Raw genomic sequence first — 144,179 nt, 5'->3', positions numbered from 1 at the left:
CATTGCAAAGCTGGGGGACCGTGCCGAGGCGTCTGTGAGTAAACGTGAGCCGAGCCCCAGGCCAGCTGCTGCTGAACTGTTCCCACCCTTCCCAGGTAAAACACCTGAATATGTCCAAGGACTTGAAAGCCCAGAGGAAGGGCCGTGGAGCCACAGCAGCGACAGCACGCAGGCCGACTTGGTGCCTGCAGGCCAGCCAGGATGGTCCTGGCCCCGGGCGCTCTTCTGGAAGCTTTCCATTTCCCTGCCTGAGATACTCCTCCTGTCCCGGCCCCCACTGCTTTTTTCCTTCCTCACCTCTGCCCGGGGAGAAATTCCAACGGAAGGTATGGGTGACACATCCTCTTCTTTAGCAGGTGGCAGCCCGGCAACTCCTGCAGAAAGTCCAGCAGAGCCCCACTCACACCGGGCCACCCACAGAGCCGTGGCCCCTCACTCCCTCCCACCAGCACAGCCCCGAGACTGCTGACGGGGCAGAGAATATGGCGTCAGGCACAGCTGCAGGGGCTCTTGCTGCCTGGAGCCGTGTTTATATGGACCTCAACCCAGGCACACCTGGGGAGGGCTGGCCGGCAGGGTCAGGCTGCCCAGGTCAGCCCATCCTCACCCCTCAGGGACTCACATTGCAGAAAATGGACCTCGCTGAACCGGCCAGGTCCAAGGAACAGGTGTGGGCTCCTGAGAGTCTGGATAGACAAGGGGCTGCAGCTCCGGCTTGTTTTCTAATCCTTTTATCTGGCCCATGAGTGGGAGACAACTTCAAGAAGACCCTCTCCTAATGAGAGGAACCCAGGAGTCAGGGAGAGGAGGGGTGATGGGTGGAGACAGAGGCCTGGTGCCCCGGCTGCGGTGGAAGCCTCTGGAAGACCAGGCAGAGGGAGGCCGCACAGAGTGATGCCCAGGGTCACAGACCTGTCGGAGCTGCTGTTTGTTAGCTCAAGTCCTGCTCCGAGGTGCTCTGTGTCAGCTCTGAGTGACAGGTGATCTGGGCTGCTCTGCAATGAGGGCTACGTGCACGGTACCTGTGTGCCCAGCCCTGCCGGGGTACCTGCCCAGGGCAGCTCCGTATCCTGGGAGGGGCCTGACCACGAGAGCGCCATGGGCTGCTGGGGAGGGGGGGCCTGCCCAGGTGAGCTCCATATCCTGGGATTGCCCTGACCACGAGAGCCCCGTGGGCTGCTGGGGACCTGGTAAACGATGTCGGGACAGTCAGTGAAGCCACCGAGGATATACATCCGGTAGTTCCTAATTCCTACACCCTGCTGGTCATTCTACCATCCACCAGGACACGGTATTCTGTATTAGCCTTCAGGGATGCCTTCTTCTGGATTCCATTGGTCCCCGAAAGGCTCTGCTGCCCTAGTAACCAGATTTAGGAATGGAGAAATGCTGCCGCCTTGTGGCCGTTTGCCACAACAGCAGCTTTAAACCCAGTGCTCATGGTCACTAAATATTCACACTCATTGCAGCCTGTAAATGGCACCTGCCCTGAAAAACAATCCTGGGGTCGAAAATGGACCCAAAACTTCTAAAGAGGGCAACCATGCAAGAGGACAATTTCAAGAGGTTAATTGTACTCTCCGTTTTTTTCTGTTTTTCTGTACCAGAAATTTAAAACGGCCCCTCCGCCACGCCCCGGTACCCGAGGCCTCCGTTGCCCTGCCTGGGCGGGCGGCGGGGCGCTGCCGGGGCGGGCTGGCCGCGGGGATGGCGGTAAGGCGCAAGGACAAGCGAAGCTGGGCCTCAAGAGGCAGCCCGCGGTCCCCGCCCCCGTCTACGGCCATACCACCCTGAACGCGCCCGATCTCGTCTGATCTCGGAAGCTAAGCAGGGTCGGGCCTGGTTAGTACTTGTGATGGGAGACCGCCTGGGAATACCGGGTGCTGTAGGCTTTTGGCCTCCCGCTGCGGCTCCGCCTTCTCCTTTAGTCGCCCGCGGCGGTGGCCGCCAGCTCCGCCCCCCGCCGGGCACCGCTGCAGGCCCCACCTCCTCCGCCCACCCCCCACCACCACCACAGAGCGCCAGAGGGGCCGCTCCATGCGGCCCGAAGGCGGCCCTGGAAGGCAGCGGCACACCCGACGCTCCGGGGGTGGCTGGCCCGGACCCAGACTCCGCCGCGGGCCCGGGTGCCATCCGTGCGGCCCGCGAGCCCCTCCACCTGCACCTGGCCGGCCCCACCGGCGCCCAGCCCCGGCGCCGCCACCTGTCCGCCGGTGTGGCTCTCCGCAGCTCTCTCCGGATAAAGCTGGATAAAGGTCTGGACGGGAAGGAGGGGCAGTGATTCAGCCTATTGCTCTTAGTGCCCCTCCCCCACACTCAGGAGCCCTTTGTGACAAGGCCACAGCTCTGTGATGCAGGCCTGGGGTTCTGCCATCAAGTGAACTCCCAGGGCTCTGTTGCCTGAGGGCGGCAATGCAGTTCAGAAGACGGAGAATCTCTTTTCTTTGAAAAACACTGTTGCTATCTGGCTGAGATCCAGCCCAACTTCCTGGGTGATTGATATCATCCTTGGCTTCCTGTGTGGACTGGGGCTCTTCCTCGTGTTACTCCCCTGCTTCCAGAGTAATCCATTCTTAGCACCACCTAGGAAACCTAGAAACATCAGGAAGCATCAAGTAGAGCTGAAGGGGAGGAGCAGGAGTAGGAAGAAAAGTCGATCTTTGAAAGCTTGCAGAGATTGCCTGGAAGAACTGGAGGGGACTCACAACCTGGCTTCACCTCTGCGGAGCTGCCTGGGGAGGCTTCCTGGCAAGGGCAACTTTCATCAGCTCTCATGGCAAGACCCTCCTGGTGAGATGTGCAAAGCAGTGCCTGCTGGAGCCTGTGGAGGATACTGCTTGAAGGGTTGGGAACCCTGCAGGAACACCTCCTGTAGGGTTTCCTTCCTGGTTCAAGACACTCGAGAGGTGCTGGAAGCACATATTACAAGGTTTTGGGTAAAGCACGGGTGGACCCTACCCCTCAAGGTCCTCAAGCCCATCAATCTCTTGAAGTCGACAAAGTTCCAACCCTCCACCACCCTGCGGTTAGCCTCGTCCCCTTCAGCCACCTGTGTATCTGGGTCCCACTCAACAGTCACGTTTGCTGAGTTCCCGGAGAAACCTCCTCAGGCTCATTCAGGAGAGAAGGTGAGAACAGAAGAGTCCGTTCCTGCCCTGAAGAGGCCTCTCCTTGTCCCCTCCACTGTGTGTAAGGAAATCCAGAGTGCCCTGAGAGCGATTCCACCTGGTGACTACCATGGGCCCTCAAAGGCTTCTCTGACTGCACAGCAGGGCAGGCCACCTTCTCAGTCCCTCACACTCAGCCTTGTGGGCAGAACCTGGAAGAGTGAGACTGTGGAGTGGGTCAAGAGGGACAGCCTAGAGCCAGGTCCAAGTTCAGCAATGGTCAGGAACGAGCCAAGAGAGGAGAGTGGTGGTCAGGCCTCAGGAGACCCCTGCCATAGGGTAACAGTGATGGAGGTGAACTTAGGATCCCAATCTTTGAGAGGTGAAGAGGCCAGGGAGGCTATGGAGGCCAAGGAGTCTCCTGCTCTTCAACCACAGTCTAGTGTTATCTTGGAAACCAAAGTGTTGACAAAATCCCAAACCACAAATGCACCTATGAGGAGTTTAGAGGTGCCAGGGGCCAGTAAAAGTTTCCTACTACCTAGAATGTCTGTTTTCCAACATCTAGGTGAGCCATGCCTTAACATGGAGGTTGCTAGTGAGTTTAACTCCAAAGTAAAGGTACAGTCAGACAACCAGCTTCAGGACTTTCCCAAACACAGGTTCCTTGCTGCAGACAACTTGGCTTCTCAGGTGCCTCAGTGCCATCCCCAGAGAGTCCCCACCAGAGACACGTTAGCTTCCCAGGAGCCAAGTGGCCTTATGGAAGGCCAAAGGAGCAACCTAGGGCAGCAGGAGCCCCAAACTTCAAAACTCCAAGACTCATGGAAGAGCCAGAGCAAGATGATTGCCCCTACTTACAAAAGAGAGGACCGTAGGAGGCATAAACCAGGAGAGCATGAAGAGAGGTTTAAAGAATGAGGGACCCCTCAAGCTGGAAGTATGAGCCGCCCTGCCCAGGTCAGGGGCATAACAGACTCTATTGGGAGCAGATGTCTCCAGCTCATGCCAGAGAAGAAATATAGCCCTCCAGAAAGCCTCTTCAGAAAAAGGATGAGGCTATTTTTAAAGTGGATTTTCCCCAATAAAAAAGTCAATGGTCGAGATGCTCTGCAAAGAAAAAAAAAAAAAAAGCCCATATCAGCCACTGCCCGGAGTCACGGATCAGTCAAAAGCAGATCAATCTTGAAGAGTGAGACTGCTGAGGGTCAGGCACTCATGACAGCTGTTGGACAGATCGTAGAAGAAAAAAGAGCAATTCACCATGGACTTCATGCCACAAAGTTAAATGAGCACAGACTGGAATTCCAAGTCCCAGTATGTGGGGGTTTCTGCTACCATAGGCTTACCTCCTACCCAGAGCAAGGGAGAATGATGGGTTCTACAGCCTGCAGTCATAAAGCCACCTCCAAGGGCCAGAGTTGTTCTGTCAGGGAAAGGGAAGTCAGACACCAACATAGTTTGAAAAGTGTAAGGTTCGACGATGAGCAGCTGGGCCTAAGGTGCCTCCCATCCTTGTCCCCCAGGAAGAGTGTGTTTCCAGTTAGTACCTGCCAGTATGGGCCAAGGATTCCAGGTGCCCCAGCCCGCCATAAACACTGTCCAAGGCATTGTCATCTTTGGGGAGGTGTCTTGCCTGGTCGACAGTAAAATCCTTCTTTAGTCTTCCCTTTAGTAGGAAAACATGTCTCCAAGTAAAAATTCAGTCCATGTAGAGAAAATGATTTTCTCATTAGCACATCCAAGATATTTAATGTTCCCCAATACATATATATATATTTTTTTCTAATAAAAGCATAGTGTAATGGCAAAAAAAAAGAAATTTAAAACGGCATGGAAAAATGCTGAACATTAGGAATAATTAAAGATATGCAAATCCAAATTACAAAAACCTATCCGCTCACACCAGTCAGAATGGCCATCAGCAAGAATTCTGCAAAAAGTAAATGCTGAAGGGGTTTTAGAGAAATGCCTACCCTTGGTCCAAAGTGGGACATGGTAAGAGCCAGTAATGAAAACAAAAATGAGGTGCCTTGTAAAGGTAAATACTGAGCTACCATTCAATCAAGCATACCCACTGCTGGGCCTATCGCCTGAGGGGATGAGAATCAAAAAATCACAGGCTGGGCTTCACTGGTGGCGCAGTGGTTGAGAGCCCGCCTGCCAATGCAGGGGACACGCGTTCATGCTCCGGGTCGGGAAGATCCCACGTGCCGTGGAGCGGCTTGTCCCGTGAGCTAGGGCTGCTGGGCCTGCGCGTCCGGAGCCTGTGCTCTGCATTGGGAGGGACCACCGCAGTGAGAGGCCCACGTACCGAAAAAAAAAAAAAAAAAAAACACAGGCTGGCAATCCTCCACTCCAGCAATATTTACCATAGCCAACACTTGGAAGCTACGAAAGTGTCCATCATCAGAGGAAGGCACAAAGAAGAAGTGGTCCATGTACACAATGGAATATGACTCCAATAAAAAATATATATAAATACAATTTATAAAACAAACCTAAGTAAGGAGACATCAGCTTTTGGGGGCACATTCCACTCTAATATATAACCGAGGAACACCACTGCCCGGATGGTCTGTTTCCCTAGTTCCCAGGTTGGGAAAAGCAGAAATGCTGCCGCCCTCTGGCCGTTACCTGCAACAGCAGCTTTAAGACCTGTGCTAAGGGTCACTTCATATGCAGCAGTACTGGTGGGCTGTAAATGAAACCTGCCCTCAAAACGTCTTGAGGGAGGTAATGGCCAAAATATTTCTAAATGTCACACACACTTCACGAAGACAATTTGAAGAGGTAAGCTGTACTCACAGTTGAAGAAAAGAAGGACATGCCAGAAAGCTCAATTTCAAGGGATTATGAGACGCATGCAAATCCAGCCACAAAGTGGTATCGGCTCACACTAGTCAGAACACACATCAGCAAAAAAACTACAAACAAAAAATGCTGAAGGTGTTGTGGAGAAGTGCATACCCTCAACTTTAAGCGGGACGTAACCTGGAAAGAGCCACTAATGAGAACAGACTGGAGGTGCCTCTACAAGGTAAACATTCCGCTACCATATGATCCAGCAGGCCCACTCCTGGGCCTATAACCTAAGAAGACAGAATTGGAAAGACACAGGCAGGCAAATGTGCATTGCCGCAGCATTACAATAGCCATGACGTGGAAGCAACCAAAAAGTCCATCAACAGATGAGTGGACAAAGAAGAGCTGGTACATGTACAGAGAGAATATTAGCCAAGGAAGAAAAGGACACCATGCCATTTGCAGCACCGTAGATGAGTCTAGAGGTGATCACGTGACTTGTAGTAAGTCAGAAAGAGAAAGACACGTATCGTAGGATATCACTTATAGATGTTACCTAAAAATTGATACCAGTGAAGATATTTCCACAGAGAAGGGCAATCCCAGATTCATTAAACAAACTTATGGATCACCAACGGAAAGGTGTGAGGATTGGATACATTACGAGATTGGGGTGAACAGACATATACAAACACAGGTGAAATATATAATCACCAAAGACCTACAGAATACCAAGAGAAGACTACTCAACATTCTGTCATAACGTACATGGGAAAAGGATCCCAGCAAGAACAGACATATGTATATGTGTAAAAGAACCACATCTTGCACACCTGCAACAAGCCAAACATTGTAATCAAACATGCTGTGATTAAAAAAATAAAAAAATTAAATTAAAAAAACGAACAAGAAGTAGTGAGACAAACTTAAGGGGCCTTCTCCTGGCACATTCCATTCTAAATTACAACCTAGAACACGACTTCCATTGAGGCTCTGCTGCCCTAGTAACCAGATTTGGTAAGGGAGAACTGCTGCCCCCTTGTGGCCGTTTCACACAACAGCACCTTTAATCCCAGCGCTAATGGTCAGTTGATATTCAAAATCATTGCAGGCCTGTAAATGACACCTGCCCTGAAAACAAATCCTGGGGTCATATATCGACCAAAAAATTCAAAAGACGTCCATATTTCAAAACGACACTTTCAAGAGGCATATTTTGTTCTGCATATTTGTTCTGCACATTAGGGTTCTGCTTCTTTTGCTTTCTTTCTTTCTTTATTAAAAAAAAAACGGGAATGGAAAAAGGCAACCCTCAGAATGGGAGAAAATATTTGCAAACGAATCCACGGACAAAGGTTTAATCTCCAATATATATAACAGCTCATGCAGCTTAATATTAAAAAAAAACAAACAACCCAATACAAAAATGGGCAGAAGATCTAAATAGACGTTTCTTCAAAGAAGACACAGAGATGGCCAAGACGCACATGAAAAGCTGCTCAACATCACTCATCATTAGAGAAATGCACATCAAAACTACAGTGAGGTATCACCTCACACCTGTTAGAATGGGCATCATCAGAAAATGTACAAACAACAAATGCTGGCGAGGGTGTGGACCAAAGGAACCCTCTTCCACTATTGGTGGGAATGTAAATTGATACAGTCACTATGGAGAACAGCATGGAGGTTCCTTAAAAAACTAAAAATAGAATTACCATAGGATCCAGCAATCCCACTTCCGGGCATATACCCAGAGAAAACCATAAATGAAAAAGACACATTCACCACAATGTTCATTGCAGCACTATTTACAATAGCCAGGTAATGGAAGCAACCTAAATGCCCACAGACAGACGAACGGATAATGATGTGGTCCATCTATGAAACGGAATATTACTCAGCCATAAAAAGGAACGAAACTGGGTCATCTGTGGAGACGTCGACGGATCTAGAGACTGTCATACAGAGTGAAGTAAGTCAGAAGGAGAAAAACAAATATTGTATATTAATGCATATATGTGGAACCTAGAAAAATGGTACAGATGACCCGGTTTGCAGGGCAGAAATAGAGACACAGAGGTAGAGAACAAACGTATGGACACCAAGAGGGGGGAAGCCATGGGTTGTTGGTGGTGGGATGAGTCGGGAGATTGGGATTGTCCTGTATACATGTATATGCATAAAATAGATAACTAATAATAATCCTGCTGAATAAAAAAATAAACTTAAATTTCAAAATTTTTAAAAATAAATAAAATTTTAAAATAAAACGGAAAAAAAGTTCTTCCCTTCACACAGATGTATTTATAGGAATGAATTATTTCCATGCTTATATCTATAAATACATAGAAGAGGAATAAAATCTAACTTGAAGCAAAAAAGAAGAAAAAAAAACCAGAACCCACCAGTTATACACAGGAAAACCCTATCAGGGCACTGGCTCCAGCGGCAAACAATTCTGAAGTTGGTCAGAGGTGGGGAATCATCTCCCATGCAGCCAGCAGCCCCCCCACCCCCGCAAGGAGCGTCCTCATTGCAAAGCTGGGGGACCGTGCCGAGGCGTCTGTGAGTAAACGTGAGCCGAGCCCCAGGCCAGCTGCTGCTGAACTGTTCCCACCCTTCCCAGGTAAAACACCTGAATATGTCCAAGGACTTGAAAGCCCAGAGGAAGGGCCGTGGAGCCACAGCAGCGACAGCACGCAGGCCGACTTGGTGCCTGCAGGCCAGCCAGGATGGTCCTGGCCCCGGGCGCTCTTCTGGAAGCTTTCCATTTCCCTGCCTGAGATACTCCTCCTGTCCCGGCCCCCACTGCTTTTTTCCTTCCTCACCTCTGCCCGGGGAGAAATTCCAACGGAAGGTATGGGTGACACATCCTCTTCTTTAGCAGGTGGCAGCCCGGCAACTCCTGCAGAAAGTCCAGCAGAGCCCCACTCACACCGGGCCACCCACAGAGCCGTGGCCCCTCACTCCCTCCCACCAGCACAGCCCCGAGACTGCTGACGGGGCAGAGAATATGGCGTCAGGCACAGCTGCAGGGGCTCTTGCTGCCTGGAGCCGTGTTTATATGGACCTCAACCCAGGCACACCTGGGGAGGGCTGGCCGGCAGGGTCAGGCTGCCCAGGTCAGCCCATCCTCACCCCTCAGGGACTCACATTGCAGAAAATGGACCTCGCTGAACCGGCCAGGTCCAAGGAACAGGTGTGGGCTCCTGAGAGTCTGGATAGACAAGGGGCTGCAGCTCCGGCTTGTTTTCTAATCCTTTTATCTGGCCCATGAGTGGGAGACAACTTCAAGAAGACCCTCTCCTAATGAGAGGAACCCAGGAGTCAGGGAGAGGAGGGGTGATGGGTGGAGACAGAGGCCTGGTGCCCCGGCTGCGGTGGAAGCCTCTGGAAGACCAGGCAGAGGGAGGCCGCACAGAGTGATGCCCAGGGTCACAGACCTGTCGGAGCTGCTGTTTGTTAGCTCAAGTCCTGCTCCGAGGTGCTCTGTGTCAGCTCTGAGTGACAGGTGATCTGGGCTGCTCTGCAATGAGGGCTACGTGCACGGTACCTGTGTGCCCAGCCCTGCCGGGGTACCTGCCCAGGGCAGCTCCGTATCCTGGGAGGGGCCTGACCACGAGAGCGCCATGGGCTGCTGGGGAGGGGGGGCCTGCCCAGGTGAGCTCCATATCCTGGGATTGCCCTGACCACGAGAGCCCCGTGGGCTGCTGGGGACCTGGTAAACGATGTCGGGACAGTCAGTGAAGCCACCGAGGATATACATCCGGTAGTTCCTAATTCCTACACCCTGCTGGTCATTCTACCATCCACCAGGACACGGTATTCTGTATTAGCCTTCAGGGATGCCTTCTTCTGGATTCCATTGGTCCCCGAAAGGCTCTGCTGCCCTAGTAACCAGATTTAGGAATGGAGAAATGCTGCCGCCTTGTGGCCGTTTGCCACAACAGCAGCTTTAAACCCAGTGCTCATGGTCACTAAATATTCACACTCATTGCAGCCTGTAAATGGCACCTGCCCTGAAAAACAATCCTGGGGTCGAAAATGGACCCAAAACTTCTAAAGAGGGCAACCATGCAAGAGGACAATTTCAAGAGGTTAATTGTACTCTCCGTTTTTTTCTGTTTTTCTGTACCAGAAATTTAAAACGGCCCCTCCGCCACGCCCCGGTACCCGAGGCCTCCGTTGCCCTGCCTGGGCGGGCGGCGGGGCGCTGCCGGGGCGGGCTGGCCGCGGGGATGGCGGTAAGGCGCAAGGACAAGCGAAGCTGGGCCTCAAGAGGCAGCCCGCGGTCCCCGCCCCCGTCTACGGCCATACCACCCTGAACGCGCCCGATCTCGTCTGATCTCGGAAGCTAAGCAGGGTCGGGCCTGGTTAGTACTTGTGATGGGAGACCGCCTGGGAATACCGGGTGCTGTAGGCTTTTGGCCTCCCGCTGCGGCTCCGCCTTCTCCTTTAGTCGCCCGCGGCGGTGGCCGCCAGCTCCGCCCCCCGCCGGGCACCGCTGCAGGCCCCACCTCCTCCGCCCACCCACCACCACCACCACAGAGCGCCAGAGGGGCCGCTCCATGCGGCCCGAAGGCGGCCCTGGAAGGCAGCGGCACACCCGACGCTCCGGGGGTGGCTGGCCCGGACCCAGACTCCGCCGCGGGCCCGGGTGCCATCCGTGCGGCCCGCGAGCCCCTCCACCTGCACCTGGCCGGCCCCACCGGCGCCCAGCCCCGGCGCCGCCACCTGTCCGCCGGTGTGGCTCTCCGCAGCTCTCTCCGGATAAAGCTGGATAAAGGTCTGGACGGGAAGGAGGGGCAGTGATTCAGCCTATTGCTCTTAGTGCCCCTCCCCCACACTCAGGAGCCCTTTGTGACAAGGCCACAGCTCTGTGATGCAGGCCTGGGGTTCTGCCATCAAGTGAACTCCCAGGGCTCTGTTGCCTGAGGGCGGCAATGCAGTTCAGAAGACGGAGAATCTCTTTTCTTTGAAAAACACTGTTGCTATCTGGCTGAGATCCAGCCCAACTTCCTGGGTGATTGATATCATCCTTGGCTTCCTGTGTGGACTGGGGCTCTTCCTCGTGTTACTCCCCTGCTTCCAGAGTAATCCATTCTTAGCACCACCTAGGAAACCTAGAAACATCAGGAAGCATCAAGTAGAGCTGAAGGGGAGGAGCAGGAGTAGGAAGAAAAGTCGATCTTTGAAAGCTTGCAGAGATTGCCTGGAAGAACTGGAGGGGACTCACAACCTGGCTTCACCTCTGCGGAGCTGCCTGGGGAGGCTTCCTGGCAAGGGCAACTTTCATCAGCTCTCATGGCAAGACCCTCCTGGTGAGATGTGCAAAGCAGTGCCTGCTGGAGCCTGTGGAGGATACTGCTTGAAGGGTTGGGAACCCTGCAGGAACACCTCCTGTAGGGTTTCCTTCCTGGTTCAAGACACTCGAGAGGTGCTGGAAGCACATATTACAAGGTTTTGGGTAAAGCACGGGTGGACCCTACCCCTCAAGGTCCTCAAGCCCATCAATCTCTTGAAGTCGACAAAGTTCCAACCCTCCACCACCCTGCGGTTAGCCTCGTCCCCTTCAGCCACCTGTGTATCTGGGTCCCACTCAACAGTCACGTTTGCTGAGTTCCCGGAGAAACCTCCTCAGGCTCATTCAGGAGAGAAGGTGAGAACAGAAGAGTCCGTTCCTGCCCTGAAGAGGCCTCTCCTTGTCCCCTCCACTGTGTGTAAGGAAATCCAGAGTGCCCTGAGAGCGATTCCACCTGGTGACTACCATGGGCCCTCAAAGGCTTCTCTGACTGCACAGCAGGGCAGGCCACCTTCTCAGTCCCTCACACTCAGCCTTGTGGGCAGAACCTGGAAGAGTGAGACTGTGGAGTGGGTCAAGAGGGACAGCCTAGAGCCAGGTCCAAGTTCAGCAATGGTCAGGAACGAGCCAAGAGAGGAGAGTGGTGGTCAGGCCTCAGGAGACCCCTGCCATAGGGTAACAGTGATGGAGGTGAACTTAGGATCCCAATCTTTGAGAGGTGAAGAGGCCAGGGAGGCTATGGAGGCCAAGGAGTCTCCTGCTCTTCAACCACAGTCTAGTGTTATCTTGGAAACCAAAGTGTTGACAAAATCCCAAACCATAAATGCACCTATGAGGAGTTTAGAGGTGCCAGGGGCCAGTAAAAGTTTCCTACTACCTAGAATGTCTGTTTTCCAACATCTAGGTGAGCCATGCCTTAACATGGAGGTTGCTAGTGAGTTTAACTCCAAAGTAAAGGTACAGTCAGACAACCAGCTTCAGGACTTTCCCAAACACAGGTTCCTTGCTGCAGACAACTTGGCTTCTCAGGTGCCTCAGTGCCATCCCCAGAGAGTCCCCACCAGAGACACGTTAGCTTCCCAGGAGCCAAGTGGCCTTATGGAAGGCCAAAGGAGCAACCTAGGGCAGCAGGAGCCCAAAACTTCAAAACTCCAAGACTCATGGAAGAGCCAGAGCAAGATGATTGTCCCTACTTACAAAAGAGAGGACCGTAGGAGGCATAAACCAGGAGAGCATGAAGAGAGGTTTAAAGAATGAGGGACCCCTCAAGCTGGAAGTATGAGCCGCCCTGCCCAGGTCAGGGGCATAACAGACTCTATTGGGAGCAGATGTTTCCAGCTCATGCCAGAGAAGAAATATAGCCCTCCAGAAAGCCTCTTCAGAAAAAGGATGAGGCTATTTTTAAAGTGGATTTTCCCCAATAAAAAAGTCAATGGTCGAGATGCTCTGCAAAGAAAAAAAAAAAAAAAAGCCCATATCAGCCACTGCCCGGAGTCACGGATCAGTCAAAAGCAGATCAATCTTGAAGAGTGAGACTGCTGAGGGTCAGGCACTCATGACAGCTGTTGGACAGATCGTAGAAGAAAAAAGAGCAATTCACCATGGACTTCATGCCACAAAGTTAAATGAGCACAGACTGGAATTCCAAGTCCCAGTATGTGGGGGTTTCTGCTACCATAGGCTTACCTCCTACCCAGAGCAAGGGAGAATGATGGGTTCTACAGCCTGCAGTCATAAAGCCACCTCCAAGGGCCAGAGTTGTTCTGTCAGGGAAAGGGAAGTCAGACACCAACATAGTTTGAAAAGTGTAAGGTTCGACGATGAGCAGCTGGGCCTAAGGTGCCTCCCATCCTTGTCCCCCAGGAAGAGTGTGTTTCCAGTTAGTACCTGCCAGTATGGGCCAAGGATTCCAGGTGCCCCAGCCCGCCATAAACACTGTCCAAGGCATTGTCATCTTTGGGGAGGTGTCTTGCCTGGTCGACAGTAAAATCCTTCTTTAGTCTTCCCTTTAGTAGGAAAACATGTCTCCAAGTAAAAATTCAGTCCATGTAGAGAAAATGATTTTCTCATTAGCACATCCAAGATATTTAATGTTCCCCAATACATATATATATATATTTTTTCTAATAAAAGCATAGTGTAATGGCAAAAAAAAAAAGAAATTTAAAACGGCATGGAAAAATGCTGAACATTAGGAATAATTAAAGATATGCAAATCCAAATTACAAAAACCTATCCGCTCACACCAGTCAGAATGGCCATCAGCAAGAATTCTGCAAAAAGTAAATGCTGAAGGGGTTTTAGAGAAATGCCTACCCTTGGTCCAAAGTGGGACATGGTAAGAGCCAGTAATGAAAAGAAAAATGAGGTGCCTTGTAAAGGTAAATACTGAGCTACCATTCAATCAAGCATACCCACTGCTGGGCCTATCGCCTGAGGGGATGAGAATCAAAAAAACACAGGCTGGGCTTCACTGGTGGCGCAGTGGTTGAGAGCCCGCCTGCCAATGCAGGGGACATGCGTTCATGCTCCGGGTCGGGAAGATCCCACGTGCCGCGGAGCGGCTTGTCCCGTGAGCTAGGGCTGCTGGGCCTGCGCGTCCGGAGCCTGTGCTCTGCATTGGGAGGGACCACCGCAGTGAGAGGCCCACGTACCGAAAAAAAAAAAAAAAAAAAAAAAAAACACAGGCTGGCAATCCTCCACTCCAGCAATATTTACCATAGCCAACACTTGGAAGCTACGAAAGTGTCCATCATCAGAGGAAGGCACAAAGAAGAAGTGGTCCATGTACACAATGGAATATGACTCCAATAAAATATATATATAAATACAATTTATAAAACAAACCTAAGTAAGGAGACATCAGCTTTTGGGGGCACATTCCACTCTAATATATAACCGAGGAACACCACTGCCCGGATGGTCTGTTTCCCTAGTTCCCAGGTGGGGAAAAGCAGAAATGCTGCCGCCCTCTGGCCGTTACCTGCAACAGCAGCTTTAAGACCTGTGCTAAGGGTCACTTCATATTCAGCAGTACTGGTGGGCTGTAAATGAAACCTGCCCTCAAAACGTCTTGAGGGAGGTAATGGCCAAAATATTTCTAAATGTCACACACACTTCACGAAGACAATTTGAAGAGGTAAGCTGTACTCACAGTTGAAGAAAAGAAGGACATGCCAGAAAGCTCAATTTCAAGGGATTATGAGACGCATGCAAATCCAGCCACAAAGTGGTATCGGCTCACACTAGTCAGAACACACATCAGCAAAAAAACTACAAACAAAAAATGCTGAAGGTGTTGTGGAGAAGCGCATACCCTCAACTTTAAGCGGGACGTAACCTGGAAAGAGCCACTAATGAGAACAGACTGGAGGTGCCTCTACAAGGTAAACATTCCGCTACCATATGATCCAGCAGGCCCACTCCTGGGCCTATAACCTAAGAAGACAGAATTGGAAAGACACAGGCAGGCAAATGTGCATTGCCGCAGCATTACAATAGCCATGACGTGGAAGCAACCAAAAAGTCCATCAACAGATGAGTGGACAAAGAAGAACTGGTACATGTACAGACAGAATATTAGCCAAGGAAGAAAAGGACACCATGCCATTTGCAGCACCGTAGATGAGTCTAGAGGTGATCACGTGACTTGTAGTAAGTCAGAAAGAGAAAGACACGTATCGTAGGATATCACTTATAGATGTTACCTAAAAATTGATACCAGTGAAGATATTTCCACAGAGAAGGGCAATCCCAGATTCATTAAACAAACTTATGGATCACCAACGGAAAGGTGTGAGGATTGGATACATTACGAGATTGGGGTGAACAGACATATACAAACACAGGTGAAATATATAATCACCAAAGACCTACAGAATACCAAGAGAAGACTACTCAACATTCTGTCATAACGTACATGGGAAAAGGATCCCAGCAAGAACAGACATATGTATATGTGTAAAAGAACCACATCTTGCACACCTGCAACAAGCCAAACATTGTAATCAAACATGCTGTGATTAAAAAAATAAAAAAATTAAATTAAGAAAACGAACAAGAAGTAGTGAGACAAACTTAAGGGGCCTTCTCCTGGCACATTCCATTCTAAATTACAACCTAGAACACGACTTCCATTGAGGCTCTGCTGCCCTAGTAACCAGATTTGGTAAGGGAGAACTGCTGCCCCCTTGTGGCCGTTTCACACAACAGCACCTTTAATCCCAGCGCTAATGGTCAGTTGATATTCAAAATCATTGCAGGCCTGTAAATGACACCTGCCCTGAAAACAAATCCTGGGGTCATATATCGACCAAAAAATTCAAAAGACGTCCATATTTCAAAACGACACTTTCAAGAGGCATATTTTGTTCTGCATATTTGTTCTGCACATTAGGGTTCTGCTTCTTTTGCTTTCTTTCTTTCTTTATTAAAAAAAAAACGGGAATGGAAAAAGGCAACCCTCAGAATGGGAGAAAATATTTGCAAACGAATCCACGGACAAAGGTTTAATCTCCAATATATATAACAGCTCATGCAGCTTAATATTAAAAAAAAACAAACAACCCAATACAAAAATGGGCAGAAGATCTAAATAGACGTTTCTTCAAAGAAGACACAGAGATGGCCAAGACGCACATGAAAAGCTGCTCAACATCACTCATCATTAGAGAAATGCACATCAAAACTACAGTGAGGTATCACCTCACACCTGTTAGAATGGGCATCATCAGAAAATGTACAAACAACAAATGCTGGCGAGGGTGTGGACCAAAGGAACCCTCTTCCACTATTGGTGGGAATGTAAATTGATACAGTCACTATGGAGAACAGCATGGAGGTTCCTTAAAAAACTAAAAATAGAATTACCATAGGATCCAGCAATCCCACTTCCGGGCATATACCCAGAGAAAACCATAAATGAAAAAGACACATTCACCACAATGTTCATTGCAGCACTATTTACAATAGCCAGGTAATGGAAGCAACCTAAATGCCCACAGACAGACGAACGGATAATGATGTGGTCCATCTATGAAACGGAATATTACTCAGCCATAAAAAGGAACGAAACTGGGTCATCTGTGGAGACGTCGACGGATCTAGAGACTGTCATACAGAGTGAAGTAAGTCAGAAGGAGAAAAACAAATATTGTATATTAATGCATATATGTGGAACCTAGAAAAATGGTACAGATGACCCGGTTTGCAGGGCAGAAATAGAGACACAGAGGTAGAGAACAAACGTATGGACACCAAGAGGGGGGAAGCCATGGGTTGTTGGTGGTGGGATGAGTCGGGAGATTGGGATTGTCCTGTATACATGTATATGCATAAAATAGATAACTAATAATAATCCTGCTGAATAAAAAAATAAACTTAAATTTCAAAATTTTTAAAAATAAATAAAATTTTAAAATAAAACGGAAAAAAAGTTCTTCCCTTCACACAGATGTATTTATAGGAATGAATTATTTCCATGCTTATATCTATAAATACATAGAAGAGGAATAAAATCTAACTTGAAGCAAAAAAGAAGAAAAAAAAAACCAGAACCCACCAGTTATACACAGGAAAACCCTATCAGGGCACTGGCTCCAGCGGCAAACAATTCTGAAGTTGGTCAGAGGTGGGGAATCATCTCCCATGCAGCCAGCAGCCCCCCCACCCCCGCAAGGAGCGTCCTCATTGCAAAGCTGGGGGACCGTGCCGAGGCGTCTGTGAGTAAACGTGAGCCGAGCCCCAGGCCAGCTGCTGCTGAACTGTTCCCACCCTTCCCAGGTAAAACACCTGAATATGTCCAAGGACTTGAAAGCCCAGAGGAAGGGCCGTGGAGCCACAGCAGCGACAGCACGCAGGCCGACTTGGTGCCTGCAGGCCAGCCAGGATGGTCCTGGCCCCGGGCGCTCTTCTGGAAGCTTTCCATTTCCCTGCCTGAGATACTCCTCCTGTCCCGGCCCCCACTGCTTTTTTCCTTCCTCACCTCTGCCCGGGGAGAAATTCCAACGGAAGGTATGGGTGACACATCCTCTTCTTTAGCAGGTGGCAGCCCGGCAACTCCTGCAGAAAGTCCAGCAGAGCCCCACTCACACCGGGCCACCCACAGAGCCGTGGCCCCTCACTCCCTCCCACCAGCACAGCCCCGAGACTGCTGACGGGGCAGAGAATATGGCGTCAGGCACAGCTGCAGGGGCTCTTGCTGCCTGGAGCCGTGTTTATATGGACCTCAACCCAGGCACACCTGGGGAGGGCTGGCCGGCAGGGTCAGGCTGCCCAGGTCAGCCCATCCTCACCCCTCAGGGACTCACATTGCAGAAAATGGACCTCGCTGAACCGGCCAGGTCCAAGGAACAGGTGTGGGCTCCTGAGAGTCTGGATAGACAAGGGGCTGCAGCTCCGGCTTGTTTTCTAATCCTTTTATCTGGCCCATGAGTGGGAGACAACTTCAAGAAGACCCTCTCCTAATGAGAGGAACCCAGGAGTCAGGGAGAGGAGGGGTGATGGGTGGAGACAGAGGCCTGGTGCCCCGGCTGCGGTGGAAGCCTCTGGAAGACCAGGCAGAGGGAGGCCGCACAGAGTGATGCCCAGGGTCACAGACCTGTCGGAGCTGCTGTTTGTTAGCTCAAGTCCTGCTCCGAGGTGCTCTGTGTCAGCTCTGAGTGACAGGTGATCTGGGCTGCTCTGCAATGAGGGCTACGTGCACGGTACCTGTGTGCCCAGCCCTGCCGGGGTACCTGCCCAGGGCAGCTCCGTATCCTGGGAGGGGCCTGACCACGAGAGCGCCATGGGCTGCTGGGGAGGGGGGGCCTGCCCAGGTGAGCTCCATATCCTGGGATTGCCCTGACCACGAGAGCCCCGTGGGCTGCTGGGGACCTGGTAAACGATGTCGGGACAGTCAGTGAAGCCACCGAGGATATACATCCGGTAGTTCCTAATTCCTACACCCTGCTGGTCATTCTACCATCCACCAGGACACGGTATTCTGTATTAGCCTTCAGGGATGCCTTCTTCTGGATTCCATTGGTCCCCGAAAGGCTCTGCTGCCCTAGTAACCAGATTTAGGAATGGAGAAATGCTGCCGCCTTGTGGCCGTTTGCCACAACAGCAGCTTTAAACCCAGTGCTCATGGTCACTAAATATTGACACTCATTGCAGCCTGTAAATGGCACCTGCCCTGAAAAACAATCCTGGGGTCGAAAATGGACCCAAAACTTCTAAAGAGGGCAACCATGCAAGAGGACAATTTCAAGAGGTTAATTGTACTCTCCGTTTTTTTCTGTTTTTCTGTACCAGAAATTTAAAACGGCCCCTCCGCCACGCCCCGGTACCCGAGGCCTCCGTTGCCCTGCCTGGGCGGGCGGCGGGGCGCTGCCGGGGCGGGCTGGCCGCGGGGATGGCGGTAAGGCGCAAGGACAAGCGAAGCTGGGCCTCAAGAGGCAGCCCGCGGTCCCCGCCCCCGTCTACGGCCATACCACCCTGAACGCGCCCGATCTCGTCTGATCTCGGAAGCTAAGCAGGGTCGGGCCTGGTTAGTACTTGTGATGGGAGACCGCCTGGGAATACCGGGTGCTGTAGGCTTTTGGCCTCCCGCTGCGGCTCCGCCTTCTCCTTTAGTCGCCCGCGGCGGTGGCCGCCAGCTCCGCCCCCCGCCGGGCACCGCTGCAGACCCCACCTCCTCCGCCCACCCCCCACCACCACCACAGAGCGCCAGAGGGGCCGCTCCATGCGGCCCGAAGGCGGCCCTGGAAGGCAGCGGCACACCCGACGCTCCGGGGGTGGCTGGCCCGGACCCAGACTCCGCCGCGGGCCCGGGTGCCGTCCGTGCGGCCCGCGAGCCCCTCCACCTGCACCTGGCCGGCCCCACCGGCGCCCAGCCCCGGCGCCGCCACCTGTCCGCCGGTGTGGCTCTCCGCAGCTCTCTCCGGATAAAGCTGGATAAAGGTCTGGACGGGAAGGAGGGGCAGTGATTCAGCCTATTGCTCTTAGTGCCCCTCCCCCACACTCAGGAGCCCTTTGTGACAAGGCCACAGCTCTGTGATGCAGGCCTGGGGTTCTGCCATCAAGTGAACTCCCAGGGCTCTGTTGCCTGAGGGCGGCAATGCAGTTCAGAAGACGGAGAATCTCTTTTCTTTGAAAAACACTGTTGCTATCTGGCTGAGATCCAGCCCAACTTCCTGGGTGATTGATATCATCCTTGGCTTCCTGTGTGGACTGGGGCTCTTCCTCGTGTTACTCCCCTGCTTCCAGAGTAATCCATTCTTAGCACCACCTAGGAAACCTAGAAACATCAGGAAGCATCAAGTAGAGCTGAAGGGGAGGAGCAGGAGTAGGAAGAAAAGTCGATCTTTGAAAGCTTGCAGAGATTGCCTGGAAGAACTGGAGGGGACTCACAACCTGGCTTCACCTCTGCGGAGCTGCCTGGGGAGGCTTCCTGGCAAGGGCAACTTTCATCAGCTCTCATGGCAAGACCCTCCTGGTGAGATGTGCAAAGCAGTGCCTGCTGGAGCCTGTGGAGGATACTGCTTGAAGGGTTGGGAACCCTGCAGGAACACCTCCTGTAGGGTTTCCTTCCTGGTTCAAGACACTCGAGAGGTGCTGGAAGCACATATTACAAGGTTTTGGGTAAAGCACGGGTGGACCCTACCCCTCAAGGTCCTCAAGCCCATCAATCTCTTGAAGTCGACAAAGTTCCAACCCTCCACCACCCTGCGGTTAGCCTCGTCCCCTTCAGCCACCTGTGTATCTGGGTCCCACTCAACAGTCACGTTTGCTGAGTTCCCGGAGAAACCTCCTCAGGCTCATTCAGGAGAGAAGGTGAGAACAGAAGAGTCCGTTCCTGCCCTGAAGAGGCCTCTCCTTGTCCCCTCCACTGTGTGTAAGGAAATCCAGAGTGCCCTGAGAGCGATTCCACCTGGTGACTACCATGGGCCCTCAAAGGCTTCTCTGACTGCACAGCAGGGCAGGCCACCTTCTCAGTCCCTCACACTCAGCCTTGTGGGCAGAACCTGGAAGAGTGAGACTGTGGAGTGGGTCAAGAGGGACAGCCTAGAGCCAGGTCCAAGTTCAGCAATGGTCAGGAACGAGCCAAGAGAGGAGAGTGGTGGTCAGGCCTCAGGAGACCCCTGCCATAGGGTAACAGTGATGGAGGTGAACTTAGGATCCCAATCTTTGAGAGGTGAAGAGGCCAGGGAGGCTATGGAGGCCAAGGAGTCTCCTGCTCTTCAACCACAGTCTAGTGTTATCTTGGAAACCAAAGTGTTGACAAAATCCCAAACCACAAATGCACCTATGAGGAGTTTAGAGGTGCCAGGGGCCAGTAAAAGTTTCCTACTACCTAGAATGTCTGTTTTCCAACATCTAGGTGAGCCATGCCTTAACATGGAGGTTGCTAGTGAGTTTAACTCCAAAGTAAAGGTACAGTCAGACAACCAGCTTCAGGACTTTCCCAAACACAGGTTCCTTGCTGCAGACAACTTGGCTTCTCAGGTGCCTCAGTGCCATCCCCAGAGAGTCCCCACCAGAGACACGTTAGCTTCCCAGGAGCCAAGTGGCCTTATGGAAGGCCAAAGGAGCAACCTAGGGCAGCAGGAGCCCAAAACTTCAAAACTCCAAGACTCATGGAAGAGCCAGAGCAAGATGATTGTCCCTACTTACAAAAGAGAGGACCGTAGGAGGCATAAACCAGGAGAGCATGAAGAGAGGTTTAAAGAATGAGGGACCCCTCAAGCTGGAAGTATGAGCCGCCCTGCCCAGGTCAGGGGCATAACAGACTCTATTGGGAGCAGATGTCTCCAGCTCATGCCAGAGAAGAAATATAGCCCTCCAGAAAGCCTCTTCAGAAAAAGGATGAGGCTATTTTTAAAGTGGATTTTCCCCAATAAAAAAGTCAATGGTCGAGATGCTCTGCAAAGAAAAAAAAAAAAAAAAGCCCATATCAGCCACTGCCCGGAGTCACGGATCAGTCAAAAGCAGATCAATCTTGAAGAGTGAGACTGCTGAGGGTCAGGCACTCATGACAGCTGTTGGACAGATCGTAGAAGAAAAAAGAGCAATTCACCATGGACTTCATGCCACAAAGTTAAATGAGCACAGACTGGAATTCCAAGTCCCAGTATGTGGGGGTTTCTGCTACCATAGGCTTACCTCCTACCCAGAGCAAGGGAGAATGATGGGTTCTACAGCCTGCAGTCATAAAGCCACCTCCAAGGGCCAGAGTTGTTCTGTCAGGGAAAGGGAAGTCAGACACCAACATAGTTTGAAAAGTGTAAGGTTCGACGATGAGCAGCTGGGCCTAAGGTGCCTCCCATCCTTGTCCCCCAGGAAGAGTGTGTTTCCAGTTAGTACCTGCCAGTATGGGCCAAGGATTCCAGGTGCCCCAGCCCGCCATAAACACTGTCCAAGGCATTGTCATCTTTGGGGAGGTGTCTTGCCTGGTCGACAGTAAAATCCTTCTTTAGTCTTCCCTTTAGTAGGAAAACATGTCTCCAAGTAAAAATTCAGTCCATGTAGAGAAAATGATTTTCTCATTAGCACATCCAAGATATTTAATGTTCCCCAATACATATATATATATATTTTTTCTAATAAAAGCATAGTGTAATGGCAAAAAAAAAAAGAAATTTAAAACGGCATGGAAAAATGCTGAACATTAGGAATAATTAAAGATATGCAAATCCAAATTACAAAAACCTATCCGCTCACACCAGTCAGAATGGCCATCAGCAAGAATTCTGCAAAAAGTAAATGCTGAAGGGGTTTTAGAGAAATGCCTACCCTTGGTCCAAAGTGGGACATGGTAAGAGCCAGTAATGAAAAGAAAAATGAGGTGCCTTGTAAAGGTAAATACTGAGCTACCATTCAATCAAGCATACCCACTGCTGGGCCTATCGCCTGAGGGGATGAGAATCAAAAAAACACAGGCTGGGCTTCACTGGTGGCGCAGTGGTTGAGAGCCCGCCTGCCAATGCAGGGGACATGCGTTCATGCTCCGGGTCGGGAAGATCCCACGTGCCGCGGAGCGGCTTGTCCCGTGAGCTAGGGCTGCTGGGCCTGCGCGTCCGGAGCCTGTGCTCTGCATTGGGAGGGACCACCGCAGTGAGAGGCCCACGTACCGAAAAAAAAAAAAAAAAAAAAAAAACACAGGCTGGCAATCCTCCACTCCAGCAATATTTACCATAGCCAACACTTGGAAGCTACGAAAGTGTCCATCATCAGAGGAAGGCACAAAGAAGAAGTGGTCCATGTACACAATGGAATATGACTCCAATAAAAAATATATATAAATACAATTTATAAAACAAACCTAAGTAAGGAGACATCAGCTTTTGGGGGCACATTCCACTCTAATATATAACCGAGGAACACCACTGCCCGGATGGTCTGTTTCCCTAGTTCCCAGGTTGGGAAAAGCAGAAATGCTGCCGCCCTCTGGCCGTTACCTGCAACAGCAGCTTTAAGACCTGTGCTAAGGGTCACTTCATATGCAGCAGTACTGGTGGGCTGTAAATGAAACCTGCCCTCAAAACGTCTTGAGGGAGGTAATGGCCAAAATATTTCTAAATGTCACACACACTTCACGAAGACAATTTGAAGAGGTAAGCTGTACTCACAGTTGAAGAAAAGAAGGACATGCCAGAAAGCTCAATTTCAAGGGATTATGAGACGCATGCAAATCCAGCCACAAAGTGGTATCGGCTCACACTAGTCAGAACACACATCAGCAAAAAAACTACAAACAAAAAATGCTGAAGGTGTTGTGGAGAAGCGCATACCCTCAACTTTAAGCGGGACGTAACCTGGAAAGAGCCACTAATGAGAACAGACTGGAGGTGCCTCTACAAGGTAAACATTCCGCTACCATATGATCCAGCAGGCCCACTCCTGGGCCTATAACCTAAGAAGACAGAATTGGAAAGACACAGGCAGGCAAATGTGCATTGCCGCAGCATTACAATAGCCATGACGTGGAAGCAACCAAAAAGTCCATCAACAGATGAGTGGACAAAGAAGAACTGGTACATGTACAGACAGAATATTAGCCAAGGAAGAAAAGGACACCATGCCATTTGCAGCACCGTAGATGAGTCTAGAGGTGATCACGTGACTTGTAGTAAGTCAGAAAGAGAAAGACACGTATCGTAGGATATCACTTATAGATGTTACCTAAAAATTGATACCAGTGAAGATATTTCCACAGAGAAGGGCAATCCCAGATTCATTAAACAAACTTATGGATCACCAACGGAAAGGTGTGAGGATTGGATACATTACGAGATTGGGGTGAACAGACATATACAAACACAGGTGAAATATATAATCACCAAAGACCTACAGAATACCAAGAGAAGACTACTCAACATTCTGTCATAACGTACATGGGAAAAGGATCCCAGCAAGAACAGACATATGTATATGTGTAAAAGAACCACATCTTGCACACCTGCAACAAGCCAAACATTGTAATCAAACATGCTGTGATTAAAAAAATAAAAAAATTAAATTAAGAAAACGAACAAGAAGTAGTGAGACAAACTTAAGGGGCCTTCTCCTGGCACATTCCATTCTAAATTACAACCTAGAACACGACTTCCATTGAGGCTCTGCTGCCCTAGTAACCAGATTTGGTAAGGGAGAACTGCTGCCCCCTTGTGGCCGTTTCACACAACAGCACCTTTAATCCCAGCGCTAATGGTCAGTTGATATTCAAAATCATTGCAGGCCTGTAAATGACACCTGCCCTGAAAACAAATCCTGGGGTCATATATCGACCAAAAAATTCAAAAGACGTCCATATTTCAAAACGACACTTTCAAGAGGCATATTTTGTTCTGCATATTTGTTCTGCACATTAGAGTTCTGCTTCTTTTGCTTTCTTTCCTTCTTTGTTAAAAAAAAAAAAACGGGAATGGAAAAAGGCAACCCTCAGAATGGGAGAAAATATTTGCAAACGAATCCACGGACAAAGGTTTAATCTCCAATATATATAACAGCTCATGCAGCTTAATATTAAAAAAAAAACAAACAACCCAATACAAAAATGGGCAGAAGATCTAAATAGACGTTTCTTCAAAGAAGACACAGAGATGGCCAAGACGCACATGAAAAGCTGCTCAACATCACTCATCATTAGAGAAATGCACATCAAAACTACAGTGAGGTATCACCTCACACCTGTTAGAATGGGCATCATCAGAAAATGTACAAACAACAAATGCTGGCGAGGGTGTGGACCAAAGGAACCCTCTTCCACTACTGGTGGGAATGTAAATTGATACAGTCACTATGGAGAACAGCATGGAGGTTCCTTAAAAAACTAAAAATAGAATTACCATAGGATCCAGCAATCCCACTTCCGGGCATATACCCAGAGAAAACCATAAATGAAAAAGACACATTCACCACAATGTTCATTGCAGCACTATTTACAATAGCCAGGTAATGGAAGCAACCTAAATGCCCACAGACAGACGAACGGATAATGATGTGGTCCATCTATGAAACGGAATATTACTCAGCCATAAAAAGGAACGAAACTGGGTCATCTGTGGAGACGTCGACGGATCTAGAGACTGTCATACAGAGTGAAGTAAGTCAGAAGGAGAAAAACAAATATTGTATATTAATGCATATATGTGGAACCTAGAAAAATGGTACAGATGACCCGGTTTGCAGGGCAGAAATAGAGACACAGAGGTAGAGAACAAACGTATGGACACCAAGAGGGGGGAAGCCATGGGTTGTTGGTGGTGGGATGAGTCGGGAGATTGGGATTGTCCTGTATACATGTATATGCATAAAATAGATAACTAATAATAATCCTGCTGAATAAAAAAATAAACTTAAATTATAAAATTTTAAAATAAAACGGAAAAAAGTTCTTCCCTTCACACAGATGTATTTATAGGAATGAATTATTTCCATGCTTATATCTATAAATACATAGAAGAGGAATAAAATCTAACTTGAAGCAAAAAAGAAAAAAAAAAAACCAGAACCCACCAGTTATACACAGGAAAACCCTATCAGGGCACTGGCTCCAGCGGCAAACAATTCTGAAGTTGGTCAGAGGTGGGGAATCATCTCCCATGCAGCCAGCAGCCCCCCCACCCCCGCAAGGAGCGTCCTCATTGCAAAGCTGGGGGACCGTGCCGAGGCGTCTGTGAGTAAACGTGAGCCGAGCCCCAGGCCAGCTGCTGCTGAACTGTTCCCACCCTTCCCAGGTAAAACACCTGAATATGTCCAAGGACTTGAAAGCCCAGAGGAAGGGCCGTGGAGCCACAGCAGCGACAGCACGCAGGCCGACTTGGTGCCTGCAGGCCAGCCAGGATGGTCCTGGCCCCGGGCGCTCTTCTGGAAGCTTTCCATTTCCCTGCCTGAGATACTCCTCCTGTCCCGGCCCCCACTGCTTTTTTCCTTCCTCACCTCTGCCCGGGGAGAAATTCCAACGGAAGGTATGGGTGACACATCCTCTTCTTTAGCAGGTGGCAGCCCGGCAACTCCTGCAGAAAGTCCAGCAGAGCCCCACTCACACCGGGCCACCCACAGAGCCGTGGCCCCTCACTCCCTCCCATCAGCACAGCCCCGAGACTGCTGACGGGGCAGAGAATATGGCGTCAGGCACAGCTGCAGGGGCTCTTGCTGCCTGGAGCCGTGTTTATATGGACCTCAACCCAGGCACACCTGGGGAGGGCTGGCCGGCAGGGTCAGGCTGCCCAGGTCAGCCCATCCTCACCCCTCAGGGACTCACATTGCAGAAAATGGACCTCGCTGAACCGGCCAGGTCCAAGGAACAGGTGTGGGCTCCTGAGAGTCTGGATAGACAAGGGGCTGCAGCTCCGGCTTGTTTTCTAATCCTTTTATCTGGCCCATGAGTGGGAGACAACTTCAAGAAGACCCTCTCCTAATGAGAGGAACCCAGGAGTCAGGGAGAGGAGGGGTGATGGGTGGAGACAGAGGCCTGGTGCCCCGGCTGCGGTGGAAGCCTCTGGAAGACCAGGCAGAGGGAGGCCGCACAGAGTGATGCCCAGGGTCACAGACCTGTCGGAGCTGCTGTTTGTTAGCTCAAGTCCTGCTCTGAGGTGCTCTGTGTCAGCTCTGAGTGACAGGTGATCTGGGCTGCTCTGCAATGAGGGCTACGTGCACGGTACCTGTGTGCCCAGCCCTGCCGGGGTACCTGCCCAGGGCAGCTCCGTATCCTGGGAGGGGCCTGACCACGAGAGCGCCATGGGCTGCTGGGGAGGGGGGGCCTGCCCAGGTGAGCTCCATATCCTGGGATTGCCCTGACCACGAGAGCCCCGTGGGCTGCTGGGGACCTGGTAAACGATGTCGGGACAGTCAATGAAGCCACCGAGGATATACATCCGGTAGTTCCTAATTCCTACACCCTGCTGGTCGTTCTACCATCCACCAGGACACGGTATTCTGTATGAGACTTCAGGGATGCCTTCTTCTGGATTCCATTGGTCCCCGAAAGGCTCTGCTGCCCTAGTAACCAGATTTGGGAATGGAGAAATGCTGCCGCCTTGTGGCCGTTTGCCACAACAGCAGCTTTAAACCCAGTGCTCATGGTCACTAAATATTCACACTCATTGCAGCCTGTAAATGGCACCTGCCCTGAAAAACAATCCTGGGGTCGAAAATGGACCCAAAACTTCTAAAGAGGGCAACCATGCAAGAGGACAATTTCAAGAGGTTAATTGTACTCTCCGTTTTTTTCTGTTTTTCTGTACCAGAAGTTTAAAACGGCCCCTCCGCCACGCCCCGGTACCCGAGGCCTCCGTTGCCCTGCCTGGGCGGGCGGCGGGGCGCTGCCGGGGCGGGCTGGCCGCGGGGATGGCGGTAAGGTGCAAGGACAAGCGAAGCTGGGCCTCAAGAGGCAGCCCGCGGTCCCCGCCCCCGTCTACGGCCATACCACCCTGAACGCGCCCGATCTCGTCTGATCTCGGAAGCTAAGCAGGGTCGGGCCTGGTTAGTACTTGTGATGGGAGACCGCCTGGGAATACCGGGTGCTGTAGGCTTTTGGCCTCCCGCTGCGGCTCCGCCTTCTCCTTTAGTCGCCCGCGGCGGTGGCCGCCAGCTCCGCCCCCCGCCGGGCACCGCTGCAGGCCCCACCTCCTCCGCCCACCCACCACCACCACCACAGAGCGCCAGAGGGGCCGCTCCATGCGGCCCGAAGGCGGCCCTGGAAGGCAGCGGCACACCCGACGCTCCGGGGGTGGCTGGCCCGGACCCAGACTCCGCCGCGGGCCCGGGTGCCGTCCGTGCGGCCCGCGAGCCCCTCCACCTGCACCTGGCCGGCCCCACCGGCGCCCAGCCCCGGCGCCGCCACCTGTCCGCCGGTGTGGCTCTCCGCAGCTCTCTCCGGATAAAGCTGGATAAAGGTCTGGACGGGAAGGAGGGGCAGTGATTCAGCCTATTGCTCTTAGTGCCCCTCCCCCACACTCAGGAGCCCTTTGTGACAAGGCCACAGCTCTGTGATGCAGGCCTGGGGTTCTGCCATCAAGTGAACTCCCAGGGCTCTGTTGCCTGAGGGCGGCAATGCAGTTCAGAAGACGGAGAATCTCTTTTCTTTGAAAAACACTGTTGCTATCTGGCTGAGATCCAGCCCAACTTCCTGGGTGATTGATATCATCCTTGGCTTCCTGTGTGGACTGGGGCTCTTCCTCGTGTTACTCCCCTGCTTCCAGAGTAATCCATTCTTAGCACCACCTAGGAAACCTAGAAACATCAGGAAGCATCAAGTAGAGCTGAAGGGGAGGAGCAGGAGTAGGAAGAAAAGTCGATCTTTGAAAGCTTGCAGAGATTGCCTGGAAGAACTGGAGGGGACTCACAACCTGGCTTCACCTCTGCGGAGCTGCCTGGGGAGGCTTCCTGGCAAGGGCAACTTTCATCAGCTCTCATGGCAAGACCCTCCTGGTGAGATGTGCAAAGCAGTGCCTGCTGGAGCCTGTGGAGGATACTGCTTGAAGGGTTGGGAACCCTGCAGGAACACCTCCTGTAGGGTTTCCTTCCTGGTTCAAGACACTCGAGAGGTGCTGGAAGCACATATTACAAGGTTTTGGGTAAAGCACGGGTGGACCCTACCCCTCAAGGTCCTCAAGCCCATCAATCTCTTGAAGTCGACAAAGTTCCAACCCTCCACCACCCTGCGGTTAGCCTCGTCCCCTTCAGCCACCTGTGTATCTGGGTCCCACTCAACAGTCACGTTTGCTGAGTTCCCGGAGAAACCTCCTCAGGCTCATTCAGGAGAGAAGGTGAGAACAGAAGAGTCCGTTCCTGCCCTGAAGAGGCCTCTCCTTGTCCCCTCCACTGTGTGTAAGGAAATCCAGAGTGCCCTGAGAGCGATTCCACCTGGTGACTACCATGGGCCCTCAAAGGCTTCTCTGACTGCACAGCAGGGCAGGCCACCTTCTCAGTCCCTCACACTCAGCCTTGTGGGCAGAACCTGGAAGAGTGAGACTGTGGAGTGGGTCAAGAGGGACAGCCTAGAGCCAGGTCCAAGTTCAGCAATGGTCAGGAACGAGCCAAGAGAGGAGAGTGGTGGTCAGGCCTCAGGAGACCCCTGCCATAGGGTAACAGTGATGGAGGTGAACTTAGGATCCCAATCTTTGAGAGGTGAAGAGGCCAGGGAGGCTATGGAGGCCAAGGAGTCTCCTGCTCTTCAACCACAGTCTAGTGTTATCTTGGAAACCAAAGTGTTGACAAAATCCCAAACCACAAATGCACCTATGAGGAGTTTAGAGGTGCCAGGGGCCAGTAAAAGTTTCCTACTACCTAGAATGTCTGTTTTCCAACATCTAGGTGAGCCATGCCTTAACATGGAGGTTGCTAGTGAGTTTAACTCCAAAGTAAAGGTACAGTCAGACAACCAGTTTCAGGACTTTCCCAAACACAGGTTCCTTGCTGCAGACAACTTGGCTTCTCAGGTGCCTCAGTGCCATCCCCAGAGAGTCCCCACCAGAGACACGTTAGCTTCCCAGGAGCCAAGTGGCCTTATGGAAGGCCAAAGGAGCAACCTAGGGCAGCAGGAGCCCAAAACTTCAAAACTCCAAGACTCATGGAAGAGCCAGAGCAAGATGATTGTCCCTACTTACAAAAGAGAGGACCGTAGGAGGCATAAACCAGGAGAGCATGAAGAGAGGTTTAAAGAATGAGGGACCCCTCAAGCTGGAAGTATGAGCCGCCCTGCCCAGGTCAGGGGCATAACAGACTCTATTGGGAGCAGATGTCTCCAGCTCATGCCAGAGAAGAAATATAGCCCTCCAGAAAGCCTCTTCAGAAAAAGGATGAGGCTATTTTTAAAGTGGATTTTCCCCAATAAAAAAGTCAATGGTCGAGATGCTCTGCAAAGAAAAAAAAAAAAAAAGCCCATATCAGCCACTGCCCGGAGTCACGGATCAGTCAAAAGCAGATCAATCTTGAAGAGTGAGACTGCTGAGGGTCAGGCACTCATGACAGCTGTTGGACAGATCGTAGAAGAAAAAAGAGCAATTCACCATGGACTTCATGCCACAAAGTTAAATGAGCACAGACTGGAATTCCAAGTCCCAGTATGTGGGGGTTTCTGCTACCATAGGCTTACCTCCTACCCAGAGCAAGGGAGAATGATGGGTTCTACAGCCTGCAGTCATAAAGCCACCTCCAAGGGCCAGAGTTGTTCTGTCAGGGAAAGGGAAGTCAGACACCAACATAGTTTGAAAAGTGTAAGGTTCGACGATGAGCAGCTGGGCCTAAGGTGCCTCCCATCCTTGTCCCCCAGGAAGAGTGTGTTTCCAGTTAGTACCTGCCAGTATGGGCCAAGGATTCCAGGTGCCCCAGCCCGCCATAAACACTGTCCAAGGCATTGTCATCTTTGGGGAGGTGTCTTGCCTGGTCGACAGTAAAATCCTTCTTTAGTCTTCCCTTTAGTAGGAAAACATGTCTCCAAGTAAAAATTCAGTCCATGTAGAGAAAATGATTTTCTCATTAGCACATCCAAGATATTTAATGTTCCCCAATACATATATATATATATTTTTTCTAATAAAAGCATAGTGTAATGGCAAAAAAAAAAAGAAATTTAAAACGGCATGGAAAAATGCTGAACATTAGGAATAATTAAAGATATGCAAATCCAAATTACAAAAACCTATCCGCTCACACCAGTCAGAATGGCCATCAGCAAGAATTCTGCAAAAAGTAAATGCTGAAGGGGTTTTAGAGAAATGCCTACCCTTGGTCCAAAGTGGGACATGGTAAGAGCCAGTAATGAAAAGAAAAATGAGGTGCCTTGTAAAGGTAAATACTGAGCTACCATTCAATCAAGCATACCCACTGCTGGGCCTATTGCCTGAGGGGATGAGAATCAAAAAAACACAGGCTGGGCTTCACTGGTGGCGCAGTGGTTGAGAGCCCGCCTGCCAATGCAGGGGACATGCGTTCATGCTCCGGGTCGGGAAGATCCCACGTGCCGCGGAGCGGCTTGTCCCGTGAGCTAGGGCTGCTGGGCCTGCGCGTCCGGAGCCTGTGCTCTGCATTGGGAGGGACCACCGCAGTGAGAGGCCCACGTACCGAAAAAAAAAAAAAAAAAAAAAAACACAGGCTGGCAATCCTCCACTCCAGCAATATTTACCATAGCCAACACTTGGAAGCTACGAAAGTGTCCATCATCAGAGGAAGGCACAAAGAAGAAGTGGTCCATGTACACAATGGAATATGACTCCAATAAAAAATATATATAAATACAATTTATAAAACAAACCTAAGTAAGGAGACATCAGCTTTTGGGGGCACATTCCACTCTAATATATAACCGAGGAACACCACTGCCCGGATGGTCTGTTTCCCTAGTTCCCAGGTTGGGAAAAGCAGAAATGCTGCCGCCCTCTGGCCGTTACCTGCAACAGCAGCTTTAAGACCTGTGCTAAGGGTCACTTCATATGCAGCAGTACTGGTGGGCTGTAAATGAAACCTGCCCTCAAAACGTCTTGAGGGAGGTAATGGCCAAAATATTTCTAAATGTCACACACACTTCACGAAGACAATTTGAAGAGGTAAGCTGTACTCACAGTTGAAGAAAAGAAGGACATGCCAGAAAGCTCAATTTCAAGGGATTATGAGACGCATGCAAATCCAGCCACAAAGTGGTATCGGCTCACACTAGTCAGAACACACATCAGCAAAAAAACTACAAACAAAAAATGCTGAAGGTGTTGTGGAGAAGCGCATACCCTCAACTTTAAGCGGGACGTAACCTGGAAAGAGCCACTAATGAGAACAGACTGGAGGTGCCTCTACAAGGTAAACATTCCGCTACCATATGATCCAGCAGGCCCACTCCTGGGCCTATAACCTAAGAAGACAGAATTGGAAAGACACAGGCAGGCAAATGTGCATTGCCGCAGCATTACAATAGCCATGACGTGGAAGCAACCAAAAAGTCCATCAACAGATGAGTGGACAAAGAAGAACTGGTACATGTACAGACAGAATATTAGCCAAGGAAGAAAAGGACACCATGCCATTTGCAGCACCGTAGATGAGTCTAGAGGTGATCACGTGACTTGTAGTAAGTCAGAAAGAGAAAGACACGTATCGTAGGATATCACTTATAGATGTTACCTAAAAATTGATACCAGTGAAGATATTTCCACAGAGAAGGGCAATCCCAGATTCATTAAACAAACTTATGGATCACCAACGGAAAGGTGTGAGGATTGGATACATTACGAGATTGGGGTGAACAGACATATACAAACACAGGTGAAATATATAATCACCAAAGACCTACAGAATACCAAGAGAAGACTACTCAACATTCTGTCATAACGTACATGGGAAAAGGATCCCAGCAAGAACAGACATATGTATATGTGTAAAAGAACCACATCTTGCACACCTGCAACAAGCCAAACATTGTAATCAAACATGCTGTGATTAAAAAAATAAAAAAATTAAATTAAGAAAACGAACAAGAAGTAGTGAGACAAACTTAAGGGGCCTTCTCCTGGCACATTCCATTCTAAATTACAACCTAGAACACGACTTCCATTGAGGCTCTGCTGCCCTAGTAACCAGATTTGGTAAGGGAGAACTGCTGCCCCCTTGTGGCCGTTTCACACAACAGCACCTTTAATCCCAGCGCTAATGGTCAGTTGATATTCAAAATCATTGCAGGCCTGTAAATGACACCTGCCCTGAAAACAAATCCTGGGGTCATATATCGACCAAAAAATTCAAAAGACGTCCATATTTCAAAACGACACTTTCAAGAGGCATATTTTGTTCTGCATATTTGTTCTGCACATTAGGGTTCTGCTTCTTTTGCTTTCTTTCCTTCTTTGTTAAAAAAAAAAAAACGGGAATGGAAAAAGGCAACCCTCAGAATGGGAGAAAATATTTGCAAACGAATCCACGGACAAAGGTTTAATCTCCAATATATATAACAGCTCATGCAGCTTAATATTAAAAAAAAACAAACAACCCAATACAAAAATGGGCAGAAGATCTAAATAGACGTTTCTTCAAAGAAGACACAGAGATGGCCAAGACGCACATGAAAAGCTGCTCAACATCACTCATCATTAGAGAAATGCACATCAAAACTACAGTGAGGTATCACCTCACACCTGTTAGAATGGGCGTCATCAGAAAATGTACAAACAACAAATGCTGGCGAGGGTGTGGACCAAAGGAACCCTCTTCCACTACTGGTGGGAATGTAAATTGATACAGTCACTATGGAGAACAGCATGGAGGTTCCTTAAAAAACTAAAAATAGAATTACCATAGGATCCAGCAATCCCACTTCCGGGCATATACCCAGAGAAAACCATAAATGAAAAAGACACATTCACCACAATGTTCATTGCAGCACTATTTACAATAGCCAGGTAATGGAAGCAACCTAAATGCCCACAGACAGACGAACGGATAATGATGTGGTCCATCTATGAAACGGAATATTACTCAGCCATAAAAAGGAACGAAACTGGGTCATCTGTGGAGACGTCGACGGATCTAGAGACTGTCATACAGAGTGAAGTAAGTCAGAAGGAGAAAAACAAATATTGTATATTAATGCATATATGTGGAACCTAGAAAAATGGTACAGATGACCCGGTTTGCAGGGCAGAAATAGAGACACAGAGGTAGAGAACAAACGTATGGACACCAAGAGGGGGGAAGCCATGGGTTGTTGGTGGTGGGATGAGTCGGGAGATTGGGATTGTCCTGTATACATGTATATGCATAAAATAGATAACTAATAATAATCCTGCTGAATAAAAAAATAAACTTAAATTATAAAATTTTAAAATAAAACGGAAAAAAGTTCTTCCCTTCACACAGATGTATTTATAGGAATGAATTATTTCCATGCTTATATCTATAAATACATAGAAGAGGAATAAAATCTAACTTGAAGCAAAAAAGAAAAAAAAAAAACCAGAACCCACCAGTTATACACAGGAAAACCCTATCAGGGCACTGGCTCCAGCGGCAAACAATTCTGAAGTTGGTCAGAGGTGGGGAATCATCTCCCATGCAGCCAGCAGCCCCCCCACCCCCGCAAGGAGCGTCCTCATTGCAAAGCTGGGGGACCGTGCCGAGGCGTCTGTGAGTAAACGTGAGCCGAGCCCCAGGCCAGCTGCTGCTGAACTGTTCCCACCCTTCCCAGGTAAAACACCTGAATATGTCCAAGGACTTGAAAGCCCAGAGGAAGGGCCGTGGAGCCACAGCAGCGACAGCACGCAGGCCGACTTGGTGCCTGCAGGCCAGCCAGGATGGTCCTGGCCCCGGGCGCTCTTCTGGAAGCTTTCCATTTCCCTGCCTGAGATACTCCTCCTGTCCCGGCCCCCACTGCTTTTTTCCTTCCTCACCTCTGCCCGGGGAGAAATTCCAACGGAAGGTATGGGTGACACATCCTCTTCTTTAGCAGGTGGCAGCCCGGCAACTCCTGCAGAAAGTCCAGCAGAGCCCCACTCACACCGGGCCACCCACAGAGCCGTGGCCCCTCACTCCCTCCCATCAGCACAGCCCCGAGACTGCTGACGGGGCAGAGAATATGGCGTCAGGCACAGCTGCAGGGGCTCTTGCTGCCTGGAGCCGTGTTTATATGGACCTCAACCCAGGCACACCTGGGGAGGGCTGGCCGGCAGGGTCAGGCTGCCCAGGTCAGCCCATCCTCACCCCTCAGGGACTCACATTGCAGAAAATGGACCTCGCTGAACCGGCCAGGTCCAAGGAACAGGTGTGGGCTCCTGAGAGTCTGGATAGACAAGGGGCTGCAGCTCCGGCTTGTTTTCTAATCCTTTTATCTGGCCCATGAGTGGGAGACAACTTCAAGAAGACCCTCTCCTAATGAGAGGAACCCAGGAGTCAGGGAGAGGAGGGGTGATGGGTGGAGACAGAGGCCTGGTGCCCCGGCTGCGGTGGAAGCCTCTGGAAGACCAGGCAGAGGGAGGCCGCACAGAGTGATGCCCAGGGTCACAGACCTGTCGGAGCTGCTGTTTGTTAGCTCAAGTCCTGCTCTGAGGTGCTCTGTGTCAGCTCTGAGTGACAGGTGATCTGGGCTGCTCTGCAATGAGGGCTACGTGCACGGTACCTGTGTGCCCAGCCCTGCCGGGGTACCTGCCCAGGGCAGCTCCGTATCCTGGGAGGGGCCTGACCACGAGAGCGCCATGGGCTGCTGGGGAGGGGGGGCCTGCCCAGGTGAGCTCCATATCCTGGGATTGCCCTGACCACGAGAGCCCCGTGGGCTGCTGGGGACCTGGTAAACGATGTCGGGACAGTCAATGAAGCCACCGAGGATATACATCCGGTAGTTCCTAATTCCTACACCCTGCTGGTCGTTCTACCATCCACCAGGACACGGTATTCTGTATGAGACTTCAGGGATGCCTTCTTCTGGATTCCATTGGTCCCCGAAAGGCTCTGCTGCCCTAGTAACCAGATTTGGGAATGGAGAAATGCTGCCGCCTTGTGGCCGTTTGCCACAACAGCAGCTTTAAACCCAGTGCTCATGGTCACTAAATATTCACACTCATTGCAGCCTGTAAATGGCACCTGCCCTGAAAAACAATCCTGGGGTCGAAAATGGACCCAAAACTTCTAAAGAGGGCAACCATGCAAGAGGACAATTTCAAGAGGTTAATTGTACTCTCCGTTTTTTTCTGTTTTTCTGTACCAGAAGTTTAAAACGGCCCCTCCGCCACGCCCCGGTACCCGAGGCCTCCGTTGCCCTGCCTGGGCGGGCGGCGGGGCGCTGCCGGGGCGGGCTGGCCGCGGGGATGGCGGTAAGGCGCAAGGACAAGCGAAGCTGGGCCTCAAGAGGCAGCCCGCGGTCCCCGCCCCCGTCTACGGCCATACCACCCTGAACGCGCCCGATCTCGTCTGATCTCGGAAGCTAAGCAGGGTCGGGCCTGGTTAGTACTTGTGATGGGAGACCGCCTGGGAATACCGGGTGCTGTAGGCTTTTGGCCTCCCGCTGCGGCTCCGCCTTCTCCTTTAGTCGCCCGCGGCGGTGGCCGCCAGCTCCGCCCCCCGCCGGGCACCGCTGCAGGCCCCACCTCCTCCGCCCACCCCCCACCACCACCACAGAGCGCCAGAGGGGCCGCTCCATGCGGCCCGAAGGCGGCCCTGGAAGGCAGCGGCACACCCGACGCTCCGGGGGTGGCTGGCCCGGACCCAGACTCCGCCGCGGGCCCGGGTGCCGTCCGTGCGGCCCGCGAGCCCCTCCACCTGCACCTGGCCGGCCCCACCGGCGCCCAGCCCCGGCGCCGCCACCTGTCCGCCGGTGTGGCTCTCCGCAGCTCTCTCCGGATAAAGCTGGATAAAGGTCTGGACGGGAAGGAGGGGCAGTGATTCAGCCTATTGCTCTTAGTGCCCCTCCCCCACACTCAGGAGCCCTTTGTGACAAGGCCACAGCTCTGTGATGCAGGCCTGGGGTTCTGCCATCAAGTGAACTCCCAGGGCTCTGTTGCCTGAGGGCGGCAATGCAGTTCAGAAGACGGAGAATCTCTTTTCTTTGAAAAACACTGTTGCTATCTGGCTGAGATCCAGCCCAACTTCCTGGGTGATTGATATCATCCTTGGCTTCCTGTGTGGACTGGGGCTCTTCCTCGTGTTACTCCCCTGCTTCCAGAGTAATCCATTCTTAGCACCACCTAGGAAACCTAGAAACATCAGGAAGCATCAAGTAGAGCTGAAGGGGAGGAGCAGGAGTAGGAAGAAAAGTCGATCTTTGAAAGCTTGCAGAGATTGCCTGGAAGAACTGGAGGGGACTCACAACCTGGCTTCACCTCTGCGGAGCTGCCTGGGGAGGCTTCCTGGCAAGGGCAACTTTCATCAGCTCTCATGGCAAGACCCTCCTGGTGAGATGTGCAAAGCAGTGCCTGCTGGAGCCTGTGGAGGATACTGCTTGAAGGGTTGGGAACCCTGCAGGAACACCTCCTGTAGGGTTTCCTTCCTGGTTCAAGACACTCGAGAGGTGCTGGAAGCACATATTACAAGGTTTTGGGTAAAGCACGGGTGGACCCTACCCCTCAAGGTCCTCAAGCCCATCAATCTCTTGAAGTCGACAAAGTTCCAACCCTCCACCACCCTGCGGTTAGCCTCGTCCCCTTCAGCCACCTGTGTATCTGGGTCCCACTCAACAGTCACGTTTGCTGAGTTCCCGGAGAAACCTCCTCAGGCTCATTCAGGAGAGAAGGTGAGAACAGAAGAGTCCGTTCCTGCCCTGAAGAGGCCTCTCCTTGTCCCCTCCACTGTGTGTAAGGAAATCCAGAGTGCCCTGAGAGCGATTCCACCTGGTGACTACCATGGGCCCTCAAAGGCTTCTCTGACTGCACAGCAGGGCAGGCCACCTTCTCAGTCCCTCACACTCAGCCTTGTGGGCAGAACCTGGAAGAGTGAGACTGTGGAGTGGGTCAAGAGGGACAGCCTAGAGCCAGGTCCAAGTTCAGCAATGGTCAGGAACGAGCCAAGAGAGGAGAGTGGTGGTCAGGCCTCAGGAGACCCCTGCCATAGGGTAACAGTGATGGAGGTGAACTTAGGATCCCAATCTTTGAGAGGTGAAGAGGCCAGGGAGGCTATGGAGGCCAAGGAGTCTCCTGCTCTTCAACCACAGTCTAGTGTTATCTTGGAAACCAAAGTGTTGACAAAATCCCAAACCACAAATGCACCTATGAGGAGTTTAGAGGTGCCAGGGGCCAGTAAAAGTTTCCTACTACCTAGAATGTCTGTTTTCCAACATCTAGGTGAGCCATGCCTTAACATGGAGGTTGCTAGTGAGTTTAACTCCAAAGTAAAGGTACAGTCAGACAACCAGTTTCAGGACTTTCCCAAACACAGGTTCCTTGCTGCAGACAACTTGGCTTCTCAGGTGCCTCAGTGCCATCCCCAGAGAGTCCCCACCAGAGACACGTTAGCTTCCCAGGAGCCAAGTGGCCTTATGGAAGGCCAAAGGAGCAACCTAGGGCAGCAGGAGCCCAAAACTTCAAAACTCCAAGACTCATGGAAGAGCCAGAGCAAGATGATTGTCCCTACTTACAAAAGAGAGGACCGTAGGAGGCATAAACCAGGAGAGCATGAAGAGAGGTTTAAAGAATGAGGGACCCCTCAAGCTGGAAGTATGAGCCGCCCTGCCCAGGTCAGGGGCATAACAGACTCTATTGGGAGCAGATGTCTCCAGCTCATGCCAGAGAAGAAATATAGCCCTCCAGAAAGCCTCTTCAGAAAAAGGATGAGGCTATTTTTAAAGTGGATTTTCCCCAATAAAAAAGTCAATGGTCGAGATGCTCTGCAAAGAAAAAAAAAAAAAAAGCCCATATCAGCCACTGCCCGGAGTCACGGATCAGTCAAAAGCAGATCAATCTTGAAGAGTGAGACTGCTGAGGGTCAGGCACTCATGACAGCTGTTGGACAGATCGTAGAAGAAAAAAGAGCAATTCACCATGGACTTCATGCCACAAAGTTAAATGAGCACAGACTGGAATTCCAAGTCCCAGTATGTGGGGGTTTCTGCTACCATAGGCTTACCTCCTACCCAGAGCAAGGGAGAATGATGGGTTCTACAGCCTGCAGTCATAAAGCCACCTCCAAGGGCCAGAGTTGTTCTGTCAGGGAAAGGGAAGTCAGACACCAACATAGTTTGAAAAGTGTAAGGTTCGACGATGAGCAGCTGGGCCTAAGGTGCCTCCCATCCTTGTCCCCCAGGAAGAGTGTGTTTCCAGTTAGTACCTGCCAGTATGGGCCAAGGATTCCAGGTGCCCCAGCCCGCCATAAACACTGTCCAAGGCATTGTCATCTTTGGGGAGGTGTCTTGCCTGGTCGACAGTAAAATCCTTCTTTAGTCTTCCCTTTAGTAGGAAAACATGTCTCCAAGTAAAAATTCAGTCCATGTAGAGAAAATGATTTTCTCATTAGCACATCCAAGATATTTAATGTTCCCCAATACATATATATATATTTTTTTTCTAATAAAAGCATAGTGTAATGGCAAAAAAAAAAAGAAATTTAAAACGGCATGGAAAAATGCTGAACATTAGGAATAATTAAAGATATGCAAATCCAAATTACAAAAACCTATCCGCTCACACCAGTCAGAATGGCCATCAGCAAGAATTCTGCAAAAAGTAAATGCTGAAGGGGTTTTAGAGAAATGCCTACCCTTGGTCCAAAGTGGGACATGGTAAGAGCCAGTAATGAAAAGAAAAATGAGGTGCCTTGTAAAGGTAAATACTGAGCTACCATTCAATCAAGCATACCCACTGCTGGGCCTATCGCCTGAGGGGATGAGAATCAAAAAAACACAGGCTGGGCTTCACTGGTGGCGCAGTGGTTGAGAGCCCGCCTGCCAATGCAGGGGACATGCGTTCATGCTCCGGGTCGGGAAGATCCCACGTGCCGCGGAGCGGCTTGTCCCGTGAGCTAGGGCTGCTGGGCCTGCGCGTCCGGAGCCTGTGCTCTGCATTGGGAGGGACCACCGCAGTGAGAGGCCCACGTACCGAAAAAAAAAAAAAAAAAAAAAAACACAGGCTGGCAATCCTCCACTCCAGCAATATTTACCATAGCCAACACTTGGAAGCTACGAAAGTGTCCATCATCAGAGGAAGGCACAAAGAAGAAGTGGTCCATGTACACAATGGAATATGACTCCAATAAAAAATATATATAAATACAATTTATAAAACAAACCTAAGTAAGGAGACATCAGCTTTTGGGGGCACATTCCACTCTAATATATAACCGAGGAACACCACTGCCCGGATGGTCTGTTTCCCTAGTTCCCAGGTTGGGAAAAGCAGAAATGCTGCCGCCCTCTGGCCGTTACCTGCAACAGCAGCTTTAAGACCTGTGCTAAGGGTCACTTCATATGCAGCAGTACTGGTGGGCTGTAAATGAAACCTGCCCTCAAAACGTCTTGAGGGAGGTAATGGCCAAAATATTTCTAAATGTCACACACACTTCACGAAGACAATTTGAAGAGGTAAGCTGTACTCACAGTTGAAGAAAAGAAGGACATGCCAGAAAGCTCAATTTCAAGGGATTATGAGACGCATGCAAATCCAGCCACAAAGTGGTATCGGCTCACACTAGTCAGAACACACATCAGCAAAAAAACTACAAACAAAAAATGCTGAAGGTGTTGTGGAGAAGCGCATACCCTCAACTTTAAGCGGGACGTAACCTGGAAAGAGCCACTAATGAGAACAGACTGGAGGTGCCTCTACAAGGTAAACATTCCGCTACCATATGATCCAGCAGGCCCACTCCTGGGCCTATAACCTAAGAAGACAGAATTGGAAAGACACAGGCAGGCAAATGTGCATTGCCGCAGCATTACAATAGCCATGACGTGGAAGCAACCAAAAAGTCCATCAACAGATGAGTGGACAAAGAAGAACTGGTACATGTACAGACAGAATATTAGCCAAGGAAGAAAAGGACACCATGCCATTTGCAGCACCGTAGATGAGTCTAGAGGTGATCACGTGACTTGTAGTAAGTCAGAAAGAGAAAGACACGTATCGTAGGATATCACTTATAGATGTTACCTAAAAATTGATACCAGTGAAGATATTTCCACAGAGAAGGGCAATCCCAGATTCATTAAACAAACTTATGGATCACCAACGGAAAGGTGTGAGGATTGGATACATTACGAGATTGGGGTGAACAGACATATACAAACACAGGTGAAATATATAATCACCAAAGACCTACAGAATACCAAGAGAAGACTACTCAACATTCTGTCATAACGTACATGGGAAAAGGATCCCAGCAAGAACAGACATATGTATATGTGTAAAAGAACCACATCTTGCACACCTGCAACAAGCCAAACATTGTAATCAAACATGCTGTGATTAAAAAAATAAAAAAATTAAATTAAGAAAACGAACAAGAAGTAGTGAGACAAACTTAAGGGGCCTTCTCCTGGCACATTCCATTCTAAATTACAACCTAGAACACGACTTCCATTGAGGCTCTGCTGCCCTAGTAACCAGATTTGGTAAGGGAGAACTGCTGCCCCCTTGTGGCCGTTTCACACAACAGCACCTTTAATCCCAGCGCTAATGGTCAGTTGATATTCAAAATCATTGCAGGCCTGTAAATGACACCTGCCCTGAAAACAAATCCTGGGGTCATATATCGACCAAAAAATTCAAAAGACGTCCATATTTCAAAACGACACTTTCAAGAGGCATATTTTGTTCTGCATATTTGTTCTGCACATTAGGGTTCTGCTTCTTTTGCTTTCTTTCCTTCTTTGTTAAAAAAAAAAAAACGGGAATGGAAAAAGGCAACCCTCAGAATGGGAGAAAATATTTGCAAACGAATCCACGGACAAAGGTTTAATCTCCAATATATATAACAGCTCATGCAGCTTAATATTAAAAAAAAACAAACAACCCAATACAAAAATGGGCAGAAGATCTAAATAGACGTTTCTTCAAAGAAGACACAGAGATGGCCAAGACGCACATGAAAAGCTGCTCAACATCACTCATCATTAGAGAAATGCACATCAAAACTACAGTGAGGTATCACCTCACACCTGTTAGAATGGGCATCATCAGAAAATGTACAAACAACAAATGCTGGCGAGGGTGTGGACCAAAGGAACCCTCTTCCACTACTGGTGGGAATGTAAATTGATACAGTCACTATGGAGAACAGCATGGAGGTTCCTTAAAAAACTAAAAATAGAATTACCATAGGATCCAGCAATCCCACTTCCGGGCATATACCCAGAGAAAACCATAAATGAAAAAGACACATTCACCACAATGTTCATTGCAGCACTATTTACAATAGCCAGGTAATGGAAGCAACCTAAATGCCCACAGACAGACGAACGGATAATGATGTGGTCCATCTATGAAACGGAATATTACTCAGCCATAAAAAGGAACGAAACTGGGTCATCTGTGGAGACGTCGACGGATCTAGAGACTGTCATACAGAGTGAAGTAAGTCAGAAGGAGAAAAACAAATATTGTATATTAATGCATATATGTGGAACCTAGAAAAATGGTACAGATGACCCGGTTTGCAGGGCAGAAATAGAGACACAGAGGTAGAGAACAAACGTATGGACACCAAGAGGGGGGAAGCCATGGGTTGTTGGTGGTGGGATGAGTCGGGAGATTGGGATTGTCCTGTATACATGTATATGCATAAAATAGATAACTAATAATAATCCTGCTGAATAAAAAAATAAACTTAAATTATAAAATTTTAAAATAAAACGGAAAAAAGTTCTTCCCTTCACACAGATGTATTTATAGGAATGAATTATTTCCATGCTTATATCTATAAATACATAGAAGAGGAATAAAATCTAACTTGAAGCAAAAAAGAAAAAAAAAAAACCAGAACCCACCAGTTATACACAGGAAAACCCTATCAGGGCACTGGCTCCAGCGGCAAACAATTCTGAAGTTGGTCAGAGGTGGGGAATCATCTCCCATGCAGCCAGCAGCCCCCCCACCCCCGCAAGGAGCGTCCTCATTGCAAAGCTGGGGGACCGTGCCGAGGCGTCTGTGAGTAAACGTGAGCCGAGCCCCAGGCCAGCTGCTGCTGAACTGTTCCCACCCTTCCCAGGTAAAACACCTGAATATGTCCAAGGACTTGAAAGCCCAGAGGAAGGGCCGTGGAGCCACAGCAGCGACAGCACGCAGGCCGACTTGGTGCCTGCAGGCCAGCCAGGATGGTCCTGGCCCCGGGCGCTCTTCTGGAAGCTTTCCATTTCCCTGCCTGAGATACTCCTCCTGTCCCGGCCCCCACTGCTTTTTTCCTTCCTCACCTCTGCCCGGGGAGAAATTCCAACGGAAGGTATGGGTGACACATCCTCTTCTTTAGCAGGTGGCAGCCCGGCAACTCCTGCAGAAAGTCCAGCAGAGCCCCACTCACACCGGGCCACCCACAGAGCCGTGGCCCCTCACTCCCTCCCATCAGCACAGCCCCGAGACTGCTGACGGGGCAGAGAATATGGCGTCAGGCACAGCTGCAGGGGCTCTTGCTGCCTGGAGCCGTGTTTATATGGACCTCAACCCAGGCACACCTGGGGAGGGCTGGCCGGCAGGGTCAGGCTGCCCAGGTCAGCCCATCCTCACCCCTCAGGGACTCACATTGCAGAAAATGGACCTCGCTGAACCGGCCAGGTCCAAGGAACAGGTGTGGGCTCCTGAGAGTCTGGATAGACAAGGGGCTGCAGCTCCGGCTTGTTTTCTAATCCTTTTATCTGGCCCATGAGTGGGAGACAACTTCAAGAAGACCCTCTCCTAATGAGAGGAACCCAGGAGTCAGGGAGAGGAGGGGTGATGGGTGGAGACAGAGGCCTGGTGCCCCGGCTGCGGTGGAAGCCTCTGGAAGACCAGGCAGAGGGAGGCCGCACAGAGTGATGCCCAGGGTCACAGACCTGTCGGAGCTGCTGTTTGTTAGCTCAAGTCCTGCTCTGAGGTGCTCTGTGTCAGCTCTGAGTGACAGGTGATCTGGGCTGCTCTGCAATGAGGGCTACGTGCACGGTACCTGTGTGCCCAGCCCTGCCGGGGTACCTGCCCAGGGCAGCTCCGTATCCTGGGAGGGGCCTGACCACGAGAGCGCCATGGGCTGCTGGGGAGGGGGGGCCTGCCCAGGTGAGCTCCATATCCTGGGATTGCCCTGACCACGAGAGCCCCGTGGGCTGCTGGGGACCTGGTAAACGATGTCGGGACAGTCAATGAAGCCACCGAGGATATACATCCGGTAGTTCCTAATTCCTACACCCTGCTGGTCGTTCTACCATCCACCAGGACACGGTATTCTGTATGAGACTTCAGGGATGCCTTCTTCTGGATTCCATTGGTCCCCGAAAGGCTCTGCTGCCCTAGTAACCAGATTTGGGAATGGAGAAATGCTGCCGCCTTGTGGCCGTTTGCCACAACAGCAGCTTTAAACCCAGTGCTCATGGTCACTAAATATTCACACTCATTGCAGCCTGTAAATGGCACCTGCCCTGAAAAACAATCCTGGGGTCGAAAATGGACCCAAAACTTCTAAAGAGGGCAACCATGCAAGAGGACAATTTCAAGAGGTTAATTGTACTCTCCGTTTTTTTCTGTTTTTCTGTACCAGAAGTTTAAAACGGCCCCTCCGCCACGCCCCGGTACCCGAGGCCTCCGTTGCCCTGCCTGGGCGGGCGGCGGGGCGCTGCCGGGGCGGGCTGGCCGCGGGGATGGCGGTAAGGCGCAAGGACAAGCGAAGCTGGGCCTCAAGAGGCAGCCCGCGGTCCCCGCCCCCGTCTACGGCCATACCACCCTGAACGCGCCCGATCTCGTCTGATCTCGGAAGCTAAGCAGGGTCGGGCCTGGTTAGTACTTGTGATGGGAGACCGCCTGGGAATACCGGGTGCTGTAGGCTTTTGGCCTCCCGCTGCGGCTCCGCCTTCTCCTTTAGTCGCCCGCGGCGGTGGCCGCCAGCTCCGCCCCCCGCCGGGCACCGCTGCAGGCCCCACCTCCTCCGCCTACCCCCCACCACCACCACAGAGCGCCAGAGGGGCCGCTCCATGCGGCCCGAAGGCGGCCCTGGAAGGCAGCGGCACACCCGACGCTCCGGGGGTGGCTGGCCCGGACCCAGACTCCGCCGCGGGCCCGGGTGCCGTCCGTGCGGCCCGCGAGCCCCTCCACCTGCACCTGGCCGGCCCCACCGGCGCCCAGCCCCGGCGCCGCCACCTGTCCGCCGGTGTGGCTCTCCGCAGCTCTCTCCGGATAAAGCTGGATAAAGGTCTGGACGGGAAGGAGGGGCAGTGATTCAGCCTATTGCTCTTAGTGCCCCTCCCCCACACTCAGGAGCCCTTTGTGACAAGGCCACAGCTCTGTGATGCAGGCCTGGGGTTCTGCCATCAAGTGAACTCCCAGGGCTCTGTTGCCTGAGGGCGGCAATGCAGTTCAGAAGACGGAGAATCTCTTTTCTTTGAAAAACACTGTTGCTATCTGGCTGAGATCCAGCCCAACTTCCTGGGTGATTGATATCATCCTTGGCTTCCTGTGTGGACTGGGGCTCTTCCTCGTGTTACTCCCCTGCTTCCAGAGTAATCCATTCTTAGCACCACCTAGGAAACCTAGAAACATCAGGAAGCATCAAGTAGAGCTGAAGGGGAGGAGCAGGAGTAGGAAGAAAAGTCGATCTTTGAAAGCTTGCAGAGATTGCCTGGAAGAACTGGAGGGGACTCACAACCTGGCTTCACCTCTGCGGAGCTGCCTGGGGAGGCTTCCTGGCAAGGGCAACTTTCATCAGCTCTCATGGCAAGACCCTCCTGGTGAGATGTGCAAAGCAGTGCCTGCTGGAGCCTGTGGAGGATACTGCTTGAAGGGTTGGGAACCCTGCAGGAACACCTCCTGTAGGGTTTCCTTCCTGGTTCAAGACACTCGAGAGGTGCTGGAAGCACATATTACAAGGTTTTGGGTAAAGCACGGGTGGACCCTACCCCTCAAGGTCCTCAAGCCCATCAATCTCTTGAAGTCGACAAAGTTCCAACCCTCCACCACCCTGCGGTTAGCCTCGTCCCCTTCAGCCACCTGTGTATCTGGGTCCCACTCAACAGTCACGTTTGCTGAGTTCCCGGAGAAACCTCCTCAGGCTCATTCAGGAGAGAAGGTGAGAACAGAAGAGTCCGTTCCTGCCCTGAAGAGGCCTCTCCTTGTCCCCTCCACTGTGTGTAAGGAAATCCAGAGTGCCCTGAGAGCGATTCCACCTGGTGACTACCATGGGCCCTCAAAGGCTTCTCTGACTGCACAGCAGGGCAGGCCACCTTCTCAGTCCCTCACACTCAGCCTTGTGGGCAGAACCTGGAAGAGTGAGACTGTGGAGTGGGTCAAGAGGGACAGCCTAGAGCCAGGTCCAAGTTCAGCAATGGTCAGGAACGAGCCAAGAGAGGAGAGTGGTGGTCAGGCCTCAGGAGACCCCTGCCATAGGGTAACAGTGATGGAGGTGAACTTAGGATCCCAATCTTTGAGAGGTGAAGAGGCCAGGGAGGCTATGGAGGCCAAGGAGTCTCCTGCTCTTCAACCACAGTCTAGTGTTATCTTGGAAACCAAAGTGTTGACAAAATCCCAAACCATAAATGCACCTATGAGGAGTTTAGAGGTGCCAGGGGCCAGTAAAAGTTTCCTACTACCTAGAATGTCTGTTTTCCAACATCTAGGTGAGCCATGCCTTAACATGGAGGTTGCTAGTGAGTTTAACTCCAAAGTAAAGGTACAGTCAGACAACCAGCTTCAGGACTTTCCCAAACACAGGTTCCTTGCTGCAGACAACTTGGCTTCTCAGGTGCCTCAGTGCCATCCCCAGAGAGTCCCCACCAGAGACACGTTAGCTTCCCAGGAGCCAAGTGGCCTTATGGAAGGCCAAAGGAGCAACCTAGGGCAGCAGGAGCCCAAAACTTCAAAACTCCAAGACTCATGGAAGAGCCAGAGCAAGATGATTGTCCCTACTTACAAAAGAGAGGACCGTAGGAGGCATAAACCAGGAGAGCATGAAGAGAGGTTTAAAGAATGAGGGACCCCTCAAGCTGGAAGTATGAGCCGCCCTGCCCAGGTCAGGGGCATAACAGACTCTATTGGGAGCAGATGTCTCCAGCTCATGCCAGAGAAGAAATATAGCCCTCCAGAAAGCCTCTTCAGAAAAAGGATGAGGCTATTTTTAAAGTGGATTTTCCCCAATAAAAAAGTCAATGGTCGAGATGCTCTGCAAAGAAAAAAAAAAAAAAAAGCCCATATCAGCCACTGCCCGGAGTCACGGATCAGTCAAAAGCAGATCAATCTTGAAGAGTGAGACTGCTGAGGGTCAGGCACTCATGACAGCTGTTGGACAGATCGTAGAAGAAAAAAGAGCAATTCACCATGGACTTCATGCCACAAAGTTAAATGAGCACAGAGTGGAATTCCAAGTCCCAGTATGTGGGGGTTTCTGCTACCATAGGCTTACCTCCTACCCAGAGCAAGGGAGAATGATGGGTTCTACAGCCTGCAGTCATAAAGCCACCTCCAAGGGCCAGAGTTGTTCTGTCAGGGAAAGGGAAGTCAGACACCAACATAGTTTGAAAAGTGTAAGGTTCGACGATGAGCAGCTGGGCCTAAGGTGCCTCCCATCCTTGTCCCCCAGGAAGAGTGTGTTTCCAGTTAGTACCTGCCAGTATGGGCCAAGGATTCCAGGTGCCCCAGCCCGCCATAAACACTGTCCAAGGCATTGTCATCTTTGGGGAGGTGTCTTGCCTGGTCGACAGTAAAATCCTTCTTTAGTCTTCCCTTTAGTAGGAAAACATGTCTCCAAGTAAAAATTCAGTCCATGTAGAGAAAATGATTTTCTCATTAGCACATCCAAGATATTTAATGTTCCCCAATACATATATATATATATTTTTTCTAATAAAAGCATAGTGTAATGGCAAAAAAAAAAAGAAATTTAAAACGGCATGGAAAAATGCTGAACATTAGGAATAATTAAAGATATGCAAATCCAAATTACAAAAACCTATCCGCTCACACCAGTCAGAATGGCCATCAGCAAGAATTCTGCAAAAAGTAAATGCTGAAGGGGTTTTAGAGAAATGCCTACCCTTGGTCCAAAGTGGGACATGGTAAGAGCCAGTAATGAAAAGAAAAATGAGGTGCCTTGTAAAGGTAAATACTGAGCTACCATTCAATCAAGCATACCCACTGCTGGGCCTATCGCCTGAGGGGATGAGAATCAAAAAAACACAGGCTGGGCTTCACTGGTGGCGCAGTGGTTGAGAGCCCGCCTGCCAATGCAGGGGACATGCGTTCATGCTCCGGGTCGGGAAGATCCCACGTGCCGCGGAGCGGCTTGTCCCGTGAGCTAGGGCTGCTGGGCCTGCGCGTCCGGAGCCTGTGCTCTGCATTGGGAGGGACCACCGCAGTGAGAGGCCCACGTACCGAAAAAAAAAAAAAAAAAAAAAAACACAGGCTGGCAATCCTCCACTCCAGCAATATTTACCATAGCCAACACTTGGAAGCTACGAAAGTGTCCATCATCAGAGGAAGGCACAAAGAAGAAGTGGTCCATGTACACAATGGAATATGACTCCAATAAAAAATATATATAAATACAATTTATAAAACAAACCTAAGTAAGGAGACATCAGCTTTTGGGGGCACATTCCACTCTAATATATAACCGAGGAACACCACTGCCCGGATGGTCTGTTTCCCTAGTTCCCAGGTTGGGAAAAGCAGAAATGCTGCCGCCCTCTGGCCGTTACCTGCAACAGCAGCTTTAAGACCTGTGCTAAGGGTCACTTCATATGCAGCAGTACTGGTGGGCTGTAAATGAAACCTGCCCTCAAAACGTCTTGAGGGAGGTAATGGCCAAAATATTTCTAAATGTCACACACACTTCACGAAGACAATTTGAAGAGGTAAGCTGTACTCACAGTTGAAGAAAAGAAGGACATGCCAGAAAGCTCAATTTCAAGGGATTATGAGACGCATGCAAATCCAGCCACAAAGTGGTATCGGCTCACACTAGTCAGAACACACATCAGCAAAAAAACTACAAACAAAAAATGCTGAAGGTGTTGTGGAGAAGCGCATACCCTCAACTTTAAGCGGGACGTAACCTGGAAAGAGCCACTAATGAGAACAGACTGGAGGTGCCTCTACAAGGTAAACATTCCGCTACCATATGATCCAGCAGGCCCACTCCTGGGCCTATAACCTAAGAAGACAGAATTGGAAAGACACAGGCAGGCAAATGTGCATTGCCGCAGCATTACAATAGCCATGACGTGGAAGCAACCAAAAAGTCCATCAACAGATGAGTGGACAAAGAAGAACTGGTACATGTACAGACAGAATATTAGCCAAGGAAGAAAAGGACACCATGCCATTTGCAGCACCGTAGATGAGTCTAGAGGTGATCACGTGACTTGTAGTAAGTCAGAAAGAGAAAGACACGTATCGTAGGATATCACTTATAGATGTTACCTAAAAATTGATACCAGTGAAGATATTTCCACAGAGAAGGGCAATCCCAGATTCATTAAACAAACTTATGGATCACCAACGGAAAGGTGTGAGGATTGGATACATTACGAGATTGGGGTGAACAGACATATACAAACACAGGTGAAATATATAATCACCAAAGACCTACAGAATACCAAGAGAAGACTACTCAACATTCTGTCATAACGTACATGGGAAAAGGATCCCAGCAAGAACAGACATATGTATATGTGTAAAAGAACCACATCTTGCACACCTGCAACAAGCCAAACATTGTAATCAAACATGCTGTGATTAAAAAAATAAAAAAATTAAATTAAGAAAACGAACAAGAAGTAGTGAGACAAACTTAAGGGGCCTTCTCCTGGCACATTCCATTCTAAATTACAACCTAGAACACGACTTCCATTGAGGCTCTGCTGCCCTAGTAACCAGATTTGGTAAGGGAGAACTGCTGCCCCCTTGTGGCCGTTTCACACAACAGCACCTTTAATCCCAGCGCTAATGGTCAGTTGATATTCAAAATCATTGCAGGCCTGTAAATGACACCTGCCCTGAAAACAAATCCTGGGGTCATATATCGACCAAAAAATTCAAAAGACGTCCATATTTCAAAACGACACTTTCAAGAGGCATATTTTGTTCTGCATATTTGTTCTGCACATTAGGGTTCTGCTTCTTTTGCTTTCTTTCCTTCTTTGTTAAAAAAAAAAAAAACGGGAATGGAAAAAGGCAACCCTCAGAATGGGAGAAAATATTTGCAAACGAATCCACGGACAAAGGTTTAATCTCCAATATATATAACAGCTCATGCAGCTTAATATTAAAAAAAAACAAACAACCCAATACAAAAATGGGCAGAAGATCTAAATAGACGTTTCTTCAAAGAAGACACAGAGATGGCCAAGACGCACATGAAAAGCTGCTCAACATCACTCATCATTAGAGAAATGCACATCAAAACTACAGTGAGGTATCACCTCACACCTGTTAGAATGGGCATCATCAGAAAATGTACAAACAACAAATGCTGGCGAGGGTGTGGACCAAAGGAACCCTCTTCCACTACTGGTGGGAATGTAAATTGATACAGTCACTATGGAGAACAGCATGGAGGTTCCTTAAAAAACTAAAAATAGAATTACCATAGGATCCAGCAATCCCACTTCCGGGCATATACCCAGAGAAAACCATAAATGAAAAAGACACATTCACCACAATGTTCATTGCAGCACTATTTACAATAGCCAGGTAATGGAAGCAACCTAAATGCCCACAGACAGACGAACGGATAATGATGTGGTCCATCTATGAAACGGAATATTACTCAGCCATAAAAAGGAACGAAACTGGGTCATCTGTGGAGACGTCGACGGATCTAGAGACTGTCATACAGAGTGAAGTAAGTCAGAAGGAGAAAAACAAATATTGTATATTAATGCATATATGTGGAACCTAGAAAAATGGTACAGATGACCCGGTTTGCAGGGCAGAAATAGAGACACAGAGGTAGAGAACAAACGTATGGACACCAAGAGGGGGGAAGCCATGGGTTGTTGGTGGTGGGATGAGTCGGGAGATTGGGATTGTCCTGTATACATGTATATGCATAAAATAGATAACTAATAATAATCCTGCTGAATAAAAAAATAAACTTAAATTATAAAATTTTAAAATAAAACGGAAAAAAGTTCTTCCCTTCACACAGATGTATTTATAGGAATGAATTATTTCCATGCTTATATCTATAAATACATAGAAGAGGAATAAAATCTAACTTGAAGCAAAAAAGAAAAAAAAAAAACCAGAACCCACCAGTTATACACAGGAAAACCCTATCAGGGCACTGGCTCCAGCGGCAAACAATTCTGAAGTTGGTCAGAGGTGGGGAATCATCTCCCATGCAGCCAGCAGCCCCCCCACCCCCGCAAGGAGCGTCCTCATTGCAAAGCTGGGGGACCGTGCCGAGGCGTCTGTGAGTAAACGTGAGCCGAGCCCCAGGCCAGCTGCTGCTGAACTGTTCCCACCCTTCCCAGGTAAAACACCTGAATATGTCCAAGGACTTGAAAGCCCAGAGGAAGGGCCGTGGAGCCACAGCAGCGACAGCACGCAGGCCGACTTGGTGCCTGCAGGCCAGCCAGGATGGTCCTGGCCCCGGGCGCTCTTCTGGAAGCTTTCCATTTCCCTGCCTGAGATACTCCTCCTGTCCCGGCCCCCACTGCTTTTTTCCTTCCTCACCTCTGCCCGGGGAGAAATTCCAACGGAAGGTATGGGTGACACATCCTCTTCTTTAGCAGGTGGCAGCCCGGCAACTCCTGCAGAAAGTCCAGCAGAGCCCCACTCACACCGGGCCACCCACAGAGCCGTGGCCCCTCACTCCCTCCCATCAGCACAGCCCCGAGACTGCTGACGGGGCAGAGAATATGGCGTCAGGCACAGCTGCAGGGGCTCTTGCTGCCTGGAGCCGTGTTTATATGGACCTCAACCCAGGCACACCTGGGGAGGGCTGGCCGGCAGGGTCAGGCTGCCCAGGTCAGCCCATCCTCACCCCTCAGGGACTCACATTGCAGAAAATGGACCTCGCTGAACCGGCCAGGTCCAAGGAACAGGTGTGGGCTCCTGAGAGTCTGGATAGACAAGGGGCTGCAGCTCCGGCTTGTTTTCTAATCCTTTTATCTGGCCCATGAGTGGGAGACAACTTCAAGAAGACCCTCTCCTAATGAGAGGAACCCAGGAGTCAGGGAGAGGAGGGGTGATGGGTGGAGACAGAGGCCTGGTGCCCCGGCTGCGGTGGAAGCCTCTGGAAGACCAGGCAGAGGGAGGCCGCACAGAGTGATGCCCAGGGTCACAGACCTGTCGGAGCTGCTGTTTGTTAGCTCAAGTCCTGCTCTGAGGTGCTCTGTGTCAGCTCTGAGTGACAGGTGATCTGGGCTGCTCTGCAATGAGGGCTACGTGCACGGTACCTGTGTGCCCAGCCCTGCCGGGGTACCTGCCCAGGGCAGCTCCGTATCCTGGGAGGGGCCTGACCACGAGAGCGCCATGGGCTGCTGGGGAGGGGGGGCCTGCCCAGGTGAGCTCCATATCCTGGGATTGCCCTGACCACGAGAGCCCCGTGGGCTGCTGGGGACCTGGTAAACGATGTCGGGACAGTCAATGAAGCCACCGAGGATATACATCCGGTAGTTCCTAATTCCTACACCCTGCTGGTCGTTCTACCATCCACCAGGACACGGTATTCTGTATGAGACTTCAGGGATGCCTTCTTCTGGATTCCATTGGTCCCCGAAAGGCTCTGCTGCCCTAGTAACCAGATTTGGGAATGGAGAAATGCTGCCGCCTTGTGGCCGTTTGCCACAACAGCAGCTTTAAACCCAGTGCTCATGGTCACTAAATATTCACACTCATTGCAGCCTGTAAATGGCACCTGCCCTGAAAAACAATCCTGGGGTCGAAAATGGACCCAAAACTTCTAAAGAGGGCAACCATGCAAGAGGACAATTTCAAGAGGTTAATTGTACTCTCCGTTTTTTTCTGTTTTTCTGTACCAGAAGTTTAAAACGGCCCCTCCGCCACGCCCCGGTACCCGAGGCCTCCGTTGCCCTGCCTGGGCGGGCGGCGGGGCGCTGCCGGGGCGGGCTGGCCGCGGGGATGGCGGTAAGGCGCAAGGACAAGCGAAGCTGGGCCTCAAGAGGCAGCCCGCGGTCCCCGCCCCCGTCTACGGCCATACCACCCTGAACGCGCCCGATCTCGTCTGATCTCGGAAGCTAAGCAGGGTCGGGCCTGGTTAGTACTTGTGATGGGAGACCGCCTGGGAATACCGGGTGCTGTAGGCTTTTGGCCTCCCGCTGCGGCTCCGCCTTCTCCTTTAGTCGCCCGCGGCGGTGGCCGCCAGCTCCGCCCCCCGCCGGGCACCGCTGCAGGCCCCACCTCCTCCGCCCACCCCCCACCACCACCACAGAGCGCCAGAGGGGCCGCTCCATGCGGCCCGAAGGCGGCCCTGGAAGGCAGCGGCACACCCGACGCTCCGGGGGTGGCTGGCCCGGACCCAGACTCCGCCGCGGGCCCGGGTGCCGTCCGTGCGGCCCGCGAGCCCCTCCACCTGCACCTGGCCGGCCCCACCGGCGCCCAGCCCCGGCGCCGCCACCTGTCCGCCGGTGTGGCTCTCCGCAGCTCTCTCCGGATAAAGCTGGATAAAGGTCTGGACGGGAAGGAGGGGCAGTGATTCAGCCTATTGATCTTAGTGCCCCTCCCCCACACTCAGGAGCCCTTTGTGACAAGGCCACAGCTCTGTGATGCAGGCCTGGGGTTCTGCCATCAAGTGAACTCCCAGGGCTCTGTTGCCTGAGGGCGGCAATGCAGTTCAGAAGACGGAGAATCTCTTTTCTTTGAAAAACACTGTTGCTATCTGGCTGAGATCCAGCCCAACTTCCTGGGTGATTGATATCATCCTTGGCTTCCTGTGTGGACTGGGGCTCTTCCTCGTGTTACTCCCCTGCTTCCAGAGTAATCCATTCTTAGCACCACCTAGGAAACCTAGAAACATCAGGAAGCATCAAGTAGAGCTGAAGGGGAGGAGCAGGAGTAGGAAGAAAAGTCGATCTTTGAAAGCTTGCAGAGATTGCCTGGAAGAACTGGAGGGGACTCACAACCTGGCTTCACCTCTGCGGAGCTGCCTGGGGAGGCTTCCTGGCAAGGGCAACTTTCATCAGCTCTCATGGCAAGACCCTCCTGGTGAGATGTGCAAAGCAGTGCCTGCTGGAGCCTGTGGAGGATACTGCTTGAAGGGTTGGGAACCCTGCAGGAACACCTCCTGTAGGGTTTCCTTCCTGGTTCAAGACACTCGAGAGGTGCTGGAAGCACATATTACAAGGTTTTGGGTAAAGCACGGGTGGACCCTACCCCTCAAGGTCCTCAAGCCCATCAATCTCTTGAAGTCGACAAAGTTCCAACCCTCCACCACCCTGCGGTTAGCCTCGTCCCCTTCAGCCACCTGTGTATCTGGGTCCCACTCAACAGTCACGTTTGCTGAGTTCCCGGAGAAACCTCCTCAGGCTCATTCAGGAGAGAAGGTGAGAACAGAAGAGTCCGTTCCTGCCCTGAAGAGGCCTCTCCTTGTCCCCTCCACTGTGTGTAAGGAAATCCAGAGTGCCCTGAGAGCGATTCCACCTGGTGACTACCATGGGCCCTCAAAGGCTTCTCTGACTGCACAGCAGGGCAGGCCACCTTCTCAGTCCCTCACACTCAGCCTTGTGGGCAGAACCTGGAAGAGTGAGACTGTGGAGTGGGTCAAGAGGGACAGCCTAGAGCCAGGTCCAAGTTCAGCAATGGTCAGGAACGAGCCAAGAGAGGAGAGTGGTGGTCAGGCCTCAGGAGACCCCTGCCATAGGGTAACAGTGATGGAGGTGAACTTAGGATCCCAATCTTTGAGAGGTGAAGAGGCCAGGGAGGCTATGGAGGCCAAGGAGTCTCCTGCTCTTCAACCACAGTCTAGTGTTATCTTGGAAACCAAAGTGTTGACAAAATCCCAAACCATAAATGCACCTATGAGGAGTTTAGAGGTGCCAGGGGCCAGTAAAAGTTTCCTACTACCTAGAATGTCTGTTTTCCAACATCTAGGTGAGCCATGCCTTAACATGGAGGTTGCTAGTGAGTTTAACTCCAAAGTAAAGGTACAGTCAGACAACCAGCTTCAGGACTTTCCCAAACACAGGTTCCTTGCTGCAGACAACTTGGCTTCTCAGGTGCCTCAGTGCCATCCCCAGAGAGTCCCCACCAGAGACACGTTAGCTTCCCAGGAGCCAAGTGGCCTTATGGAAGGCCAAAGGAGCAACCTAGGGCAGCAGGAGCCCAAAACTTCAAAACTCCAAGACTCATGGAAGAGCCAGAGCAAGATGATTGTCCCTACTTACAAAAGAGAGGACCGTAGGAGGCATAAACCAGGAGAGCATGAAGAGAGGTTTAAAGAATGAGGGACCCCTCAAGCTGGAAGTATGAGCCGCCCTGCCCAGGTCAGGGGCATAACAGACTCTATTGGGAGCAGATGTCTCCAGCTCATGCCAGAGAAGAAATATAGCCCTCCAGAAAGCCTCTTCAGAAAAAGGATGAGGCTATTTTTAAAGTGGATTTTCCCCAATAAAAAAGTCAATGGTCGAGATGCTCTGCAAAGAAAAAAAAAAAAAAAAGCCCATATCAGCCACTGCCCGGAGTCACGGATCAGTCAAAAGCAGATCAATCTTGAAGAGTGAGACTGCTGAGGGTCAGGCACTCATGACAGCTGTTGGACAGATCGTAGAAGAAAAAAGAGCAATTCACCATGGACTTCATGCCACAAAGTTAAATGAGCACAGACTGGAATTCCAAGTCCCAGTATGTGGGGGTTTCTGCTACCATAGGCTTACCTCCTACCCAGAGCAAGGGAGAATGATGGGTTCTACAGCCTGCAGTCATAAAGCCACCTCCAAGGGCCAGAGTTGTTCTGTCAGGGAAAGGGAAGTCAGACACCAACATAGTTTGAAAAGTGTAAGGTTCGACGATGAGCAGCTGGGCCTAAGGTGCCTCCCATCCTTGTCCCCCAGGAAGAGTGTGTTTCCAGTTAGTACCTGCCAGTATGGGCCAAGGATTCCAGGTGCCCCAGCCCGCCATAAACACTGTCCAAGGCATTGTCATCTTTGGGGAGGTGTCTTGCCTGGTCGACAGTAAAATCCTTCTTTAGTCTTCCCTTTAGTAGGAAAACATGTCTCCAAGTAAAAATTCAGTCCATGTAGAGAAAATGATTTTCTCATTAGCACATCCAAGATATTTAATGTTCCCCAATACATATATATATATATTTTTTCTAATAAAAGCATAGTGTAATGGCAAAAAAAAAAGAAATTTAAAACGGCATGGAAAAATGCTGAACATTAGGAATAATTAAAGATATGCAAATCCAAATTACAAAAACCTATCCGCTCACACCAGTCAGAATGGCCATCAGCAAGAATTCTGCAAAAAGTAAATGCTGAAGGGGTTTTAGAGAAATGCCTACCCTTGGTCCAAAGTGGGACATGGTAAGAGCCAGTAATGAAAAGAAAAATGAGGTGCCTTGTAAAGGTAAATACTGAGCTACCATTCAATCAAGCATACCCACTGCTGGGCCTATCGCCTGAGGGGATGAGAATCAAAAAAACACAGGCTGGGCTTCACTGGTGGCGCAGTGGTTGAGAGCCCGCCTGCCAATGCAGGGGACATGCGTTCATGCTCCGGGTCGGGAAGATCCCACGTGCCGCGGAGCGGCTTGTCCCGTGAGCTAGGGCTGCTGGGCCTGCGCGTCCGGAGCCTGTGCTCTGCATTGGGAGGGACCACCGCAGTGAGAGGCCCACGTACCGAAAAAAAAAAAAAAAAAAAAAAACACAGGCTGGCAATCCTCCACTCCAGCAATATTTACCATAGCCAACACTTGGAAGCTACGAAAGTGTCCATCATCAGAGGAAGGCACAAAGAAGAAGTGGTCCATGTACACAATGGAATATGACTCCAATAAAAAATATATATAAATACAATTTATAAAACAAACCTAAGTAAGGAGACATCAGCTTTTGGGGGCACATTCCACTCTAATATATAACCGAGGAACACCACTGCCCGGATGGTCTGTTTCCCTAGTTCCCAGGTTGGGAAAAGCAGAAATGCTGCCGCCCTCTGGCCGTTACCTGCAACAGCAGCTTTAAGACCTGTGCTAAGGGTCACTTCATATGCAGCAGTACTGGTGGGCTGTAAATGAAACCTGCCCTCAAAACGTCTTGAGGGAGGTAATGGCCAAAATATTTCTAAATGTCACACACACTTCACGAAGACAATTTGAAGAGGTAAGCTGTACTCACAGTTGAAGAAAAGAAGGACATGCCAGAAAGCTCAATTTCAAGGGATTATGAGACGCATGCAAATCCAGCCACAAAGTGGTATCGGCTCACACTAGTCAGAACACACATCAGCAAAAAAACTACAAACAAAAAATGCTGAAGGTGTTGTGGAGAAGCGCATACCCTCAACTTTAAGCGGGACGTAACCTGGAAAGAGCCACTAATGAGAACAGACTGGAGGTGCCTCTACAAGGTAAACATTCCGCTACCATATGATCCAGCAGGCCCACTCCTGGGCCTATAACCTAAGAAGACAGAATTGGAAAGACACAGGCAGGCAAATGTGCATTGCCGCAGCATTACAATAGCCATGACGTGGAAGCAACCAAAAAGTCCATCAACAGATGAGTGGACAAAGAAGAACTGGTACATGTACAGACAGAATATTAGCCAAGGAAGAAAAGGACACCATGCCATTTGCAGCACCGTAGATGAGTCTAGAGGTGATCACGTGACTTGTAGTAAGTCAGAAAGAGAAAGACACGTATCGTAGGATATCACTTATAGATGTTACCTAAAAATTGATACCAGTGAAGATATTTCCACAGAGAAGGGCAATCCCAGATTCATTAAACAAACTTATGGATCACCAACGGAAAGGTGTGAGGATTGGATACATTACGAGATTGGGGTGAACAGACATATACAAACACAGGTGAAATATATAATCACCAAAGACCTACAGAATACCAAGAGAAGACTACTCAACATTCTGTCATAACGTACATGGGAAAAGGATCCCAGCAAGAACAGACATATGTATATGTGTAAAAGAACCACATCTTGCACACCTGCAACAAGCCAAACATTGTAATCAAACATGCTGTGATTAAAAAAATAAAAAAATTAAATTAAGAAAACGAACAAGAAGTAGTGAGACAAACTTAAGGGGCCTTCTCCTGGCACATTCCATTCTAAATTACAACCTAGAACACGACTTCCATTGAGGCTCTGCTGCCCTAGTAACCAGATTTGGTAAGGGAGAACTGCTGCCCCCTTGTGGCCGTTTCACACAACAGCACCTTTAATCCCAGCGCTAATGGTCAGTTGATATTCAAAATCATTGCAGGCCTGTAAATGACACCTGCCCTGAAAACAAATCCTGGGGTCATATATCGACCAAAAAATTCAAAAGACGTCCATATTTCAAAACGACACTTTCAAGAGGCATATTTTGTTCTGCATATTTGTTCTGCACATTAGGGTTCTGCTTCTTTTGCTTTCTTTCTTTCTTTGTTAAAAAAAAAAAACGGGAATGGAAAAAGGCAACCCTCAGAATGGGAGAAAATATTTGCAAACGAATCCACGGACAAAGGTTTAATCTCCAATATATATAACAGCTCATGCAGCTTAATATTAAAAAAAAACAAACAACCCAATACAAAAATGGGCAGAAGATCTAAATAGACGTTTCTTCAAAGAAGACACAGAGATGGCCAAGACGCACATGAAAAGCTGCTCAACATCACTCATCATTAGAGAAATGCACATCAAAACTACAGTGAGGTATCACCTCACACCTGTTAGAATGGGCATCATCAGAAAATGTACAAACAACAAATGCTGGCGAGGGTGTGGACCAAAGGAACCCTCTTCCACTACTGGTGGGAATGTAAATTGATACAGTCACTATGGAGAACAGCATGGAGGTTCCTTAAAAAACTAAAAATAGAATTACCATAGGATCCAGCAATCCCACTTCCGGGCATATACCCAGAGAAAACCATAAATGAAAAAGACACATTCACCACAATGTTCATTGCAGCACTATTTACAATAGCCAGGTAATGGAAGCAACCTAAATGCCCACAGACAGACGAACGGATAATGATGTGGTCCATCTATGAAACGGAATATTACTCAGCCATAAAAAGGAACGAAACTGGGTCATCTGTGGAGACGTCGACGGATCTAGAGACTGTCATACAGAGTGAAGTAAGTCAGAAGGAGAAAAACAAATATTGTATATTAATGCATATATGTGGAACCTAGAAAAATGGTACAGATGACCCGGTTTGCAGGGCAGAAATAGAGACACAGAGGTAGAGAACAAACGTATGGACACCAAGAGGGGGGAAGCCATGGGTTGTTGGTGGTGGGATGAGTCGGGAGATTGGGATTGTCCTGTATACATGTATATGCATAAAATAGATAACTAATAATAATCCTGCTGAATAAAAAAATAAACTTAAATTTCAAAATTTTTAAAAATAAATAAAATTTTAAAATAAAACGGAAAAAAAGTTCTTCCCTTCACACAGATGTATTTATAGGAATGAATTATTTCCATGCTTATATCTATAAATACATAGAAGAGGAATAAAATCTAACTTGAAGCAAAAAAGAAGAAAAAAAAAACCAGAACCCACCAGTTATACACAGGAAAACCCTATCAGGGCACTGGCTCCAGCGGCAAACAATTCTGAAGTTGGTCAGAGGTGGGGAATCATCTCCCATGCAGCCAGCAGCCCCCCCACCCCCGCAAGGAGCGTCCTCATTGCAAAGCTGGGGGACCGTGCCGAGGCGTCTGTGAGTAAACGTGAGCCGAGCCCCAGGCCAGCTGCTGCTGAACTGTTCCCACCCTTCCCAGGTAAAACACCTGAATATGTCCAAGGACTTGAAAGCCCAGAGGAAGGGCCGTGGAGCCACAGCAGCGACAGCACGCAGGCCGACTTGGTGCCTGCAGGCCAGCCAGGATGGTCCTGGCCCCGGGCGCTCTTCTGGAAGCTTTCCATTTCCCTGCCTGAGATACTCCTCCTGTCCCGGCCCCCACTGCTTTTTTCCTTCCTCACCTCTGCCCGGGGAGAAATTCCAACGGAAGGTATGGGTGACACATCCTCTTCTTTAGCAGGTGGCAGCCCGGCAACTCCTGCAGAAAGTCCAGCAGAGCCCCACTCACACCGGGCCACCCACAGAGCCGTGGCCCCTCACTCCCTCCCACCAGCACAGCCCCGAGACTGCTGACGGGGCAGAGAATATGGCGTCAGGCACAGCTGCAGGGGCTCTTGCTGCCTGGAGCCGTGTTTATATGGACCTCAACCCAGGCACACCTGGGGAGGGCTGGCCGGCAGGGTCAGGCTGCCCAGGTCAGCCCATCCTCACCCCTCAGGGACTCACATTGCAGAAAATGGACCTCGCTGAACCGGCCAGGTCCAAGGAACAGGTGTGGGCTCCTGAGAGTCTGGATAGACAAGGGGCTGCAGCTCCGGCTTGTTTTCTAATCCTTTTATCTGGCCCATGAGTGGGAGACAACTTCAAGAAGACCCTCTCCTAATGAGAGGAACCCAGGAGTCAGGGAGAGGAGGGGTGATGGGTGGAGACAGAGGCCTGGTGCCCCGGCTGCGGTGGAAGCCTCTGGAAGACCAGGCAGAGGGAGGCCGCACAGAGTGATGCCCAGGGTCACAGACCTGTCGGAGCTGCTGTTTGTTAGCTCAAGTCCTGCTCTGAGGTGCTCTGTGTCAGCTCTGAGTGACAGGTGATCTGGGCTGCTCTGCAATGAGGGCTACGTGCACGGTACCTGTGTGCCCAGCCCTGCCGGGGTACCTGCCCAGGGCAGCTCCGTATCCTGGGAGGGGCCTGACCACGAGAGCGCCATGGGCTGCTGGGGAGGGGGGGCCTGCCCAGGTGAGCTCCATATCCTGGGATTGCCCTGACCACGAGAGCCCCGTGGGCTGCTGGGGACCTGGTAAACGATGTCGGGACAGTCAATGAAGCCACCGAGGATATACATCCGGTAGTTCCTAATTCCTACACCCTGCTGGTCGTTCTACCATCCACCAGGACACGGTATTCTTTATGAGACTTCAGGGATGCCTTCTTCTGGATTCCATTGGTCCCCGAAAGGCTCTGCTGCCCTAGTAACCAGATTTGGGAATGGAGAAATGCTGCCGCCTTGTGGCCGTTTGCCACAACAGCAGCTTTAAACCCAGTGCTCATGGTCACTAAATATTCACACTCATTGCAGCCTGTAAATGGCACCTGCCCTGAAAAACAATCCTGGGGTCGAAAATGGACCCAAAACTTCTAAAGAGGGCAACCATGCAAGAGGACAATTTCAAGAGGTTAATTGTACTCTCCGTTTTTTTCTGTTTTTCTGTACCAGAAATTTAAAACGGCCCCTCCGCCACGCCCCGGTACCCGAGGCCTCCGTTGCCCTGCCTGGGCGGGCGGCGGGGCGCTGCCGGGGCGGGCTGGCCGCGGGGATGGCGGTAAGGTGCAAGGACAAGCGAAGCTGGGCCTCAAGAGGCAGCCCGCGGTCCCCGCCCCCGTCTACGGCCATACCACCCTGAACGCGCCCGATCTCGTCTGATCTCGGAAGCTAAGCAGGGTCGGGCCTGGTTAGTACTTGTGATGGGAGACCGCCTGGGAATACCGGGTGCTGTAGGCTTTTGGCCTCCCGCTGCGGCTCCGCCTTCTCCTTTAGTCGCCCGCGGCGGTGGCCGCCAGCTCCGCCCCCCGCCGGGCACCGCTGCAGGCCCCACCTCCTCCGCCCACCCCCCACCACCACCACAGAGCGCCAGAGGGGCCGCTCCATGCGGCCCGAAGGCGGCCCTGGAAGGCAGCGGCACACCCGACGCTCCGGGGGTGGCTGGCCCGGACCCAGACTCCGCCGCGGGCCCGGGTGCCGTCCGTGCGGCCCGCGAGCCCCTCCACCTGCACCTGGCCGGCCCCACCGGCGCCCAGCCCCGGCGCCGCCACCTGTCCGCCGGTGTGGCTCTCCGCAGCTCTCTCCGGATAAAGCTGGATAAAGGTCTGGACGGGAAGGAGGGGCAGTGATTCAGCCTATTGCTCTTAGTGCCCCTCCCCCACACTCAGGAGCCCTTTGTGACAAGGCCACAGCTCTGTGATGCAGGCCTGGGGTTCTGCCATCAAGTGAACTCCCAGGGCTCTGTTGCCTGAGGGCGGCAATGCAGTTCAGAAGACGGAGAATCTCTTTTCTTTGAAAAACACTGTTGCTATCTGGCTGAGATCCAGCCCAACTTCCTGGGTGATTGATATCATCCTTGGCTTCCTGTGTGGACTGGGGCTCTTCCTCGTGTTACTCCCCTGCTTCCAGAGTAATCCATTCTTAGCACCACCTAGGAAACCTAGAAACATCAGGAAGCATCAAGTAGAGCTGAAGGGGAGGAGCAGGAGTAGGAAGAAAAGTCGATCTTTGAAAGCTTGCAGAGATTGCCTGGAAGAACTGGAGGGGACTCACAACCTGGCTTCACCTCTGCGGAGCTGCCTGGGGAGGCTTCCTGGCAAGGGCAACTTTCATCAGCTCTCATGGCAAGACCCTCCTGGTGAGATGTGCAAAGCAGTGCCTGCTGGAGCCTGTGGAGGATACTGCTTGAAGGGTTGGGAACCCTGCAGGAACACCTCCTGTAGGGTTTCCTTCCTGGTTCAAGACACTCGAGAGGTGCTGGAAGCACATATTACAAGGTTTTGGGTAAAGCACGGGTGGACCCTACCCCTCAAGGTCCTCAAGCCCATCAATCTCTTGAAGTCGACAAAGTTCCAACCCTCCACCACCCTGCGGTTAGCCTCGTCCCCTTCAGCCACCTGTGTATCTGGGTCCCACTCAACAGTCACGTTTGCTGAGTTCCCGGAGAAACCTCCTCAGGCTCATTCAGGAGAGAAGGTGAGAACAGAAGAGTCCGTTCCTGCCCTGAAGAGGCCTCTCCTTGTCCCCTCCACTGTGTGTAAGGAAATCCAGAGTGCCCTGAGAGCGATTCCACCTGGTGACTACCATGGGCCCTCAAAGGCTTCTCTGACTGCACAGCAGGGCAGGCCACCTTCTCAGTCCCTCACACTCAGCCTTGTGGGCAGAACCTGGAAGAGTGAGACTGTGGAGTGGGTCAAGAGGGACAGCCTAGAGCCAGGTCCAAGTTCAGCAATGGTCAGGAACGAGCCAAGAGAGGAGAGTGGTGGTCAGGCCTCAGGAGACCCCTGCCATAGGGTAACAGTGATGGAGGTGAACTTAGGATCCCAATCTTTGAGAGGTGAAGAGGCCAGGGAGGCTATGGAGGCCAAGGAGTCTCCTGCTCTTCAACCACAGTCTAGTGTTATCTTGGAAACCAAAGTGTTGACAAAATCCCAAACCACAAATGCACCTATGAGGAGTTTAGAGGTGCCAGGGGCCAGTAAAAGTTTCCTACTACCTAGAATGTCTGTTTTCCAACATCTAGGTGAGCCATGCCTTAACATGGAGGTTGCTAGTGAGTTTAACTCCAAAGTAAAGGTACAGTCAGACAACCAGTTTCAGGACTTTCCCAAACACAGGTTCCTTGCTGCAGACAACTTGGCTTCTCAGGTGCCTCAGTGCCATCCCCAGAGAGTCCCCACCAGAGACACGTTAGCTTCCCAGGAGCCAAGTGGCCTTATGGAAGGCCAAAGGAGCAACCTAGGGCAGCAGGAGCCCAAAACTTCAAAACTCCAAGACTCATGGAAGAGCCAGAGCAAGATGATTGTCCCTACTTACAAAAGAGAGGACCGTAGGAGGCATAAACCAGGAGAGCATGAAGAGAGGTTTAAAGAATGAGGGACCCCTCAAGCTGGAAGTATGAGCCGCCCTGCCCAGGTCAGGGGCATAACAGACTCTATTGGGAGCAGATGTCTCCAGCTCATGCCAGAGAAGAAATATAGCCCTCCAGAAAGCCTCTTCAGAAAAAGGATGAGGCTATTTTTAAAGTGGATTTTCCCCAATAAAAAAGTCAATGGTCGAGATGCTCTGCAAAGAAAAAAAAAAAAAAAGCCCATATCAGCCACTGCCCGGAGTCACGGATCAGTCAAAAGCAGATCAATCTTGAAGAGTGAGACTGCTGAGGGTCAGGCACTCATGACAGCTGTTGGACAGATCGTAGAAGAAAAAAGAGCAATTCACCATGGACTTCATGCCACAAAGTTAAATGAGCACAGACTGGAATTCCAAGTCCCAGTATGTGGGGGTTTCTGCTACCATAGGCTTACCTCCTACCCAGAGCAAGGGAGAATGATGGGTTCTACAGCCTGCAGTCATAAAGCCACCTCCAAGGGCCAGAGTTGTTCTGTCAGGGAAAGGGAAGTCAGACACCAACATAGTTTGAAAAGTGTAAGGTTCGACGATGAGCAGCTGGGCCTAAGGTGCCTCCCATCCTTGTCCCCCAGGAAGAGTGTGTTTCCAGTTAGTACCTGCCAGTATGGGCCAAGGATTCCAGGTGCCCCAGCCCGCCATAAACACTGTCCAAGGCATTGTCATCTTTGGGGAGGTGTCTTGCCTGGTCGACAGTAAAATCCTTCTTTAGTCTTCCCTTTAGTAGGAAAACATGTCTCCAAGTAAAAATTCAGTCCATGTAGAGAAAATGATTTTCTCATTAGCACATCCAAGATATTTAATGTTCCCCAATACATATATATATATATTTTTTCTAATAAAAGCATAGTGTAATGGCAAAAAAAAAAAAGAAATTTAAAACGGCATGGAAAAATGCTGAACATTAGGAATAATTAAAGATATGCAAATCCAAATTACAAAAACCTATCCGCTCACACCAGTCAGAATGGCCATCAGCAAGAATTCTGCAAAAAGTAAATGCTGAAGGGGTTTTAGAGAAATGCCTACCCTTGGTCCAAAGTGGGACATGGTAAGAGCCAGTAATGAAAAGAAAAATGAGGTGCCTTGTAAAGGTAAATACTGAGCTACCATTCAATCAAGCATACCCACTGCTGGGCCTATCGCCTGAGGGGATGAGAATCAAAAAAACACAGGCTGGGCTTCACTGGTGGCGCAGTGGTTGAGAGCCCGCCTGCCAATGCAGGGGACATGCGTTCATGCTCCGGGTCGGGAAGATCCCACGTGCCGCGGAGCGGCTTGTCCCGTGAGCTAGGGCTGCTGGGCCTGCGCGTCCGGAGCCTGTGCTCTGCATTGGGAGGGACCACCGCAGTGAGAGGCCCACGTACCGAAAAAAAAAAAAAAAAAAAAAAAACACAGGCTGGCAATCCTCCACTCCAGCAATATTTACCATAGCCAACACTTGGAAGCTACGAAAGTGTCCATCATCAGAGGAAGGCACAAAGAAGAAGTGGTCCATGTACACAATGGAATATGACTCCAATAAAAAATATATATAAATACAATTTATAAAACAAACCTAAGTAAGGAGACATCAGCTTTTGGGGGCACATTCCACTCTAATATATAACCGAGGAACACCACTGCCCGGATGGTCTGTTTCCCTAGTTCCCAGGTTGGGAAAAGCAGAAATGCTGCCGCCCTCTGGCCGTTACCTGCAACAGCAGCTTTAAGACCTGTGCTAAGGGTCACTTCATATGCAGCAGTACTGGTGGGCTGTAAATGAAACCTGCCCTCAAAACGTCTTGAGGGAGGTAATGGCCAAAATATTTCTAAATGTCACACACACTTCACGAAGACAATTTGAAGAGGTAAGCTGTACTCACAGTTGAAGAAAAGAAGGACATGCCAGAAAGCTCAATTTCAAGGGATTATGAGACGCATGCAAATCCAGCCACAAAGTGGTATCGGCTCACACTAGTCAGAACACACATCAGCAAAAAAACTACAAACAAAAAATGCTGAAGGTGTTGTGGAGAAGCGCATACCCTCAACTTTAAGCGGGACGTAACCTGGAAAGAGCCACTAATGAGAACAGACTGGAGGTGCCTCTACAAGGTAAACATTCCGCTACCATATGATCCAGCAGGCCCACTCCTGGGCCTATAACCTAAGAAGACAGAATTGGAAAGACACAGGCAGGCAAATGTGCATTGCCGCAGCATTACAATAGCCATGACGTGGAAGCAACCAAAAAGTCCATCAACAGATGAGTGGACAAAGAAGAACTGGTACATGTACAGACAGAATATTAGCCAAGGAAGAAAAGGACACCATGCCATTTGCAGCACCGTAGATGAGTCTAGAGGTGATCACGTGACTTGTAGTAAGTCAGAAAGAGAAAGACACGTATCGTAGGATATCACTTATAGATGTTACCTAAAAATTGATACCAGTGAAGATATTTCCACAGAGAAGGGCAATCCCAGATTCATTAAACAAACTTATGGATCACCAACGGAAAGGTGTGAGGATTGGATACATTACGAGATTGGGGTGAACAGACATATACAAACACAGGTGAAATATATAATCACCAAAGACCTACAGAATACCAAGAGAAGACTACTCAACATTCTGTCATAACGTACATGGGAAAAGGATCCCAGCAAGAACAGACATATGTATATGTGTAAAAGAACCACATCTTGCACACCTGCAACAAGCCAAACATTGTAATCAAACATGCTGTGATTAAAAAAATAAAAAAATTAAATTAAGAAAACGAACAAGAAGTAGTGAGACAAACTTAAGGGGCCTTCTCCTGGCACATTCCATTCTAAATTACAACCTAGAACACGACTTCCATTGAGGCTCTGCTGCCCTAGTAACCAGATTTGGTAAGGGAGAACTGCTGCCCCCTTGTGGCCGTTTCACACAACAGCACCTTTAATCCCAGCGCTAATGGTCAGTTGATATTCAAAATCATTGCAGGCCTGTAAATGACACCTGCCCTGAAAACAAATCCTGGGGTCATATATCGACCAAAAAATTCAAAAGACGTCCATATTTCAAAACGACACTTTCAAGAGGCATATTTTGTTCTGCATATTTGTTCTGCACATTAGGGTTCTGCTTCTTTTGCTTTCTTTCCTTCTTTGTTAAAAAAAAAAAAACGGGAATGGAAAAAGGCAACCCTCAGAATGGGAGAAAATATTTGCAAACGAATCCACGGACAAAGGTTTAATCTCCAATATATATAACAGCTCATGCAGCTTAATATTAAAAAAAAACAAACAACCCAATACAAAAATGGGCAGAAGATCTAAATAGACGTTTCTTCAAAGAAGACACAGAGATGGCCAAGACGCACATGAAAAGCTGCTCAACATCACTCATCATTAGAGAAATGCACATCAAAACTACAGTGAGGTATCACCTCACACCTGTTAGAATGGGCGTCATCAGAAAATGTACAAACAACAAATGCTGGCGAGGGTGTGGACCAAAGGAACCCTCTTCCACTACTGGTGGGAATGTAAATTGATACAGTCACTATGGAGAACAGCATGGAGGTTCCTTAAAAAACTAAAAATAGAATTACCATAGGATCCAGCAATCCCACTTCCGGGCATATACCCAGAGAAAACCATAAATGAAAAAGACACATTCACCACAATGTTCATTGCAGCACTATTTACAATAGCCAGGTAATGGAAGCAACCTAAATGCCCACAGACAGACGAACGGATAATGATGTGGTCCATCTATGAAACGGAATATTACTCAGCCATAAAAAGGAACGAAACTGGGTCATCTGTGGAGACGTCGACGGATCTAGAGACTGTCATACAGAGTGAAGTAAGTCAGAAGGAGAAAAACAAATATTGTATATTAATGCATATATGTGGAACCTAGAAAAATGGTACAGATGACCCGGTTTGCAGGGCAGAAATAGAGACACAGAGGTAGAGAACAAACGTATGGACACCAAGAGGGGGGAAGCCATGGGTTGTTGGTGGTGGGATGAGTCGGGAGATTGGGATTGTCCTGTATACATGTATATGCATAAAATAGATAACTAATAATAATCCTGCTGAATAAAAAAATAAACTTAAATTATAAAATTTTAAAATAAAACGGAAAAAAGTTCTTCCCTTCACACAGATGTATTTATAGGAATGAATTATTTCCATGCTTATATCTATAAATACATAGAAGAGGAATAAAATCTAACTTGAAGCAAAAAAGAAAAAAAAAAAACCAGAACCCACCAGTTATACACAGGAAAACCCTATCAGGGCACTGGCTCCAGCGGCAAACAATTCTGAAGTTGGTCAGAGGTGGGGAATCATCTCCCATGCAGCCAGCAGCCCCCCCACCCCCGCAAGGAGCGTCCTCATTGCAAAGCTGGGGGACCGTGCCGAGGCGTCTGTGAGTAAACGTGAGCCGAGCCCCAGGCCAGCTGCTGCTGAACTGTTCCCACCCTTCCCAGGTAAAACACCTGAATATGTCCAAGGACTTGAAAGCCCAGAGGAAGGGCCGTGGAGCCACAGCAGCGACAGCACGCAGGCCGACTTGGTGCCTGCAGGCCAGCCAGGATGGTCCTGGCCCCGGGCGCTCTTCTGGAAGCTTTCCATTTCCCTGCCTGAGATACTCCTCCTGTCCCGGCCCCCACTGCTTTTTTCCTTCCTCACCTCTGCCCGGGGAGAAATTCCAACGGAAGGTATGGGTGACACATCCTCTTCTTTAGCAGGTGGCAGCCCGGCAACTCCTGCAGAAAGTCCAGCAGAGCCCCACTCACACCGGGCCACCCACAGAGCCGTGGCCCCTCACTCCCTCCCATCAGCACAGCCCCGAGACTGCTGACGGGGCAGAGAATATGGCGTCAGGCACAGCTGCAGGGGCTCTTGCTGCCTGGAGCCGTGTTTATATGGACCTCAACCCAGGCACACCTGGGGAGGGCTGGCCGGCAGGGTCAGGCTGCCCAGGTCAGCCCATCCTCACCCCTCAGGGACTCACATTGCAGAAAATGGACCTCGCTGAACCGGCCAGGTCCAAGGAACAGGTGTGGGCTCCTGAGAGTCTGGATAGACAAGGGGCTGCAGCTCCGGCTTGTTTTCTAATCCTTTTATCTGGCCCATGAGTGGGAGACAACTTCAAGAAGACCCTCTCCTAATGAGAGGAACCCAGGAGTCAGGGAGAGGAGGGGTGATGGGTGGAGACAGAGGCCTGGTGCCCCGGCTGCGGTGGAAGCCTCTGGAAGACCAGGCAGAGGGAGGCCGCACAGAGTGATGCCCAGGGTCACAGACCTGTCGGAGCTGCTGTTTGTTAGCTCAAGTCCTGCTCTGAGGTGCTCTGTGTCAGCTCTGAGTGACAGGTGATCTGGGCTGCTCTGCAATGAGGGCTACGTGCACGGTACCTGTGTGCCCAGCCCTGCCGGGGTACCTGCCCAGGGCAGCTCCGTATCCTGGGAGGGGCCTGACCACGAGAGCGCCATGGGCTGCTGGGGAGGGGGGGCCTGCCCAGGTGAGCTCCATATCCTGGGATTGCCCTGACCACGAGAGCCCCGTGGGCTGCTGGGGACCTGGTAAACGATGTCGGGACAGTCAATGAAGCCACCGAGGATATACATCCGGTAGTTCCTAATTCCTACACCCTGCTGGTCGTTCTACCATCCACCAGGACACGGTATTCTGTATGAGACTTCAGGGATGCCTTCTTCTGGATTCCATTGGTCCCCGAAAGGCTCTGCTGCCCTAGTAACCAGATTTGGGAATGGAGAAATGCTGCCGCCTTGTGGCCGTTTGCCACAACAGCAGCTTTAAACCCAGTGCTCATGGTCACTAAATATTCACACTCATTGCAGCCTGTAAATGGCACCTGCCCTGAAAAACAATCCTGGGGTCGAAAATGGACCCAAAACTTCTAAAGAGGGCAACCATGCAAGAGGACAATTTCAAGAGGTTAATTGTACTCTCCGTTTTTTTCTGTTTTTCTGTACCAGAAGTTTAAAACGGCCCCTCCGCCACGCCCCGGTACCCGAGGCCTCCGTTGCCCTGCCTGGGCGGGCGGCGGGGCGCTGCCGGGGCGGGCTGGCCGCGGGGATGGCGGTAAGGCGCAAGGACAAGCGAAGCTGGGCCTCAAGAGGCAGCCCGCGGTCCCCGCCCCCGTCTACGGCCATACCACCCTGAACGCGCCCGATCTCGTCTGATCTCGGAAGCTAAGCAGGGTCGGGCCTGGTTAGTACTTGTGATGGGAGACCGCCTGGGAATACCGGGTGCTGTAGGCTTTTGGCCTCCCGCTGCGGCTCCGCCTTCTCCTTTAGTCGCCCGCGGCGGTGGCCGCCAGCTCCGCCCCCCGCCGGGCACCGCTGCAGGCCCCACCTCCTCCGCCCACCCCCCACCACCACCACAGAGCGCCAGAGGGGCCGCTCCATGCGGCCCGAAGGCGGCCCTGGAAGGCAGCGGCACACCCGACGCTCCGGGGGTGGCTGGCCCGGACCCAGACTCCGCCGCGGGCCCGGGTGCCGTCCGTGCGGCCCGCGAGCCCCTCCACCTGCACCTGGCCGGCCCCACCGGCGCCCAGCCCCGGCGCCGCCACCTGTCCGCCGGTGTGGCTCTCCGCAGCTCTCTCCGGATAAAGCTGGATAAAGGTCTGGACGGGAAGGAGGGGCAGTGATTCAGCCTATTGCTCTTAGTGCCCCTCCCCCACACTCAGGAGCCCTTTGTGACAAGGCCACAGCTCTGTGATGCAGGCCTGGGGTTCTGCCATCAAGTGAACTCCCAGGGCTCTGTTGCCTGAGGGCGGCAATGCAGTTCAGAAGACGGAGAATCTCTTTTCTTTGAAAAACACTGTTGCTATCTGGCTGAGATCCAGCCCAACTTCCTGGGTGATTGATATCATCCTTGGCTTCCTGTGTGGACTGGGGCTCTTCCTCGTGTTACTCCCCTGCTTCCAGAGTAATCCATTCTTAGCACCACCTAGGAAACCTAGAAACATCAGGAAGCATCAAGTAGAGCTGAAGGGGAGGAGCAGGAGTAGGAAGAAAAGTCGATCTTTGAAAGCTTGCAGAGATTGCCTGGAAGAACTGGAGGGGACTCACAACCTGGCTTCACCTCTGCGGAGCTGCCTGGGGAGGCTTCCTGGCAAGGGCAACTTTCATCAGCTCTCATGGCAAGACCCTCCTGGTGAGATGTGCAAAGCAGTGCCTGCTGGAGCCTGTGGAGGATACTGCTTGAAGGGTTGGGAACCCTGCAGGAACACCTCCTGTAGGGTTTCCTTCCTGGTTCAAGACACTCGAGAGGTGCTGGAAGCACATATTACAAGGTTTTGGGTAAAGCACGGGTGGACCCTACCCCTCAAGGTCCTCAAGCCCATCAATCTCTTGAAGTCGACAAAGTTCCAACCCTCCACCACCCTGCGGTTAGCCTCGTCCCCTTCAGCCACCTGTGTATCTGGGTCCCACTCAACAGTCACGTTTGCTGAGTTCCCGGAGAAACCTCCTCAGGCTCATTCAGGAGAGAAGGTGAGAACAGAAGAGTCCGTTCCTGCCCTGAAGAGGCCTCTCCTTGTCCCCTCCACTGTGTGTAAGGAAATCCAGAGTGCCCTGAGAGCGATTCCACCTGGTGACTACCATGGGCCCTCAAAGGCTTCTCTGACTGCACAGCAGGGCAGGCCACCTTCTCAGTCCCTCACACTCAGCCTTGTGGGCAGAACCTGGAAGAGTGAGACTGTGGAGTGGGTCAAGAGGGACAGCCTAGAGCCAGGTCCAAGTTCAGCAATGGTCAGGAACGAGCCAAGAGAGGAGAGTGGTGGTCAGGCCTCAGGAGACCCCTGCCATAGGGTAACAGCGATGGAGGTGAACTTAGGATCCCAATCTTTGAGAGGTGAAGAGGCCAGGGAGGCTATGGAGGCCAAGGAGTCTCCTGCTCTTCAACCACAGTCTAGTGTTATCTTGGAAACCAAAGTGTTGACAAAATCCCAAACCACAAATGCACCTATGAGGAGTTTAGAGGTGCCAGGGGCCAGTAAAAGTTTCCTACTACCTAGAATGTCTGTTTTCCAACATCTAGGTGAGCCATGCCTTAACATGGAGGTTGCTAGTGAGTTTAACTCCAAAGTAAAGGTACAGTCAGACAACCAGCTTCAGGACTTTCCCAAACACAGGTTCCTTGCTGCAGACAACTTGGCTTCTCAGGTGCCTCAGTGCCATCCCCAGAGAGTCCCCACCAGAGACACGTTAGCTTCCCAGGAGCCAAGTGGCCTTATGGAAGGCCAAAGGAGCAACCTAGGGCAGCAGGAGCCCAAAACTTCAAAACTCCAAGACTCATGGAAGAGCCAGAGCAAGATGATTGCCCCTACTTACTACAAAAGAGAGGACCGTAGGAGGCATAAACCAGGAGAGCATGAAGAGAGGTTTAAAGAATGAGGGACCCCTCAAGCTGGAAGTATGAGCCGCCCTGCCCAGGTCAGGGGCATAACAGACTCTATTGGGAGCAGATGTCTCCAGCTCATGCCAGAGAAGAAATATAGCCCTCCAGAAAGCCTCTTCAGAAAAAGGATGAGGCTATTTTTAAAGTGGATTTTCCCCAATAAAAAAGTCAATGGTCGAGATGCTCTGCAAAGAAAAAAAAAAAAAAAAGCCCATATCAGCCACTGCCCGGAGTCACGGATCAGTCAAAAGCAGATCAATCTTGAAGAGTGAGACTGCTGAGGGTCAGGCACTCATGACAGCTGTTGGACAGATCGTAGAAGAAAAAAGAGCAATTCACCATGGACTTCATGCCACAAAGTTAAATGAGCACAGACTGGAATTCCAAGTCCCAGTATGTGGGGGTTTCTGCTACCATAGGCTTACCTCCTACCCAGAGCAAGGGAGAATGATGGGTTCTACAGCCTGCAGTCATAAAGCCACCTCCAAGGGCCAGAGTTGTTCTGTCAGGGAAAGGGAAGTCAGACACCAACATAGTTTGAAAAGTGTAAGGTTCGACGATGAGCAGCTGGGCCTAAGGTGCCTCCCATCCTTGTCCCCCAGGAAGAGTGTGTTTCCAGTTAGTACCTGCCAGTATGGGCCAAGGATTCCAGGTGCCCCAGCCCGCCATAAACACTGTCCAAGGCATTGTCATCTTTGGGGAGGTGTCTTGCCTGGTCGACAGTAAAATCCTTCTTTAGTCTTCCCTTTAGTAGGAAAACATGTCTCCAAGTAAAAATTCAGTCCATGTAGAGAAAATGATTTTCTCATTAGCACATCCAAGATATTTAATGTTCCCCAATACATATATATATATTTTTTCTAATAAAAGCATAGTGTAATGGCAAAAAAAAAAGAAATTTAAAACGGCATGGAAAAATGCTGAACATTAGGAATAATTAAAGATATGCAAATCCAAATTACAAAAACCTATCCGCTCACACCAGTCAGAATGGCCATCAGCAAGAATTCTGCAAAAAGTAAATGCTGAAGGGGTTTTAGAGAAATGCCTACCCTTGGTCCAAAGTGGGACATGGTAAGAGCCAGTAATGAAAAGAAAAATGAGGTGCCTTGTAAAGGTAAATACTGAGCTACCATTCAATCAAGCATACCCACTGCTGGGCCTATCGCCTGAGGGGATGAGAATCAAAAAAACACAGGCTGGGCTTCACTGGTGGCGCAGTGGTTGAGAGCCCGCCTGCCAATGCAGGGGACATGCGTTCATGCTCCGGGTCGGGAAGATCCCACGTGCCACGGAGCGGCTTGTCCCGTGAGCTAGGGCTGCTGGGCCTGCGCGTCCGGAGCCTGTGCTCTGCATTGGGAGGGACCACCGCAGTGAGAGGCCCACGTACCGAAAAAAAAAAAAAAAAAAAAAAACACAGGCTGGCAATCCTCCACTCCAGCAATATTTACCATAGCCAACACTTGGAAGCTACGAAAGTGTCCATCATCAGAGGAAGGCACAAAGAAGAAGTGGTCCATGTACACAATGGAATATGACTCCAATAAAAAATATATATAAATACAATTTATAAAACAAACCTAAGTAAGGAGACATCAGCTTTTGGGGGCACATTCCACTCTAATATATAACCGAGGAACACCACTGCCCGGATGGTCTGTTTCCCTAGTTCCCAGGTTGGGAAAAGCAGAAATGCTGCCGCCCTCTGGCCGTTACCTGCAACAGCAGCTTTAAGACCTGTGCTAAGGGTCACTTCATATGCAGCAGTACTGGTGGGCTGTAAATGAAACCTGCCCTCAAAACGTCTTGAGGGAGGTAATGGCCAAAATATTTCTAAATGTCACACACACTTCACGAAGACAATTTGAAGAGGTAAGCTGTACTCACAGTTGAAGAAAAGAAGGACATGCCAGAAAGCTCAATTTCAAGGGATTATGAGACGCATGCAAATCCAGCCACAAAGTGGTATCGGCTCACACTAGTCAGAACACACATCAGCAAAAAAACTACAAACAAAAAATGCTGAAGGTGTTGTGGAGAAGCGCATACCCTCAACTTTAAGCGGGACGTAACCTGGAAAGAGCCACTAATGAGAACAGACTGGAGGTGCCTCTACAAGGTAAACATTCCGCTACCATATGATCCAGCAGGCCCACTCCTGGGCCTATAACCTAAGAAGACAGAATTGGAAAGACACAGGCAGGCAAATGTGCATTGCCGCAGCATTACAATAGCCATGACGTGGAAGCAACCAAAAAGTCCATCAACAGATGAGTGGACAAAGAAGAACTGGTACATGTACAGACAGAATATTAGCCAAGGAAGAAAAGGACACCATGCCATTTGCAGCACCGTAGATGAGTCTAGAGGTGATCACGTGACTTGTAGTAAGTCAGAAAGAGAAAGACACGTATCGTAGGATATCACTTATAGATGTTACCTAAAAATTGATACCAGTGAAGATATTTCCACAGAGAAGGGCAATCCCAGATTCATTAAACAAACTTATGGATCACCAACGGAAAGGTGTGAGGATTGGATACATTACGAGATTGGGGTGAACAGACATATACAAACACAGGTGAAATATATAATCACCAAAGACCTACAGAATACCAAGAGAAGACTACTCAACATTCTGTCATAACGTACATGGGAAAAGGATCCCAGCAAGAACAGACATATGTATATGTGTAAAAGAACCACATCTTGCACACCTGCAACAAGCCAAACATTGTAATCAAACATGCTGTGATTAAAAAAATAAAAAAATTAAATTAAGAAAACGAACAAGAAGTAGTGAGACAAACTTAAGGGGCCTTCTCCTGGCACATTCCATTCTAAATTACAACCTAGAACACGACTTCCATTGAGGCTCTGCTGCCCTAGTAACCAGATTTGGTAAGGGAGAACTGCTGCCCCCTTGTGGCCGTTTCACACAACAGCACCTTTAATCCCAGCGCTAATGGTCAGTTGATATTCAAAATCATTGCAGGCCTGTAAATGACACCTGCCCTGAAAACAAATCCTGGGGTCATATATCGACCAAAAAATTCAAAAGACGTCCATATTTCAAAACGACACTTTCAAGAGGCATATTTTGTTCTGCATATTTGTTCTGCACATTAGGGTTCTGCTTCTTTTGCTTTCTTTCCTTCTTTGTTAAAAAAAAAAAAACGGGAATGGAAAAAGGCAACCCTCAGAATGGGAGAAAATATTTGCAAACGAATCCACGGACAAAGGTTTAATCTCCAATATATATAACAGCTCATGCAGCTTAATATTAAAAAAAAACAAACAACCCAATACAAAAATGGGCAGAAGATCTAAATAGACGTTTCTTCAAAGAAGACACAGAGATGGCCAAGACGCACATGAAAAGCTGCTCAACATCACTCATCATTAGAGAAATGCACATCAAAACTACAGTGAGGTATCACCTCACACCTGTTAGAATGGGCATCATCAGAAAATGTACAAACAACAAATGCTGGCGAGGGTGTGGACCAAAGGAACCCTCTTCCACTACTGGTGGGAATGTAAATTGATACAGTCACTATGGAGAACAGCATGGAGGTTCCTTAAAAAACTAAAAATAGAATTACCATAGGATCCAGCAATCCCACTTCCGGGCATATACCCAGAGAAAACCATAAATGAAAAAGACACATTCACCACAATGTTCATTGCAGCACTATTTACAATAGCCAGGTAATGGAAGCAACCTAAATGCCCACAGACAGACGAACGGATAATGATGTGGTCCATCTATGAAACGGAATATTACTCAGCCATAAAAAGGAACGAAACTGGGTCATCTGTGGAGACGTCGACGGATCTAGAGACTGTCATACAGAGTGAAGTAAGTCAGAAGGAGAAAAACAAATATTGTATATTAATGCATATATGTGGAACCTAGAAAAATGGTACAGATGACCCGGTTTGCAGGGCAGAAATAGAGACACAGAGGTAGAGAACAAACGTATGGACACCAAGAGGGGGGAAGCCATGGGTTGTTGGTGGTGGGATGAGTCGGGAGATTGGGATTGTCCTGTATACATGTATATGCATAAAATAGATAACTAATAATAATCCTGCTGAATAAAAAAATAAACTTAAATTATAAAATTTTAAAATAAAACGGAAAAAAGTTCTTCCCTTCACACAGATGTATTTATAGGAATGAATTATTTCCATGCTTATATCTATAAATACATAGAAGAGGAATAAAATCTAACTTGAAGCAAAAAAGAAGAAAAAAAAAACCAGAACCCACCAGTTATACACAGGAAAACCCTATCAGGGCACTGGCTCCAGCGGCAAACAATTCTGAAGTTGGTCAGAGGTGGGGAATCATCTCCCATGCAGCCAGCAGCCCCCCCACCCCCGCAAGGAGCGTCCTCATTGCAAAGCTGGGGGACCGTGCCGAGGCGTCTGTGAGTAAACGTGAGCCGAGCCCCAGGCCAGCTGCTGCTGAACTGTTCCCACCCTTCCCAGGTAAAACACCTGAATATGTCCAAGGACTTGAAAGCCCAGAGGAAGGGCCGTGGAGCCACAGCAGCGACAGCACGCAGGCCGACTTGGTGCCTGCAGGCCAGCCAGGATGGTCCTGGCCCCGGGCGCTCTTCTGGAAGCTTTCCATTTCCCTGCCTGAGATACTCCTCCTGTCCCGGCCCCCACTGCTTTTTTCCTTCCTCACCTCTGCCCGGGGAGAAATTCCAACGGAAGGTATGGGTGACACATCCTCTTCTTTAGCAGGTGGCAGCCCGGCAACTCCTGCAGAAAGTCCAGCAGAGCCCCACTCACACCGGGCCACCCACAGAGCCGTGGCCCCTCACTCCCTCCCACCAGCACAGCCCCGAGACTGCTGACGGGGCAGAGAATATGGCGTCAGGCACAGCTGCAGGGGCTCTTGCTGCCTGGAGCCGTGTTTATATGGACCTCAACCCAGGCACACCTGGGGAGGGCTGGCCGGCAGGGTCAGGCTGCCCAGGTCAGCCCATCCTCACCCCTCAGGGACTCACATTGCAGAAAATGGACCTCGCTGAACAGGCCAGGTCCAAGGAACAGGTGTGGGCTCCTGAGAGTCTGGATAGACAAGGGGCTGCAGCTCCGGCTTGTTTTCTAATCCTTTTATCTGGCCCATGAGTGGGAGACAACTTCAAGAAGACCCTCTCCTAATGAGAGGAACCCAGGAGTCAGGGAGAGGAGGGGTGATGGGTGGAGACAGAGGCCTGGTGCCCCGGCTGCGGTGGAAGCCTCTGGAAGACCAGGCAGAGGGAGGCCGCACAGAGTGATGCCCAGGGTCACAGACCTGTCGGAGCTGCTGTTTGTTAGCTCAAGTCCTGCTCTGAGGTGCTCTGTGTCAGCTCTGAGTGACAGGTGATCTGGGCTGCTCTGCAATGAGGGCTACGTGCACGGTACCTGTGTGCCCAGCCCTGCCGGGGTACCTGCCCAGGGCAGCTCCGTATCCTGGGAGGGGCCTGACCACGAGAGCGCCATGGGCTGCTGGGGAGGGGGGGCCTGCCCAGGTGAGCTCCATATCCTGGGATTGCCCTGACCACGAGAGCCCCGTGGGCTGCTGGGGACCTGGTAAACGATGTCGGGACAGTCAATGAAGCCACCGAGGATATACATCCGGTAGTTCCTAATTCCTACACCCTGCTGGTCGTTCTACCATCCACCAGGACACGGTATTCTGTATGAGACTTCAGTGATGCCTTCTTCTGGATTCCATTGGTCCCCGAAAGGCTCTGCTGCCCTAGTAACCAGATTTGGGAATGGAGAAATGCTGCCGCCTTGTGGCCGTTTGCCACAACAGCAGCTTTAAACCCAGTGCTCATGGTCACTAAATATTCACACTCATTGCAGCCTGTAAATGGCACCTGCCCTGAAAAACAATCCTGGGGTCGAAAATGGACCCAAAACTTCTAAAGAGGGCAACCATGCAAGAGGACAATTTCAAGAGGTTAATTGTACTCTCCGTTTTTTTCTGTTTTTCTGTACCAGAAATTTAAAACGGCCCCTCCGCCACGCCCCGGTACCCGAGGCCTCCGTTGCCCTGCCTGGGCGGGCGGCGGGGCGCTGCCGGGGCGGGCTGGCCGCGGGGATGGCGGTAAGGCGCAAGGACAAGCGAAGCTGGGCCTCAAGAGGCAGCCCGCGGTCCCCGCCCCCGTCTACGGCCATACCACCCTGAACGCGCCCGATCTCGTCTGATCTCGGAAGCTAAGCAGGGTCGGGCCTGGTTAGTACTTGTGATGGGAGACCGCCTGGGAATACCGGGTGCTGTAGGCTTTTGGCCTCCCGCTGCGGCTCCGCCTTCTCCTTTAGTCGCCCGCGGCGGTGGCCGCCAGCTCCGCCCCCCGCCGGGCACCGCTGCAGGCCCCACCTCCTCCGCCCACCCCCCACCACCACCACAGAGCGCCAGAGGGGCCGCTCCATGCGGCCCGAAGGCGGCCCTGGAAGGCAGCGGCACACCCGACGCTCCGGGGGTGGCTGGCCCGGACCCAGACTCCGCCGCGGGCCCGGGTGCCGTCCGTGCGGCCCGCGAGCCCCTCCACCTGCACCTGGCCGGCCCCACCGGCGCCCAGCCCCGGCGCCGCCACCTGTCCGCCGGTGTGGCTCTCCGCAGCTCTCTCCGGATAAAGCTGGATAAAGGTCTGGACGGGAAGGAGGGGCAGTGATTCAGCCTATTGCTCTTAGTGCCCCTCCCCCACACTCAGGAGCCCTTTGTGACAAGGCCACAGCTCTGTGATGCAGGCCTGGGGTTCTGCCATCAAGTGAACTCCCAGGGCTCTGTTGCCTGAGGGCGGCAATGCAGTTCAGAAGATGGAGAATCTCTTTTCTTTGAAAAACACTGTTGCTATCTGGCTGAGATCCAGCCCAACTTCCTGGGTGATTGATATCATCCTTGGCTTCCTGTGTGGACTGGGGCTCTTCCTCGTGTTACTCCCCTGCTTCCAGAGTAATCCATTCTTAGCACCACCTAGGAAACCTAGAAACATCAGGAAGCATCAAGTAGAGCTGAAGGGGAGGAGCAGGAGTAGGAAGAAAAGTCGATCTTTGAAAGCTTGCAGAGATTGCCTGGAAGAACTGGAGGGGACTCACAACCTGGCTTCACCTCTGCGGAGCTGCCTGGGGAGGCTTCCTGGCAAGGGCAACTTTCATCAGCTCTCATGGCAAGACCCTCCTGGTGAGATGTGCAAAGCAGTGCCTGCTGGAGCCTGTGGAGGATACTGCTTGAAGGGTTGGGAACCCTGCAGGAACACCTCCTGTAGGGTTTCCTTCCTGGTTCAAGACACTCGAGAGGTGCTGGAAGCACATATTACAAGGTTTTGGGTAAAGCACGGGTGGACCCTACCCCTCAAGGTCCTCAAGCCCATCAATCTCTTGAAGTCGACAAAGTTCCAACCCTCCACCACCCTGCGGTTAGCCTCGTCCCCTTCAGCCACCTGTGTATCTGGGTCCCACTCAACAGTCACGTTTGCTGAGTTCCCGGAGAAACCTCCTCAGGCTCATTCAGGAGAGAAGGTGAGAACAGAAGAGTCCGTTCCTGCCCTGAAGAGGCCTCTCCTTGTCCCCTCCACTGTGTGTAAGGAAATCCAGAGTGCCCTGAGAGCGATTCCACCTGGTGACTACCATGGGCCCTCAAAGGCTTCTCTGACTGCACAGCAGGGCAGGCCACCTTCTCAGTCCCTCACACTCAGCCTTGTGGGCAGAACCTGGAAGAGTGAGACTGTGGAGTGGGTCAAGAGGGACAGCCTAGAGCCAGGTCCAAGTTCAGCAATGGTCAGGAACGAGCCAAGAGAGGAGAGTGGTGGTCAGGCCTCAGGAGACCCCTGCCATAGGGTAACAGTGATGGAGGTGAACTTAGGATCCCAATCTTTGAGAGGTGAAGAGGCCAGGGAGGCTATGGAGGCCAAGGAGTCTCCTGCTCTTCAACCACAGTCTAGTGTTATCTTGGAAACCAAAGTGTTGACAAAATCCCAAACCACAAATGCACCTATGAGGAGTTTAGAGGTGCCAGGGGCCAGTAAAAGTTTCCTACTACCTAGAATGTCTGTTTTCCAACATCTAGGTGAGCCATGCCTTAACATGGAGGTTGCTAGTGAGTTTAACTCCAAAGTAAAGGTACAGTCAGACAACCAGCTTCAGGACTTTCCCAAACACAGGTTCCTTGCTGCAGACAACTTGGCTTCTCAGGTGCCTCAGTGCCATCCCCAGAGAGTCCCCACCAGAGACACGTTAGCTTCCCAGGAGCCAAGTGGCCTTATGGAAGGCCAAAGGAGCAACCTAGGGCAGCAGGAGCCCCAAACTTCAAAACTCCAAGACTCATGGAAGAGCCAGAGCAAGATGATTGCCCCTACTTACAAAAGAGAGGACCGTAGGAGGCATAAACCAGGAGAGCATGAAGAGAGGTTTAAAGAATGAGGGACCCCTCAAGCTGGAAGTATGAGCCGCCCTGCCCAGGTCAGGGGCATAACAGACTCTATTGGGAGCAGATGTCTCCAGCTCATGCCAGAGAAGAAATATAGCCCTCCAGAAAGCCTCTTCAGAAAAAGGATGAGGCTATTTTTAAAGTGGATTTTCCCCAATAAAAAAGTCAATGGTCGAGATGCTCTGCAAAGAAAAAAAAAAAAAAAAGCCCATATCAGCCACTGCCCGGAGTCACGGATCAGTCAAAAGCAGATCAATCTTGAAGAGTGAGACTGCTGAGGGTCAGGCACTCATGACAGCTGTTGGACAGATCGTAGAAGAAAAAAGAGCAATTCACCATGGACTTCATGCCACAAAGTTAAATGAGCACAGACTGGAATTCCAAGTCCCAGTATGTGGGGGTTTCTGCTACCATAGGCTTACCTCCTACCCAGAGCAAGGGAGAATGATGGGTTCTACAGCCTGCAGTCATAAAGCCACCTCCAAGGGCCAGAGTTGTTCTGTCAGGGAAAGGGAAGTCAGACACCAACATAGTTTGAAAAGTGTAAGGTTCGACGATGAGCAGCTGGGCCTAAGGTGCCTCCCATCCTTGTCCCCCAGGAAGAGTGTGTTTCCAGTTAGTACCTGCCAGTATGGGCCAAGGATTCCAGGTGCTCCAGCCCGCCATAAACACTGTCCAAGGCATTGTCATCTTTGGGGAGGTGTCTTGCCTGGTCGACAGTAAAATCCTTCTTTAGTCTTCCCTTTAGTAGGAAAACATGTCTCCAAGTAAAAATTCAGTCCATGTAGAGAAAATGATTTTCTCATTAGCACATCCAAGATATTTAATGTTCCCCAATACATATATATTTTTTTTTCTAATAAAAGCATAGTGTAATGGCAAAAAAAAAAAGAAATTTAAAACGGCATGGAAAAATGCTGAACATTAGGAATAATTAAAGATATGCAAATCCAAATTACAAAAACCTATCCGCTCACACCAGTCAGAATGGCCATCAGCAAGAATTCTGCAAAAAGTAAATGCTGAAGGGGTTTTAGAGAAATGCCTACCCTTGGTCCAAAGTGGGACATGGTAAGAGCCAGTAATGAAAAGAAAAATGAGGTGCCTTGTAAAGGTAAATACTGAGCTACCATTCAATCAAGCATACCCACTGCTGGGCCTATCGCCTGAGGGGATGAGAATCAAAAAAACACAGGCTGGGCTTCACTAGTGGCGCAGTGGTTGAGAGCCCGCCTGCCAATGCAGGGGACATGCGTTCATGCTCCGGGTCGGGAAGATCCCACGTGCCGCGGAGCGGCTTGTCCCGTGAGCTAGGGCTGCTGGGCCTGCGCGTCCGGAGCCTGTGCTCTGCATTGGGAGGGACCACCGCAGTGAGAGGCCCACGTACCGAAAAAAAAAAAAAAAAAAAAAACACAGGCTGGCAATCCTCCACTCCAGCAATATTTACCATAGCCAACACTTGGAAGCTACGAAAGTGTCCATCATCAGAGGAAGGCACAAAGAAGAAGTGGTCCATGTACACAATGGAATATGACTCCAATAAAAAATATATATAAATACAATTTATAAAACAAACCTAAGTAAGGAGACATCAGCTTTTGGGGGCACATTCCACTCTAATATATAACCGAGGAACACCACTGCCCGGATGGTCTGTTTCCCTAGTTCCCAGGTTGGGAAAAGCAGAAATGCTGCCGCCCTCTGGCCGTTACCTGCAACAGCAGCTTTAAGACCTGTGCTAAGGGTCACTTCATATTCAGCAGTACTGGTGGGCTGTAAATGAAACCTGCCCTCAAAACGTCTTGAGGGAGGTAATGGCCAAAATATTTCTAAATGTCACACACACTTCACGAAGACAATTTGAAGAGGTAAGCTGTACTCACAGTTGAAGAAAAGAAGGACATGCCAGAAAGCTCAATTTCAAGGGATTATGAGACGCATGCAAATCCAGCCACAAAGTGGTATCGGCTCACACTAGTCAGAACACACATCAGCAAAAAAACTACAAACAAAAAATGCTGAAGGTGTTGTGGAGAAGCGCATACCCTCAACTTTAAGCGGGACGTAACCTGGAAAGAGCCACTAATGAGAACAGACTGGAGGTGCCTCTACAAGGTAAACATTCCGCTACCATATGATCCAGCAGGCCCACTCCTGGGCCTATAACCTAAGAAGACAGAATTGGAAAGACACAGGCAGGCAAATGTGCATTGCCGCAGCATTACAATAGCCATGACGTGGAAGCAACCAAAAAGTCCATCAACAGATGAGTGGACAAAGAAGAGCTGGTACATGTACAGAGAGAATATTAGCCAAGGAAGAAAAGGACACCATGCCATTTGCAGCACCGTAGATGAGTCTAGAGGTGATCACGTGACTTGTAGTAAGTCAGAAAGAGAAAGACACGTATCGTAGGATATCACTTATAGATGTTACCTAAAAATTGATACCAGTGAAGATATTTCCACAGAGAAGGGCAATCCCAGATTCATTAAACAAACTTATGGATCACCAACGGAAAGGTGTGAGGATTGGATACATTACGAGATTGGGGTGAACAGACATATACAAACACAGGTGAAATATATAATCACCAAAGACCTACAGAATACCAAGAGAAGACTACTCAACATTCTGTCATAACGTACATGGGAAAAGGATCCCAGCAAGAACAGACATATGTATATGTGTAAAAGAACCACATCTTGCACACCTGCAACAAGCCAAACATTGTAATCAAACATGCTGTGATTAAAAAAATAAAAAAATTAAATTAAGAAAACGAACAAGAAGTAGTGAGACAAACTTAAGGGGCCTTCTCCTGGCACATTCCATTCTAAATTACAACCTAGAACACGACTTCCATTGAGGCTCTGCTGCCCTAGTAACCAGATTTGGTAAGGGAGAACTGCTGCCCCCTTGTGGCCGTTTCACACAACAGCACCTTTAATCCCAGCGCTAATGGTCAGTTGATATTCAAAATCATTGCAGGCCTGTAAATGACACCTGCCCTGAAAACAAATCCTGGGGTCATATATCGACCAAAAAATTCAAAAGACGTCCATATTTCAAAACGACACTTTCAAGAGGCATATTTTGTTCTGCATATTTGTTCTGCACATTAGGGTTCTGCTTCTTTTGCTTTCTTTCCTTCTTTGTTAAAAAAAAAAAAACGGGAATGGAAAAAGGCAACCCTCAGAATGGGAGAAAATATTTGCAAACGAATCCACGGACAAAGGTTTAATCTCCAATATATATAACAGCTCATGCAGCTTAATATTAAAAAAAAAACAAACAACCCAATACAAAAATGGGCAGAAGATCTAAATAGACGTTTCTTCAAAGAAGACACAGAGATGGCCAAGACGCACATGAAAAGCTGCTCAACATCACTCATCATTAGAGAAATGCACATCAAAACTACAGTGAGGTATCACCTCACACCTGTTAGAATGGGCATCATCAGAAAATGTACAAACAACAAATGCTGGCGAGGGTGTGGACCAAAGGAACCCTCTTCCACTACTGGTGGGAATGTAAATTGATACAGTCACTATGGAGAACAGCATGGAGGTTCCTTAAAAAACTAAAAATAGAATTACCATAGGATCCAGCAATCCCACTTCCGGGCATATACCCAGAGAAAACCATAAATGAAAAAGACACATTCACCACAATGTTCATTGCAGCACTATTTACAATAGCCAGGTAATGGAAGCAACCTAAATGCCCACAGACAGACGAACGGATAATGATGTGGTCCATCTATGAAACGGAATATTACTCAGCCATAAAAAGGAACGAAACTGGGTCATCTGTGGAGACGTCGACGGATCTAGAGACTGTCATACAGAGTGAAGTAAGTCAGAAGGAGAAAAACAAATATTGTATATTAATGCATATATGTGGAACCTAGAAAAATGGTACAGATGACCCGGTTTGCAGGGCAGAAATAGAGACACAGAGGTAGAGAACAAATGTATGGACACCAAGAGGGGGGAAGCCATGGGTTGTTGGTGGTGGGATGAGTCGGGAGATTGGGATTGTCCTGTATACATGTATATGCATAAAATAGATAACTAATAATAATCCTGCTGAATAAAAAAATAAACTTAAATTATAAAATTTTAAAATAAAACGGAAAAAAGTTCTTCCCTTCACACAGATGTATTTATAGGAATGAATTATTTCCATGCTTATATCTATAAATACATAGAAGAGGAATAAAATCTAACTTGAAGCAAAAAAGAAAAAAAAAAAACCAGAACCCACCAGTTATACACAGGAAAACCCTATCAGGGCACTGGCTCCAGCGGCAAACAATTCTGAAGTTGGTCAGAGGTGGGGAATCATCTCCCATGCAGCCAGCAGCCCCCCCACCCCCGCAAGGAGCGTCCTCATTGCAAAGCTGGGGGACCGTGCCGAGGCGTCTGTGAGTAAACGTGAGCCGAGCCCCAGGCCAGCTGCTGCTGAACTGTTCCCACCCTTCCCAGGTAAAACACCTGAATATGTCCAAGGACTTGAAAGCCCAGAGGAAGGGCCGTGGAGCCACAGCAGCGACAGCACGCAGGCCGACTTGGTGCCTGCAGGCCAGCCAGGATGGTCCTGGCCCCGGGCGCTCTTCTGGAAGCTTTCCATTTCCCTGCCTGAGATACTCCTCCTGTCCCGGCCCCCACTGCTTTTTTCCTTCCTCACCTCTGCCCGGGGAGAAATTCCAACGGAAGGTATGGGTGACACATCCTCTTCTTTAGCAGGTGGCAGCCCGGCAACTCCTGCAGAAAGTCCAGCAGAGCCCCACTCACACCGGGCCACCCACAGAGCCGTGGCCCCTCACTCCCTCCCACCAGCACAGCCCCGAGACTGCTGACGGGGCAGAGAATATGGCGTCAGGCACAGCTGCAGGGGCTCTTGCTGCCTGGAGCCGTGTTTATATGGACCTCAACCCAGGCACACCTGGGGAGGGCTGGCCGGCAGGGTCAGGCTGCCCAGGTCAGCCCATCCTCACCCCTCAGGGACTCACATTGCAGAAAATGGACCTCGCTGAACCGGCCAGGTCCAAGGAACAGGTGTGGGCTCCTGAGAGTCTGGATAGACAAGGGGCTGCAGCTCCGGCTTGTTTTCTAATCCTTTTATCTGGCCCATGAGTGGGAGACAACTTCAAGAAGACCCTCTCCTAATGAGAGGAACCCAGGAGTCAGGGAGAGGAGGGGTGATGGGTGGAGACAGAGGCCTGGTGCCCCGGCTGCGGTGGAAGCCTCTGGAAGACCAGGCAGAGGGAGGCCGCACAGAGTGATGCCCAGGGTCACAGACCTGTCGGAGCTGCTGTTTGTTAGCTCAAGTCCTGCTCCGAGGTGCTCTGTGTCAGCTCTGAGTGACAGGTGATCTGGGCTGCTCTGCAATGAGGGCTACGTGCACGGTACCTGTGTGCCCAGCCCTGCCGGGGTACCTGCCCAGGGCAGCTCCGTATCCTGGGAGGGGCCTGACCACGAGAGCGCCATGGGCTGCTGGGGAGGGGGGGCCTGCCCAGGTGAGCTCCATATCCTGGGATTGCCCTGACCACGAGAGCCCCGTGGGCTGCTGGGGACCTGGTAAACGATGTCGGGACAGTCAATGAAGCCACCGAGGATATACATCCGGTAGTTCCTAATTCCTACACCCTGCTGGTCGTTCTACCATCCACCAGGACACGGTATTCTGTATGAGACTTCAGTGATGCCTTCTTCTGGATTCCATTGGTCCCCGAAAGGCTCTGCTGCCCTAGTAACCAGATTTGGGAATGGAGAAATGCTGCCGCCTTGTGGCCGTTTGCCACAACAGCAGCTTTAAACCCAGTGCTCATGGTCACTAAATATTCACACTCATTGCAGCCTGTAAATGGCACCTGCCCTGAAAAACAATCCTGGGGTCGAAAATGGACCCAAAACTTCTAAAGAGGGCAACCATGCAAGAGGACAATTTCAAGAGGTTAATTGTACTCTCCGTTTTTTTCTGTTTTTCTGTACCAGAAATTTAAAATGGCCCCTCCGCCACGCCCCGGTACCCGAGGCCTCCGTTGCCCTGCCTGGGCGGGCGGCGGGGCGCTGCCGGGGCGGGCTGGCCGCGGGGATGGCGGTAAGGCGCAAGGACAAGCGAAGCTGGGCCTCAAGAGGCAGCCCGCGGTCCCCGCCCCCGTCTACGGCCATACCACCCTGAACGCGCCCGATCTCGTCTGATCTCGGAAGCTAAGCAGGGTCGGGCCTGGTTAGTACTTGTGATGGGAGACCGCCTGGGAATACCGGGTGCTGTAGGCTTTTGGCCTCCCGCTGCGGCTCCGCCTTCTCCTTTAGTCGCCCGCGGCGGTGGCCGCCAGCTCCGCCCCCCGCCGGGCACCGCTGCAGGCCCCACCTCCTCCGCCCACCCCCCACCACCACCACAGAGCGCCAGAGGGGCCGCTCCATGCGGCCCGAAGGCGGCCCTGGAAGGCAGCGGCACACCCGACGCTCCGGGGGTGGCTGGCCCGGACCCAGACTCCGCCGCGGGCCCGGGTGCCGTCCGTGCGGCCCGCGAGCCCCTCCACCTGCACCTGGCCGGCCCCACCGGCGCCCAGCCCCGGCGCCGCCACCTGTCCGCCGGTGTGGCTCTCCGCAGCTCTCTCCGGATAAAGCTGGATAAAGGTCTGGACGGGAAGGAGGGGCAGTGATTCAGCCTATTGCTCTTAGTGCCCCTCCCCCACACTCAGGAGCCCTTTGTGACAAGGCCACAGCTCTGTGATGCAGGCCTGGGGTTCTGCCATCAAGTGAACTCCCAGGGCTCTGTTGCCTGAGGGCGGCAATGCAGTTCAGAAGACGGAGAATCTCTTTTCTTTGAAAAACACTGTTGCTATCTGGCTGAGATCCAGCCCAACTTCCTGGGTGATTGATATCATCCTTGGCTTCCTGTGTGGACTGGGGCTCTTCCTCGTGTTACTCCCCTGCTTCCAGAGTAATCCATTCTTAGCACCACCTAGGAAACCTAGAAACATCAGGAAGCATCAAGTAGAGCTGAAGGGGAGGAGCAGGAGTAGGAAGAAAAGTCGATCTTTGAAAGCTTGCAGAGATTGCCTGGAAGAACTGGAGGGGACTCACAACCTGGCTTCACCTCTGCGGAGCTGCCTGGGGAGGCTTCCTGGCAAGGGCAACTTTCATCAGCTCTCATGGCAAGACCCTCCTGGTGAGATGTGCAAAGCAGTGCCTGCTGGAGCCTGTGGAGGATACTGCTTGAAGGGTTGGGAACCCTGCAGGAACACCTCCTGTAGGGTTTCCTTCCTGGTTCAAGACACTCGAGAGGTGCTGGAAGCACATATTACAAGGTTTTGGGTAAAGCACGGGTGGACCCTACCCCTCAAGGTCCTCAAGCCCATCAATCTCTTGAAGTCGACAAAGTTCCAACCCTCCACCACCCTGCGGTTAGCCTCGTCCCCTTCAGCCACCTGTGTATCTGGGTCCCACTCAACAGTCACGTTTGCTGAGTTCCCGGAGAAACCTCCTCAGGCTCATTCAGGAGAGAAGGTGAGAACAGAAGAGTCCGTTCCTGCCCTGAAGAGGCCTCTCCTTGTCCCCTCCACTGTGTGTAAGGAAATCCAGAGTGCCCTGAGAGCGATTCCACCTGGTGACTACCATGGGCCCTCAAAGGCTTCTCTGACTGCACAGCAGGGCAGGCCACCTTCTCAGTCCCTCACACTCAGCCTTGTGGGCAGAACCTGGAAGAGTGAGACTGTGGAGTGGGTCAAGAGGGACAGCCTAGAGCCAGGTCCAAGTTCAGCAATGGTCAGGAACGAGCCAAGAGAGGAGAGTGGTGGTCAGGCCTCAGGAGACCCCTGCCATAGGGTAACAGTGATGGAGGTGAACTTAGGATCCCAATCTTTGAGAGGTGAAGAGGCCAGGGAGGCTATGGAGGCCAAGGAGTCTCCTGCTCTTCAACCACAGTCTAGTGTTATCTTGGAAACCAAAGTGTTGACAAAATCCCAAACCACAAATGCACCTATGAGGAGTTTAGAGGTGCCAGGGGCCAGTAAAAGTTTCCTACTACCTAGAATGTCTGTTTTCCAACATCTAGGTGAGCCATGCCTTAACATGGAGGTTGCTAGTGAGTTTAACTCCAAAGTAAAGGTACAGTCAGACAACCAGCTTCAGGACTTTCCCAAACACAGGTTCCTTGCTGCAGACAACTTGGCTTCTCAGGTGCCTCAGTGCCATCCCCAGAGAGTCCCCACCAGAGACACGTTAGCTTCCCAGGAGCCAAGTGGCCTTATGGAAGGCCAAAGGAGCAACCTAGGGCAGCAGGAGCCCAAAACTTCAAAACTCCAAGACTCATGGAAGAGCCAGAGCAAGATGATTGTCCCTACTTACAAAAGAGAGGACCGTAGGAGGCATAAACCAGGAGAGCATGAAGAGAGGTTTAAAGAATGAGGGACCCCTCAAGCTGGAAGTATGAGCCGCCCTGCCCAGGTCAGGGGCATAACAGACTCTATTGGGAGCAGATGTCTCCAGCTCATGCCAGAGAAGAAATATAGCCCTCCAGAAAGCCTCTTCAGAAAAAGGATGAGGCTATTTTTAAAGTGGATTTTCCCCAATAAAAAAGTCAATGGTCGAGATGCTCTGCAAAGAAAAAAAAAAAAAAAAGCCCATATCAGCCACTGCCCGGAGTCACGGATCAGTCAAAAGCAGATCAATCTTGAAGAGTGAGACTGCTGAGGGTCAGGCACTCATGACAGCTGTTGGACAGATCGTAGAAGAAAAAAGAGCAATTCACCATGGACTTCATGCCACAAAGTTAAATGAGCACAGACTGGAATTCCAAGTCCCAGTATGTGGGGGTTTCTGCTACCATAGGCTTACCTCCTACCCAGAGCAAGGGAGAATGATGGGTTCTACAGCCTGCAGTCATAAAGCCACCTCCAAGGGCCAGAGTTGTTCTGTCAGGGAAAGGGAAGTCAGACACCAACATAGTTTGAAAAGTGTAAGGTTCGACGATGAGCAGCTGGGCCTAAGGTGCCTCCCATCCTTGTCCCCCAGGAAGAGTGTGTTTCCAGTTAGTACCTGCCAGTATGGGCCAAGGATTCCAGGTGCCCCAGCCCGCCATAAACACTGTCCAAGGCATTGTCATCTTTGGGGAGGTGTCTTGCCTGGTCGACAGTAAAATCCTTCTTTAGTCTTCCCTTTAGTAGGAAAACATGTCTCCAAGTAAAAATTCAGTCCATGTAGAGAAAATGATTTTCTCATTAGCACATCCAAGATATTTAATGTTCCCCAATACATATATTTTTTTTTCTAATAAAAGCATAGTGTAATGGCAAAAAAAAAAGAAATTTAAAACGGCATGGAAAAATGCTGAACATTAGGAATAATTAAAGATATGCAAATCCAAATTACAAAAACCTATCCGCTCACACCAGTCAGAATGGCCATCAGCAAGAATTCTGCAAAAAGTAAATGCTGAAGGGGTTTTAGAGAAATGCCTACCCTTGGTCCAAAGTGGGACATGGTAAGAGCCAGTAATGAAAAGAAAAATGAGGTGCCTTGTAAAGGTAAATACTGAGCTACCATTCAATCAAGCATACCCACTGCTGGGCCTATCGCCTGAGGGGATGAGAATCAAAAAAACACAGGCTGGGCTTCACTGGTGGCGCAGTGGTTGAGAGCCCGCCTGCCAATGCAGGGGACATGCGTTCATGCTCCGGGTCGGGAAGATCCCACGTGCCGCGGAGCGGCTTGTCCCGTGAGCTAGGGCTGCTGGGCCTGCGCGTCCGGAGCCTGTGCTCTGCATTGGGAGGGACCACCGCAGTGAGAGGCCCACGTACCGAAAAAAAAAAAAAAAAAACCCACAGGCTGGCAATCCTCCACTCCAGCAATATTTACCATAGCCAACACTTGGAAGCTACGAAAGTGTCCATCATCAGAGGAAGGCACAAAGAAGAAGTGGTCCATGTACACAATGGAATATGACTCCAATAAAAAATATATATAAATACAATTTATAAAACAAACCTAAGTAAGGAGACATCAGCTTTTGGGGGCACATTCCACTCTAATATATAACCGAGGAACACCACTGCCCGGATGGTCTGTTTCCCTAGTTCCCAGGTTGGGAAAAGCAGAAATGCTGCCACCCTCTGGCCGTTACCTGCAACAGCAGCTTTAAGACCTGTGCTAAGGGTCACTTCATATTCAGCAGTACTGGTGGGCTGTAAATGAAACCTGCCCTCAAAACGTCTTGAGGGAGGTAATGGCCAAAATATTTCTAAATGTCACACACACTTCACGAAGACAATTTGAAGAGGTAAGCTGTACTCACAGTTGAAGAAAAGAAGGACATGCCAGAAAGCTCAATTTCAAGGGATTATGAGACGCATGCAAATCCAGCCACAAAGTGGTATCGGCTCACACTAGTCAGAACACACATCAGCAAAAAAACTACAAACAAAAAATGCTGAAGGTGTTGTGGAGAAGCGCATACCCTCAACTTTAAGCGGGACGTAACCTGGAAAGAGCCACTAATGAGAACAGACTGGAGGTGCCTCTACAAGGTAAACATTCCGCTACCATATGATCCAGCAGGCCCACTCCTGGGCCTATAACCTAAGAAGACAGAATTGGAAAGACACAGGCAGGCAAATGTGCATTGCCGCAGCATTACAATAGCCATGACGTGGAAGCAACCAAAAAGTCCATCAACAGATGAGTGGACAAAGAAGAACTGGTACATGTACAGAGAGAATATTAGCCAAGGAAGAAAAGGACACCATGCCATTTGCAGCACCGTAGATGAGTCTAGAGGTGATCACGTGACTTGTAGTAAGTCAGAAAGAGAAAGACACGTATCGTAGGATATCACTTATAGATGTTACCTAAAAATTGATACCAGTGAAGATATTTCCACAGAGAAGGGCAATCCCAGATTCATTAAACAAACTTATGGATCACCAACGGAAAGGTGTGAGGATTGGATACATTACGAGATTGGGGTGAACAGACATATACAAACACAGGTGAAATATATAATCACCAAAGACCTACAGAATACCAAGAGAAGACTACTCAACATTCTGTCATAACGTACATGGGAAAAGGATCCCAGCAAGAACAGACATATGTATATGTGTAAAAGAACCACATCTTGCACACCTGCAACAAGCCAAACATTGTAATCAAACATGCTGTGATTAAAAAAATTAAAAAATTAAATTAAGAAAACGAACAAGAAGTAGTGAGACAAACTTAAGGGGCCTTCTCCTGGCACATTCCATTCTAAATTACAACCTAGAACACGACTTCCATTGAGGCTCTGCTGCCCTAGTAACCAGATTTGGTAAGGGAGAACTGCTGCCCCCTTGTGGCCGTTTCACACAACAGCACCTTTAATCCCAGCGCTAATGGTCAGTTGATATTCAAAATCATTGCAGGCCTGTAAATGACACCTGCCCTGAAAACAAATCCTGGGGTCATATATCGACCAAAAAATTCAAAAGACGTCCATATTTCAAAACGACACTTTCAAGAGGCATATTTTGTTCTGCATATTTGTTCTGCACATTAGGGTTCTGCTTCTTTTGCTTTCTTTCTTTCTTTGTTAAAAAAAAAAAACGGGAATGGAAAAAGGCAACCCTCAGAATGGGAGAAAATATTTGCAAACGAATCCACGGACAAAGGTTTAATCTCCAATATATATAACAGCTCATGCAGCTTAATATTAAAAAAAAACAAACAACCCAATACAAAAATGGGCAGAAGATCTAAATAGACGTTTCTTCAAAGAAGACACAGAGATGGCCAAGACGCACATGAAAAGCTGCTCAACATCACTCATCATTAGAGAAATGCACATCAAAACTACAGTGAGGTATCACCTCACACCTGTTAGAATGGGCATCATCAGAAAATGTACAAACAACAAATGCTGGCGAGGGTGTGGACCAAAGGAACCCTCTTCCACTACTGGTGGGAATGTAAATTGATACAGTCACTATGGAGAACAGCATGGAGGTTCCTTAAAAAACTAAAAATAGAATTACCATAGGATCCAGCAATCCCACTTCCGGGCATATACCCAGAGAAAACCATAAATGAAAAAGACACATTCACCACAATGTTCATTGCAGCACTATTTACAATAGCCAGGTAATGGAAGCAACCTAAATGCCCACAGACAGACGAACGGATAATGATGTGGTCCATCTATGAAACGGAATATTACTCAGCCATAAAAAGGAACGAAACTGGGTCATCTGTGGAGACGTCGACGGATCTAGAGACTGTCATACAGAGTGAAGTAAGTCAGAAGGAGAAAAACAAATATTGTATATTAATGCATATATGTGGAACCTAGAAAAATGGTACAGATGACCCGGTTTGCAGGGCAGAAATAGAGACACAGAGGTAGAGAACAAACGTATGGACACCAAGAGGGGGGAAGCCATGGGTTGTTGGTGGTGGGATGAGTCGGGAGATTGGGATTGTCCTGTATACATGTATATGCATAAAATAGATAACTAATAATAATCCTGCTGAATAAAAAAATAAACTTAAATTTCAAAATTTTTAAAAATAAATAAAATTTTAAAATAAAACGGAAAAAAGTTCTTCCCTTCACACAGATGTATTTATAGGAATGAATTATTTCCATGCTTATATCTATAAATACATAGAAGAGGAATAAAATCTAACTTGAAGCAAAAAAGAAAAAAAAAAAACCAGAACCCACCAGTTATACACAGGAAAACCCTATCAGGGCACTGGCTCCAGCGGCAAACAATTCTGAAGTTGGTCAGAGGTGGGGAATCATCTCCCATGCAGCCAGCAGCCCCCCCACCCCCGCAAGGAGCGTCCTCATTGCAAAGCTGGGGGACCGTGCCGAGGCGTCTGTGAGTAAACGTGAGCCGAGCCCCAGGCCAGCTGCTGCTGAACTGTTCCCACCCTTCCCAGGTAAAACACCTGAATATGTCCAAGGACTTGAAAGCCCAGAGGAAGGGCCGTGGAGCCACAGCAGCGACAGCACGCAGGCCGACTTGGTGCCTGCAGGCCAGCCAGGATGGTCCTGGCCCCGGGCGCTCTTCTGGAAGCTTTCCATTTCCCTGCCTGAGATACTCCTCCTGTCCCGGCCCCCACTGCTTTTTTCCTTCCTCACCTCTGCCCGGGGAGAAATTCCAACGGAAGGTATGGGTGACACATCCTCTTCTTTAGCAGGTGGCAGCCCGGCAACTCCTGCAGAAAGTCCAGCAGAGCCCCACTCACACCGGGCCACCCACAGAGCCGTGGCCCCTCACTCCCTCCCATCAGCACAGCCCCGAGACTGCTGACGGGGCAGAGAATATGGCGTCAGGCACAGCTGCAGGGGCTCTTGCTGCCTGGAGCCGTGTTTATATGGACCTCAACCCAGGCACACCTGGGGAGGGCTGGCCGGCAGGGTCAGGCTGCCCAGGTCAGCCCATCCTCACCCCTCAGGGACTCACATTGCAGAAAATGGACCTCGCTGAACCGGCCAGGTCCAAGGAACAGGTGTGGGCTCCTGAGAGTCTGGATAGACAAGGGGCTGCAGCTCCGGCTTGTTTTCTAATCCTTTTATCTGGCCCATGAGTGGGAGACAACTTCAAGAAGACCCTCTCCTAATGAGAGGAACCCAGGAGTCAGGGAGAGGAGGGGTGATGGGTGGAGACAGAGGCCTGGTGCCCCGGCTGCGGTGGAAGCCTCTGGAAGACCAGGCAGAGGGAGGCCGCACAGAGTGATGCCCAGGGTCACAGACCTGTCGGAGCTGCTGTTTGTTAGCTCAAGTCCTGCTCCGAGGTGCTCTGTGTCAGCTCTGAGTGACAGGTGATCTGGGCTGCTCTGCAATGAGGGCTACGTGCACGGTACCTGTGTGCCCAGCCCTGCCGGGGTACCTGCCCAGGGCAGCTCCGTATCCTGGGAGGGGCCTGACCACGAGAGCGCCATGGGCTGCTGGGGAGGGGGGGCCTGCCCAGGTGAGCTCCATATCCTGGGATTGCCCTGACCACGAGAGCCCCGTGGGCTGCTGGGGACCTGGTAAACGATGTCGGGACAGTCAATGAAGCCACCGAGGATATACATCCGGTAGTTCCTAATTCCTACACCCTGCTGGTCGTTCTACCATCCACCAGGACACGGTATTCTGTATGAGACTTCAGTGATGCCTTCTTCTGGATTCCATTGGTCCCCGAAAGGCTCTGCTGCCCTAGTAACCAGATTTGGGAATGGAGAAATGCTGCCGCCTTGTGGCCGTTTGCCACAACAGCAGCTTTAAACCCAGTGCTCATGGTCACTAAATATTGACACTCATTGCAGCCTGTAAATGGCACCTGCCCTGAAAAACAATCCTGGGGTCGAAAATGGACCCAAAACTTCTAAAGAGGGCAACCATGCAAGAGGACAATTTCAAGAGGTTAATTGTACTCTCCGTTTTTTTCTGTTTTTCTGTACCAGAAATTTAAAACGGCCCCTCCGCCACGCCCCGGTACCCGAGGCCTCCGTTGCCCTGCCTGGGCGGGCGGCGGGGCGCTGCCGGGGCGGGCTGGCCGCGGGGATGGCGGTAAGGCGCAAGGACAAGCGAAGCTGGGCCTCAAGAGGCAGCCCGCGGTCCCCGCCCCCGTCTACGGCCATACCACCCTGAACGCGCCCGATCTCGTCTGATCTCGGAAGCTAAGCAGGGTCGGGCCTGGTTAGTACTTGTGATGGGAGACCGCCTGGGAATACCGGGTGCTGTAGGCTTTTGGCCTCCCGCTGCGGCTCCGCCTTCTCCTTTAGTCGCCCGCGGCGGTGGCCGCCAGCTCCGCCCCCCGCCGGGCACCGCTGCAGGCCCCACCTCCTCCGCCCACCCCCCACCACCACCACAGAGCGCCAGAGGGGCCGCTCCATGCGGCCCGAAGGCGGCCCTGGAAGGCAGCGGCACACCCGACGCTCCGGGGGTGGCTGGCCCGGACCCAGACTCCGCCGCGGGCCCGGGTGCCGTCCGTGCGGCCCGCGAGCCCCTCCACCTGCACCTGGCCGGCCCCACCGGCGCCCAGCCCCGGCGCCGCCACCTGTCCGCCGGTGTGGCTCTCCGCAGCTCTCTCCGGATAAAGCTGGATAAAGGTCTGGACGGGAAGGAGGGGCAGTGATTCAGCCTATTGCTCTTAGTGCCCCTCCCCCACACTCAGGAGCCCTTTGTGACAAGGCCACAGCTCTGTGATGCAGGCCTGGGGTTCTGCCATCAAGTGAACTCCCAGGGCTCTGTTGCCTGAGGGCGGCAATGCAGTTCAGAAGACAGAGAATCTCTTTTCTTTGAAAAACACTGTTGCTATCTGGCTGAGATCCAGCCCAACTTCCTGGGTGATTGATATCATCCTTGGCTTCCTGTGTGGACTGGGGCTCTTCCTCGTGTTACTCCCCTGCTTCCAGAGTAATCCATTCTTAGCACCACCTAGGAAACCTAGAAACATCAGGAAGCATCAAGTAGAGCTGAAGGGGAGGAGCAGGAGTAGGAAGAAAAGTCGATCTTTGAAAGCTTGCAGAGATTGCCTGGAAGAACTGGAGGGGACTCACAACCTGGCTTCACCTCTGCGGAGCTGCCTGGGGAGGCTTCCTGGCAAGGGCAACTTTCATCAGCTCTCATGGCAAGACCCTCCTGGTGAGATGTGCAAAGCAGTGCCTGCTGGAGCCTGTGGAGGATACTGCTTGAAGGGTTGGGAACCCTGCAGGAACACCTCCTGTAGGGTTTCCTTCCTGGTTCAAGACACTCGAGAGGTGCTGGAAGCACATATTACAAGGTTTTGGGTAAAGCACGGGTGGACCCTACCCCTCAAGGTCCTCAAGCCCATCAATCTCTTGAAGTCGACAAAGTTCCAACCCTCCACCACCCTGCGGTTAGCCTCGTCCCCTTCAGCCACCTGTGTATCTGGGTCCCACTCAACAGTCACGTTTGCTGAGTTCCCGGAGAAACCTCCTCAGGCTCATTCAGGAGAGAAGGTGAGAACAGAAGAGTCCGTTCCTGCCCTGAAGAGGCCTCTCCTTGTCCCCTCCACTGTGTGTAAGGAAATCCAGAGTGCCCTGAGAGCGATTCCACCTGGTGACTACCATGGGCCCTCAAAGGCTTCTCTGACTGCACAGCAGGGCAGGCCACCTTCTCAGTCCCTCACACTCAGCCTTGTGGGCAGAACCTGGAAGAGTGAGACTGTGGAGTGGGTCAAGAGGGACAGCCTAGAGCCAGGTCCAAGTTCAGCAATGGTCAGGAACGAGCCAAGAGAGGAGAGTGGTGGTCAGGCCTCAGGAGACCCCTGCCATAGGGTAACAGTGATGGAGGTGAACTTAGGATCCCAATCTTTGAGAGGTGAAGAGGCCAGGGAGGCTATGGAGGCCAAGGAGTCTCCTGCTCTTCAACCACAGTCTAGTGTTATCTTGGAAACCAAAGTGTTGACAAAATCCCAAACCACAAATGCACCTATGAGGAGTTTAGAGGTGCCAGGGGCCAGTAAAAGTTTCCTACTACCTAGAATGTCTGTTTTCCAACATCTAGGTGAGCCATGCCTTAACATGGAGGTTGCTAGTGAGTTTAACTCCAAAGTAAAGGTACAGTCAGACAACCAGCTTCAGGACTTTCCCAAACACAGGTTCCTTGCTGCAGACAACTTGGCTTCTCAGGTGCCTCAGTGCCATCCCCAGAGAGTCCCCACCAGAGACACGTTAGCTTCCCAGGAGCCAAGTGGCCTTATGGAAGGCCAAAGGAGCAACCTAGGGCAGCAGGAGCCCCAAACTTCAAAACTCCAAGACTCATGGAAGAGCCAGAGCAAGATGATTGCCCCTACTTACAAAAGAGAGGACCGTAGGAGGCATAAACCAGGAGAGCATGAAGAGAGGTTTAAAGAATGAGGGACCCCTCAAGCTGGAAGTATGAGCCGCCCTGCCCAGGTCAGGGGCATAACAGACTCTATTGGGAGCAGATGTCTCCAGCTCATGCCAGAGAAGAAATATAGCCCTCCAGAAAGCCTCTTCAGAAAAAGGATGAGGCTATTTTTAAAGTGGATTTTCCCCAATAAAAAAGTCAATGGTCGAGATGCTCTGCAAAGAAAAAAAAAAAAAAAGCCCATATCAGCCACTGCCCGGAGTCACGGATCAGTCAAAAGCAGATCAATCTTGAAGAGTGAGACTGCTGAGGGTCAGGCACTCATGACAGCTGTTGGACAGATCGTAGAAGAAAAAAGAGCAATTCACCATGGACTTCATGCCACAAAGTTAAATGAGCACAGACTGGAATTCCAAGTCCCAGTATGTGGGGGTTTCTGCTACCATAGGCTTACCTCCTACCCAGAGCAAGGGAGAATGATGGGTTCTACAGCCTGCAGTCATAAAGCCACCTCCAAGGGCCAGAGTTGTTCTGTCAGGGAAAGGGAAGTCAGACACCAACATAGTTTGAAAAGTGTAAGGTTCGACGATGAGCAGCTGGGCCTAAGGTGCCTCCCATCCTTGTCCCCCAGGAAGAGTGTGTTTCCAGTTAGTACCTGCCAGTATGGGCCAAGGATTCCACGTGCCCCAGCCCGCCATAAACACTGTCCAAGGCATTGTCATCTTTGGGGAGGTGTCTTGCCTGGTCGACAGTAAAATCCTTCTTTAGTCTTCCCTTTAGTAGGAAAACATGTCTCCAAGTAAAAATTCAGTCCATGTAGAGAAAATGATTTTCTCATTAGCACATCCAAGATATTTAATGTTCCCCAATACATATATATTTTTTTTTCTAATAAAAGCATAGTGTAATGGCAAAAAAAAAAAGAAATTTAAAACGGCATGGAAAAATGCTGAACATTAGGAATAATTAAAGATATGCAAATCCAAATTACAAAAACCTATCCGCTCACACCAGTCAGAATGGCCATCAGCAAGAATTCTGCAAAAAGTAAATGCTGAAGGGGTTTTAGAGAAATGCCTACCCTTGGTCCAAAGTGGGACATGGTAAGAGCCAGTAATGAAAAGAAAAATGAGGTGCCTTGTAAAGGTAAATACTGAGCTACCATTCAATCAAGCATACCCACTGCTGGGCCTATCGCCTGAGGGGATGAGAATCAAAAAAACACAGGCTGGGCTTCACTGGTGGCGCAGTGGTTGAGAGCCCGCCTGCCAATGCAGGGGACATGCGTTCATGCTCCGGGTCGGGAAGATCCCATGTGCCGCGGAGCGGCTTGTCCCGTGAGCTAGGGCTGCTGGGCCTGCGCGTCCGGAGCCTGTGCTCTGCATTGGGAGGGACCACCGCAGTGAGAGGCCCACGTACCGAAAAAAAAAAAAAAAAAAAAAACACAGGCTGGCAATCCTCCACTCCAGCAATATTTACCATAGCCAACACTTGGAAGCTACGAAAGTGTCCATCATCAGAGGAAGGCACAAAGAAGAAGTGGTCCATGTACACAATGGAATATGACTCCAATAAAAAATATATATAAATACAATTTATAAAACAAACCTAAGTAAGGAGACATCAGCTTTTGGGGGCACATTCCACTCTAATATATAACCGAGGAACACCACTGCCCGGATGGTCTGTTTCCCTAGTTCCCAGGTTGGGAAAAGCAGAAATGCTGCCGCCCTCTGGCCGTTACCTGCAACAGCAGCTTTAAGACCTGTGCTAAGGGTCACTTCATATGCAGCAGTACTGGTGGGCTGTAAATGAAACCTGCCCTCAAAACGTCTTGAGGGAGGTAATGGCCAAAATATTTCTAAATGTCACACACACTTCACGAAGACAATTTGAAGAGGTAAGCTGTACTCACAGTTGAAGAAAAGAAGGACATGCCAGAAAGCTCAATTTCAAGGGATTATGAGACGCATGCAAATCCAGCCACAAAGTGGTATCGGCTCACACTAGTCAGAACACACATCAGCAAAAAAACTACAAACAAAAAATGCTGAAGGTGTTGTGGAGAAGCGCATACCCTCAACTTTAAGCGGGACGTAACCTGGAAAGAGCCACTAATGAGAACAGACTGGAGGTGCCTCTACAAGGTAAACATTCCGCTACCATATGATCCAGCAGGCCCACTCCTGGGCCTATAACCTAAGAAGACAGAATTGGAAAGACACAGGCAGGCAAATGTGCATTGCCGCAGCATTACAATAGCCATGACGTGGAAGCAACCAAAAAGTCCATCAACAGATGAGTGGACAAAGAAGAACTGGTACATGTACAGACAGAATATTAGCCAAGGAAGAAAAGGACACCATGCCATTTGCAGCACCGTAGATGAGTCTAGAGGTGATCACGTGACTTGTAGTAAGTCAGAAAGAGAAAGACACGTATCGTAGGATATCACTTATAGATGTTACCTAAAAATTGATACCAGTGAAGATATTTCCACAGAGAAGGGCAATCCCAGATTCATTAAACAAACTTATGGATCACCAACGGAAAGGTGTGAGGATTGGATACATTACGAGATTGGGGTGAACAGACATATACAAACACAGGTGAAATATATAATCACCAAAGACCTACAGAATACCAAGAGAAGACTACTCAACATTCTGTCATAACGTACATGGGAAAAGGATCCCAGCAAGAACAGACATATGTATATGTGTAAAAGAACCACATCTTGCACACCTGCAACAAGCCAAACATTGTAATCAAACATGCTGTGATTAAAAAAATTAAAAAATTAAATTAAGAAAACGAACAAGAAGTAGTGAGACAAACTTAAGGGGCCTTCTCCTGGCACATTCCATTCTAAATTACAACCTAGAACACGACTTCCATTGAGGCTCTGCTGCCCTAGTAACCAGATTTGGTAAGGGAGAACTGCTGCCCCCTTGTGGCCGTTTCACACAACAGCACCTTTAATCCCAGCGCTAATGGTCAGTTGATATTCAAAATAATTGCAGGCCTGTAAATGACACCTGCCCTGAAAACAAATCCTGGGGTCATATATCGACCAAAAAATTCAAAAGACGTCCATATTTCAAAACGACACTTTCAAGAGGCATATTTTGTTCTGCATATTTGTTCTGCACATTAGGGTTCTGCTTCTTTTGCTTTCTTTCTTTCTTTGTTAAAAAAAAAAAACGGGAATGGAAAAAGGCAACCCTCAGAATGGGAGAAAATATTTGCAAACGAATCCACGGACAAAGGTTTAATCTCCAATATATATAACAGCTCATGCAGCTTAATATTAAAAAAAAACAAACAACCCAATACAAAAATGGGCAGAAGATCTAAATAGACGTTTCTTCAAAGAAGACACAGAGATGGCCAAGACGCACATGAAAAGCTGCTCAACATCACTCATCATTAGAGAAATGCACATCAAAACTACAGTGAGGTATCACCTCACACCTGTTAGAATGGGCATCATCAGAAAATGTACAAACAACAAATGCTGGCGAGGGTGTGGACCAAAGGAACCCTCTTCCACTACTGGTGGGAATGTAAATTGATACAGTCACTATGGAGAACAGCATGGAGGTTCCTTAAAAAACTAAAAATAGAATTACCATAGGATCCAGCAATCCCACTTCCGGGCATATACCCAGAGAAAACCATAAATGAAAAAGACACATTCACCACAATGTTCATTGCAGCACTATTTACAATAGCCAGGTAATGGAAGCAACCTAAATGCCCACAGACAGACGAACGGATAATGATGTGGTCCATCTATGAAACGGAATATTACTCAGCCATAAAAAGGAACGAAACTGGGTCATCTGTGGAGACGTCGACGGATCTAGAGACTGTCATACAGAGTGAAGTAAGTCAGAAGGAGAAAAACAAATATTGTATATTAATGCATATATGTGGAACCTAGAAAAATGGTACAGATGACCCGGTTTGCAGGGCAGAAATAGAGACACAGAGGTAGAGAACAAACGTATGGACACCAAGAGGGGGGAAGCCATGGGTTGTTGGTGGTGGGATGAGTCGGGAGATTGGGATTGTCCTGTATACATGTATATGCATAAAATAGATAACTAATAATAATCCTGCTGAATAAAAAAATAAACTTAAATTTCAAAATTTTTAAAAATAAATAAAATTTTAAAATAAAACGGAAAAAAGTTCTTCCCTTCACACAGATGTATTTATAGGAATGAATTATTTCCATGCTTATATCTATAAATACATAGAAGAGGAATAAAATCTAACTTGAAGCAAAAAAGAAAAAAAAAAAAAACCAGAACCCACCAGTTATACACAGGAAAACCCTATCAGGGCACTGGCTCCAGCGGCAAACAATTCTGAAGTTGGTCAGAGGTGGGGAATCATCTCCCATGCAGCCAGCAGCCCCCCCACCCCCGCAAGGAGCGTCCTCATTGCAAAGCTGGGGGACCGTGCCGAGGCGTCTGTGAGTAAACGTGAGCCGAGCCCCAGGCCAGCTGCTGCTGAACTGTTCCCACCCTTCCCAGGTAAAACACCTGAATATGTCCAAGGACTTGAAAGCCCAGAGGAAGGGCCGTGGAGCCACAGCAGCGACAGCACGCAGGCCGACTTGGTGCCTGCAGGCCAGCCAGGATGGTCCTGGCCCCGGGCGCTCTTCTGGAAGCTTTCCATTTCCCTGCCTGAGATACTCCTCCTGTCCCGGCCCCCACTGCTTTTTTCCTTCCTCACCTCTGCCCGGGGAGAAATTCCAACGGAAGGTATGGGTGACACATCCTCTTCTTTAGCAGGTGGCAGCCCGGCAACTCCTGAAGAAAGTCCAGCAGAGCCCCACTCACACCGGGCCACCCACAGAGCCGTGGCCCCTCACTCCCTCCCACCAGCACAGCCCCGAGACTGCTGACGGGGCAGAGAATATGGCGTCAGGCACAGCTGCAGGGGCTCTTGCTGCCTGGAGCCGTGTTTATATGGACCTCAACCCAGGCACACCTGGGGAGGGCTGGCCGGCAGGGTCAGGCTGCCCAGGTCAGCCCATCCTCACCCCTCAGGGACTCACATTGCAGAAAATGGACCTCGCTGAACCGGCCAGGTCCAAGGAACAGGTGTGGGCTCCTGAGAGTCTGGATAGACAAGGGGCTGCAGCTCCGGCTTGTTTTCTAATCCTTTTATCTGGCCCATGAGTGGGAGACAACTTCAAGAAGACCCTCTCCTAATGAGAGGAACCCAGGAGTCAGGGAGAGGAGGGGTGATGGGTGGAGACAGAGGCCTGGTGCCCCGGCTGCGGTGGAAGCCTCTGGAAGACCAGGCAGAGGGAGGCCGCACAGAGTGATGCCCAGGGTCACAGACCTGTCGGAGCTGCTGTTTGTTAGCTCAAGTCCTGCTCCGAGGTGCTCTGTGTCAGCTCTGAGTGACAGGTGATCTGGGCTGCTCTGCAATGAGGGCTACGTGCACGGTACCTGTGTGCCCAGCCCTGCCGGGGTACCTGCCCAGGGCAGCTCCGTATCCTGGGAGGGGCCTGACCACGAGAGCGCCATGGGCTGCTGGGGAGGGGGGGCCTGCCCAGGTGAGCTTCATATCCTGGGATTGCCCTGACCACGAGAGCCCCGTGGGCTGCTGGGGACCTGGTAAACGATGTCGGGACAGTCAGTGAAGCCACCGAGGATATACATCCGGTAGTTCCTAATTCCTACACCCTGCTGGTCATTCTACCATCCACCAGGACACGGTATTCTGTATTAGCCTTCAGGGATGCCTTCTTCTGGATTCCATTGGTCCCCGAAAGGCTCTGCTGCCCTAGTAACCAGATTTGGGAATGGAGAAATGCTGCCGCCTTGTGGCCGTTTGCCACAACAGCAGCTTTAAACCCAGTGCTCATGGTCACTAAATATTCACACTCATTGCAGCCTGTAAATGGCACCTGCCCTGAAAAACAATCCTGGGGTCGAAAATGGACCCAAAACTTCTAAAGAGGGCAACCATGCAAGAGGACAATTTCAAGAGGTTAATTGTACTCTCCGTTTTTTTCTGTTTTTCTGTACCAGAAATTTAAAACGGCCCCTCCGCCACGCCCCGGTACCCGAGGCCTCCGTTGCCCTGCCTGGGCGGGCGGCGGGGCGCTGCCGGGGCGGGCTGGCCGCGGGGATGGCGGTAAGGCGCAAGGACAAGCGAAGCTTGGCCTCAAGAGGCAGCCCGCGGTCCCCGCCCCCGTCTACGGCCATACCACCCTGAACGCGCCCGATCTCGTCTGATCTCGGAAGCTAAGCAGGGTCGGGCCTGGTTAGTACTTGTGATGGGAGACCGCCTGGGAATACCGGGTGCTGTAGGCTTTTGGCCTCCCGCTGCGGCTCCGCCTTCTCCTTTAGTCGCCCGCGGCGGTGGCCTCCAGCTCCGCCCCCCGCCGGGCACCGCTGCAGGCCCCACCTCCTCCGCCCACCCCCCACCACCACCACAGAGCGCCAGAGGGGCCGCTCCATGCGGCCCGAAGGCGGCCCTGGAAGGCAGCGGCACACCCGACGCTCCGGGGGTGGCTGGCCCGGACCCAGACTCCGCCGCGGGCCCGGGTGCCGTCCGTGCGGCCCGCGAGCCCCTCCACCTGCACCTGGCCGGCCCCACCGGCGCCCAGCCCCGGCGCCGCCACCTGTCCGCCGGTGTGGCTCTCCGCAGCTCTCTCCGGATAAAGCTGGATAAAGGTCTGGACGGGAAGGAGGGGCAGTGATTCAGCCTATTGCTCTTAGTGCCCCTCCCCCACACTCAGGAGCCCTTTGTGACAAGGCCACAGCTCTGTGATGCAGGCCTGGGGTTCTGCCATCAAGTGAACTCCCAGGGCTCTGTTGCCTGAGGGCGGCAATGCAGTTCAGAAGACGGAGAATCTCTTTTCTTTGAAAAACACTGTTGCTATCTGGCTGAGATCCAGCCCAACTTCCTGGGTGATTGATATCATCCTTGGCTTCCTGTGTGGACTGGGGCTCTTCCTCGTGTTACTCCCCTGCTTCCAGAGTAATCCATTCTTAGCACCACCTAGGAAACCTAGAAACATCAGGAAGCATCAAGTAGAGCTGAAGGGGAGGAGCAGGAGTAGGAAGAAAAGTCGATCTTTGAAAGCTTGCAGAGATTGCCTGGAAGAACTGGAGGGGACTCACAACCTGGCTTCACCTCTGCGGAGCTGCCTGGGGAGGCTTCCTGGCAAGGGCAACTTTCATCAGCTCTCATGGCAAGACCCTCCTGGTGAGATGTGCAAAGCAGTGCCTGCTGGAGCCTGTGGAGGATACTGCTTGAAGGGTTGGGAACCCTGCAGGAACACCTCCTGTAGGGTTTCCTTCCTGGTTCAAGACACTCGAGAGGTGCTGGAAGCACATATTACAAGGTTTTGGGTAAAGCACGGGTGGACCCTACCCCTCAAGGTCCTCAAGCCCATCAATCTCTTGAAGTCGACAAAGTTCCAACCCTCCACCACCCTGCGGTTAGCCTCGTCCCCTTCAGCCACCTGTGTATCTGGGTCCCACTCAACAGTCACGTTTGCTGAGTTCCCGGAGAAACCTCCTCAGGCTCATTCAGGAGAGAAGGTGAGAACAGAAGAGTCCGTTCCTGCCCTGAAGAGGCCTCTCCTTGTCCCCTCCACTGTGTGTAAGGAAATCCAGAGTGCCCTGAGAGCGATTCCACCTGGTGACTACCATGGGCCCTCAAAGGCTTCTCTGACTGCACAGCAGGGCAGGCCACCTTCTCAGTCCCTCACACTCAGCCTTGTGGGCAGAACCTGGAAGAGTGAGACTGTGGAGTGGGTCAAGAGGGACAGCCTAGAGCCAGGTCCAAGTTCAGCAATGGTCAGGAACGAGCCAAGAGAGGAGAGTGGTGGTCAGGCCTCAGGAGACCCCTGCCATAGGGTAACAGTGATGGAGGTGAACTTAGGATCCCAATCTTTGAGAGGTGAAGAGGCCAGGGAGGCTATGGAGGCCAAGGAGTCTCCTGCTCTTCAACCACAGTCTAGTGTTATCTTGGAAACCAAAGTGTTGACAAAATCCCAAACCACAAATGCACCTATGAGGAGTTTAGAGGTGCCAGGGGCCAGTAAAAGTTTCCTACTACCTAGAATGTCTGTTTTCCAACATCTAGGTGAGCCATGCCTTAACATGGAGGTTGCTAGTGAGTTTAACTCCAAAGTAAAGGTACAGTCAGACAACCAGCTTCAGGACTTTCCCAAACACAGGTTCCTTGCTGCAGACAACTTGGCTTCTCAGGTGCCTCAGTGCCATCCCCAGAGAGTCCCCACCAGAGACACGTTAGCTTCCCAGGAGCCAAGTGGCCTTATGGAAGGCCAAAGGAGCAACCTAGGGCAGCAGGAGCCCAAAACTTCAAAACTCCAAGACTCATGGAAGAGCCAGAGCAAGATGATTGCCCCTACTTACAAAAGAGAGGACCGTAGGAGGCATAAACCAGGAGAGCATGAAGAGAGGTTTAAAGAATGAGGGACCCCTCAAGCTGGAAGTATGAGCCGCCCTGCCCAGGTCAGGGGCATAACAGACTCTATTGGGAGCAGATGTCTCCAGCTCATGCCAGAGAAGAAATATAGCCCTCCAGAAAGCCTCTTCAGAAAAAGGATGAGGCTATTTTTAAAGTGGATTTTCCCCAATAAAAAAGTCAATGGTCGAGATGCTCTGCAAAGAAAAAAAAAAAAAAAGCCCATATCAGCCACTGCCCGGAGTCACGGATCAGTCAAAAGCAGATCAATCTTGAAGAGTGAGACTGCTGAGGGTCAGGCACTCATGACAGCTGTTGGACAGATCGTAGAAGAAAAAAGAGCAATTCACCATGGACTTCATGCCACAAAGTTAAATGAGCACAGACTGGAATTCCAAGTCCCAGTATGTGGGGGTTTCTGCTACCATAGGCTTACCTCCTACCCAGAGCAAGGGAGAATGATGGGTTCTACAGCCTGCAGTCATAAAGCCACCTCCAAGGGCCAGAGTTGTTCTGTCAGGGAAAGGGAAGTCAGACACCAACATAGTTTGAAAAGTGTAAGGTTCGACGATGAGCAGCTGGGCCTAAGGTGCCTCCCATCCTTGTCCCCCAGGAAGAGTGTGTTTCCAGTTAGTACCTGCCAGTATGGGCCAAGGATTCCAGGTGCCCCAGCCCGCCATAAACACTGTCCAAGGCATTGTCATCTTTGGGGAGGTGTCTTGCCTGGTCGACAGTAAAATCCTTCTTTAGTCTTCCCTTTAGTAGGAAAACATGTCTCCAAGTAAAAATTCAGTCCATGTAGAGAAAATGATTTTCTCATTAGCACATCCAAGATATTTAATGTTCCCCAATACATATATATATATTTTTTCTAATAAAAGCATAGTGTAATGGCAAAAAAAAAGAAATTTAAAACGGCATGGAAAAATGCTGAACATTAGGAATAATTAAAGATATGCAAATCCAAATTACAAAAACCTATCCGCTCACACCAGTCAGAATGGCCATCAGCAAGAATTCTGCAAAAAGTAAATGCTGAAGGGGTTTTAGAGAAATGCCTACCCTTGGTCCAAAGTGGGACATGGTAAGAGCCAGTAATGAAAACAAAAATGAGGTGCCTTGTAAAGGTAAATACTGAGCTACCATTCAATCAAGCATACCCACTGCTGGGCCTATCGCCTGAGGGGATGAGAATCAAAAAATCACAGGCTGGGCTTCACTGGTGGCGCAGTGGTTGAGAGCCCGCCTGCCAATGCAGGGGACACGCGTTCATGCTCCGGGTCGGGAAGATCCCACGTGCCGCGGAGCGGCTTGTCCCGTGAGCTAGGGCTGCTGGGCCTGCGCGTCCGGAGCCTGTGCTCTGCATTGGGAGGGACCACCGCAGTGAGAGGCCCACGTACCGAAAAAAAAAAAAAAAAAAAAACACAGGCTGGCAATCCTCCACTCCAGCAATATTTACCATAGCCAACACTTGGAAGCTACGAAAGTGTCCATCATCAGAGGAAGGCACAAAGAAGAAGTGGTCCATGTACACAATGGAATATGACTCCAATAAAAAATATATATAAATACAATTTATAAAACAAACCTAAGTAAGGAGACATCAGCTTTTGGGGGCACATTCCACTCTAATATATAACCGAGGAACACCACTGCCCGGATGGTCTGTTTCCCTAGTTCCCAGGTTGGGAAAAGCAGAAATGCTGCCGCCCTCTGGCCGTTACCTGCAACAGCAGCTTTAAGACCTGTGCTAAGGGTCACTTCATATGCAGCAGTACTGGTGGGCTGTAAATGAAACCTGCCCTCAAAACGTCTTGAGGGAGGTAATGGCCAAAATATTTCTAAATGTCACACACACTTCACGAAGACAATTTGAAGAGGTAAGCTGTACTCACAGTTGAAGAAAAGAAGGACATGCCAGAAAGCTCAATTTCAAGGGATTATGAGACGCATGCAAATCCAGCCACAAAGTGGTATCGGCTCACACTAGTCAGAACACACATCAGCAAAAAAAACTACAAACAAAAAATGCTGAAGGTGTTGTGGAGAAGTGCATACCCTCAACTTTAAGCGGGACGTAACCTGGAAAGAGCCACTAATGAGAACAGACTGGAGGTGCCTCTACAAGGTAAACATTCCGCTACCATATGATCCAGCAGGCCCACTCCTGGGCCTATAACCTAAGAAGACAGAATTGGAAAGACACAGGCAGGCAAATGTGCATTGCCGCAGCATTACAATAGCCATGACGTGGAAGCAACCAAAAAGTCCATCAACAGATGAGTGGACAAAGAAGAACTGGTACATGTACAGACAGAATATTAGCCAAGGAAGAAAAGGACACCATGCCATTTGCAGCACCGTAGATGAGTCTAGAGGTGATCACGTGACTTGTAGTAAGTCAGAAAGAGAAAGACACGTATCGTAGGATATCACTTATAGATGTTACCTAAAAATTGATACCAGTGAAGATATTTCCACAGAGAAGGGCAATCCCAGATTCATTAAACAAACTTATGGATCACCAACGGAAAGGTGTGAGGATTGGATACATTACGAGATTGGGGTGAACAGACATATACAAACACAGGTGAAATATATAATCACCAAAGACCTACAGAATACCAAGAGAAGACTACTCAACATTCTGTCATAACGTACATGGGAAAAGGATCCCAGCAAGAACAGACATATGTATATGTGTAAAAGAACCACATCTTGCACACCTGCAACAAGCCAAACATTGTAATCAAACATGCTGTGATTAAAAAAATAAAAAAATTAAATTAAGAAAACGAACAAGAAGTAGTGAGACAAACTTAAGGGGCCTTCTCCTGGCACATTCCATTCTAAATTACAACCTAGAACACGACTTCCATTGAGGCTCTGCTGCCCTAGTAACCAGATTTGGTAAGGGAGAACTGCTGCCCCCTTGTGGCCGTTTCACACAACAGCACCTTTAATCCCAGCGCTAATGGTCAGTTGATATTCAAAATCATTGCAGGCCTGTAAATGACACCTGCCCTGAAAACAAATCCTGGGGTCATATATCGACCAAAAAATTCAAAAGACGTCCATATTTCAAAACGACACTTTCAAGAGGCATATTTTGTTCTGCATATTTGTTCTGCACATTAGGGTTCTGCTTCTTTTTCTTTCTTTCTTTCTTTGTTAAAAAAAAAAAAACGGGAATGGAAAAAGGCAACCCTCAGAATGGGAGAAAATATTTGCAAACGAATCCACGGACAAAGGTTTAATCTCCAATATATATAACAGCTCATGCAGCTTAATATTAAAAAAAAAACAAACAACCCAATACAAAAATGGGCAGAAGATCTAAATAGACGTTTCTTCAAAGAAGACACAGAGATGGCCAAGACGCACATGAAAAGCTGCTCAACATCACTCATCATTAGAGAAATGCACATCAAAACTACAGTGAGGTATCACCTCACACCTGTTAGAATGGGCATCATCAGAAAATGTACAAACAACAAATGCTGGCGAGGGTGTGGACCAAAGGAACCCTCTTCCACTATTGGTGGGAATGTAAATTGATACAGTCACTATGGAGAACAGCATGGAGGTTCCTTAAAAAACTAAAAATAGAATTACCATAGGATCCAGCAATCCCACTTCCGGGCATATACCCAGAGAAAACCATAAATGAAAAAGACACATTCACCACAATGTTCATTGCAGCACTATTTACAATAGCCAGGTAATGGAAGCAACCTAAATGCCCACAGACAGACGAACGGATAATGATGTGGTCCATCTATGAAACGGAATATTACTCAGCCATAAAAAGGAACGAAACTGGGTCATCTGTGGAGACGTCGACGGATCTAGAGACTGTCATACAGAGTGAAGTAAGTCAGAAGGAGAAAAACAAATATTGTATATTAATGCATATATGTGGAACCTAGAAAAATGGTACAGATGACCCGGTTTGCAGGGCAGAAATAGAGACACAGAGGTAGAGAACAAACGTATGGACACCAAGAGGGGGGAAGCCATGGGTTGTTGGTGGTGGGATGAGTCGGGAGATTGGGATTGTCCTGTATACATGTATATGCATAAAATAGATAACTAATAATAATCCTGCTGAATAAAAAAATAAACTTAAATTTCAAAATTTTTTAAAATAAATAAAATTTTAAAATAAAACGGAAAAAAAGTTCTTCCCTTCACACAGATGTATTTATAGGAATGAATTATTTCCATGCTTATATCTATAAATACATAGAAGAGGAATAAAATCTAACTTGAAGCAAAAAAGAAGAAAAAAAAAAACCAGAACCCACCAGTTATACACAGGAAAACCCTATCAGGGCACTGGCTCCAGCGGCAAACAATTCTGAAGTTGGTCAGAGGTGGGGAATCATCTCCCATGCAGCCAGCAGCCCCCCCACCCCCGCAAGGAGCGTCCTCATTGCAAAGCTGGGGGACCGTGCCGAGGCGTCTGTGAGTAAACGTGAGCTGAGCCCCAGGCCAGCTGCTGCTGAACTGTTCCCACCCTTCCCAGGTAAAACACCTGAATATGTCCAAGGACTTGAAAGCCCAGAGGAAGGGCCGTGGAGCCACAGCAGCGACAGCACGCAGGCCGACTTGGTGCCTGCAGGCCAACCAGGATGGTCCTGGCCCCGGGCGCTCTTCTGGAAGCTTTCCATTTCCCTGCCTGAGATACTCCTCCTGTCCCGGCCCCCACTGCTTTTTTCCTTCCTCACCTCTGCCCGGGGAGAAATTCCAACGGAAGGTATGGGTGACACATCCTCTTCTTTAGCAGGTGGCAGCCCGGCAACTCCTGCAGAAAGTCCAGCAGAGCCCCACTCACACCGGGCCACCCACAGAGCCGTGGCCCCTCACTCCCTCCCACCAGCACAGCCCCGAGACTGCTGACGGGGCAGAGAATATGGCGTCAGGCACAGCTGCAGGGGCTCTTGCTGCCTGGAGCCGTGTTTATATGGACCTCAACCCAGGCACACCTGGGGAGGGCTGGCCGGCAGGGTCAGGCTGCCCAGGTCAGCCCATCCTCACCCCTCAGGGACTCACATTGCAGAAAATGGACCTCGCTGAACCGGCCAGGTCCAAGGAACAGGTGTGGGCTCCTGAGAGTCTGGATAGACAAGGGGCTGCAGCTCCGGCTTGTTTTCTAATCCTTTTATCTGGCCCATGAGTGGGAGACAACTTCAAGAAGACCCTCTCCTAATGAGAGGAACCCAGGAGTCAGGGAGAGGAGGGGTGATGGGTGGAGACAGAGGCCTGGTGCCCCGGCTGCGGTGGAAGCCTCTGGAAGACCAGGCAGAGGGAGGCCGCACAGAGTGATGCCCAGGGTCACAGACCTGTCGGAGCTGCTGTTTGTTAGCTCAAGTCCTGCTCCGAGGTGCTCTGTGTCAGCTCTGAGTGACAGGTGATCTGGGCTGCTCTGCAATGAGGGCTACGTGCACGGTACCTGTGTGCCCAGCCCTGCCGGGGTACCTGCCCAGGGCAGCTCCGTATCCTGGGAGGGGCCTGACCACGAGAGCGCCATGGGCTGCTGGGGAGGGGGGGCCTGCCCAGGTGAGCTCCATATCCTGGGATTGCCCTGACCACGAGAGCCCCGTGGGCTGCTGGGGACCTGGTAAACGATGTCGGGACAGTCAGTGAAGCCACCGAGGATATACATCCGGTAGTTCCTAATTCCTACACCCTGCTGGTCATTCTACCATCCACCAGGACACGGTATTCTGTATTAGCCTTCAGGGATGCCTTCTTCTGGATTCCATTGGTCCCCGAAAGGCTCTGCTGCCCTAGTAACCAGATTTGGGAATGGAGAAATGCTGCCGCCTTGTGGCCGTTTGCCACAACAGCAGCTTTAAACCCAGTGCTCATGGTCACTAAATATTCACACTCATTGCAGCCTGTAAATGGCACCTGCCCTGAAAAACAATCCTGGGGTCGAAAATGGACCCAAAACTTCTAAAGAGGGCAACCATGCAAGAGGACAATTTCAAGAGGTTAATTGTACTCTCCGTTTTTTTCTGTTTTTCTGTACCAGAAGTTTAAAACGGCCCCTCCGCCACGCCCCGGTACCCGAGGCCTCCGTTGCCCTGCCTGGGCGGGCGGCGGGGCGCTGCCGGGGCGGGCTGGCCGCGGGGATGGCGGTAAGGCGCAAGGACAAGCGAAGCTGGGCCTCAAGAGGCAGCCCGCGGTCCCCGCCCCCGTCTACGGCCATACCACCCTGAACGCGCCCGATCTCGTCTGATCTCGGAAGCTAAGCAGGGTCGGGCCTGGTTAGTACTTGTGATGGGAGACCGCCTGGGAATACCGGGTGCTGTAGGCTTTTGGCCTCCCGCTGCGGCTCCGCCTTCTCCTTTAGTCGCCCGCGGCGGTGGCCGCCAGCTCCGCCCCCCGCCGGGCACCGCTGCAGGCCCCACCTCCTCCGCCCACCCCCCACCACCACCACAGAGCGCCAGAGGGGCCGCTCCATGCGGCCCGAAGGCGGCCCTGGAAGGCAGCGGCACACCCGACGCTCCGGGGGTGGCTGGCCCGGACCCAGACTCCGCCGCGGGCCCGGGTGCCGTCCGTGCGGCCCGCGAGCCCCTCCACCTGCACCTGGCCGGCCCCACCGGCGCCCAGCCCCGGCGCCGCCACCTGTCCGCCGGTGTGGCTCTCCGCAGCTCTCTCCGGATAAAGCTGGATAAAGGTCTGGACGGGAAGGAGGGGCAGTGATTCAGCCTATTGCTCTTAGTGCCCCTCTCCCACACTCAGGAGCCCTTTGTGACAAGGCCACAGCTCTGTGATGCAGGCCTGGGGTTCTGCCATCAAGTGAACTCCCAGGGCTCTGTTGCCTGAGGGCGGCAATGCAGTTCAGAAGACGGAGAATCTCTTTTCTTTGAAAAACACTGTTGCTATCTGGCTGAGATCCAGCCCAACTTCCTGGGTGATTGATATCATCCTTGGCTTCCTGTGTGGACTGGGGCTCTTCCTCGTGTTACTCCCCTGCTTCCAGAGTAATCCATTCTTAGCACCACCTAGGAAACCTAGAAACATCAGGAAGCATCAAGTAGAGCTGAAGGGGAGGAGCAGGAGTAGGAAGAAAAGTCGATCTTTGAAAGCTTGCAGAGATTGCCTGGAAGAACTGGAGGGGACTCACAACCTGGCTTCACCTCTGCGGAGCTGCCTGGGGAGGCTTCCTGGCAAGGGCAACTTTCATCAGCTCTCATGGCAAGACCCTCCTGGTGAGATGTGCAAAGCAGTGCCTGCTGGAGCCTGTGGAGGATACTGCTTGAAGGGTTGGGAACCCTGCAGGAACACCTCCTGTAGGGTTTCCTTCCTGGTTCAAGACACTCGAGAGGTGCTGGAAGCACATATTACAAGGTTTTGGGTAAAGCACGGGTGGACCCTACCCCTCAAGGTCCTCAAGCCCATCAATCTCTTGAAGTCGACAAAGTTCCAACCCTCCACCACCCTGCGGTTAGCCTCGTCCCCTTCAGCCACCTGTGTATCTGGGTCCCACTCAACAGTCACGTTTGCTGAGTTCCCGGAGAAACCTCCTCAGGCTCATTCAGGAGAGAAGGTGAGAACAGAAGAGTCCGTTCCTGCCCTGAAGAGGCCTCTCCTTGTCCCCTCCACTGTGTGTAAGGAAATCCAGAGTGCCCTGAGAGCGATTCCACCTGGTGACTACCATGGGCCCTCAAAGGCTTCTCTGACTGCACAGCAGGGCAGGCCACCTTCTCAGTCCCTCACACTCAGCCTTGTGGGCAGAACCTGGAAGAGTGAGACTGTGGAGTGGGTCAAGAGGGACAGCCTAGAGCCAGGTCCAAGTTCAGCAATGGTCAGGAACGAGCCAAGAGAGGAGAGTGGTGGTCAGGCCTCAGGAGACCCCTGCCATAGGGTAACAGTGATGGAGGTGAACTTAGGATCCCAATCTTTGAGAGGTGAAGAGGCCAGGGAGGCTATGGAGGCCAAGGAGTCTCCTGCTCTTCAACCACAGTCTAGTGTTATCTTGGAAACCAAAGTGTTGACAAAATCCCAAACCACAAATGCACCTATGAGGAGTTTAGAGGTGCCAGGGGCCAGTAAAAGTTTCCTACTACCTAGAATGTCTGTTTTCCAACATCTAGGTGAGCCATGCCTTAACATGGAGGTTGCTAGTGAGTTTAACTCCAAAGTAAAGGTACAGTCAGACAACCAGCTTCAGGACTTTCCCAAACACAGGTTCCTTGCTGCAGACAACTTGGCTTCTCAGGTGCCTCAGTGCCATCCCCAGAGAGTCCCCACCAGAGACACGTTAGCTTCCCAGGAGCCAAGTGGCCTTATGGAAGGCCAAAGGAGCAACCTAGGGCAGCAGGAGCCCAAAACTTCAAAACTCCAAGACTCATGGAAGAGCCAGAGCAAGATGATTGCCCCTACTTACAAAAGAGAGGACCGTAGGAGGCATAAACCAGGAGAGCATGAAGAGAGGTTTAAAGAATGAGGGACCCCTCAAGCTGGAAGTATGAGCCGCCCTGCCCAGGTCAGGGGCATAACAGACTCTATTGGGAGCAGATGTCTCCAGCTCATGCCAGAGAAGAAATATAGCCCTCCAGAAAGCCTCTTCAGAAAAAGGATGAGGCTATTTTTAAAGTGGATTTTCCCCAATAAAAAAGTCAATGGTCGAGATGCTCTGCAAAGAAAAAAAAAAAAAGCCCAAATCAGCCACTGCCCGGAGTCACGGATCAGTCAAAAGCAGATCAATCTTGAAGAGTGAGACTGCTGAGGGTCAGGCACTCATGACAGCTGTTGGACAGATCGTAGAAGAAAAAAGAGCAATTCACCATGGACTTCATGCCACAAAGTTAAATGAGCACAGACTGGAATTCCAAGTCCCAGTATGTGGGGGTTTCTGCTACCATAGGCTTACCTCCTACCCAGAGCAAGGGAGAATGATGGGTTCTACAGCCTGCAGTCATAAAGCCACCTCCAAGGGCCAGAGTTGTTCTGTCAGGGAAAGGGAAGTCAGACACCAACATAGTTTGAAAAGTGTAAGGTTCGACGATGAGCAGCTGGGCCTAAGGTGCCTCCCATCCTTGTCCCCCAGGAAGAGTGTGTTTCCAGTTAGTACCTGCCAGTATGGGCCAAGGATTCCAGGTGCCCCAGCCCGCCATAAACACTGTCCAAGGCATTGTCATCTTTGGGGAGGTGTCTTGCCTGGTCGACAGTAAAATCCTTCTTTAGTCTTCCCTTTAGTAGGAAAACATGTCTCCAAGTAAAAATTCAGTCCATGTAGAGAAAATGATTTTCTCATTAGCACATCCAAGATATTTAATGTTCCCCAATACATATATATATATATATTTTTTTCTAATAAAAGCATAGTGTAATGGCAAAAAAAAAAAGAAATTTAAAACGGCATGGAAAAATGCTGAACATTAGGAATAATTAAAGATATGCAAATCCAAATTACAAAAACCTATCCGCTCACACCAGTCAGAATGGCCATCAGCAAGAATTCTGCAAAAAGTAAATGCTGAAGGGGTTTTAGAGAAATGCCTACCCTTGGTCCAAAGTGGGACATGGTAAGAGCCAGTAATGAAAACAAAAATGAGGTGCCTTGTAAAGGTAAATACTGAGCTACCATTCAATCAAGCATACCCACTGCTGGGCCTATCGCCTGAGGGGATGAGAATCAAAAAATCACAGGCTGGGCTTCACTGGTGGCGCAGTGGTTGAGAGCCCGCCTGCCAATGCAGGGGACATGCGTTCATGCTCCGGGTCGGGAAGATCCCACGTGCCGCGGAGCGGCTTGTCCCGTGAGCTAGGGCTGCTGGGCCTGCGCGTCCGGAGCCTGTGCTCTGCATTGGGAGGGACCACCGCAGTGAGAGGCCCACGTACCGAAAAAAAAAAAAAAAAAAAAACACAGGCTGGCAATCCTCCACTCCAGCAATATTTACCATAGCCAACACTTGGAAGCTACGAAAGTGTCCATCATCAGAGGAAGGCACAAAGAAGAAGTGGTCCATGTACACAATGGAATATGACTCCAATAAAAAATATATATAAATACAATTTATAAAACAAACCTAAGTAAGGAGACATCAGCTTTTGGGGGCACATTCCACTCTAATATATAACCGAGGAACACCACTGCCCGGATGGTCTGTTTCCCTAGTTCCCAGGTTGGGAAAAGCAGAAATGCTGCCGCCCTCTGGCCGTTACCTGCAACAGCAGCTTTAAGACCTGTGCTAAGGGTCACTTCATATGCAGCAGTACTGGTGGGCTGTAAATGAAACCTGCCCTCAAAACGTCTTGAGGGAGGTAATGGCCAAAATATTTCTAAATGTCACACACACTTCACGAAGACAATTTGAAGAGGTAAGCTGTACTCACAGTTGAAGAAAAGAAGGACATGCCAGAAAGCTCAATTTCAAGGGATTATGAGACGCATGCAAATCCAGCCACAAAGTGGTATCGGCTCACACTAGTCAGAACACACATCAGCAAAAAAACTACAAACAAAAAATGCTGAAGGTGTTGTGGAGAAGTGCATACCCTCAACTTTAAGCGGGACGTAACCTGGAAAGAGCCACTAATGAGAACAGACTGGAGGTGCCTCTACAAGGTAAACATTCCGCTACCATATGATCCAGCAGGCCCACTCCTGGGCCTATAACCTAAGAAGACAGAATTGGAAAGACACAGGCAGGCAAATGTGCATTGCCGCAGCATTACAATAGCCATGACGTGGAAGCAACCAAAAAGTCCATCAACAGATGAGTGGACAAAGAAGAACTGGTACATGTACAGAGAGAATATTAGCCAAGGAAGAAAAGGACACCATGCCATTTGCAGCACCGTAGATGAGTCTAGAGGTGATCACGTGACTTGTAGTAAGTCAGAAAGAGAAAGACACGTATCGTAGGATATCACTTATAGATGTTACCTAAAAATTGATACCAGTGAAGATATTTCCACAGAGAAGGGCAATCCCAGATTCATTAAACAAACTTATGGATCACCAACGGAAAGGTGTGAGGATTGGATACATTACGAGATTGGGGTGAACAGACATATACAAACACAGGTGAAATATATAATCACCAAAGACCTACAGAATACCAAGAGAAGACTACTCAACATTCTGTCATAACGTACATGGGAAAAGGATCCCAGCAAGAACAGACATATGTATATGTGTAAAAGAACCACATCTTGCACACCTGCAACAAGCCAAACATTGTAATCAAACATGCTGTGATTAAAAAAATAAAAAAAATTAAATTAAGAAAACGAACAAGAAGTAGTGAGACAAACTTAAGGGGCCTTCTCCTGGCACATTCCATTCTAAATTACAACCTAGAACACGACTTCCATTGAGGCTCTGCTGCCCTAGTAACCAGATTTGGTAAGGGAGAACTGCTGCCCCCTTGTGGCCGTTTCACACAACAGCACCTTTAATCCCAGCGCTAATGGTCAGTTGATATTCAAAATCATTGCAGGCCTGTAAATGACACCTGCCCTGAAAACAAATCCTGGGGTCATATATCGACCAAAAAATTCAAAAGACGTCCATATTTCAAAACGACACTTTCAAGAGGCATATTTTGTTCTGCATATTTGTTCTGCACATTAGGGTTCTGCTTCTTTTGCTTTCTTTCTTTCTTTGTTAAAAAAAAAAACGGGAATGGAAAAAGGCAACCCTCAGAATGGGAGAAAATATTTGCAAACGAATCCACGGACAAAGGTTTAATCTCCAATATATATAACAGCTCATGCAGCTTAATATTAAAAAAAACAAACAACCCAATACAAAAATGGGCAGAAGATCTAAATAGACGTTTCTTCAAAGAAGACACAGAGATGGCCAAGACGCACATGAAAAGCTGCTCAACATCACTCATCATTAGAGAAATGCACATCAAAACTACAGTGAGGTATCACCTCACACCTGTTAGAATGGGCATCATCAGAAAATGTACAAACAACAAATGCTGGGGAGGGTGTGGACCAAAGGAACCCTCTTCCACTATTGGTGGGAATGTAAATTGATACAGTCACTATGGAGAACAGCATGGAGGTTCCTTAAAAAACTAAAAATAGAATTACCATAGGATCCAGCAATCCCACTTCCGGGCATATACCCAGAGAAAACCATAAATGAAAAAGACACATTCACCACAATGTTCATTGCAGCACTATTTACAATAGCCAGGTAATGGAAGCAACCTAAATGCCCACAGACAGACGAACGGATAATGATGTGGTCCATCTATGAAACGGAATATTACTCAGCCATAAAAAGGAACGAAACTGGGTCATCTGTGGAGACGTCGACGGATCTAGAGACTGTCATACAGAGTGAAGTAAGTCAGAAGGAGAAAAACAAATATTGTATATTAATGCATATATGTGGAACCTAGAAAAATGGTACAGATGACCCGGTTTGCAGGGCAGAAATAGAGACACAGAGGTAGAGAACAAACGTATGGACACCAAGAGGGGGGAAGCCATGGGTTGTTGGTGGTGGGATGAGTCGGGAGATTGGGATTGTCCTGTATACATGTATATGCATAAAATAGATAACTAATAATAATCCTGCTGAATAAAAAAATAAACTTAAATTTCAAAATTTTTTAAAATAAATAAAATTTTAAAATAAAACGGAAAAAAAGTTCTTCCCTTCACACAGATGTATTTATAGGAATGAATTATTTCCATGCTTATATCTATAAATACATAGAAGAGGAATAAAATCTAACTTGAAGCAAAAAAGAAGAAAAAAAAAAACCAGAACCCACCAGTTATACACAGGAAAACCCTATCAGGGCACTGGCTCCAGCGGCAAACAATTCTGAAGTTGGTCAGAGGTGGGGAATCATCTCCCATGCAGCCAGCAGCCCCCCCACCCCCGCAAGGAGCGTCCTCATTGCAAAGCTGGGGGACCGTGCCGAGGCGTCTGTGAGTAAACGTGAGCTGAGCCCCAGGCCAGCTGCTGCTGAACTGTTCCCACCCTTCCCAGGTAAAACACCTGAATATGTCCAAGGACTTGAAAGCCCAGAGGAAGGGCCGTGGAGCCACAGCAGCGACAGCACGCAGGCCGACTTGGTGCCTGCAGGCCAACCAGGATGGTCCTGGCCCCGGGCGCTCTTCTGGAAGCTTTCCATTTCCCTGCCTGAGATACTCCTCCTGTCCCGGCCCCCACTGCTTTTTTCCTTCCTCACCTCTGCCCGGGGAGAAATTCCAACGGAAGGTATGGGTGACACATCCTCTTCTTTAGCAGGTGGCAGGCCGGCAACTCCTGCAGAAAGTCCAGCAGAGCCCCACTCACACCGGGCCACCCACAGAGCCGTGGCCCCTCACTCCCTCCCACCAGCACAGCCCCGAGACTGCTGACGGGGCAGAGAATATGGCGTCAGGCACAGCTGCAGGGGCTCTTGCTGCCTGGAGCCGTGTTTATATGGACCTCAACCCAGGCACACCTGGGGAGGGCTGGCCGGCAGGGTCAGGCTGCCCAGGTCAGCCCATCCTCACCCCTCAGGGACTCACATTGCAGAAAATGGACCTCGCTGAACCGGCCAGGTCCAAGGAACAGGTGTGGGCTCCTGAGAGTCTGGATAGACAAGGGGCTGCAGCTCCGGCTTGTTTTCTAATCCTTTTATCTGGCCCATGAGTGGGAGACAACTTCAAGAAGACCCTCTCCTAATGAGAGGAACCCAGGAGTCAGGGAGAGGAGGGGTGATGGGTGGAGACAGAGGCCTGGTGCCCCGGCTGCGGTGGAAGCCTCTGGAAGACCAGGCAGAGGGAGGCCGCACAGAGTGATGCCCAGGGTCACAGACCTGTCGGAGCTGCTGTTTGTTAGCTCAAGTCCTGCTCCGAGGTGCTCTGTGTCAGCTCTGAGTGACAGGTGATCTGGGCTGCTCTGCAATGAGGGCTACGTGCACGGTACCTGTGTGCCCAGCCCTGCCGGGGTACCTGCCCAGGGCAGCTCCGTATCCTGGGAGGGGCCTGACCACGAGAGCGCCATGGGCTGCTGGGGAGGGGGGGCCTGCCCAGGTGAGCTCCATATCCTGGGATTGCCCTGACCACGAGAGCCCCGTGGGCTGCTGGGGACCTGGTAAACGATGTCGGGACAGTCAGTGAAGCCACCGAGGATATACATCCGGTAGTTCCTAATTCCTACACCCTGCTGGTCATTCTACCATCCACCAGGACACGGTATTCTGTATTAGCCTTCAGGGATGCCTTCTTCTGGATTCCATTGGTCCCCGAAAGGCTCTGCTGCCCTAGTAACCAGATTTGGGAATGGAGAAATGCTGCCGCCTTGTGGCCGTTTGCCACAACAGCAGCTTTAAACCCAGTGCTCATGGTCACTAAATATTCACACTCATTGCAGCCTGTAAATGGCACCTGCCCTGAAAAACAATCCTGGGGTCGAAAATGGACCCAAAACTTCTAAAGAGGGCAACCATGCAAGAGGACAATTTCAAGAGGTTAATTGTACTCTCCGTTTTTTTCTGTTTTTCTGTACCAGAAATTTAAAACGGCCCCTCCGCCACGCCCCGGTACCCGAGGCCTCCGTTGCCCTGCCTGGGCGGGCGGCGGGGCGCTGCCGGGGCGGGCTGGCCGCGGGGATGGCGGTAAGGCGCAAGGACAAGCGAAGCTGGGCCTCAAGAGGCAGCCCGCGGTCCCCGCCCCCGTCTACGGCCATACCACCCTGAACGCGCCCGATCTCGTCTGATCTCAGAAGCTAAGCAGGGTCGGGCCTGGTTAGTACTTGTGATGGGAGACCGCCTGGGAATACCGGGTGCTGTAGGCTTTTGGCCTCCCGCTGCGGCTCCGCCTTCTCCTTTAGTCGCCCGCGGCGGTGGCCGCCAGCTCCGCCCCCCGCCGGGCACCGCTGCAGGCCCCACCTCCTCCGCCCACCCCCCACCACCACCACAGAGCGCCAGAGGGGCCGCTCCATGCGGCCCGAAGGCGGCCCTGGAAGGCAGCGGCACACCCGACGCTCCGGGGGTGGCTGGCCCGGACCCAGACTCCGCCGCGGGCCCGGGTGCCGTCCGTGCGGCCCGCGAGCCCCTCCACCTGCACCTGGCCGGCCCCACCGGCGCCCAGCCCCGGCGCCGCCACCTGTCCGCCGGTGTGGCTCTCCGCAGCTCTCTCCGGATAAAGCTGGATAAAGGTCTGGACGGGAAGGAGGGGCAGTGATTCAGCCTATTGCTCTTAGTGCCCCTCCCCCACACTCAGGAGCCCTTTGTGACAAGGCCACAGCTCTGTGATGCAGGCCTGGGGTTCTGCCATCAAGTGAACTCCCAGGGCTCTGTTGCCTGAGGGCGGCAATGCAGTTCAGAAGACGGAGAATCTCTTTTCTTTGAAAAACACTGTTGCTATCTGGCTGAGATCCAGCCCAACTTCCTGGGTGATTGATATCATCCTTGGCTTCCTGTGTGGACTGGGGCTCTTCCTCGTGTTACTCCCCTGCTTCCAGAGTAATCCATTCTTAGCACCACCTAGGAAACCTAGAAACATCAGGAAGCATCAAGTAGAGCTGAAGGGGAGGAGCAGGAGTAGGAAGAAAAGTCGATCTTTGAAAGCTTGCAGAGATTGCCTGGAAGAACTGGAGGGGACTCACAACCTGGCTTCACCTCTGCGGAGCTGCCTGGGGAGGCTTCCTGGCAAGGGCAACTTTCATCAGCTCTCATGGCAAGACCCTCCTGGTGAGACGTGCAAAGCAGTGCCTGCTGGAGCCTGTGGAGGATACTGCTTGAAGGGTTGGGAACCCTGCAGGAACACCTCCTGTAGGGTTTCCTTCCTGGTTCAAGACACTCGAGAGGTGCTGGAAGCACATATTACAAGGTTTTGGGTAAAGCACGGGTGGACCCTACCCCTCAAGGTCCTCAAGCCCATCAATCTCTTGAAGTCGACAAAGTTCCAACCCTCCACCACCCTGCGGTTAGCCTCGTCCCCTTCAGCCACCTGTGTATCTGGGTCCCACTCAACAGTCACGTTTGCTGAGTTCCCGGAGAAACCTCCTCAGGCTCATTCAGGAGAGAAGGTGAGAACAGAAGAGTCCGTTCCTGCCCTGAAGAGGCCTCTCCTTGTCCCCTCCACTGTGTGTAAGGAAATCCAGAGTGCCCTGAGAGCGATTCCACCTGGTGACTACCATGGGCCCTCAAAGGCTTCTCTGACTGCACAGCAGGGCAGGCCACCTTCTCAGTCCCTCACACTCAGCCTTGTGGGCAGAACCTGGAAGAGTGAGACTGTGGAGTGGGTCAAGAGGGACAGCCTAGAGCCAGGTCCAAGTTCAGCAATGGTCAGGAACGAGCCAAGAGAGGAGAGTGGTGGTCAGGCCTCAGGAGACCCCTGCCATAGGGTAACAGTGATGGAGGTGAACTTAGGATCCCAATCTTTGAGAGGTGAAGAGGCCAGGGAGGCTATGGAGGCCAAGGAGTCTCCTGCTCTTCAACCACAGTCTAGTGTTATCTTGGAAACCAAAGTGTTGACAAAATCCCAAACCACAAATGCACCTATGAGGAGTTTAGAGGTGCCAGGGGCCAGTAAAAGTTTCCTACTACCTAGAATGTCTGTTTTCCAACATCTAGGTGAGCCATGCCTTAACATGGAGGTTGCTAGTGAGTTTAACTCCAAAGTAAAGGTACAGTCAGACAACCAGCTTCAGGACTTTCCCAAACACAGGTTCCTTGCTGCAGACAACTTGGCTTCTCAGGTGCCTCAGTGCCATCCCCAGAGAGTCCCCACCAGAGACACGTTAGCTTCCCAGGAGCCAAGTGGCCTTATGGAAGGCCAAAGGAGCAACCTAGGGCAGCAGGAGCCCCAAACTTCAAAACTCCAAGACTCATGGAAGAGCCAGAGCAAGATGATTGCCCCTACTTACAAAAGAGAGGACCGTAGGAGGCATAAACCAGGAGAGCATGAAGAGAGGTTTAAAGAATGAGGGACCCCTCAAGCTGGAAGTATGAGCCGCCCTGCCCAGGTCAGGGGCATAACAGACTCTATTGGGAGCAGATGTCTCCAGCTCATGCCAGAGAAGAAATATAGCCCTCCAGAAAGCCTCTTCAGAAAAAGGATGAGGCTATTTTTAAAGTGGATTTTCCCCAATAAAAAAGTCAATGGTCGAGATGCTCTGCAAAGAAAAAAAAAAAAAAGCCCATATCAGCCACTGCCCGGAGTCACGGATCAGTCAAAAGCAGATCAATCTTGAAGAGTGAGACTGCTGAGGGTCAGGCACTCATGACAGCTGTTGGACAGATCGTAGAAGAAAAAAGAGCAATTCACCATGGACTTCATGCCACAAAGTTAAATGAGCACAGACTGGAATTCCAAGTCCCAGTATGTGGGGGTTTCTGCTACCATAGGCTTACCTCCTACCCAGAGCAAGGGAGAATGATGGGTTCTACAGCCTGCAGTCATAAAGCCACCTCCAAGGGCCAGAGTTGTTCTGTCAGGGAAAGGGAAGTCAGACACCAACATAGTTTGAAAAGTGTAAGGTTCGACGATGAGCAGCTGGGCCTAAGGTGCCTCCCATCCTTGTCCCCCAGGAAGAGTGTGTTTCCAGTTAGTACCTGCCAGTATGGGCCAAGGATTCCAGGTGCCCCAGCCCGCCATAAACACTGTCCAAGGCATTGTCATCTTTGGGGAGGTGTCTTGCCTGGTCGACAGTAAAATCCTTCTTTAGTCTTCCCTTTAGTAGGAAAACATGTCTCCAAGTAAAAATTCAGTCCATGTAGAGAAAATGATTTTCTCATTAGCACATCCAAGATATTTAATGTTCCCCAATACATATATATATTTTTTTTTTTTCTAATAAAAGCATAGTGTAATGGCAAAAAAAAAGAAATTTAAAACGGCATGGAAAAATGCTGAACATTAGGAATAATTAAAGATATGCAAATCCAAATTACAAAAACCTATCCGCTCACACCAGTCAGAATGGCCATCAGCAAGAATTCTGCAAAAAGTAAATGCTGAAGGGGTTTTAGAGAAATGCCTACCCTTGGTCCAAAGTGGGACATGGTAAGAGCCAGTAATGAAAACAAAAATGAGGTGCCTTGTAAAGGTAAATACTGAGCTACCATTCAATCAAGCATACCCACTGCTGGGCCTATCGCCTGAGGGGATGAGAATCAAAAAATCACAGGCTGGGCTTCACTGGTGGCGCAGTGGTTGGGAGCCCGCCTGCCAATGCAGGGGACACGCGTTCATGCTCCGGGTCGGGAAGATCCCACGTGCCGCGGAGCGGCTTGTCCCGTGAGCTAGGGCTGCTGGGCCTGCGCGTCCGGAGCCTGTGCTCTGCATTGGGAGGGACCACCGCAGTGAGAGGCCCACGTACCGAAAAAAAAAAAAAAAAAAAAAAAACCACAGGCTGGCAATCCTCCACTCCAGCAATATTTACCATAGCCAACACTTGGAAGCTACGAAAGTGTCCATCATCAGAGGAAGGCACAAAGAAGAAGTGGTCCATGTACACAATGGAATATGACTCCAATAAAATATATATATAAATACAATTTATAAAACAAACCTAAGTAAGGAGACATCAGCTTTTGGGGGCACATTCCACTCTAATATATAACCGAGGAACACCACTGCCCGGATGGTCTGTTTCCCTAGTTCCCAGGTTGGGAAAAGCAGAAATGCTGCCGCCCTCTGGCCGTTACCTGCAACAGCAGCTTTAAGACCTGTGCTAAGGGTCACTTCATATGCAGCAGTACTGGTGGGCTGTAAATGAAACCTGCCCTCAAAACGTCTTGAGGGAGGTAATGGCCAAAATATTTCTAAATGTCACACACACTTCACGAAGACAATTTGAAGAGGTAAGCTGTACTCACAGTTGAAGAAAAGAAGGACATGCCAGAAAGCTCAATTTCAAGGGATTATGAGACGCATGCAAATCCAGCCACAAAGTGGTATCGGCTCACACTAGTCAGAACACACATCAGCAAAAAAACTACAAACAAAAAATGCTGAAGGTGTTGTGGAGAAGTGCATACCCTCAACTTTAAGCGGGACGTAACCTGGAAAGAGCCACTAATGAGAACAGACTGGAGGTGCCTCTACAAGGTAAACATTCCGCTACCATATGATCCAGCAGGCCCACTCCTGGGCCTATAACCTAAGAAGACAGAATTGGAAAGACACAGGCAGGCAAATGTGCATTGCCGCAGCATTACAATAGCCATGACGTGGAAGCAACCAAAAAGTCCATCAACAGATGAGTGGACAAAGAAGAGCTGGTACATGTACAGAGAGAATATTAGCCAAGGAAGAAAAGGACACCATGCCATTTGCAGCACCGTAGATGAGTCTAGAGGTGATCACGTGACTTGTAGTAAGTCAGAAAGAGAAAGACACGTATCGTAGGATATCACTTATAGATGTTACCTAAAAATTGATACCAGTGAAGATATTTCCACAGAGAAGGGCAATCCCAGATTCATTAAACAAACTTATGGATCACCAACGGAAAGGTGTGAGGATTGGATACATTACGAGATTGGGGTGAACAGACATATACAAACACAGGTGAAATATATAATCACCAAAGACCTACAGAATACCAAGAGAAGACTACTCAACATTCTGTCATAACGTACATGGGAAAAGGATCCCAGCAAGAACAGACATATGTATATGTGTAAAAGAACCACATCTTGCACACCTGCAACAAGCCAAACATTGTAATCAAACATGCTGTGATTAAAAAAATAAAAAAATTAAATTAAAAAAACGAACAAGAAGTAGTGAGACAAACTTAAGGGGCCTTCTCCTGGCACATTCCATTCTAAATTACAACCTAGAACACGACTTCCATTGAGGCTCTGCTGCCCTAGTAACCAGATTTGGTAAGGGAGAACTGCTGCCCCCTTGTGGCCGTTTCACACAACAGCACCTTTAATCCCAGCGCTAATGGTCAGTTGATATTCAAAATCATTGCAGGCCTGTAAATGACACCTGCCCTGAAAACAAATCCTGGGGTCATATATCGACCAAAAAATTCAAAAGACGTCCATATTTCAAAACGACACTTTCAAGAGGCATATTTTGTTCTGCATATTTGTTCTGCACATTAGGGTTCTGCTTCTTTTGCTTTCTTTCTTTCTTTATTAAAAAAAAAACGGGAATGGAAAAAGGCAACCCTCAGAATGGGAGAAAATATTTGCAAACGAATCCACGGACAAAGGTTTAATCTCCAATATATATAACAGCTCATGCAGCTTAATATTAAAAAAAAACAAACAACCCAATACAAAAATGGGCAGAAGATCTAAATAGACGTTTCTTCAAAGAAGACACAGAGATGGCCAAGACGCACATGAAAAGCTGCTCAACATCACTCATCATTAGAGAAATGCACATCAAAACTACAGTGAGGTATCACCTCACACCTGTTAGAATGGGCATCATCAGAAAATGTACAAACAACAAATGCTGGCGAGGGTGTGGACCAAAGGAACCCTCTTCCACTATTGGTGGGAATGTAAATTGATACAGTCACTATGGAGAACAGCATGGAGGTTCCTTAAAAAACTAAAAATAGAATTACCATAGGATCCAGCAATCCCACTTCCGGGCATATACCCAGAGAAAACCATAAATGAAAAAGACACATTCACCACAATGTTCATTGCAGCACTATTTACAATAGCCAGGTAATGGAAGCAACCTAAATGCCCACAGACAGACGAACGGATAATGATGTGGTCCATCTATGAAACGGAATATTACTCAGCCATAAAAAGGAACGAAACTGGGTCATCTGTGGAGACGTCGACGGATCTAGAGACTGTCATACAGAGTGAAGTAAGTCAGAAGGAGAAAAACAAATATTGTATATTAATGCATATATGTGGAACCTAGAAAAATGGTACAGATGACCCGGTTTGCAGGGCAGAAATAGAGACACAGAGGTAGAGAACAAACGTATGGACACCAAGAGGGGGGAAGCCATGGGTTGTTGGTGGTGGGATGAGTCGGGAGATTGGGATTGTCCTGTATACATGTATATGCATAAAATAGATAACTAATAATAATCCTGCTGAATAAAAAAATAAACTTAAATTTCAAAATTTTTAAAAATAAATAAAATTTTAAAATAAAACGGAAAAAAAGTTCTTCCCTTCACACAGATGTATTTATAGGAATGAATTATTTCCATGCTTATATCTATAAATACATAGAAGAGGAATAAAATCTAACTTGAAGCAAAAAAGAAGAAAAAAAAAACCAGAACCCACCAGTTATACACAGGAAAACCCTATCAGGGCACTGGCTCCAGCGGCAAACAATTCTGAAGTTGGTCAGAGGTGGGGAATCATCTCCCATGCAGCCAGCAGCCCCCCCACCCCCGCAAGGAGCGTCCTCATTGCAAAGCTGGGGGACCGTGCCGAGGCGTCTGTGAGTAAACGTGAGCCGAGCCCCAGGCCAGCTGCTGCTGAACTGTTCCCACCCTTCCCAGGTAAAGCACCTGAATATGTCCAAGGACTTGAAAGCCCAGAGGAAGGGCCGTGGAGCCACAGCAGCGACAGCACGCAGGCCGACTTGGTGCCTGCAGGCCAGCCAGGATGGTCCTGGCCCCGGGCGCTCTTCTGGAAGCTTTCCATTTCCCTGCCTGAGATACTCCTCCTGTCCCGGCCCCCACTGCTTTTTTCCTTCCTCACCTCTGCCCGGGGAGAAATTCCAACGGAAGGTATGGGTGACACATCCTCTTCTTTAGCAGGTGGCAGCCCGGCAACTCCTGAAGAAAGTCCAGCAGAGCCCCACTCACACCGGGCCACCCACAGAGCCGTGGCCCCTCACTCCCTCCCACCAGCACAGCCCCGAGACTGCTGACGGGGCAGAGAATATGGCGTCAGGCACAGCTGCAGGGGCTCTTGCTGCCTGGAGCCGTGTTTATATGGACCTCAACCCAGGCACACCTGGGGAGGGCTGGCCGGCAGGGTCAGGCTGCCCAGGTCAGCCCATCCTCACCCCTCAGGGACTCACATTGCAGAAAATGGACCTCGCTGAACCGGCCAGGTCCAAGGAACAGGTGTGGGCTCCTGAGAGTCTGGATAGACAAGGGGCTGCAGCTCCGGCTTGTTTTCTAATCCTTTTATCTGGCCCATGAGTGGGAGACAACTTCAAGAAGACCCTCTCCTAATGAGAGGAACCCAGGAGTCAGGGAGAGGAGGGGTGATGGGTGGAGACAGAGGCCTGGTGCCCCGGCTGCGGTGGAAGCCTCTGGAAGACCAGGCAGAGGGAGGCCGCACAGAGTGATGCCCAGGGTCACAGACCTGTCGGAGCTGCTGTTTGTTAGCTCAAGTCCTGCTCCGAGGTGCTCTGTGTCAGCTCTGAGTGACAGGTGATCTGGGCTGCTCTGCAATGAGGGCTACGTGCACGGTACCTGTGTGCCCAGCCCTGCCGGGGTACCTGCCCAGGGCAGCTCCGTATCCTGGGAGGGGCCTGACCACGAGAGCGCCATGGGCTGCTGGGGAGGGGGGGCCTGCCCAGGTGAGCTCCATATCCTGGGATTGCCCTGACCACGAGAGCCCCGTGGGCTGCTGGGGACCTGGTAAACGATGTCGGGACAGTCAGTGAAGCCACCGAGGATATACATCCGGTAGTTCCTAATTCCTACACCCTGCTGGTCATTCTACCATCCACCAGGACACGGTATTCTGTATTAGCCTTCAGGGATGCCTTCTTCTGGATTCCATTGGTCCCCGAAAGGCTCTGCTGCCCTAGTAACCAGATTTGGGAATGGAGAAATGCTGCCGCCTTGTGGCCGTTTGCCACAACAGCAGCTTTAAACCCAGTGCTCATGGTCACTAAATATTCACACTCATTGCAGCCTGTAAATGGCACCTGCCCTGAAAAACAATCCTGGGGTCGAAAATGGACCCAAAACTTCTAAAGAGGGCAACCATGCAAGAGGACAATTTCAAGAGGTTAATTGTACTCTCCGTTTTTTTCTGTTTTTCTGTACCAGAAATTTAAAACGGCCCCTCCGCCACGCCCCGGTACCCGAGGCCTCCGTTGCCCTGCCTGGGCGGGCGGCGGGGCGCTGCCGGGGCGGGCTGGCCGCGGGGATGGCGGTAAGGCGCAAGGACAAGCGAAGCTGGGCCTCAAGAGGCAGCCCGCGGTCCCCGCCCCCGTCTACGGCCATACCACCCTGAACGCGCCCGATCTCGTCTGATCTCGGAAGCTAAGCAGGGTCGGGCCTGGTTAGTACTTGTGATGGGAGACCGCCTGGGAATACCGGGTGCTGTAGGCTTTTGGCCTCCCGCTGCGGCTCCGCCTTCTCCTTTAGTCGCCCGCGGCGGTGGCCGCCAGCTCCGCCCCCCGCCGGGCACCGCTGCAGGCCCCACCTCCTCCGCCCACCCCCCACCACCACCACAGAGCGCCAGAGGGGCCGCTCCATGCGGCCCGAAGGCGGCCCTGGAAGGCAGCGGCACACCCGACGCTCCGGGGGTGGCTGGCCCGGACCCAGACTCCGCCGCGGGCCCGGGTGCCGTCCGTGCGGCCCGCGAGCCCCTCCACCTGCACCTGGCCGGCCCCACCGGCGCCCAGCCCCGGCGCCGCCACCTGTCCGCCGGTGTGGCTCTCCGCAGCTCTCTCCGGATAAAGCTGGATAAAGGTCTGGACGGGAAGGAGGGGCAGTGATTCAGCCTATTGCTCTTAGTGCCCCTCCCCCACACTCAGGAGCCCTTTGTGACAAGGCCACAGCTCTGTGATGCAGGCCTGGGGTTCTGCCATCAAGTGAACTCCCAGGGCTCTGTTGCCTGAGGGCGGCAATGCAGTTCAGAAGACGGAGAATCTCTTTTCTTTGAAAAACACTGTTGCTATCTGGCTGAGATCCAGCCCAACTTCCTGGGTGATTGATATCATCCTTGGCTTCCTGTGTGGACTGGGGCTCTTCCTCGTGTTACTCCCCTGCTTCCAGAGTAATCCATTCTTAGCACCACCTAGGAAACCTAGAAACATCAGGAAGCATCAAGTAGAGCTGAAGGGGAGGAGCAGGAGTAGGAAGAAAAGTCGATCTTTGAAAGCTTGCAGAGATTGCCTGGAAGAACTGGAGGGGACTCACAACCTGGCTTCACCTCTGCGGAGCTGCCTGGGGAGGCTTCCTGGCAAGGGCAACTTTCATCAGCTCTCATGGCAAGACCCTCCTGGTGAGATGTGCAAAGCAGTGCCTGCTGGAGCCTGTGGAGGATACTGCTTGAAGGGTTGGGAACCCTGCAGGAACACCTCCTGTAGGGTTTCCTTCCTGGTTCAAGACACTCGAGAGGTGCTGGAAGCACATATTACAAGGTTTTGGGTAAAGCACGGGTGGACCCTACCCCTCAAGGTCCTCAAGCCCATCAATCTCTTGAAGTCGACAAAGTTCCAACCCTCCACCACCCTGCGGTTAGCCTCGTCCCCTTCAGCCACCTGTGTATCTGGGTCCCACTCAACAGTCACGTTTGCTGAGTTCCCGGAGAAACCTCCTCAGGCTCATTCAGGAGAGAAGGTGAGAACAGAAGAGTCCGTTCCTGCCCTGAAGAGGCCTCTCCTTGTCCCCTCCACTGTGTGTAAGGAAATCCAGAGTGCCCTGAGAGCGATTCCACCTGGTGACTACCATGGGCCCTCAAAGGCTTCTCTGACTGCACAGCAGGGCAGGCCACCTTCTCAGTCCCTCACACTCAGCCTTGTGGGCAGAACCTGGAAGAGTGAGACTGTGGAGTGGGTCAAGAGGGACAGCCTAGAGCCAGGTCCAAGTTCAGCAATGGTCAGGAACGAGCCAAGAGAGGAGAGTGGTGGTCAGGCCTCAGGAGACCCCTGCCATAGGGTAACAGTGATGGAGGTGAACTTAGGATCCCAATCTTTGAGAGGTGAAGAGGCCAGGGAGGCTATGGAGGCCAAGGAGTCTCCTGCTCTTCAACCACAGTCTAGTGTTATCTTGGAAACCAAAGTGTTGACAAAATCCCAAACCACAAATGCACCTATGAGGAGTTTAGAGGTGCCAGGGGCCAGTAAAAGTTTCCTACTACCTAGAATGTCTGTTTTCCAACATCTAGGTGAGCCATGCCTTAACATGGAGGTTGCTAGTGAGTTTAACTCCAAAGTAAAGGTACAGTCAGACAACCAGCTTCAGGACTTTCCCAAACACAGGTTCCTTGCTGCAGACAACTTGGCTTCTCAGGTGCCTCAGTGCCATCCCCAGAGAGTCCCCACCAGAGACACGTTAGCTTCCCAGGAGCCAAGTGGCCTTATGGAAGGCCAAAGGAGCAACCTAGGGCAGCAGGAGCCCCAAACTTCAAAACTCCAAGACTCATGGAAGAGCCAGAGCAAGATGATTGCCCCTACTTACAAAAGAGAGGACCGTAGGAGGCATAAACCAGGAGAGCACGAAGAGAGGTTTAAAGAATGAGGGACCCCTCAAGCTGGAAGTATGAGCCGCCCTGCCCAGGTCAGGGGCATAACAGACTCTATTGGGAGCAGATGTCTCCAGCTCATGCCAGAGAAGAAATATAGCCCTCCAGAAAGCCTCTTCAGAAAAAGGATGAGGCTATTTTTAAAGTGGATTTTCCCCAATAAAAAAGTCAATGGTCGAGATGCTCTGCAAAGAAAAAAAAAAAAAAAGCCCATATCAGCCACTGCCCGGAGTCACGGATCAGTCAAAAGCAGATCAATCTTGAAGAGTGAGACTGCTGAGGGTCAGGCACTCATGACAGCTGTTGGACAGATCGTAGAAGAAAAAAGAGCAATTCACCATGGACTTCATGCCACAAAGTTAAATGAGCACAGACTGGAATTCCAAGTCCCAGTATGTGGGGGTTTCTGCTACCATAGGCTTACCTCCTACCCAGAGCAAGGGAGAATGATGGGTTCTACAGCCTGCAGTCATAAAGCCACCTCCAAGGGCCAGAGTTGTTCTGTCAGGGAAAGGGAAGTCAGACACCAACATAGTTTGAAAAGTGTAAGGTTCGACGATGAGCAGCTGGGCCTAAGGTGCCTCCCATCCTTGTCCCCCAGGAAGAGTGTGTTTCCAGTTAGTACCTGCCAGTATGGGCCAAGGATTCCAGGTGCCCCAGCCCGCCATAAACACTGTCCAAGGCATTGTCATCTTTGGGGAGGTGTCTTGCCTGGTCGACAGTAAAATCCTTCTTTAGTCTTCCCTTTAGTAGGAAAACATGTCTCCAAGTAAAAATTCAGTCCATGTAGAGAAAATGATTTTCTCATTAGCACATCCAAGATATTTAATGTTCCCCAATACATATATATATATTTTTTTCTAATAAAAGCATAGTGTAATGGCAAAAAAAAAGAAATTTAAAACGGCATGGAAAAATGCTGAACATTAGGAATAATTAAAGATATGCAAGTCCAAATTACAAAAACCTATCCGCTCACACCAGTCAGAATGGCCATCAGCAAGAATTCTGCAAAAAGTAAATGCTGAAGGGGTTTTAGAGAAATGCCTACCCTTGGTCCAAAGTGGGACATGGTAAGAGCCAGTAATGAAAACAAAAATGAGGTGCCTTGTAAAGGTAAATACTGAGCTACCATTCAATCAAGCATACCCACTGCTGGGCCTATCGCCTGAGGGGATGAGAATCAAAAAATCACAGGCTGGGCTTCACTGGTGGCGCAGTGGTTGAGAGCCCGCCTGCCAATGCAGGGGACACGCGTTCATGCTCCGGGTCGGGAAGATCCCACGTGCCGCGGAGCGGCTTGTCCCGTGAGCTAGGGCTGCTGGGCCTGCGCGTCCGGAGCCTGTGCTCTGCATTGGGAGGGACCACCGCAGTGAGAGGCCCACGTACCGAAAAAAAAAAAAAAAAAAAAAAACACAGGCTGGCAATCCTCCACTCCAGCAATATTTACCATAGCCAACACTTGGAAGCTACGAAAGTGTCCATCATCAGAGGAAGGCACAAAGAAGAAGTGGTCCATGTACACAATGGAATATGACTCCAATAAAAAATATATATAAATACAATTTATAAAACAAACCTAAGTAAGGAGACATCAGCTTTTGGGGGCACATTCCACTCTAATATATAACCGAGGAACACCACTGCCCGGATGGTCTGTTTCCCTAGTTCCCAGGTTGGGAAAAGCAGAAATGCTGCCGCCCTCTGGCCGTTACCTGCAACAGCAGCTTTAAGACCTGTGCTAAGGGTCACTTCATATGCAGCAGTACTGGTGGGCTGTAAATGAAACCTGCCCTCAAAACGTCTTGAGGGAGGTAATGGCCAAAATATTTCTAAATGTCACACACACTTCACGAAGACAATTTGAAGAGGTAAGCTGTACTCACAGTTGAAGAAAAGAAGGACATGCCAGAAAGCTCAATTTCAAGGGATTATGAGACGCATGCAAATCCAGCCACAAAGTGGTATCGGCTCACACTAGTCAGAACACACATCAGCAAAAAAACTACAAACAAAAAATGCTGAAGGTGTTGTGGAGAAGTGCATACCCTCAACTTTAAGCGGGACGTAACCTGGAAAGAGCCACTAATGAGAACAGACTGGAGGTGCCTCTACAAGGTAAACATTCCGCTACCATATGATCCAGCAGGCCCACTCCTGGGCCTATAACCTAAGAAGACAGAATTGGAAAGACACAGGCAGGCAAATGTGCATTGCCGCAGCATTACAATAGCCATGACGTGGAAGCAACCAAAAAGTCCATCAACAGATGAGTGGACAAAGAAGAGCTGGTACATGTACAGAGAGAATATTAGCCAAGGAAGAAAAGGACACCATGCCATTTGCAGCACCGTAGATGAGTCTAGAGGTGATCACGTGACTTGTAGTAAGTCAGAAAGAGAAAGACACGTATCGTAGGATATCACTTATAGATGTTACCTAAAAATTGATACCAGTGAAGATATTTCCACAGAGAAGGGCAATCCCAGATTCATTAAACAAACTTATGGATCACCAACGGAAAGGTGTGAGGATTGGATACATTACGAGATTGGGGTGAACAGACATATACAAACACAGGTGAAATATATAATCACCAAAGACCTACAGAATACCAAGAGAAGACTACTCAACATTCTGTCATAACGTACATGGGAAAAGGATCCCAGCAAGAACAGACATATGTATATGTGTAAAAGAACCACATCTTGCACACCTGCAACAAGCCAAACATTGTAATCAAACATGCTGTGATTAAAAAAATAAAAAAATTAAATTAAAAAAACGAACAAGAAGTAGTGAGACAAACTTAAGGGGCCTTCTCCTGGCACATTCCATTCTAAATTACAACCTAGAACACGACTTCCATTGAGGCTCTGCTGCCCTAGTAACCAGATTTGGTAAGGGAGAACTGCTGCCCCCTTGTGGCCGTTTCACACAACAGCACCTTTAATCCCAGCGCTAATGGTCAGTTGATATTCAAAATCATTGCAGGCCTGTAAATGACACCTGCCCTGAAAACAAATCCTGGGGTCATATATCGACCAAAAAATTCAAAAGACGTCCATATTTCAAAACGACACTTTCAAGAGGCATATTTTGTTCTGCATATTTGTTCTGCACATTAGGGTTCTGCTTCTTTTGCTTTCTTTCTTTCTTTATTAAAAAAAAAACGGGAATGGAAAAAGGCAACCCTCAGAATGGGAGAAAATATTTGCAAACGAATCCACGGACAAAGGTTTAATCTCCAATATATATAACAGCTCATGCAGCTTAATATTAAAAAAAAACAAACAACCCAATACAAAAATGGGCAGAAGATCTAAATAGACGTTTCTTCAAAGAAGACACAGAGATGGCCAAGACGCACATGAAAAGCTGCTCAACATCACTCATCATTAGAGAAATGCACATCAAAACTACAGTGAGGTATCACCTCACACCTGTTAGAATGGGCATCATCAGAAAATGTACAAACAACAAATGCTGGCGAGGGTGTGGACCAAAGGAACCCTCTTCCACTATTGGTGGGAATGTAAATTGATACAGTCACTATGGAGAACAGCATGGAGGTTCCTTAAAAAACTAAAAATAGAATTACCATAGGATCCAGCAATCCCACTTCCGGGCATATACCCAGAGAAAACCATAAATGAAAAAGACACATTCACCACAATGTTCATTGCAGCACTATTTACAATAGCCAGGTAATGGAAGCAACCTAAATGCCCACAGACAGATGAACGGATAATGATGTGGTCCATCTATGAAACGGAATATTACTCAGCCATAAAAAGGAACGAAACTGGGTCATCTGTGGAGACGTCGACGGATCTAGAGACTGTCATACAGAGTGAAGTAAGTCAGAAGGAGAAAAACAAATATTGTATATTAATGCATATATGTGGAACCTAGAAAAATGGTACAGATGACCCGGTTTGCAGGGCAGAAATAGAGACACAGAGGTAGAGAACAAACGTATGGACACCAAGAGGGGGGAAGCCATGGGTTGTTGGTGGTGGGATGAGTCGGGAGATTGGGATTGTCCTGTATACATGTATATGCATAAAATAGATAACTAATAATAATCCTGCTGAATAAAAAAATAAACTTAAATTTCAAAATTTTTAAAAATAAATAAAATTTTAAAATAAAACGGAAAAAAAGTTCTTCCCTTCACACAGATGTATTTATAGGAATGAATTATTTCCATGCTTATATCTATAAATACATAGAAGAGGAATAAAATCTAACTTGAAGCAAAAAAGAAGAAAAAAAAAACCAGAACCCACCAGTTATACACAGGAAAACCCTATCAGGGCACTGGCTCCAGCGGCAAACAATTCTGAAGTTGGTCAGAGGTGGGGAATCATCTCCCATGCAGCCAGCAGCCCCCCCACCCCCGCAAGGAGCGTCCTCATTGCAAAGCTGGGGGACCGTGCCGAGGCGTCTGTGAGTAAACGTGAGCCGAGCCCCAGGCCAGCTGCTGCTGAACTGTTCCCACCCTTCCCAGGTAAAACACCTGAATATGTCCAAGGACTTGAAAGCCCAGAGGAAGGGCCGTGGAGCCACAGCAGCGACAGCACGCAGGCCGACTTGGTGCCTGCAGGCCAGCCAGGATGGTCCTGGCCCCGGGCGCTCTTCTGGAAGCTTTCCATTTCCCTGCCTGAGATACTCCTCCTGTCCCGGCCCCCACTGCTTTTTTCCTTCCTCACCTCTGCCCGGGGAGAAATTCCAACGGAAGGTATGGGTGACACATCCTCTTCTTTAGCAGGTGGCAGCCCGGCAACTCCTGCAGAAAGTCCAGCAGAGCCCCACTCACACCGGGCCACCCACAGAGCCGTGGCCCCTCACTCCCTCCCACCAGCACAGCCCCGAGACTGCTGACGGGGCAGAGAATATGGCGTCAGGCACAGCTGCAGGGGCTCTTGCTGCCTGGAGCCGTGTTTATATGGACCTCAACCCAGGCACACCTGGGGAGGGCTGGCCGGCAGGGTCAGGCTGCCCAGGTCAGCCCATCCTCACCCCTCAGGGACTCACATTGCAGAAAATGGACCTCGCTGAACCGGCCAGGTCCAAGGAACAGGTGTGGGCTCCTGAGAGTCTGGATAGACAAGGGGCTGCAGCTCCGGCTTGTTTTCTAATCCTTTTATCTGGCCCATGAGTGGGAGACAACTTCAAGAAGACCCTCTCCTAATGAGAGGAACCCAGGAGTCAGGGAGAGGAGGGGTGATGGGTGGAGACAGAGGCCTGGTGCCCCGGCTGCGGTGGAAGCCTCTGGAAGACCAGGCAGAGGGAGGCCGCACAGAGTGATGCCCAGGGTCACAGACCTGTCGGAGCTGCTGTTTGTTAGCTCAAGTCCTGCTCCGAGGTGCTCTGTGTCAGCTCTGAGTGACAGGTGATCTGGGCTGCTCTGCAATGAGGGCTACGTGCACGGTACCTGTGTGCCCAGCCCTGCCGGGGTACCTGCCCAGGGCAGCTCCGTATCCTGGGAGGGGCCTGACCACGAGAGCGCCATGGGCTGCTGGGGAGGGGGGGCCTGCCCAGGTGAGCTCCATATCCTGGGATTGCCCTGACCACGAGAGCCCCGTGGGCTGCTGGGGACCTGGTAAACGATGTCGGGACAGTCAGTGAAGCCACCGAGGATATACATCCGGTAGTTCCTAATTCCTACACCCTGCTGGTCATTCTACCATCCACCAGGACACGGTATTCTGTATTAGCCTTCAGGGATGCCTTCTTCTGGATTCCATTGGTCCCCGAAAGGCTCTGCTGCCCTAGTAACCAGATTTGGGAATGGAGAAATGCTGCCGCCTTGTGGCCGTTTGCCACAACAGCAGCTTTAAACCCAGTGCTCATGGTCACTAAATATTCACGCTCATGCAGCCTGTAAATGGCACCTGCCCTGAAAAACAATCCTGGGGTCGAAAATGGACCCAAAACTTCTAAAGAGGGCAACCATGCAAGAGGACAATTTCAAGAGGTTAATTGTACTCTCCGTTTTTTTCTGTTTTTCTGTACCAGAAGTTTAAAACGGCCCCTCCGCCACGCCCCGGTACCCGAGGCCTCCGTTGCCCTGCCTGGGCGGGCGGCGGGGCGCTGCCGGGGCGGGCTGGCCGCGGGGATGGCGGTAAGGCGCAAGGACAAGCGAAGCTGGGCCTCAAGAGGCAGCCCGCGGTCCCCGCCCCCGTCTACGGCCATACCACCCTGAACGCGCCCGATCTCGTCTGATCTCGGAAGCTAAGCAGGGTCGGGCCTGGTTAGTACTTGTGATGGGAGACCGCCTGGGAATACCGGGTGCTGTAGGCTTTTGGCCTCCCGCTGCGGCTCCGCCTTCTCCTTTAGTCGCCCGCGGCGGTGGCCGCCAGCTCCGCCCCCCGCCGGGCACCGCTGCAGGCCCCACCTCCTCCGCCCACCCCCCACCACCACCACAGAGCGCCAGAGGGGCCGCTCCATGCGGCCCGAAGGCGGCCCTGGAAGGCAGCGGCACACCCGACGCTCCGGGGGTGGCTGGCCCGGACCCAGACTCCGCCGCGGGCCCGGGTGCCGTCCGTGCGGCCCGCGAGCCCCTCCACCTGCACCTGGCCGGCCCCACCGGCGCCCAGCCCCGGCGCCGCCACCTGTCCGCCGGTGTGGCTCTCCGCAGCTCTCTCCGGATAAAGCTGGATAAAGGTCTGGACGGGAAGGAGGGGCAGTGATTCAGCCTATTGCTCTTAGTGCCCCTCCCCCACACTCAGGAGCCCTTTGTGACAAGGCCACAGCTCTGTGATGCAGGCCTGGGGTTCTGCCATCAAGTGAACTCCCAGGGCTCTGTTGCCTGAGGGCGGCAATGCAGTTCAGAAGACGGAGAATCTCTTTTCTTTGAAAAACACTGTTGCTATCTGGCTGAGATCCAGCCCAACTTCCTGGGTGATTGATATCATCCTTGGCTTCCTGTGTGGACTGGGGCTCTTCCTCGTGTTACTCCCCTGCTTCCAGAGTAATCCATTCTTAGCACCACCTAGGAAACCTAGAAACATCAGGAAGCATCAAGTAGAGCTGAAGGGGAGGAGCAGGAGTAGGAAGAAAAGTCGATCTTTGAAAGCTTGCAGAGATTGCCTGGAAGAACTGGAGGGGACTCACAACCTGGCTTCACCTCTGCGGAGCTGCCTGGGGAGGCTTCCTGGCAAGGGCAACTTTCATCAGCTCTCATGGCAAGACCCTCCTGGTGAGATGTGCAAAGCAGTGCCTGCTGGAGCCTGTGGAGGATACTGCTTGAAGGGTTGGGAACCCTGCAGGAACACCTCCTGTAGGGTTTCCTTCCTGGTTCAAGACACTCGAGAGGTGCTGGAAGCACATATTACAAGGTTTTGGGTAAAGCACGGGTGGACCCTACCCCTCAAGGTCCTCAAGCCCATCAATCTCTTGAAGTCGACAAAGTTCCAACCCTCCACCACCCTGCGGTTAGCCTCGTCCCCTTCAGCCACCTGTGTATCTGGGTCCCACTCAACAGTCACGTTTGCTGAGTTCCCGGAGAAACCTCCTCAGGCTCATTCAGGAGAGAAGGTGAGAACAGAAGAGTCCGTTCCTGCCCTGAAGAGGCCTCTCCTTGTCCCCTCCACTGTGTGTAAGGAAATCCAGAGTGCCCTGAGAGCGATTCCACCTGGTGACTACCATGGGCCCTCAAAGGCTTCTCTGACTGCACAGCAGGGCAGGCCACCTTCTCAGTCCCTCACACTCAGCCTTGTGGGCAGAACCTGGAAGAGTGAGACTGTGGAGTGGGTCAAGAGGGACAGCCTAGAGCCAGGTCCAAGTTCAGCAATGGTCAGGAACGAGCCAAGAGAGGAGAGTGGTGGTCAGGCCTCAGGAGACCCCTGCCATAGGGTAACAGTGATGGAGGTGAACTTAGGATCCCAATCTTTGAGAGGTGAAGAGGCCAGGGAGGCTATGGAGGCCAAGGAGTCTCCTGCTCTTCAACCACAGTCTAGTGTTATCTTGGAAACCAAAGTGTTGACAAAATCCCAAACCACAAATGCACCTATGAGGAGTTTAGAGGTGCCAGGGGCCAGTAAAAGTTTCCTACTACCTAGAATGTCTGTTTTCCAACATCTAGGTGAGCCATGCCTTAACATGGAGGTTGCTAGTGAGTTTAACTCCAAAGTAAAGGTACAGTCAGACAACCAGCTTCAGGACTTTCCCAAACACAGGTTCCTTGCTGCAGACAACTTGGCTTCTCAGGTGCCTCAGTGCCATCCCCAGAGAGTCCCCACCAGAGACACGTTAGCTTCCCAGGAGCCAAGTGGCCTTATGGAAGGCCAAAGGAGCAACCTAGGGCAGCAGGAGCCCAAAACTTCAAAACTCCAAGACTCATGGAAGAGCCAGAGCAAGATGATTGCCCCTACTTACAAAAGAGAGGACCGTAGGAGGCATAAACCAGGAGAGCATGAAGAGAGGTTTAAAGAATGAGGGACCCCTCAAGCTGGAAGTATGAGCCGCCCTGCCCAGGTCAGGGGCATAACAGACTCTATTGGGAGCAGATGTCTCCAGCTCATGCCAGAGAAGAAATATAGCCCTCCAGAAAGCCTCTTCAGAAAAAGGATGAGGCTATTTTTAAAGTGGATTTTCCCCAATAAAAAAGTCAATGGTCGAGATGCTCTGCAAAGAAAAAAAAAAAAAAAGCCCATATCAGCCACTGCCCGGAGTCACGGATCAGTCAAAAGCAGATCAATCTTGAAGAGTGAGACTGCTGAGGGTCAGGCACTCATGACAGCTGTTGGACAGATCGTAGAAGAAAAAAGAGCAATTCACCATGGACTTCATGCCACAAAGTTAAATGAGCACAGACTGGAATTCCAAGTCCCAGTATGTGGGGGTTTCTGCTACCATAGGCTTACCTCCTACCCAGAGCAAGGGAGAATGATGGGTTCTACAGCCTGCAGTCATAAAGCCACCTCCAAGGGCCAGAGTTGTTCTGTCAGGGAAAGGGAAGTCAGACACCAACATAGTTTGAAAAGTGTAAGGTTCGACGATGAGCAGCTGGGCCTAAGGTGCCTCCCATCCTTGTCCCCCAGGAAGAGTGTGTTTCCAGTTAGTACCTGCCAGTATGGGCCAAGGATTCCAGGTGCCCCAGCCCGCCATAAACACTGTCCAAGGCATTGTCATCTTTGGGGAGGTGTCTTGCCTGGTCGACAGTAAAATCCTTCTTTAGTCTTCCCTTTAGTAGGAAAACATGTCTCCAAGTAAAAATTCAGTCCATGTAGAGAAAATGATTTTCTCATTAGCACATCCAAGATATTTAATGTTCCCCAATACATATATATATATATTTTTTTCTAATAAAAGCATAGTGTAATGGCAAAAAAAAAGAAATTTAAAACGGCATGGAAAAATGCTGAACATTAGGAATAATTAAAGATATGCAAATCCAAATTACAAAAACCTATCCGCTCACACCAGTCAGAATGGCCATCAGCAAGAATTCTGCAAAAAGTAAATGCTGAAGGGGTTTTAGAGAAATGCCTACCCTTGGTCCAAAGTGGGACATGGTAAGAGCCAGTAATGAAAACAAAAATGAGGTGCCTTGTAAAGGTAAATACTGAGCTACCATTCAATCAAGCATACCCACTGCTGGGCCTATCGCCTGAGGGGATGAGAATCAAAAAATCACAGGCTGGGCTTCACTGGTGGCGCAGTGGTTGAGAGCCCGCCTGCCAATGCAGGGGACACGCGTTCATGCTCCGGGTCGGGAAGATCCCACGTGCCGCGGAGCGGCTTGTCCCGTGAGCTAGGGCTGCTGGGCCTGCGCGTCCGGAGCCTGTGCTCTGCATTGGGAGGGACCACCGCAGTGAGAGGCCCACGTACCGAAAAAAAAAAAAAAAAAAAAACACAGGCTGGCAATCCTCCACTCCAGCAATATTTACCATAGCCAACACTTGGAAGCTACGAAAGTGTCCATCATCAGAGGAAGGCACAAAGAAGAAGTGGTCCATGTACACAATGGAATATGACTCCAATAAAAAATATATATAAATACAATTTATAAAACAAACCTAAGTAAGGAGACATCAGCTTTTGGGGGCACATTCCACTCTAATATATAACCGAGGAACACCACTGCCCGGATGGTCTGTTTCCCTAGTTCCCAGGTTGGGAAAAGCAGAAATGCTGCCGCCCTCTGGCCGTTACCTGCAACAGCAGCTTTAAGACCTGTGCTAAGGGTCACTTCATATGCAGCAGTACTGGTGGGCTGTAAATGAAACCTGCCCTCAAAACGTCTTGAGGGAGGTAATGGCCAAAATATTTCTAAATGTCACACACACTTCACGAAGACAATTTGAAGAGGTAAGCTGTACTCACAGTTGAAGAAAAGAAGGACATGCCAGAAAGCTCAATTTCAAGGGATTATGAGACGCATGCAAATCCAGCCACAAAGTGGTATCGGCTCACACTAGTCAGAACACACATCAGCAAAAAAACTACAAACAAAAAATGCTGAAGGTGTTGTGGAGAAGTGCATACCCTCAACTTTAAGCGGGACGTAACCTGGAAAGAGCCACTAATGAGAACAGACTGGAGGTGCCTCTACAAGGTAAACATTCCGCTACCATATGATCCAGCAGGCCCACTCCTGGGCCTATAACCTAAGAAGACAGAATTGGAAAGACACAGGCAGGCAAATGTGCATTGCCGCAGCATTACAATAGCCATGACGTGGAAGCAACCAAAAAGTCCATCAACAGATGAGTGGACAAAGAAGAGCTGGTACATGTACAGAGAGAATATTAGCCAAGGAAGAAAAGGACACCATGCCATTTGCAGCACCGTAGATGAGTCTAGAGGTGATCACGTGACTTGTAGTAAGTCAGAAAGAGAAAGACACGTATCGTAGGATATCACTTATAGATGTTACCTAAAAATTGATACCAGTGAAGATATTTCCACAGAGAAGGGCAATCCCAGATTCATTAAACAAACTTATGGATCACCAACGGAAAGGTGTGAGGATTGGATACATTACGAGATTGGGGTGAACAGACATATACAAACACAGGTGAAATATATAATCACCAAAGACCTACAGAATACCAAGAGAAGACTACTCAACATTCTGTCATAACGTACATGGGAAAAGGATCCCAGCAAGAACAGACATATGTATATGTGTAAAAGAACCACATCTTGCACACCTGCAACAAGCCAAACATTGTAATCAAACATGCTGTGATTAAAAAAATAAAAAAATTAAATTAAGAAAACGAACAAGAAGTAGTGAGACAAACTTAAGGGGCCTTCTCCTGGCACATTCCATTCTAAATTACAACCTAGAACACGACTTCCATTGAGGCTCTGCTGCCCTAGTAACCAGATTTGGTAAGGGAGAACTGCTGCCCCCTTGTGGCCGTTTCACACAACAGCACCTTTAATCCCAGCGCTAATGGTCAGTTGATATTCAAAATCATTGCAGGCCTGTAAATGACACCTGCCCTGAAAACAAATCCTGGGGTCATATATCGACCAAAAAATTCAAAAGACGTCCATATTTCAAAACGACACTTTCAAGAGGCATATTTTGTTCTGCATATTTGTTCTGCACATTAGGGTTCTGCTTCTTTTGCTTTCTTTCTTTCTTTGTTAAAAAAAAAAAAACGGGAATGGAAAAAGGCAACCCTCAGAATGGGAGAAAATATTTGCAAACGAATCCACGGACAAAGGTTTAATCTCCAATATATATAACAGCTCATGCAGCTTAATATTAAAAAAAAACAAACAACCCAATACAAAAATGGGCAGAAGATCTAAATAGACGTTTCTTCAAAGAAGACACAGAGATGGCCAAGACGCACATGAAAAGCTGCTCAACATCACTCATCATTAGAGAAATGCACATCAAAACTACAGTGAGGTATCACCTCACACCTGTTAGAATGGGCATCATCAGAAAATGTACAAACAACAAATGCTGGCGAGGGTGTGGACCAAAGGAACCCTCTTCCACTACTGGTGGGAATGTAAATTGATACAGTCACTATGGAGAACAGCATGGAGGTTCCTTAAAAAACTAAAAATAGAATTACCATAGGATCCAGCAATCCCACTTCTGGGCATATAGCCAGAGAAAACCATAAATGAAAAAGACACATTCACCACAATGTTCATTGCAGCACTATTTACAATAGCCAGGTAATGGAAGCAACCTAAATGCCCACAGACAGACGAACGGATAATGATGTGGTCCATCTATGAAACGGAATATTACTCAGCCATAAAAAGGAACGAAACTGGGTCATCTGTGGAGACGTCGACGGATCTAGAGACTGTCATACAGAGTGAAGTAAGTCAGAAGGAGAAAAACAAATATTGTATATTAATGCATATATGTGGAACCTAGAAAAATGGTACAGATGATCCGGTTTGCAGGGCAGAAATAGAGACACAGAGGTAGAGAACAAACGTATGGACACCAAGAGGGGGGAAGCCATGGGTTGTTGGTGGTGGGATGAGTCGGGAGATTGGGATTGTCCTGTATACATGTATATGCATAAAATAGATAACTAATAATAATCCTGCTGAATAAAAAAATAAACTTAAATTATAAAATTTTAAAATAAAACGGAAAAAAGTTCTTCCCTTCACACAGATGTATTTATAGGAATGAATTATTTCCATGCTTATATCTATAAATACATAGAAGAGGAATAAAATCTAACTTGAAGCAAAAAAGAAAAAAAAAAAACCAGAACCCACCAGTTATACACAGGAAAACCCTATCAGGGCACTGGCTCCAGCGGCAAACAATTCTGAAGTTGGTCAGAGGTGGGGAATCATCTCCCATGCAGCCAGCAGCCCCCCCACCCCCGCAAGGAGCGTCCTCATTGCAAAGCTGGGGGACCGTGCCGAGGCGTCTGTGAGTAAACGTGAGCCGAGCCCCAGGCCAGCTGCTGCTGAACTGTTCCCACCCTTCCCAGGTAAAACACCTGAATATGTCCAAGGACTTGAAAGCCCAGAGGAAGGGCCGTGGAGCCACAGCAGCGACAGCACGCAGGCCGACTTGGTGCCTGCAGGCCAGCCAGGATGGTCCTGGCCCCGGGCGCTCTTCTGGAAGCTTTCCATTTCCCTGCCTGAGATACTCCTCCTGTCCCGGCCCCCACTGCTTTTTTCCTTCCTCACCTCTGCCCGGGGAGAAATTCCAACGGAAGGTATGGGTGACACATCCTCTTCTTTAGCAGGTGGCAGCCCGGCAACTCCTGCAGAAAGTCCAGCAGAGCCCCACTCACACCGGGCCACCCACAGAGCCGTGGCCCCTCACTCCCTCCCACCAGCACAGCCCCGAGACTGCTGACGGGGCAGAGAATATGGCGTCAGGCACAGCTGCAGGGGCTCTTGCTGCCTGGAGCCGTGTTTATATGGACCTCAACCCAGGCACACCTGGGGAGGGCTGGCCGGCAGGGTCAGGCTGCCCAGGTCAGCCCATCCTCACCCCTCAGGGACTCACATTGCAGAA

This window comes from Mesoplodon mirus (assembly GCF_964341445.2).
Source record: "Mesoplodon mirus genome assembly, chromosome: 1".
In the NCBI taxonomy this organism is placed as follows: Eukaryota; Metazoa; Chordata; class Mammalia; order Artiodactyla; family Ziphiidae; genus Mesoplodon; species Mesoplodon mirus.
This window is presented reverse-complemented; position numbering follows the sequence as displayed.